This window comes from Neoarius graeffei, chromosome 23 (genome assembly GCF_027579695.1).
Source record: "Neoarius graeffei isolate fNeoGra1 chromosome 23, fNeoGra1.pri, whole genome shotgun sequence".
Taxonomy (NCBI): Eukaryota; Metazoa; Chordata; class Actinopteri; order Siluriformes; family Ariidae; genus Neoarius; species Neoarius graeffei.
Genome location: NC_083591.1, coordinates 57,062,077 through 57,206,255, shown reverse-complemented (window position 1 = coordinate 57,206,255; position 144,179 = coordinate 57,062,077). Strand labels below are relative to the sequence as shown.

The following is a 144,179-nucleotide window of genomic DNA, read 5'->3' as shown; positions in this document are numbered from 1 at the left end:
CACTAGACTTTTCGTGCCGTCCAAATGATGAAACAATAAATGACACACATCAGGAAGAAAAACATTAGAAAAAGAAGAAAATGAACAGAAAATGTAAAGAAAAAAATGAAGTGATGAATAAATTAATCAACATAATCTTGGCACTTAATTTAACTATTTTTGGTGTCAAATAAACTGACATGTTCCTGACACCTTAATCCCATTTTCAGAGCCTCTGAAATGCTTTAACGATTATGATACCGAGCTAAAGTGCAGCTTGTTCGGGTATGAAGCCAAAAGTTGTTCTGAAAACAAACTCAACGCTTCATTGATCATGAAGAATGAAAACAGGTTAGTTCAGATGATGGGTTAAAATTACTTTTTTTAATACAGTTGATTAGTGGTGCAGTATTTGCTTGATATTTGTCCTTTCTTATGTTGCAGGTCATTCACATGCCATTTTGATGAAATCCCACCCGGCTCATGTGAATGCACAACTGAAGTGAAAGGGTTTGTGGTTAACGAGTTATTCATATTGAACGTGATGAAAGGAGACAAGATTTGGTACACACAAAATACCAAAACCCACGACTTCAGTAAGTGAATTACAGTTTGTAAGGTTTGAAGGTTGCAGGACCATTCATTTTTAATTCAAAAACTACTCAAATCAGGAACTGATTCCAGACAAAAGTACAGTGTCTTGCAAAAGTATTCATCTCCTTTGGTGTTTGTCCTGTTTTGTCACATTACAAGCTGGAATTAAAATGGATTTTTGGAGGGTTAGCACCATTTGATTTACACGACATACCTACCACTTTAAAGGTGCAAATTGTTATTTTATTGTGACACAAACAATAATTAAGATGAAAAAAAAACATAAATCTGGAGTGTGCACAGGTATTCACCCCCTTTCATATGAAACCGCTAAATAAGAGCTGGTCCAACCAGTTCACTTCATTAACTGATTTACGTTCCACCTGTGTACAGTCAAAGTGTCACATGATGTCTGTATAAATCAACCTGTTCTGGAAGGACCCTGACTTTGCTACACTACTAAGCAAGCAACATGAAAACCAAGGAGCCTCCAAACAGGTCAGAGACAAAGTTGTGGAGAAGTATAGATCAGGGTTGGGTTATAAAAAATATCCCAAACTTTGAATATCCCACAGAGCTCCATTAAATCCATTATAGCAAAATGGAAAGAATATGGCACCAATACAAACCTGATAAGAGAAGGCCCCGTCCACCAAAACTCACAGACCAGGCAAGGAGGGCATTAATCAGAGATGTAACAGAGACACCAAAGATAACACTGAAGCAGCTGCAAAGAGCCACAGCGGAGATGGGAGTATCTGTTCATAGGACCACTTTAAGCCATACACTCCACAAAGTGGGCGGGGCTTTATGGAAGAGTGGCCAGAAAAAAAGTAATTGCTTAAAAAGTCACATTTGGAGTTTGCCCAACAGCATGTGGCAGACTCCCCAAACACATAGATGATTCTCTGGGCAAATGAGACAAAAATTGATCTTTTTGGCCATCATGGGAAATGCCATGTATGGAGCAAACCCAACACCCTGAGAACACCATTTTTATACTGAAGCATGGTGGTGGCAGCATCATGCTGTGGGAATATTTTTCATCTGCAGGGACAGGAAAGCTGGTCAGAACTGAAGAAAAGATGAATGGCACTAAATACAGGGCAATTCTGGAAGAAAACCTGTTTGAGTCGGCCAGAGGTTTGAGACTGGGACGAAGGTTCACGGTCCAGCAGGACAATGACCCTAAACATACTGCTAAAGCTACACTGGAGTGGTTTAAAGGGAAACATTTAAATGTCTTGGAATGGCCTAGTCAAAGCCCAGACCGCAATCCAATTGAGAACCTGTGCCATAACTTGAAGATTGCTGTACACCAGTGCAACCCATCTAACTTGAAGGTGTTGGAGCAGTTTTGCCTTGAGGAATGGGCCAAAATCCCAGTGGCTAGATGTGCTAAACTAATAGAGACTTACTCCAGGAGACTTGCAATTGGAATTGCAGCAAAAGGTGGCTCTATAAAGTATTGATCTTGGGGGGTGAATACCTATGCACACTCCAGATTTCTGTTTTTTCATCTTAATTATTATTTGTGTCACAAAAAACAAACAAAAAAATTGCACCTTTAAAGTGGTAGATATGTTGTGTAAATCAAATGGTGCTAACCCTCCAAAAATCCATTTTAATTCCAGATTGTAATGCAACAAAACAGGACAAACACCAAGGGGGATGAATACTTTTGCAAGACTCTGTAACTTCAGGAGGAATTTACTCAGGAACATTTGAGTATTTTAATTATCATACAAAGTGATAATGTTCCTGTGGCAGTGGGGCGTGGTCAAGCATCGGTCTGTGACTGGAGGGCAGAGTCAGGGAAGTTAAGTGGCAGAATCACTACACCTGATGTTAACCTGTGTTTGTGTGTCTTCCCCAGTGACCGCACCCTATATAAGGAGAGAGAGAGCAGAGGAAGAGAGCTCTCTCCCCAACCAGATGACTTATGTGTGGGTGTATGCGTGTGGCTGGGAGAGTGTGTTTGTGACTGAAAAGTGCAAATAAAAAGAGTTTTTGGAACTCAGTTCTGGCCTACCGTACTTCTGTGCTCCACCCACCCGCTCTGAATACCACAGTGGTGCCGAAACCCGGGACGGAGCACAGAGGAGAACAGCCCTATGGAGTCCTCCCCCTTCGCAGACCTGATCCACGCCCTCCCCACGGCCCAACAGAGCCAGCACCAGGCACTGCTAAAGAGCGAGTCACGCAGCTTTTGATTCCGAAGAGCCACCGGGAATTGGTATTCCAGGCGGCTCACTTTAATCCCATAGCTGGACACTTAGGGCAGGATAAGACACTAGCCGGAATAATGGCCCGGTTCGATTGGCCAGGGATTCACGGCGATGTTCGTAGGTGGTGTACGGCGTGCCGCGAATGCCAGTTAGTAAATCCAGCGGCCATTCCAAAAGCGCCTTTGCGCCCTCTGCCATTAATCGAGACCCTGTTCGAAAGAATTGGGATGGATCTCGTCGGGCCATTGGATCAGACAACATGAGGGTACCACTTTATTTTAGTCCTGGTGGACTATGCAACGTGATACCCGGAAGCAGTGCCTCTGCGCAATATCTCAGCACGCAGTATTGCGGAAGCGCTCTTCCACGTCATTTCCCGAGTTGGAATCCCCAAAGAGATTCTGACTGATCAAGGCACCTCGTTTATGTCACGCACACTGAGCGAACTGTATGGGTTATTGGGAATGAAGCCGATCCGCACCAGCGTTTATCACCCACAAACGGACGGTTTAGTCGAACGGTTTAATCGCACCCTCAAAAACATAATTAAAAAATTTGTAAGTGAGGACGCACGTAATTGGGATAAATGGCTCGAACCCCTGCTTTTCGCAGTGCGAGAGGTCCCACAAGCCTCCACGGGGTTCTCCCTATTCAAATTATTATATGGGCGTAAGCCGCGTGGCATCCTAGATGTGCTGTGGGAAAATTGGGAGGAGGGACCTTCAACCAGCAAAAATACAATTCAATACGTTCTCGACCTGCGCGCAAAACTCCACACCCTCACGCACCTAACCCAGGAGAATTTGCGGCAGGCCCAAGAACGGCAAATCCGCCTGTACGACAGGGGCACGCGCCTTAGGGAGTTCGCACCGAGAGATAAAGTGCTCGTGCTGTTGCCCACGTTGAGCTCCAAATTGGTCGCCAAGTGGCAAGGACCCTTTGAGGTCACAAGGCGAGTCGGGGACGTCGACTACGAGGTGAGGCGAACGGACAGGGGTGGGGCATTACAGATTTACCACCTCAATCTGTTAAAACTCTGGAACGAGGAGGTCCCCGTGGCGTTGGTGTCGCTGGTTCCAGAGAAGGCGGAGCTGGGGCCGGAGGTTCAAAAAGGAACACTGACTACCACTCCGGTCCCCTGTGGAGACCACCTCTCCTTGACCCAACTCACGGAGGTTGCCCAGTTGCAAGTCGAATTTTCGGCTGTGTTCTCACCCCTGCCCGGCCACACCCGCCTCATAGAACACCACATTGAGATGCCCCTGGAGGTGGTAGTGCGCAGCCGCCCTTAAAGGCTGCCCAAACACAAGAAAAAGGTGGTTCGGGAAGAACTCGAGGCCATGCTCGACATAGGCATCGTCGAGGAGTCCCACAGTGACTGGAGCAGCCCGGTGGTCTTGGTTCCCAAGGCCGACGGGCCAGTCCGGTTCTGTGTGGATTATAGAAAAGTCAATGTGGTGTCTAAATTCAATGTGTACCCAATGCCTCGTATTGACGAGTTGCTTGATCGACTAGGCACGGCTTGTTTTTATTCGACACTGGATTTGACAAAGGGATATTGGCAGATCCCCTTGATTCTGTTATCCTGAGAAAAAACAGCCTTTTCCACACCGTTTGGCTTACACCAGTTTGTCACACTTCCTTTTGGGCTGTTTGGGGCGCCCGCTACATTCCAGCGGCTGATGGATAGGGTCCTCCGCCCCCACGCCACCTATGCGGCTGCATACCTCGATGATATTATTGTCTATAGTAATGACTGGCCACGGCACCTGCAACATCTGAGGGCCGTCCTTAGGTCACTGAGGCGAGTGGGTCTCACAGCCAACCCGAAGAAGTGTGCGATTGGGCGGGTGGAAGTACAGTATCTGGGCTTCCACTTGGGCAATGGGCAGGTCCTTCCCCAAATTAACAAGACAGCAGCGATTGTGGCCTGCCCGAGGCCCAAGACCAAATAGGAGGTGAGACAGTTCCTGGGGCTGGCTGGCTACTATCGTGGGTTTATACCTAATTATTTGGATGTCACCAGCCCGCTGACTGATCTCACTAAAAAGGGGGCACCAGATCTGGTCCAGTGGACGGAACAATGCCAGCAGGCTTTTTCTGACGTAAAGGCTGCACTGTGTGGGGGGCCACTGTTACACTCCCCTGACTTTTCTCTCCCCTTTATATTGCAGATGGACGCATCGGACAGAGGGCTGGGGGCTGTTTTGTCCCAGGAGGTGGAGGGGGAGGATCGCCCAGTGCTGTACATAAGCCAGAAGCTGTCAGTGCATGAGGGGCGCTACAGCACCATAGAGAAGGAGTGCCTGGCCATCAAGTGGGCGGTCCTCGCCCTCCGCTACTACCTGCTGGGATGCCCTTTCACCCTCTGTTCGGATCACGCGCCCCTCCAGTGGCTCCACCGCATGAAGGATGCCAACATGCGGATCACCCGTTGGTATCTGGCACTCCAACCCTTTAACTTCAAGGTGGTCCACAGGCCGGGGGCGCAGATGGTCGTGGCAGACTTCCTCTCCCATCAAGGGGGGGGGGCAAATCGGCTGCGGGCTGGACGGCTGCCCAGCCTGAGTTGGGTGGTGGGGGTATGTGGCAGTGGGGGCGTGGTCAAGCGTCGGTCTGTGACAGGAGGGCGGAGTCAGGGAAGGTAGGTGGCAGAATCACTACACCTGATGGCTAGTTCACCTGTGTTTGTGTGTCTTCCCCAGTGACCGTGCCCTATATAAGGAGAAAGAGAGCAGAGGAAGAGAGCTCTCTCCCCAACCAGATGACTTATGCGTGGGTGTATGCGTGTGGCTGGGAGAGTGTGTTTGCGACTGAAAAGTGCAAATAAAAAGAGTTTTTGGAACTGAGTTCTGGCCTGCCATACTTCTGTGCTCCACCCACCCGCTCTGATTACCACAGTTCCATTAAAGCCAAAGGGGACAAAATTACTTTTCCCAGCATAGTCTTGTGCAATATGCAGCAGACTGTATAACTGATTTAATCTCAGACTGAAATCATTTCCAATGAACAAATTACACTTCTTCCTGCATTCTTCACCATCTGACTAATCGATATCCACACTGTGGTGACATCCACACTGTGGTGACTAATGAATTAATTTCTTCGGTGATGAAACTTGCAATGCTGCATGAAACTGCTGTGACATCATCAGCACAATGAAGTGCTGAAATGCCTGGCAACAGCAATTGAGACCAAGAGAACTGCTACCAACGACCTGCCCCCCAGAGCTTCAAGCATAGTACCAAAGACACTACTCATCTGAGAAGGAGAAGAGGGGCAGAGAGGGCCTCCTCCACTAACCAGGGCTGGTTAGCTGGAGGGAGCCCGAGACTGGAAAAAGTAGGCTGATGTAGGCCAGCAGCTTACAGTCCCACCAGAGATTACCACCACCACCCTAAGACCAGACCTGGTACTCTGGTCCAACACCCTGCCCATTGTCTACTTTGTAGAGCTGACAGTACCCTGGGAGGATGCAGTTGATGAGGAAAATGAGAGGAAGAGGCTGCAGTGTTCAGAGATGGCAGCTAAGGCAAAACAATAAGGCTGGAAAACAAGAGTTTGGTCAGTGGAGGTTGGCTGTAGGGTCTTTATTGCAACATCTACTGTCAAGTTGCTGAAAGAGGTAGGAATTCAAGCACAAGTCCTGCGCCAGACAATAAAAGAAACATTCTTTAAGTTCGTTTCTTAAGACACGTATTTTTTAGTATGTAACCTCGTTTGTTGACAGTTTCGGCGAACACTTCCGCCTTCTTCAAAACAGTCACCAGATGTCGAGTGGTGACGTGCCTTATCAGCTGATGTTACTCTATGGAGGCGTGAACGTCCCGCCCAATTTGACAGGTAGTCCACGCCTCCTGCTGTCAGGTCGCTGCCCCAGGACTGCGCTCCAGGTGTGTGACAGCGCGTACGCTCCCTCATCCCGGTTCATCGTCCTCTGCGCCCGCTTTCGTATCTCCACTGCCTCCAAAATCCAACGCTGGTATCTATTCTCTTCAGCGCGAATGACTCTGGCCTCTTCCCAATTCATTATATGATTTTGTCGTTTGCAGTGGTCTGAAATGGCTGATTTTAAGTTTTCTTGGTTTGCTTTTTCTTTTTCAGATCTTGTGAGTCTTTTTGTTGTTTCTTTTTCACATTCTAATTGGTGTTCTTTCCTGCAAGTGTGGAAGCATCTGCCCGTTTCACCAATATAGACTTTATTGCATGAACGGCAAGGGATTTCATATATGACATTGCATTTATTGTCCAGTTGTATTTTGTCTTTGGGGTGAACTAGCAGCTGTCGGAGGTTCTTGTATGGTTTGACCGGGGTGTTGATGTGGTATTTCCTCATGGATCGTTGGATGCGTTCTGTAACTCCTTTTATGTATGGTAATGTGACAAAGCCCCAGTTTGTTTTTTGTGTTTTTTCTTGTTTGTTTGTTTTTTTCCTTTTTTTGTGTCTGTAATTTTCCTTTTCGAATTGCCCATGGTGGATATTGGCAGTTTTTTAATGCCTGTTGGATGTGTTGTTCCTCCTCCTGTCTGTCTTTCTCCTCCGTGATGTTCTGTGTTCGGTCGTATAGTGTTCTGATTACTGACATTTTATGTGCTATGGGATGTTCAGATGTCCAGAGAAGATATTGGTCAGTATGTGTAGGTTTTCTGTATGTTGTAATTCTGATATTACCTTCTTCTGTGTGGTGTATTTTTAGGTCCAGAAATGCTATTGTCTTGTCCGTTTCCTCTTCGTGTGTGAATTTGATGTTGCCTGTCTTGTCTATGGAGTTTAAATGATCCGTGAGTTGTTGTGTGTGGCCTGTTTTGGTTATTTCAAGAATGTCATCAACGTATCTTTTCCAGAAGATAGGTTTGCAGTCATCCGGTGCCGTTTCTATGGCTCGGGTTTCCAGATCCTCCATAAAAAAGTTGCATAGAGTGGCAGATAGCGGGTCCCCCATTGCAAATCCCTCTTTTTGTCTGTAGATTGTACCTCTGAATTGGAAATATGTGGACGTGGAAATGAAATGTAATAGTTTTGTTATGTCCTGTGCTGTAAGTTTTGTACGTTTTTTCAGGGTTCTGTCTGCTTTTAACCGGTTTTCTACTATGTTGAGAGTGTTTGTGACCGGTGTTTTTGTAAAGAGGGATATGACGTCATGTGATACAAAGATTTCATCCTTTTTTATCTTGATTTCCTTTAGTTCTTTTGCCAGTTGTTTTGAGTTTTTGCAGTGGTATTCTGTGAGTCCGAAGAGTGGTTTAATTATGTCTGCCAGTGTCTTGGAAAGGTTGTGGTGCTCCGGGTTTATGAATTTTCGGTGTGCCGTATATCCGGGGGGTGATGTCTGCTGTGGGGATGAGGTGGTTGTATGTTTATTTATCAATTTTGTTGTCGTCCATTAACGGTTTGAGTAATAGTTTGTCTTTTTTTCTTTTCCTCTGTCGGGTCTTTTTTGAGTATTTCATGTGTGTTTGGGTCCATGAGCATTTCATTCATTTGTTTTTCATATTGATTAGTGTCCATAATAACCGTGGTCCTCCCTTTATCAGCCGGTAGTATTGTTATTTTCTTGTTCTTTGTGAGTGTTCTGATGGCTTCCATTTCCTGTTTAGTTGTGTTTCTGGGTGGCGGTTTAGCTGAGGTGAGGATGCCTGCTATTTCATTCCTTAATGCGGCTTTCTGTCCTTGGTCCTGTAACATGTTGCATGCTAGTTCCGTAGCCAGTATGAATTCTTCATTCGGGATTTTATTTGGTGTGATGGCATAGTTTAGTCCCCGTGAGAGTATAGTGCGTTCTGCTGTTGTTAGTGTGTGTTTAGACAGGTTGCATATCTATTTTTCATTTATTTGCTTGTCCTTGCATTTATTTTGTTTCTTTTTGATAAGTCTATTTAGTTTTTTAATATGGCGTGTTTTTATTTTTGAGAATTCTTGTTCTTGTATTGCATTTAGATGTTCTTCCATACTTTTTTCCATGTCACTGCTGAGTTTGAACCGGCGTTTGAAATCTTGTGTTCTTTGTGTTATTTCTGTATTTAAATTGTTGATTTTGTTTGTCGTGCATCTAATTCTTTCTCTTACCAGAGTCATTCGCGCTCTTTCGATGGTCATTTCCGCGTTTCTTGTTGGAATTGGATTTTTTATGTAGAGGCTTGCTGGAATGATGCCTTCGTCCCGGCAGCGGAGATTGAAGTGGAGATGGTTTCTTTGTCGCGCCAGTTTTTTCTTTAGTTTTTCCAGGTAGCGTACCTCTTTGGCACAATCTTCTCCATAACTTATTTTTAATATGTAGTGAAAATTCATTATGTCTGATTATTATAACTATTCTTTAAGATCGTTTCTTAACTTAAAATCAGCCATTTCAGACCACTACAAACAACAAAATCATATAATGAATTGGGAAGAGGCCAGAGTCATTCGCGCTGAAGAGAATAGATACCAGCGTTGGATTTTAGAGGCAGTGGAGATACGAAAGCGGGTGCAGAGGACGATGAACCGGGATGAGGGAGCGTACGCACTGTCACACACCTGGAGCACCGTCCTGGGGCAGCGACCTGACAGCAGGAGGCGTGGACTACCTGTCAAACTGGGCGGGACGTTCATGCCTCCATAGAGTAACATCAGCTGATAAGGCACGTCACCACACGACATCTGGTGACTGTTTTGAAGAAGGCGGAAGTGTTCGCCGAAACTGTCAACAAACGAGGTAACACACTAAAAAATACGTGTCTTAAGAAACGAACTTAAAGAATAGTTATAATAATCAGACATAATGAATTTTCACTACATAATAAAAGAAACATCAGGGACTGCAGAATGCTGCAGCCAGCGGTTGTGGATCAGAAGGAAGGACCCCATCTGGGCCAAAAGATGTTAGGGGGACACACCTAGGTCTGATCAGCCTGTGGTGGGCCTGCCTTAGCAGAGGGTGTTATTGTGATTAAAAGGCCGAAATATCCGATGACACTGGTGCACAACTGATGAGGTATCCCTAACATCTTTTGGTGGTTTCTAGCAACTGTGAGTGGTTGGCATTTTAAAGTCAGTATAGTGTGGAGGGCTTCATACAAGGGACCATCAACATCATGTCCTCAGTCTTAAAATTAACATGACACTCACAAGAGCAATGGAGGATATTGAAGGGATGCTGATTCTCACATATATGTGGCTGTTTTTGTCACAGCAAGGAAACAAATTTCCCCTTGGTCTCTGCCGCTCATTCAGTTGTTGTGAAATTTAAAAAAAAAAAAAATAGAACAACCCAAACAGTGATAAACCATTATTCTTCATTGTTCCTTCAAATCTTTAGTAGTGCACAAGGAGTTTAACACTCTGAGGTCCTGGGCCTGTCAGACACTCTGTGGCAGTCTGATAAACCTTGACATTTTTAAGTCTTGTCTCGTCTTCTTCCGGTTATCCGGGGCCGGGTCACGGAGGCAGCAGTCTGAGCATGGAAGCCCAAACTTCCCTTTCCCCAGACACCTCGGCCAGCTCCTCGGGAAGAACACCGAGGCATTCCCAGGCCAGCTGAGAGACATAGTCCCTCCAGCATGTCCTGGGTCTTCCCCGGGGCCTCCTCCTGGGGGGACATGCTTGGAACACCTCCCCAGGGAGGTGTCCAGGAGGCATCCGAAAGAGATGCCCAAGCCACCTCAGCTGATTCCTCTCGATGTGGAGGAGCAGCGGCTCGACTCCGAGCTCCTCCCGAGTGACTGTACTTCTCACCCTATCTCTAAGGGAGCACCCAGCCACCCTGCAAAGGAAAATCATTTCGGCCGCTTGTATCCGTGATCTTGTTCTTTCGGTCATTACCCAAAGCTCATGACCATAGGTGAGAGTCGGAACGTAGATCGACCGGTAAATCGAGAGCTTCGCCTTTTGGCTCAGCTCCTTCACCACGACGGACCGGTAAAGCGACCGCATCACTGCGGAGGCCGCACCGATCTGCCTGTCGATCTCATGCTCTATCCTTCCCTCACTCGTGAACAAGATCCCGAGATACTTAAACTCCTCCACTTGAGGTAGGACTTCTCCACCAACCTGGAGAGGGCAAGCCATCCTTTTCCGGTTGAGAACCATGGCCTCGGACTTGGAGGTGCTGATTCTCATCCCAGCCGCTTCACACTCGACTGCAAACTGCTCCAGTGCATGCTGAAGGTCCTGGCTTGCAGAAGCCAACAGGACATCATCATCTGCAAAAAGCAGAGATGAAAGCCTGTGGTTCCCAAACAGGATTCCTTCCGGCCCCTGGCTGCGCCTAGAAATTCTGTCCATAAAAATTATGAACAGAACCGGTGACAAAGGGCAGCCCTGCCGGAGTCCAACATGCACTGGGAACAGGTCTGACTTACTGCCGGCAATGCGAACCAGACTCCTGCTCCGTTCGTACAGGGACCGGACAGCCCTTAGCAAAGGGCCCTGAACCCCATACTCCCGAAGGACCCCCCACAGAATACCATGAGGGACATGGTCAAATGCTTTCTCCAGATCCACAAAGCACATGTGGACTGGTTGGGCAAACTCCCATGAACCCTCGAGCACCCTATGAAGGGTATAGAGCTGGTCCAGTGTTCCGTGACCAGGACGAAAACTGCATTGTTCCTCCTGGATCCAAGGTTCGACTATCGGCCGAATTCTCCTCTCCAGTACCCTGGAGTAAACCTTCCCTGGGAGGCTGAGAAGTGTGATTCCCCTATAATTGGAGCACACTCTCTGGTCCCCTTTCTTAAAAAGAGGGACCACCACCCCAGTCTGCCACTCCAGAGGCACTGTCCCCGACCACCATGTGATGTTGCAGAGGCATGTCAGCCAAGACAGCCCCACAACATCCAGAGACTTGAGATTCTTGGGGCAGATCTCATCCACCCCCGGTACCCTGCCACCGAGGAGCTTGCTAACCACCTCAGTGACTTTTTGGCTTGGGTAATGGACGAGTCTGCCCCGAGTCATCAGCCTCCACTTCCTCAATGGAAGACGTGACTGGGATTGAGGAGATCCTCGAAGTATTGCTTCCACCGCCCGATAATGTCCCCAGTCGAGGTCAACAGCTCCCCACCCACACTGTAAACAGTGTTGGCAGAGTACTGCTTCCCCCTCCTGAGGCGCCGGACGGTTTGCCAGAATTTCTTCGAGGCTGACCGATAGTCCTCCTCCATGGCCTCACTGAACTCCTCCCAGTTCCGAGTTTTTGCTTCCGCAACTGCCCGAGCTGCGGCACGCCTGGTCTGCCGATACCTGTCAGCTGCCTCAGGAATCCCGGAGACCAACATGGCCCGATAGGACTCCTTCTTCAGCTTGACGGCATCCCTTACTTCCGGTGTCCACCACCGGGTTCAGGGATTGCCGCCACGACAGGCACCGGAGACCTTGCGGCCACAGCTCCGAACAGCCGCGTCTACAATGGAGTTAGAGAACATGGTCCACTCAGACTCAATGTCCCCCGCCTCCCTTGGAAGCTGGGAGAAGCTCTGTCCTCATACACATCCTGTACCAATCTCACACACTTCACCACTCCTGATTTCCTCATGCAGTACTACAGCTGCTCTCTAGGCACCCTGTCACATGCCTTCTCTAAATCCACAAACACACAATGCAGCTCCTTCTGGTCTTCTCTAAGCTTTTCTGTCAGTATTCTCAAAGCAAATATTGCATCTTTAGGACACTTTCCTGGCATGAAGCCATATTGCTACTCACAGATCTCTACCTCTCCTCTTAGCTGAGCTTCCACGACTCTTTCCCATAACTTCATGCTGTGGCTGGTCAACTTTGTCTTTATGGTTAATGCAGCACTGAACAGCAGCCTTGCTCTTGAATCTTGGTACCACTTTTCATACGAGTCAAACTGATACCATGCTGTAGAAAAGGGCTATGTACTATATATCCACATATCCAAATATTTCAGTTATTCCATGAAATTGAGTCATACATGAGCTGATAGCCGACGAGGCGCATAGCACAGAGTTGTCTATAATCCATCTATGACGAGATTGAGTGGAATAACTGTTTTATTTCATCCACATTCACTGGATTTTGAGAAACAGAGCATTTTTATGTTTTGCAAATTCAAATCAATAAAAACTTTATACAAAATGCTGAACAAAATATTTCCGCTTAGAATGTAAACAAACCGGCGAAATGACAGGAGCAATTTGAAAAATGTGATGATAATTCTTGAAAAATTTAAAAAGGATATGTTCTTATCATCAAATACTTTCATTCCATATTTTGTTGTGCTTTTTTTTGTATTTTTGGGTCTTCTTATTCTTCAGGGTTTTTTGGCGGTTGGCAAACCAACGTAAAGGTGCATTCCTGCCACCAACTGGGCTGGAGTGTGGAATAGGCGATATTGGGGAACAAAAAAAACCCCAGCCCTATATTTTAGCCATTTCTGTTTCTTTTATCTCATCTCATCTCCTCTAGCCTCTTTATCCTGTTCTACAGGGTCACAGGCAAGCTGGAGCCTATCCCAGCTGACTATGGGCAAAAGGCGGGGTACACCCTGGACAAGTCGCCAGGTCATCACAGGGCTGACACATAGACACAGACAACCATTCACACTCACATTCACACCTACGGTCAATTTAGAGTCACCAGTTAACCTAACCTGCATGTTTTTGGACTGTGGGGGAAACCGGAGCACCCGGAGGAAACCCACGCGGACACGGGGAGAACATGCAAACTCCGCACAGAAAGGCCCTCGCCAGCCACAGGGTTCGAACCCGGACCTTCTTGCTGTGAGGTGACAGCGCTAACCACTACACCACCATGCCGCCCCTGTTTCTTTTATATACTTGATCATTTTTGTGGTTTTATTTTTGAGTAGTTTTTATTTCTTCCTCGGTTGGTTCAGTAACACGCTTCACCATTTTGTTTTTCTCTACTCACGGTATATGAGCTGATATCCTAGTAGTAGAGTAGCCAATCAGAGCGTGCGATTGCTCATATCCAGTGAATGTGGATAGAATAAATGATTTTATTTCTTCCCTGCAGTTAAGCCTAGAAGACCAATCATCAAGTCAGTCATCCAGAAGCCAAATGGAGACTTTTCAGTTACCTTGGACACCACCTACAAGAATAAAGCTTTTTGTGACAGCCTGGCTGTGGAGCTCACATACAGCATTGATGGAAGCAGCAATAAGGTGAGTCGCTTAATACTCATCAAGCAACACATTTTGTCTGAAACTATGAAAATAATATTCACTTTTCATACAGGAGACAAGGCTTTTGGGAGAAGGTCAGACTACACATGAGATTGTAGGCAGTAACCTTCAACCTAACTCTGTATATAGTTTGAGAGCGAGAATGAAATCAACCTACCCCCCTAATAAGACATTCAGCGACTACAGTGACCCATATGTGTTCAAAACACGTAAGTTTTAAGAATAAGCATGTGTGGAACGATTTACTGAAATTTATCGGCATGTTTAACAGGAGTTCGTGTCTTTGTGTCCACAGCACAATCGTTAGTAAACATGCTCAGGATAATAATCCCCATCTTGTGTGTCATTCTGTTAATTTGTGTATCTTCAGTCTATTTCTGGTTCAACAGGTAAGACCTGAGATTTTCATCCTGGCTTGTGTTTTATGTATTTAAATTTTTAGAAGGGCTTGGTTATAATCAGCATCTAGAATCTTGTCAGGTCAGATTTTACAGCGATGAGTCATGGTGGAATTATCACTACAATCTTGCATTTCATGAATGCATACAGGCTTGGTAGCTGTGACAATCATATTTATCAGAGTGCATTCGAGAACTCGGATTAACGATAACCTTCATTTTTCACTACACAAAAATGCTGATTGTTCTGGTATGAGAAAAACAGGAATGTGCACTTTTGCAATCAGCCGTCCTTCCAGAAAAAATATCAATGTGTTGTTCGCGAAGGAGTTGACTCCTTGACCACATTTGCAGTACCACATTTCTTCCAGAGAGGGCTCCAAATCCTCTTTCACAAATTTCATCATCAACAATTTTATCATGAATGCTTTTTTAAACTATTACTTATTCACATAAAAAGAAAGGAAACTAGATAGAGACTGTGACTAAAGGTCACAGTAATTTGCGCCAGCCCTTACAAATCGGGACATCTGGTCACTGTACCCTGTAGATCTGGAATGGTAAGAGATAGAGAATGATGCTTAGTGAGGAAAAGTTGCACCCTGCCACCCTGAACAAAATAAAAAAAAAAAGATTGGAAAAAAATCATGAAAATTGACATTGTTATAAGTGATTGAAAAAAAAGATCACGTTTTTCAGAGATCATTCTGGTTCGATGATCCGGATCAGCACCAAAAGCCATAGTAACGTAATTCAGCCCAGAGGTATTCTTCATGTGAAATTTGGTGATTGGTTGAAAACTGAGGGAGAAATAGCATCCAAAAAATGTTAGGATTAATAATAATAATAATAATAATAATAAAGTAGAACGATCCAGAGTGAGAGTAACAATTTGCACCAGCGCAAGTTTAAAACAACCTTCATCAACAAGCCTTTACGTCGGAAACCCATAACTGATTTTTTTAACCTCTTTATTACAGAATCTTTAAACCATGGTGGGACAAGATTCCTACTCCAAGATTTTCTACAGATTTTGTAAAACAGGTAGGCAACGCTGTTTCCTTCAGTTACTCCAATATGGAGCATTTCCAACAATCACTTTCCACTGAACATCAGATTTGTTTGTCTATTGTAGCATCCAAATAAAAAGCATACCTGTGGATGTTTCATATTTCTAAAATTGTAAACTAGGCAATAGTAACTTTTTTTTTCCCCTACAAATAGGCATATCAGGTGAAAATTAAAATTCAGTCCAAATTGCTTGAAACTGCTCTCATTGAATTCAGAATTGAATGCAGAACAGACCTTTTCCAGAATTAAAATATGTTTATTCATTCTTGAGATATTACAAATCAAAGATTGAAAAAACAGCTTAATTTTTAGAAAACTGCCGTAATATTCTGTATGAGGATCTCATTAACCAATGAGATCAAATGTTTTTTGTTCATAACTTTTATTTTTCAAGATATTTACATAGGAACATAGATGGTTATATAATGAATACAAAGTTTAAAAATGAGTAAAAAAAAACTATTATGCAAATTAGTATTTAATTAGTATTAATGATGCTAATTAGCTAAAAATGTTAAATTGGTACACTCAATAAAAAAGTCATAAAAGATTATTTCTAATCGCCTCTTTGTGCTCTGTAGGCCTTTGTATTTCTCAAAAGTAAGGCCTACTAGTGTTTATATGAAAGCATATACAGTTAGGTCCATAAATATTTGGACAGAGGCAACATTTTTCTAATTTTGGTTCTGTACATTACCACAATGAATTTTGAACAAAACAATTCAGATGCAGTTGAAGTTCAGACTTTCAGCTTTAATTCAGTGGGTTGAACAAAATGATTGCATAAAAATGTGAGGAACTAAAACATTTCTTTTTAAACACAATCCCTTCATTTCAGGGGCTCAAAAGTAATTGGACAAATTAAATAATTGTAAATAAAATGTTCATTTCGAATACTTGGTTGAAAACCCTTTGTTGGCAATGACTGCCTGAAGTCTTGAACTCATGGACATCACCAGACGCTATGTGTCCTCCTTTTTAATGCTCTGCCAGGCCTTTACTGCAGCGGTTTTCAGTTGCCGTTTGTTTGTGGGCCTTTCTGTCTAAAGTTTAGTCTTTAACAAGTGAAATGCATGCTCAGTTGGGTTGAGATCAAGTGACTGACTTGGCCATTCAAGAATATTCCACTTCTTTGCTTTAATAAACTCCTGGGTTGCTTTGGCTTTATGTTTTGGGTCATTGTCCATCTGTATTATGAAACGCCGACCAATCAGTTTGGCTGGATTTGAGCACACAGTATGTCTCTGAATACCTCAGAATTCATCCGGCTGCTTCTGTTCTGTGTCACATCATCAATAAGCACTAGTGACCTAGTGCCACTGGCAGCCATGCATGCCCAAGCCATCACACTGCCTCCGCCATGTTTTACAGATGATGTGGTATGCTTTGGATCATGAGCTGTACCACGCCTTCGCCATACTTTTTTCTTGCCATCATTCTGGTAGAGGTTGATCTTGGTTTCATCTGTCCAAAGAATGTTCTTCCAGAACTGTGCTGGCTTTTTTAGATGTTTTTTAGCAAAGTCCAATCTAGCCTTTTTATTCTTGAGGCTTATGAGTGGCTTGCACCGTGCAGTGAACCCTCTGTATTTACTTTCATGCAGTCTTCTCTTTATGGTAAATTTGGATATTGATACGCCGACCTCCTGGAGAGTGCTGTTCACTTGGTTGGCTGTTGTGAAGGGGTTTCTCTTCATCATGGAAATTATTCTGCGATCATCCACTACTGTTGTCTTCTGTGGGTGTCCAGGTCTTTTTGCATTGATGAGTTCACCAGTGCTTTCTTTCTCAGGATGTACCAAACTGTAGATTTTGCCACTCCTAATATTGTAGCAATTTCTCGGATGGGTTTTTTCTGTTTTCGCAGCTTAAGGATGGCTTGTTTCACCTGCATGGAGAGCTCCTTTGACCCCATGTTTTCTTCACAGCAAAATCTTCCAAATGCAAGCACCACACCTCAAATCAACTCCAGGCCTTTTATCTGCTTAATTGAGAATGACATAACGAAGGAATTTCCCACACCTGCCCATGAAATAGCCTTTGAGTCAATTGTCCAATTACTTTTGGTCCCTTTAAAAACAGGGTGGCACATGTTAAGGAGCTGAAACTCCTAAACCCTTCATCCAATTTTAATGTGGATACCCTCAAATGAAAGCTGAAAGTCTGGACTTTATGTCCATTATATAACTATAACTTGAATATGTTTCAGTAAACAGGTAAAAAAAAACATTTTTGTGTCAGTGTCCAAATATATATGGACCTAACTGTAAATGATTATTTTGATTAATATTCACAGCTTTCAAGGCAAACCTCGAAAAAACTGTCTGATCCACATCCAATAAACAATTCACATTAACTGAACTGAAATTGACACTCGCGTTTCTGACTTACGTTTTTTTTAAATCTCATTCCGATCACTAAGATCTCAATATTTTTCATCAAAACAACTCCAGTTATATTCTAAAATAAAATAATTCTTTATTTACAGGAATCAGTTTGATTTGAAAAAAATAAGAAGGTAAAGCTATGAAAACTCACTTCAAAATCTCCTGTGAATCAGAACATCAAAACTAGCACAGGGAAGATGTTGCTGAATCCTTCATCAGAAACAGTGAGAGAACATTCCTATAAAAGTGATCTGATTGATATTGACGAGCAATCCAGTGGGAAACTGATCAGGAGAGAGAGAGAGAGAGAGAGAGAGAGAGAGAGTCTGACCACTTTCCCGTGACTCAAAAAGAAAAGCACCAGCAGTTTCCCGACGTCACATGAGCAGAGTTTTTACTCTGTTGTACCGACTTCAACCTGCCGTTACTCCCAAAGTACTGAACAGATCTTTACCAGATTATAAACTTTTTAATGATAGAAAATATTCAATAGTTAAACAATGACCAATATAGAAACTTAGATGAACATCTGTGTGGACAGTTTTCACAGCACAGCCAGCGAGAGTCTGATACGCCTGTTACAAAAGTTTTATTTAATTCCTCCATGCTTTATTCTTTTCTCTACCAGGTCCCAAAGTTGCTGTCATTCCAAACTGACGTCTTGTCTGTCAGTCTCGATCCAACAGCAAACCAAGTCACCAAGAAGACATGGTGATGCTTTCATCATTTATACGTTTAAAATTTGCAAAATCTAAAGTGCATCGGTTTGTTACGTTTCTAAATATAAATCTGAATGTTCTCCTGATTTCAGTGTGGAATCTTCTCAAGGCCGGGGTGAAGCTAGGCACTGTAGTGACAGTCTAGAGAAAGGTGTTGATTCAGGATCGCCATCGCTGATTTACTCCTCATCCAGCTACAAGAGCATGGACGAGAACAGCTTTGAAAATAAATTAACATCCGTCAGCCACGAGTATGAAAATCAGCAATTGAATGAATCCAGTTTCTTAATCAGCAATAGATTGCAAATTCAATCAAAGTCCTTTTTTGAAAACCCAGTTCCAACAATGCATCTGGGGAAGAACTTCCTGGAGCCATATAAGAACCTGGGCCAAAAGATACAGATGGATTTTGAGTACAGTGTGTTGAATGGTTGTACAGACTCTGGAAACTCCAAACTGAGTCAGATCATGCCCCACAACAAGGACATGCCTGTGGTTCTTGCGTACGAGTCCATCAACCATCATGATGCTTTTAGCTCTTGTAGCAATCCAAGCTTAGAGGAGCCATTAAGCACCATGAAACCACAAACTCTTACATCTTCCGTCCATGATAACATCCTTATTCCGATGGAGGACGAGTATCAGTTGCTTTGAAGCATAGCCTGAAACGCTGGAGAATGAAAGAGCTACAAAGTTTGAATTAGATTAGAACATCTCTCAGGGAAGTATCATGGTAAAATTATCATCTTGTTTTGCATCTCTTTCTAAGCATTCAAATGTACTCTGGGTTTGATGAGCGAAAGAGAGAGAGCACTCAGGGTAGAACTTCCTCGAAGTATATTTATAGTCACCTGTCAAAGTCTTTGGTATTTGAATGAAGATTTGCAGTAGTGATACACTACGCATTTGTATTGCATCCACTATGAAGCCCAACATCATGAAGATTGACAGCTACGATAAAGTAGTTTTTTCATCCCTCATTGTATCATTACTCCAAGCTGATGGATAGTTTTTTGAATTTAGCTTTTCTATGCTGTTTAGAAACAATCTGCCATCTTTAGTATGTATTTATGTTAAAGTTGTTCCAACCCCCAAATTAAGCCTTTAACACATGTTGGTCAGATCTCAAATCCATGTGTCCGCTCACTACAGAAAGCTGCACTGACCAACAGGAAATCTCTGACTCCATAAAGCACGCTGAAAATTCTATGTGAAATGTCTCTCATATCGTTGAAATGGTTCTTACTTAATAGACTTACTTTAGAGGGCTTAAACACTCAAATGCACATTAATACGTACATTTGTGAAATATTTTGAATTGTTTTTGAACTGTGAAATTCATTCTGACACCATTATCGACAGTTGGTCATTTAGTGCAAGGATAGTGAAATGTTACTAAGGTTAAAGATAAATGTTCTGTACCCCGCTGTAAATGTGTATTATATAAAGTCTTGTGGGTTTGAACAGTCTTTTGTATTATTTTCATTATTATTCTTTAGCAATAAAACATTTTACAAGAAAGGAATGAAACACTACCACAAAGTTGATTATTTTCCTATAAAACAGCACATCAGTGTTTTATTTCTCTTAGACCACAGCAATGTGTCACTGCTAGTAATTATGTATTTGTTAAAGAGCATGACATCAATCTATCTACAGTTGTGGTCAGAAGTTTACATACAATGACATGAATGTCATCTTGAATATGAATGTCATGGCAATATTTAGGCTTTCAGTAATTTCTTTGAACTGTTCTTTTTCTGTGGCAGAATGATTGTACAGCATACAGCTTTAATTAAAAAAACACTAGAATTTGGTGCACAAGTTTTAATTTTCTTTGGATTTTCTGAAATCAACACAGGGTCAAAGTTGTACATACAGGGTCAAACATTTACATACGCTCACTTAGATTATTAATTCAGAGGTGCTGAAACCTCCAAAAATGTCTCTTATCTTGCCAAGGCCGAGGTCTCTTAACTTCCTGTTAGTGATCATGATTGACTACAGCTGGTAGCTCTGTGCCTTCATAAAAAGGGTTTGTTTACAGCACTCACTGGATTGAACAACACACAGTAAAATGGGAAAGTCCAAAGACCTCAGTGCAGATCTGAGAAAGAGGATCACAGATGTATACAACTCCGGAATGTCTCTTGAAGCCATTTCTAAACAACTGCAAATTCCAAGATCAGTTCAAACAATTGTATTCAAGTTATTCTGAGGTGTAGTCACTTTGCTTCAAGAAAACCCAAACCGCCACCCTCAGCTGAAAGGAAATTAGTTTGGATGGTCAGGAACAACCTGGGAACCACCATGGCACAGCTCTGCCATGAACTGGAAGCTGATGGATCACTGTCTACAGTTCAGATCACCATGGACTAAGAGGCTGCTATCTAAGAAATAACCCCCTGCTCCAAAATTGACACCTTCAAGCTTAACTAAAGTTTGAAGCTGACCACACATGCGACTCCGCCGAACTGAACTGAGGAACTAATAAGGAACCACCCAGAGGTAGCCGTGGTGACGCGCCTTCTGTTGACCCCTAAGCCACCCAAAAGATGAGTACTACAACAATTAAATGCACCAAGGTTTCAGCCCTTGCTAACTCTGATCCTGCTCTGAATCAAGCTTCTCGTATCACAAGGTTGAATGACGGAAATCCCTCAAATCCAACTGGACGGGCCTTTCCCAATGGAGGAGGAGTGGGATCATCAAATCCCTGTTTGTTAAGATGTAAAAACCCTATCCGCATCAGTATGTTTAATGTCTGGACTGTAGCTAAGCCTGGAAGACTTCAAGAACTTGTTTCATTTGCCTCAAAATACAAAATAGACGTCATCTGCATACAAGAACACAGGTTCTATCACCCCGACTCGGAACTAGAATACAGGACAATAGAAAACTACCAGCTGATTTCATCATCGGCATACAAGAACCAGTAGGGCTCAACTATTGGGGGTGTAGGAATACTCCTTTCCCCCAGAGCCATATCCAACATGTTACACACCGAAAAGATTTCCGATCGGGCGATGGCAGCCGAGTTTAAGAGCAATCCAAAGCTGACAATCATCTGCTGCTATAGCCCTACCAACATGAGTGACACCGCTACTGTAAGCCAATTCTATACTGACTTGAAGACCGTGTCAGAAAACATTCCCCCGCATGATTTTCTCATCATCGCAGATGACTTTAATGCCCAAATTGGCGAAGAGGATGCTCCTTTCACCTACAACTCCATGACGAACAGGAACGGACTTGAGCTCCTAAACTTTGCTGATGAATTTCAACTATCCATCTCTAACACCAGATTTATGAAGTCTGTTATGGATACACCAGCATCCCACTGGCGCTCACTCACAACTAGACTACATCCTGGTAAGAAAGAAGTGGAAGAACAGCATCAGGAATGCTCAGGCATATTCCTCATTTGCAAGTGTTGGCTCTGACCACAGGATTGTAACCTGTTCCATCTGCTTAAGCCTGAGAGCCTCCAAGAAGTCTGTCAAGCACCCCATGAAGCAAATAGACTGGCGACTTGTTACAACCAGCCCCCATCTATTCTCAGTGTATGCTATAGAAGTGCACAACCGCTTCGAGGTACTAGTGAAATTCGATGATGACATTGATACTCAGTACCTAAATATCATGACTGCAGCCAAAGAGGTTGCCCTTAAGTCCCTCCCAAAGAAGAAGAAAGCCAAGGCTAACCATCTAAGCACCCACCTGCAAGTTATCAAGGCGCGGGAACCTGTTCTCCAGAGATCCAAGGCACAAGAGGATAAACAGACGCAAGCCACTAAAGTGGCTGTAGCAGATGCTCAAATAGAACTTGATGATGTATATATCCATGCTGAAACAACAGAGTTCATCCAAGGTAAAATTTCCCAGCTGGAAAAAGAAAATGCTTCGAACAAGCATGTCGCTGCCTGGAAAACCATCAATGAGATAACGGGCAGAAAGCATAGACCCACTATCACCATTAAGGGTGGATCTCCAGAGAAAAGAAAAGACAACTGGCTGTCCCACTTCTGCAGTCTTCTTGGGCATCCTGCAAACTTCCCAGACAATCAAAATCTCCCCAAAATACAGATTGCAGATAATTTGGACATTTCAACTGAGCCTTTCACAATGGATGAGCTGCTCGATGTGGTTAAGATGACTAAAACGAACAAGTCCCCGGCCTTGATAATATCCCAGCAATATTATGGAAAGACCCTGTATTCCAGAGCTTACTCTTGGATATCTGTAACAACACCTTCTCTGACCTGGTGCCGCCCTTAAAATGGCTTGAATCCAGCATTATTCCAGTTCCAAAGAAGAGAGATCTCACAAACCCATTCATCTATAGAGGCATATCGCTAATGCCAATAGCAGCTAAAAGGTACAACAAACTCATTCTGAACCGACTTATACCACTGTTGGACCCACTTCTCCGCATGAATCAGAATGGTTTTAGAACAGGAAGATCTACAATCACCCAGATACTAACTCTTAGAAGAATAATAGAGGAGATGAACAGGTACAACATGGATGTCGTTGTCTGCTTTGTAGATTTCAAGAAAGCCTTCAACTCCATCTGTAGAGAGACCATGTTTGAGATACTTCCCCTCTTTGGAATACCCGATCATATCATGATGGCGATCTGGGCACTTTACACCAGCACCAAAGCCTCAGTCATCACACCTGATGGCGAGACCGACTTCTTTGATATCCATGATGGAGTACTGCAAGGTGACACACTGGCTCCGTTCCTTTTCATCATTGTGCTTGTCCTCCGGATATCCATAGACATGCACCCTGAGAGAGGCCTTCAGCTCTAAGCAGCCGCAGGCATCCTGCCGAATACCTCACTGATCTCAACTATGCTGACGATATAGCAATTGTCTCAGAACATGTTAGAGATGCAGAGTCCCTTCTTCAAGCGCTTGAATCATCAGCCTCCCTAGTAGGTCTCTACTGTAATGAAGCTAAGACGGAATATATCTCTACTATCGCAGATACCACAAGCATCTCCTGTCTCTCTGGCAAGGAAATAAAGCGCATTGATGATTTTAAGTACCTCGGCTCCTACATAATGGATTCATAAGGATTTTAAGATTCGTAAGGCACTTGCCTGGAAGGCGTGCAACTCCCTAGACAAGATATGGTGCTCGAATTTGGAAAATAACCTGAAAAGCCGCCTCTTTAAATCTGCCATGGAGCCCATTCTCCTCTATGGAGCCGAGACCTGGACCCTCACAGTACAACAACAGCAGAGACTGGATGGTAACTATACCAACTTGCTATGCTGAGTTCAGAATATCCACTGGTCAACGCATGCTACACTACAGGAGATTTACAGAGACCTGTCCCCAATTTCTACTCGGGTTAGGCAAAGGAGGCTGAAGTTCGCTGGGCACTGCTACCGCACCAAGGATGAAGCGATCTCCCGACTGATACTGTGGAGCCCAAGCCGGCTCCCTGTGAGGTCACGAAAGCTAACTTTCCCTGCCACCATCGCAAGGGACTCGGGAATACCTTTGCAGGATCTTCCATCCGCAATGGCCGACCGAGAGGTGTGACAAACTGTTGTATGCAACATCTCAGCCGAGGCCGAAGGAGGAGGATGATGATGAATAAGGAACTATCCATGCTCAAACACGTCACCTACTCATTTTCAGCCTTCTAGAAATTCCTGACGTAAAAATTAAACACCGCTTTGCATTACGAAAAAGCTTTCTGGAGGAGCTGTATGGTCAGGTGGGACAAAGATTGAGTTGTTTGGCCACAATGACCACCATGTACAGAGGGACACTGTACCAGTTGTTGGTGGTGGTAGGATCATCATGCTCTGGGGCTGTTTTGCTGCCAGTGGAACTGGTTCATTGCACAAAGTGGATGGAATAATGAAGAAGGAGGACTACCTCAGAATTCTTCAGCATAAACATCAGAAACTTAAACATGACTTGGGAGTTACAACAGGACAATGAACTCAAAAACACGCATCAGAGCTGGTTGTGGAGGATAAAGCAGGCTAACATTAAGCTTAAAACAAGTCCTGACTTCAACCCTATTGAAAATATATGGACCGTGCTTATAAGTTGAGTCCATGCCAAGAAAAAAAAAATCTAATTTAATTGAACTCTACCAATTCTACCATGAAGAGTCGTGAAATATCCAACCAGAATTCTGCCAGAAGCTTGTTCATGGTAAACAAAAATGTTTGGTCAAGGTGAATCCTGAAGAGACATTTTACTCAAATATTAGGTGTACTGTATGTACATTTTTGACCCTGTATGTATAATTTTGGCCCTGTGCTGATTTCAGAAAACCTAAAGAAAATTAAAACTTGTGTACCAAATTCTAGTCTTTTTTTAATTAAAGCTGTATGCTGTACAATCATTCTGCCACAGAAAAAGAACAGTTTAAAGAAATCACTGAAAGCCCAAATATTGCCATGACATTCAGATCCAAGATGACATTCATGTCACTGTATGTAAACTTCTGGCCACAACTGTATATATAGATCTAACAAACGTCTCCAGCTGCTGTAACATAAGTGAGAGCAGAAATGTCCACATCATTAACTATAAACAGATAATATCTCCAATCAGGGCCGTGACCAGGATTTTTCAAATACCGAGGTCAAACATTGCGATACATCTTATTTGCCAAAAAAAAAAAAATGTCCTAATATGGTGACTTTTCATACATTTTGGAAACGAGTCAAAATCACAAGCCCAACAAGATGAACATGTAGGTGAACATGTTTATTTTAACAATTTCAAAACTGCACGATCACAAAAGTATTTTGTGTGTGTGTGTGTGTGTGTGTGTGTGTGTGTGTGTGTGTGTGTGTGTGTGAGAGAGTGAGTGTGTGAGAGTGAGTGAGTGAGAGTTTGAGTGAGTGTGAGTGAGTTAGTGTGAGTGAGAATGAGTGAGTGAGTGAGTGAGTGAGTGAGTGAGTGAGTGAGTGAGAGTGACAACGCAATCAAGCCGAGCCTGAATGGACTTCAATTGCTTTTTAAAAAATATATGCCCTTTTCAATAGCAAAATACTAGACGGTTATTGGACAAAACCGACTAAAACGCTCCATTCGGAGACTGAGCCTCACTGGAGATGGGAGTCAATAAGAGGGGCGGGACAAGACTTCCCGAGAGGAGGCTCATCTCCAGCTGCTGATCGGAGGAGGAGCTGTGAACGCGGCTGGGCTGTTCATGATTGACAGAAAGCAGTCAGAGGCGGTACATCATGTTGTAAATAAAATGTGAACATAATAAGTTTGCTACCCGTTTTCATTTCCGTTCGAAAATACAACCAATGATCAAAACAATAGTGTCTTGTGTTCACATTAGGCAAGGCAAGTTTATTTATATTGAGGTATTTCACCTGACGTCACAGGGTCACGTGACGCCCCGGTGTCCGCCATTTTGAACGTCAAGCTAGCTAATGTCAACAACAGTAGCTGGTATGTTACTGTAGCAATGTTTACGTTCAGTCATTTGGATGACTGTTAAAAACCTTTCAGTCTCAAGTTTTTCCTTTACTGGATTTACTAGTTTACTGAGCTAGCGCGCGTGCCGGCCGGCCAGCAGGCTAGCGCGCGCGCTAGCTCCCAGCTTGCTCGAGCGCGCTAGCTCAGTAAACTAGTAAATCCAGTAAAGGAAAAACTTAGACTGAAAGGTTTTAACAGTCATCCAAATGACTGAACGTAAACATTGCTACAGTAACATACTAGCTATGATGTTGTTGACATTAGCTAGTGCTAACAGCTAGTTGCTAATACACTGCTACAACTACGCCGACCCTAATAATACATCAAATCAAGTTTATTTGTATAGCGCTTTTAACAATAAACATTGTCGCAAAGCAGCTTTACAGAATTTGAACGACTTAAAACATGAGCTAATTTTATCCCCAATCTATCCCCAATGAGCAAGCCTGTGGCGACGGTGGCAAGGAAAAACTCCCTCAGATGACATGAGGAAGAAACCTCGAGAGGAACCAGACTCAAAAGGGAACCCATCCTCATTTGGGCAACAACAGACAGCATGACTATAATATTAACAGTTTTAACAGGTATAACCCTCAACTGTCCTCATGGGGCCATCCTTCACAGGAGCGGTGCGATAAAACTCCGACCAGACACAGGGCACCAGGATGGATCAAGCAGGTCCGAGGGGCAGAAGAGGCCAGCATCTCAATCCCAGGACCAACATGTAACTCAGAGGGACAGATTGGGGGGGGAAGAGAGAGAGAAAGAAAACACAGGTTGTTAGGTATGCCCTAAAAATGACAAGTATTAAATCTGTGTGGTAGGCTCGCAGAGACGAGAGTCTCTGAACGGTTTTACAGTTCTTCATCATTGCCTGGTAACAGCAAATTTATAACGGGCCATGTCTCAACAGACTAAGAAGTTATTTCAATGACATTTAATAACATTTTGTTTATCCTGAGGACCGAAAGTAAATGAAAATGTGAACAAACCTTAGCTGTAATAAGATGGTGACCACCGGCTCCAGGGACGACCCGCTGATGTAGGCATGTTACCCAGCCTGACACAAAATATCTGTAGGTATCCAAACTCTTATACGCTTTCAGATCAATACCCGTGTATGGCGATGGGTTTTTAACGACATAGGTATACAGATCATGTGGGCCGAAGTCAGGTAAAGACGAGGACTTCGTGTACTTCCGTACGTCAGTGAACAATCCTGGTGGAAGCAGGTAAACGTCGTTCTCTAAGCCTGCTAACCTCAATTTTTGCAAATACCTCTCCCTCTGCTCGCCCTGTAAATGCCCTACGTCGCTGGATAGTGAAGGTGTTTCTGCATCTCGCTCCTTTTTCTTTTATGTTTTTCATTTGTCGCCTTCCTCGCATTCAAACTGATTCGAGCCGTGCCATCCAAAATGGCAGCATCACATGACTTGGTCACGTGAGTGAAATACCTCAATAGCAGATTTCATACACAGTGGCAGTTCAATGTGCTTTACAGAAGTAAAAGCAAAACAGTAAGCAATAGAAAATAAAATTACATAAAATAAATGGGGAAGAAAAATAAGAATTAAACAATAGTAGAAATAAAATAATAAAATGAAATAAAAGTTCAATTAAAAAAAAAGCCTATAGTCTGGCAAGTTAGCAAAATAGCTCAAGTCTCGTCAGTACCCAATAACTTCATAAACAACAGGTCACGACTGTCCAGCTTTTCTGATCTGAAACGCACCAAATCAAATCGAGAGAGAGAATAAAAGAGTTTGTGCCGCCTGGAAAACGAAAATCCTATCTAGCTAAGTGGCTTCGACTGTTGTTGCTTGAAATGCTAATTAAAATTGCACTGTTAATGATCATAAGCATTCCGGCACAGAACTGTCAGTGACCAGCAAAATTAACTCACCTTCTTCCCTCTTTCTTTTTCTCTCACTTACTGACTTTCCAAAGCTGAGTTTGGTTTGTTTTAGCGTCGTAGACTTCATCTTATGTCAATTTTCAGATTCCACGACAAACTGACTGGCTGCGGAGTCGGACCTTGATGAGAACACTTCTCAACTCTTGTGTATCCCGTGGTGCTTAGCTGACTATCGCGAGGCTGCCTAATATGAAATGTTTCCAATGTCGGATATTTCAGCTCCGTTTAAAAATGATTATGTGGACTTTATTTTTAGACAAACAAATGAGAACAGGGGGATGCAAGCTGAATTTAGAATTTTCCACCGATCAAAGTCAGAACGATTTTCATCATGTATTAATTTCACATTTCTGAGTGAAAAAAAAAATATACCGTGGGAAAAAAATGCCGAGGACATGACCTCGGTGTCCTCAATGGTAGTTACGGCCCTGCTAATGGGGTATTCTTGGTTGATGATGAATTGTTTGCAGTATTTGCTCCTCCCCAGACACAATGGACATAAGGACATTCTTTACAAAGAAGCGGAAAGTCAGTCAAAATTTCCCCACAGGACAGGTTTTTTTGTCCCAATGGAAATGTTAGTGCAGTTAGCTGGCTAGTCAATGTTAGATGTATCAGCTAGCTTAACGTTAGCCATCATTTAATTAAAACCCAGTAGGCCTGCCTTACTGTAATGCCAAGAATGAGGTCAAGTCTGCTCTGATGATATTTATTGATTCCTTGTTTTGTCTGGTCTTTGGCAGTTTTCTGGAAAGTAAGATGGGAAATCAGTGTCTGGGGAAGGAATAGTAGAGAGGAAAGCGATGGAGGGAGATGGATGTTATTCCAGGTGGATTGTAAAGGAAAGGGGGATAAAAGTTATGAAGTGGTAGAAATTGTGGTGGCACCAATATAAGAAGGAGTTCTATCTATAAATCTATTTGTTATAATAATCTGTAAATGCTACTGTAATACCACCATTGCATGTAGGTTGACAAAACTGCACTTGTTCATTGTGTGAAGTTATCTTTTATGTGTCATTGCTTGACCCAGTGTGATTGCGTGTTATGAAGACTGCATGATGCCATGCCATTTTTGTTATGAGTATCACTAAATCGGAAAAAAGTAAAATGCACCCACTAAAGTCACTGTTGGTGGTGAACAAAATTGTACCTGTTCATTGTGTGAAGTTATTTTTTGTGTGTCACCGTTGCTTGACACAGTGTGATTTTGTGTTATGAAGTTTGCATGATGCCATGTCATGCCTGGTCATTGTGTGAAATTATGAATATTCTTATTTTTAAACATACAGCTGAGTGTCACTATTGCTTGGCCCAGTGGCATGTTGTGTTACATCTAAAACTAAATAGAAAACACAAAATAAAAAGTAAAATGCACCCATAAAGTCATTGTTGGTGATAAATTGTGTCACATTCATCTCATTATCTTAGGCGTAGCAGTGGGTTTAAAAACAGGCTGATGAATATATGGACTAGTTGAATGAGGACTTATTGTTGAGTCTCTAAAATAGTCATTGAATTAAGTGACTTTTGTAGGTAAAATTAGGTGTTTAACAACCTGTTAAAAATACACCAGAATGCAGGAAATGGCATCTAATTAATTAAAAATTTTCTGGCGGAAGACCCCCCGCCAGTGTGTCCCCCCCCCACATTAAAAATGCTTCTGACACTCCTATATATATATATATATATATATATATATATATATATATATATATATATATATATATATATTATTTTTTTTTTTTTGTGCCCGCAGTCAAGAGCTGCACGCCGGAAATCCGGCAGGGGGCCGGAATGCTTTAATCCCTGCGAGCTGTCTATAATCCAGCGTTTCCCAACCTTTCTTGAGCCACGGCACATATTTTACATTTGAAAAATCCCACGGCACACCACCAAACAAAAATATCACAAAAAAAAAAAAGTATATATATATACACATACATACATATATATATATATATATATATATATATATATATATATATATATATATATATATATATATATATATATATATACATACATACACACACACACACACACTAGTGCATCTCAAAAAATTAGAATATTGTGAAAAAGTTCAATATTTTCCATCAGTTATTTAAGAAAGTGAAAATGTTATATATTATAGACTCATTACACATAAACTAAAATGTTTCAAGCATTTTTCTATTTTAATTTTAATCAGTATGGCATACAGTACAAAAACAAAAAACATCTCAAAATATTAGAATATTTCATTTCGAGTTTGAGTAAAACAGTATGAACACAGTGTATCTTTCGGTCTAGTTCAGTACACACAACCACAATCATGGGGAAGACTGCTGACTTGACTGTTGTCCAGAAGATGATCACTGATGCCCTCCACAAGGAGGGTAAGCCACAAAAGGTCATTGCTGAAAAGGGTGGCTGGAAAAGGTGCACAAGCAACAGGGATGGCTGCAGTCTTGAGAGGATTGTCAAGAAAAGTTGATTCAAGAACTTGGGAGAGCTTCACAAGGAGTGGACTGAGGCTGGTGTCAGTGTATCAAGACCCATCACAAACAGACATCTTCAAGAAAGGGGATACAACTTTCGCATTCCTAATATCAAGCTACTCCTGAACCTGAGACAATGTCAGAAGTGTCTTATCTGGGCTAAGGAGAGAAAGAAATGGACTGTTGCTCAGTGGTCCAAAGTCCTCTTTTCAGATGAAAGTACATTTTGCATTTAATTTGGAAATCACGGTTCTAGAGTATGGAGGAAGAGTGGAGAGGCACAGAATCCAAGGTGTTTGAAGCCCAGTGTGAAGTTTCCACAGTCTGTGATGATTTGGGGTGCCATGTCATCTGCTGGTGTTGGTCCACTGTATTTTATCAAGTCCAAAGTCAACACAGCCATCTACCAGGAGATTTTAGAGCACTTCATGCTTCCATCTGCTGACGAGCTTTTTGGAGATGCTGATTTCCTTTTCCAGCAGGACTTAGCACCTACCCACAGTGCCAAAACTACTACCAAATTGTTTGCTGACCATGATATTACTGTGTTTGATTGGCCAGCCAACTTGCCTGACCTGAACCCCATAGAGAATCTATGGGGTATTGTCAAGAGGAAGATGAGAAACACCCGACTCAAAAATACAGATACGCTGAAGGCCACTATCAAAGCAACCTGGGCTTCAATAACACCTCAGCAGTGCCACAGGCTGATCACCTCCATGCCACACCGCATTGATGCAGTAATTCATGGTAAAGGAGCCCCAACCAAGTATTGAGTGTATAAATGAATATACTTTTCAGAAGTTGGACATTTCTGTATTGTAAATCCTTTTTTTGATTGATCTTAGGGAATATTCTAATAATTTGAGATACTGGATTTCTGATTTTCATGAGCTATAAGCCATAATCATCAAAATTAAAACAAAAAAGGCTTTAAATATTTCACTTTACATGTAATGAATATAGAATATATGAAAGTTTACATTTTTGAATTAAATTTTGAAAAAAAGGAACTTTTTCATGGTATTCTAATTTTTTTAGATGCACTAGTATGTGTGTGTGTGTGTGTGTGTGTGTGTGTGTGTATAATATATATATATATATATATATATATATATATATATATATATATATATATATATAAATAAAAGCCAAAGCCGGGTGTGTGTGTGTGTGGGGGGGGGGGGGGGGGGGGGGGGGGCTGGGAGGGATACCCCCCAGGAAAATTTTGAAAAATAAGGCCTTACAAGCCACTTTTCCTGCAATCTGAGCTGTAGTAGATAAAAAAAAAATCTGTTGTCTTTTTTTACATATTTACATGAAAATATGTTTCAAATTAATAGGAGTATTGTTTGAATTCAAAATAAAAATCACCTACATTCAAGGGTATGGTTATAATTCATGATCAGCAAAAATGACAAACTAAATTTACATTAAACTTAAGTTCTATTAATTATCAAAATGCTCATATATTAAATAAAACTTCTTAGGGTGACTGACCTTTTCTCCCCATGTCCTCATTAGTTGCATATGATTTCTTCAAGAAGTCTTTTGAAATATTTAAGTTTTCAAAAAAACTGTCAGCATTAATTCAGATTTACTGACCATCATGTTCAATGTATTAAATCAAACAAATGCTAAGTTTATGGGATAATGTCTATGTACACTTTATACAATTATTTATAGTTCACAGTCACTTCTCATTTTCATTTGATCATTTCGACTTCTTCAGCTTTTTGGCCAAAGACAAAAGCTTGTCAGTCCTCTCTTTTGTAAGAACTGTTATGATTGGCTATCATGCTCTCGCCATCGATGTTTTGGCCAATTACATTGTAGATAACACGTATTCTACCGCGAGACTTAGCGAGACTAAAGATGGCGAAAATGTAAACATGTAACATCGTCGTAGGAATGAATTACGCTTGAGTATCACGAAGGAACATACCCCAACCCCCTCAATAAATTAAAAAAAAAATCTCAACGGATTCGGCATAATATAAAAAGGTCGATTTTTACTCAGAAAAAGCGGAAATCCGCCGAAAAGCGGGAAACTCTCATCCCTGCTATCGCTATCACACCCGAAGCATTACTAATTCTATTGTTTGAATGGCAACAGGTAGATACACAGGTTAATTAGCTACCTGCTGCCATCTATTGGAAGAGTATTTAATTGTTCTGCCGGTCACTATACGTCGCTGGCATAGACGAACGAAGACAAATTATTTGCAGTAAATAAATAATTTTCGGAACAATTAAGTGAAATTGGATAATGTCCCACGGTACACCTGATGATCTCTCATGGCACACTAATGTGCTGCGGCACAGTGGCTGGGAAACACTGCTATAATCCATGTACAACGAGATTGAGTGGAATAACTCTTTTATTCTCTCCACATTCGCTGGATTTTGAGAAACAGAGCATTTTTATTTTTATTTACTGCAAATTCGATAAATAAAAACTTTACACAAAATGTCCAAAAAAATAATTTCTGCTTAGAATGTAAACAAACTGGCAAAATGACAGGAGCAATTTGTGAAAAATGAGATAATAATAATTCTTGAAAATTTTATTTAAAAGATGTGTTCTTACCATCAAATACTTTTATTCCATATTTTGTTGCTTTTCTTTTGTATTTTTTGTGGTTTTGTTTTTGAGTAGAGTTGTTATTTCATCTTCGGTTGGTTCAGCAACACGCTCCGCCATTTTGTTTTTCTCTACTCACGGTATTTGAGCTGATATCCTAGTAGTAGAGTAGCCAATCAGAGCGCGTGATTGCTCATGTCAGTAAACTTTCATACGGATTAAAAATGAAAAGGTTTGAAAACTGTGAATTGTATTCTAATATTTATATTAATATTTAACACACTAATGTCGCTTTTCCACTACAAACGCGGCTGTGCCGAGTCGAGCTGAGCGGGGCTGTTGGAGTTGCATTTCGACTACAACCGCGCTGAACCGTGCTGGCTGGAAGTGGGTGGACACATTGGGTGGAGTTAGCGAAAGTGGGTGGACGTCACGTGATGTCGTTAAGCAGCGCAAACAGTGACATCAGTGACAGTGGCGGAACAAGTCAGAGCCGGGCCGGGGGCGGGGCAAATGACCGGGCCCTTTATTAAAGCTTATCATAACATCATTTTAGGCTACAAAATGTCCGCAACTGCGGTGTTTACCAATTTCAACACTACCGGGTGCAACTATGTTATTTAGTACATCAAGTCCTTCAAACAAACATGTAACTCAGAAACAAAAAACATTAGGATACTGTACATGGCTCATAATAAAACATCAATAGCCTATACTGCGCACATTATTTGAAGGGCATACGAATGAGCGCTCAGAGGTTGCAACGGTGACAGGAAGAGTCAGAAATAAAAGGAGGGCGGTGCAAACCTCACTGAATGCACTGTGTTTACCAATTTCAACACTACGGGGTGCAACTATGTTATTTTGTACATCAAGTCCTTCAGACGAACATGTAACTCAGAAACAAAAAAACATTAGGCGACATACTGTACATGGCTCATAATAAAACATCAATAGCCTACTGCGCGCATTATTTGAAGGGCATACGACGAGCCTTGCGCTTCGCGAACTCGTCCACGATGCTCTGTATGTCACTGATTCAGTGAGCTTTTAAGCGGTAGTCTCACGACCCGAATAGTAAACAATAAACATGGAGGACATGGAGTCGTTAGTGTTGCTGGTCTTGGTGCTGTGGCTTGTTGTCACCGACAACGCGGACAGATACTGGCAAGAGCGTATAGATGAGGCGAGGCGCATAAGGCTTCAGAAATTCTCGTAATTCATAATTCTTCTTCTTCCGGGTTTGCGGTGTTTACAGATCCCAGCGCGCTCGCGGGGCGTGTGTGGGCATGTGAGAACACGCCTCCTCACCAATCAGTGCACAGGGGAGTGTCTGCTCACGCCCCCAACCTCACTCGGCACGGTTTGGCTCGCTTCAGCCCCACTCCAAAACGGTGCGAGTTTTAGGGGCTAAGCAGGGCTGAAACGAGCTGAGTCATGCTGGTTTTTGGTAGTCGAAACGCGAGCCGTGTCGGGCTGAAGTGAGCTGAAGCGAGCTGAAGTGAGCTGAAAAAGGGTAGTGGAAAAGGGCCATAAAAATACACATGCGTTTTTATTCCTAATTCAGTGCAAATAAAGTGTAGTTAAAATAAAACCTATGCAAAATAGGAAGAGCTGCTTGAATAAAAGGTCAATTTTAACGTCACTGTTTTAAAGTCGATGCTTCCTCATGTGGTTTTTTTTTTTAGTTTAGTTTTTAGAACAGGGACCTCAGAATCAACAACAAGTTCCTATTATAGTGTGTGTGTGTGTGTGTGTGTGTGTGTGTGTGTGTGTGTGTGTGTGTACTATATACATATATAAACTAACTTATGGGAATTAAGTTGAAACCCAAAATCTGAGGATCTTACCTTAAACCCGAATGTGTATGAATGTTAAAGTTGGCTGAAGAGCTGCTTTGTCACTTTTGTGCTCATGATACAGAACTAAACTCTAAAGTTTTCAACCCCAATTACAGCTGATTGAGGTCTTGTCAAACTGGACCACATGTCAAACAAACAAGTCCTACTTCTTAAAAAGTATACTACACGTGTAAAAATCTACTTTAACCCAATAACTGCTTTGATAAGTTTCTTTCTTTCTCTCTTTTTTTTACCTTCAATCAAATATCCCGAGCTTCCAGTTTCTTCTCCAAATCCGTAAAGACGCAGTAAAGCTGCTCCAAAAAGGCACAACACCAGAAAAGCTGTGTTGTCCAGAACCAGCACCCAAGATCCTGAAGTACAGTGTAATGCAATGTTTTCACTTGGATAATAAGAGTTTGTAACACTTTCAGCGATGTTACAATCAGCCACATTGACAAAAACAAACGACCTTCCACTGACTATGCTGTTTACGCAGGATAGGAATTTTGCGTAAGAAGCATAAACACGTTCAGAAGAGCAGACTCGCATACTAAACAACTAAACAGCGTGTTACATTAGTAAGCTCGATGTACTATTTATTATTATAACTTAGAATCAGAAATCAGAATCAGAAACACTTTAATTGCCAGGTATGTGGACACACACGAGGAATTTGACTCCGGTTCACTTAGCTTTCATAGTACAAAACAGATAAAAAAAGCGTAGGCACAAAATCAAACAAACAAGCAAACAACAACAACAAAAATAGGTGCATAGTGCAAAGTAATCCAGGTAAGTCAAGTATGGAATAGTTAAATAAATATAAAGTATACAGTGTGCACAGAATGACGGTATAAGTGTTCAGATATTTTACAAGTGATATTACTGATATATGAATCTGGATTTTAGCTGTTCATCACAGAAAGGATTTCCCTTTTGGTGCAATATGGTGCATAGTGCAAAGATGAATAGTAAATTTAAATAAGTATAAATATAATACAAGTAACAGTGAGCACAGAATGACAGTATGAGTGTGCAGATATTTTGCAAGTGATATTACTGATATATGAATCTGTATTTTAGCTGTTCATCACAGACAGCCTGAGGGAAGAAACTGTTTTTGTGTCTGGTTGTTTTTGCATACAGAGATCTATATCGCCTCCCTGAGGGGAGAAGATTAAACAGATTGTGACCAGGGTGTGATGGGTCCGCAGAGATGTTACCTGCCCGTTTCCTGACTCTGGACAAGTATAAGTCTTGAATGGAGGGCAGGTTGACACCAATAATTTTCTCTGCAGACATTATTGTCCGTTGCAGTCTGTTCTTCTCCTGTTTGGTGACCGATCCAAACCAAACAGTGATGGAAGAGCAGAGAACAGACTGAACGATGGCAGAGTAGAATTGTGTCAGCAGCTCCTTAGGCAGGTTGAGCTTCCTGAGCTGGCGCAGAAAGTACAACCTCTGCTGAGCCTTTTTAATGATAGTGACTGTGTTTGTCTCCCACTTCAAGTCCTAAGAGATTGTGGAACCCAGAAACCTGAAGCTCTCAACGGCAGTCACAGTGTTGTTGTTGATGGTGATGGGCAGCAGAGTGGGGGGACTCCTCCTAAAGTCCACTGTCATCTCCACAGTTTTGAGCATGTTCAGCTCCAGATTGTTCTGACCACACCACCAGACCAGCCATTCAACCTCCCGTCTGTATGCAGACTCGTCACCGTCCCGGATGAGGCCGATGACCGTTGTATCGTCTGCAAATTTCACGAGTTTAACAGACGGGTCTCTTGAGGTGCAGTCGTTGGTATAAAGGGAGAAGAGCAGTGGGGAGAGCACACACCCTTGTGGGGCACCAGTGCTGACAGTCCGAGTGCTGGATATGAAGCTCCCCATCCTCACCTGCTGCTTCCTGTCAGTCAGGAAGTTTGTAATCCACTGACAGGTGGAGGAGGGCACAGTGAGCTGGGTGAGCTTGGTGTGGAGGATGTCTGGAACAATGGTGTTGAATGCCGAACTGAAGTCCACGAACAGAATCCTGGCGTACGTCCCTGCAGAGTCAAGGTGTTGCAGGATGTAGTGCAGTCTCATATTGATTGCATCATCCGCTGACCTGTTTGCCCGGTAGGCAAACTGCAGGGGTCCAGCAGGGGGTCTGTAATGTCCTTCAGGTGTGACAACACCAGTCTCTTGAAGGACTTCATGACTACAGATGTGAGAGCTACAGGCCTGTAGTCATTCAGTCCTGTGATGGTGGTTTTCTTGGGAACCGGGATTATTGTGGAGCGTTTGAAGCATGAGGGGACCTCACACAGCTCCAGGGATCTGGGTGAAGATGGGAGCCAGCTGATTAGCACAGACCTTCAGACAGGAGGGTGATACACCATCTGGGCCAGGTGCCTTCCTGATCTTCTGTCTGCGAAAAAGCTGACAAACATCCTCTTCACAGATCTTGAGTGCTGGTGTGGGGTCAGAGGTGAGAGGAGGCAGAATAGCAGGGGGTGTGAATGGGTCTTTAATGTCTGAGGGGGGGAGAGGTGTGAATTTGTCGAATCTGGAGTAGAACACATTCAACTCGTCAGCCAATGGAGCACTTGCATGTGACGTCACAGCCGATCCAGATTGTGACAGACGCCATCTTGTAGGTCAAACGCCATATTCCGCCTTCTACTTCTACTTCTGGTTCTACTTCTGCTTTTACTTCTACCTTTTCTTCTGGAAAACCCTACTATATACAATTCTACTACAACGGCTGCGGCTACAAGCTCTCCCTACCTGTGCACGTTTTTTATGTTTTCTGTGTGTATTTTTGCGTGTTGTTCGTCTGTACCGGACTTCAATATCCACTACAACCGTATGGACTTACTGGACATTGGTTTCCAGCAGAAAATGACGGTTTGTAGCGATTTCCATCGCATGCACAACATTCCGGACGAGAAAAAAAATAATAATAACATTCCGGGCGAGACCAACGGGGTCTCCGTGGATTGTTATCGGAAGCAAAGCGAAGGAGGCGGCGCCAGGAGCAGAAGCAAAAGCGAGGCTACAGGCAGAGCCGGCCTGTTGACTAAGCTCAGAAAACAGCCACTCAAATCTCCACTGCCAAGCCTCTACCTCTCCAACGCCAGATCCATGTAAACAAGACGGACGATTTGGAATTACCTTATTCTATTCTATAATCGGCTGGTCAGTGCTATACTCAATACTTAAGTAACTTACCCATCCAATGAGGATTGTTATTTTCTTGTTTACAAGATGCCACATCTGAGTCGCTGACAAATCCTGAATTTCTGTAAAGATAACTGTGCAGAGATTTATAAGCACGCAGTGCTTCACCACTGAACAGCGAGGGAAAGTTAATGAGGTAATCATACACGTCCGGGTATTCCGCTGGCAGTTCAAAATCCGGTCGTGAAAACTCCGTCCGGAAAGCCATAAGGGTCACAAATCTGTAGATCGTTTATTTTAGACATATATCTAGTTATCTGTTCATTAGAAAAATGAGCCGTGTAGTCCGTCGGTTGAAACTGATCCATTCTGTACACGAGTGCAGCAGTATTCAGCGGTGTTGTTGCCTGACAAGATAGGGGTTGTGTACTTTCCGGTCACGTGACTGCAAGATCTCTATTGATGTTTCATTGCAGTGTTGGGGGATGGTCTCCTGTAGTTAGTGATATTCTTCAGGCCTGTCCACACTGATGCTGGATCATTGGCTGAAAGGCTGTTTTTAATCCTTTCAGCGTAGCTCCTCTTAGCTGATTTCACCTCTTTCGTCAGTGTGTTTCTGGCCTGTTTGTACCGGACTCCTCCTTGGCCTGGCGAAGCTGTCTGAGTTTTGCAGTGAACCAGGGTTTGTTGTTATTGTATGTGCGGAAGGTCTTGGTGGGCACACACATATCCTCACAAAAACTGATGTAAGATGTCACAGTATCAGTCAGTTCATGAAGGTCTGAAGCTGCAGCCTCAAAAACACTCCAATCAGTGCAATCAAAGCAGGCTTGTAGTTCCGCTTTGGCCTCATCAGACCATCTCCTCACTGTCTTAACTGCAGGCTTAGCAGATTTCAGCTTCTGCCTGTAGGACAGGATAAGATGAACCATACAGTGATCAGATAGTCCCAAGGCTGCACGGCGGACAGAGTGGTATGAATCCTTTAAAACAGTGTAACAGTGGTCCAGAGTGTTTGTGTCCCTGGTGGGACACTTAATGTGCTGTTTATATTTTGGCAGTTCGTGACTGAGGTTTGCTCTGTTAAAGTCCCCCAAAACAATGAGCAAAGAGTCCGGGTGTTTTTTCTCCACATTGTTTATCTGGTCAGCCAGGTGTTGTAACGCCTCATTAGCACACGCCTGAGGGGGGATGTAAACTCCAACCAGAATAAACGAGGAAAACTCTCGCGGAGCATAAAACGGTTTGCAGTTTATGAATAATGACTCCAGATGAGGACTGCATGATTTATTTAGAACTGTGACATCAGTACACCAACCTTCGTTAATATAAAAACAGACTCCGCCTCCCCTCGTTTTCCCCGTGAGCTCCGTTTCGCGGTCCACTCGGTGAAGGTGAAATCCAGGCAGATGGAGAGAAGAGTCCGGGATGTACTCACCGAGCCAGGTGAAGCACAAGGCAGCATATCTGTTAAAATCTGTGTTAATTGTGTTGAGGAGCAGCAGTTCGTCCATCTGATTGGCCAGAGAGCGGACATTAGCCAGGTGAATAGACGGGAGCGCAGTGCGAAAACCCCGCTGCCTCAGTCTGACGAGCGCGCCGGCTCGCTTCCCCCGGTGTGTCCGGCGTCCCCGGCGTAATCCATAGAGAGCTGCTGCTCCCCCAACAAGTAACTCTGAAAAAATTTCCGGACTGATGAAAGCCGATGAAAGAACTTGACTGGTGGTTAATCCAACATTTATGAGTTCTTCTCTAGAGTATGTGACAAGCGAAGAAACACAACAAATACACAAAAATATAGAAAGTACGAGAGAGCAAAGTACCGAGGCAGCCGTCCGCAGCGCCATCTTGGATATTTATTTATTATTAAGTCTTACTTTTGATCTCAGTATTAATGAAACTACACACTTTTAATTTACAGTTTGTATGTGTTTATAGGGTCACTCCTCCATGGCCTCACCGAACTCCTCCCAGTTCTGAGTTTTTGCCTCTGTAACTGTCCGAGCTGCGGCACGCCTGGCCTGCCGATACCCGTCAGCTGCCTCAGGAGTCCCGGAGGCCAACCTGGCCCAATAGGACTCCTTCCTCAGCTTGATGGCATCCCTTACTTCCGGTGTCCACCACCGGGTTCAGGGATTGCCGCCACGACAGGCACCGGAGACCTTGCGGCCACAGCTCCGAACAGCCGCGTCAACAATGGAGGCAGAGAACATGGTCCACTCAGACTCAATGTCCCCCGCCTCCTCGGAAGCTGGGAGAAGCTCTCCCGGAGGTGGGAGTTAAAGACCTCCCCGACAGAGTGCTCGGCCAGACGTTCCCAGCAGACCCTCACCATACGTTTGAGCCTGCCAGGTCTGTCCGGCTTCCTCCTCTGCCAGTGGATCCAACACACCACCAGGTGGTGATCAGTTGACAGCTCAGCCCCTCTCTTCACCCAAGTGTCCAAGACATAGGGCCGGAGATCAGATGAAACGACAACAAAGTCAATCATCGACCTCCGACCTAAGGTGTCCTGGTGCCACGTGCACTTATGGATACCCCTATGCTCGAACATGGTGTTCGTTATGGACAAACCGTGACTAGCACAGAAGTTCAATAACAAAGCACCACTCGGGTTCAGATCTGGGAGGCCGTTCCTCCCAATCACGCCCCTCCAGGTGTCACTGTCGTCACCCACGTGAGCGTTGAAGTCCCCCAATAGAACAATGGAGTCCCCAGTCTGAGCACCTCTCAGTACCTCTTCCAGGGACTCCAAGAAGGCCGGATGCTCTATACTGCTATTTGGTCCGTAGGCACAAACAACAGCAAGAGCCCTCTCCCTGACCCGAAAGCGCAGAGAGGTGACCCTCTCGTTCACTGGGGTAAACTCCAACACATGGCAGCTGAGCTTGGGAGCTATAAGCAAGCCCACACCAGCCTGCCGCCACTCACCGTGGGTGACTCCAGAGAAGTGGAGAGTCCAGACCCTCTCGAGGAGCTGGGTTCCAGAGCCTAAGCTGTGCGTGGAGGTGAGCCCGACTATCTCTAGCCGGTACCTCTCAACCTCCCGCACAAGCTCAGGCTCTTTCCCCCCCAACGAAGTGACATTCCATGTCCCAACAGCTAGCTGCTGTGTTCGGGGATCAGGTCGTCAAGGCCCCTGCCTTCGACTGCCGCCCAATCCACACTGCACCAGCCCCCTACGGCTACCTCTGTGGGTGGTGAACCCACAGGAGGTCGGGCCCACGTCACCACTTCGGGCTGAGCCCGGCCAGGTCCCATGGGCAAAGGCCCGGCCACCAAGTGCTCGCATACGAGCCCCAACCCCGGGCCTGGCTCCAGGGTGGGGCCCCGGGTGTGTCATACCGGGCGACGTCACTGTCCTTGATTTTTTAATTTCCATAATGGGGTTTGGTGAACTGCTGTTGGTCTGGCCTGTCACCTAGGACCTGTCTGCCTTGGGAAACCCTAACGGGCGTAATGCCCCCGACAACATAGCTCCTAGGATCATTCAAGCACACAAACCCCTCCACCACAATAAGGTGGCAGTTCTAGGAGGGGAGTTTAGGCGTATACATTTTATTTATTGTATACATCTAAACTCCACCCAAAAACTGGTCTAACTGCAACAAACAGTATCTAACACTTGGGCTGAACATGACCCAACTGTACATTCTGATCATTATCATTCCCAAGATACAATCTTATTATGGTTGAATCTTCTGGATTTCTTCACTGGCATGTCTCTACAGATCTACTTCGTTTACTTGTTATTCTCATTTCTGCAAATGAAAGACTCTGGCTCAGGGTAAAACTGAAACCTGCTGTACATTACTACATACCAGGATTGGGTAAAAAAAATGCATTCTTAGAATTGGATGTTTACAAGAGCATTATTTTAGGAATTATTCAATCATAGGGGCGGCATGGTGGTGTTGTGGTTAGCACTGTCGCCTCACAGCAATAAGGTTCTGGGTTCAAGCCCAGCGGCTGACGGGGGCCTTTCTGTGTGGAGTTTGCATGTTCTCCCCGTGTCTGCGTGGGTTTCCTCTGGGTGCTCCAGCTTCCCCCACAGTCCAAAGACATGCAGGTTAGGATAATTGGTGGCTCTAAATTGACCATAGGTGGGAATGTGAGCATGAATGGTTGTTTGTCTCTATGCATACTATTCTCCTCTCCTAATGAAACGCCAGCCCTGCGATGACCTGGTGACTTGTCCAGGGTGTACCCCGCCTCTCACCCATAGTCAGCTGGGATAGGCTCCAGCTTGCCTGCGACCCTGCACAGTATAAGTGGTTATGGATAATGGATGGATGGATGGATGGATATTTGATCATAGTTCATCATGAATGTCCAGTGGTATGATCATGTTACCAATGCTGCAATTCTTGATAGAGCCTCCATAACAAGCATCAAGGCTATGCTACAGCAAAACAGGCTGAGGTGGGATGAACACGTTAAAATGGACACCAAACAACTTCTCTTCACAGGAACAAGAAGCATTAGTGGTCCTAAAACAAGATATATAAATCATAAGTCCTTCCTGTGCCAGAACCTGGTCTTTCCAGGCAGTCCTGTACCAGTACTAACCAGGTCCTTAAGGCGTATTGGGCAGCACTGATCTCCGCTTCTATAGCCCTCGGCCTCTCGCAAATTATACAGCTAGGGTTACAGTGGGAGGCTAGTCCTCTGGTAACCATGAGGGCTTCACTCCCCACTCACATCTGTATTGTAGTGTACCTTGCCAGATGGCAGTAGGTACTATTTTTATGATGGTCTTTGGTATTACCCGACCGCGAGTAGAACTCATGATCTCTCGATTGAGAGGTGGACATGCTAACCACTAGGCCAACTCACAATCAAGAAGAGATACAAGGGTGCCCTAAAAAGACCCTTTAAAGAGTGTGGGATTGTTGATTGGGCTACAGCACCAACTGATAGACTGCTCTGAAGGAGTTTGGTCTCCAACGGAATTAAGACCTTTGAAACCAATAGACGTAAAGCAAAGGATGAGAGATGCAAGAGATGAAAAGCTGCTCATGCCCTAAAACTGGCACAACCTCCTTGGGAGATGTCTAAGTAGCCTTTCAGAGACTGCCATGCTCATGTTGAGCGGCCGTGATGAATTTGATGCCTTTTTAGTGACTTTTTCTGCACAAAGATCCAACTGATAAATTTACTGACTTTCTGAGCAGATGTTAGTGGCGATATGCCTCTCCAGCTCACGTCAGTTAACTGCTCATTATATGAGTTGAGTTGAGTTGAGTTGAGAGTAAGTTCACTTGGCTCATGATCAGTGTGTGATGCCAGTAACCAGTCAGTCATCACCATTGTTCAAGGTTCAAGCTTCAAGTTTATCTTCATTGTCCCACTCTGGGAAATTTGTTATGCAGCAAGTGTTCACAGAATGACAGAATACAATACCAATACCAACAATATCAACATCAATATCAACAGTAAAGTACAAAGCTAAGGAAGGGGAATGGAAATTCATACCAAGTGCAAATATGCTCATGGGTCATTCTAGAATTCGGGGTACATTTCCCATCTCTGAGATAAACCTTTTTTTTATTTTTCAAAAAAGAAAACTTGATTGAATTAGTTTTGAACAATAATGCAAATTATGACCAACTTTCACCGATAGCAAAGTTTGATGTACATTTTAGACCCAATTTATCCATAGAACAGTAACTAAATGACTCCCACCCCTCCCCCCACATTATTGGCTGTCTTTGACTCATGATTCATCCATTCAACTCCAGTAAACAGGAAGTGATTCAGTCTAACTATCTGGTTTTTGGGGCTTATTCTATTAACTGCTATAAAATCAATTGCGTAGAACAGAAAGTCTATTTTCTCTATTATGTGAAATTTCAGTGGTAAAAAGTATTTTTATCTGTCCCAATGTTTTTGTCAACTCTATTTACTCTGTTATAAAACCGCATAAAACAAACAAAGACTTTTAATAATACGCATGACACTTGCACCTAGTGATGTCACTTCCTCTGGCGGGAAATTTCAGAAAGGCAGTGAAGTATGTTTGTTTCTTCTCTCATTAATTTGAACAAAATGTTGAGGATTTTACACCAACAGGAGGTTAATTATTCATCAACTCTGTTATTGTGATATTGGAGTGAATCTCTCGCTCATTTTTTTAAAAACAATAATACGATTAAAATCCATAAAATTCTGTTTTTATACATGCCATGTGGTAGCTAGTTTGAGATTAGCATGTGGAGTCAAGACACCAAATGGTGGAAAATGTTGACTCTATTATCATCAATTCTCTTAATGGACTACCCAGATGAGCTGACGATGACTAACAGAGTCAACATCTGAAATGTACCCGCAATTATAGAATAGGCCTAGTGCAAGGAATGCAACCAGAATGCTACTTGCCATTAAGCACATCAATAGCACTTGGGATGAGTCTTTTAGTCCTCCAAATAGATGCCCTGAAACAATGGCCTGAGGGCAGTAGCTCCACCTTCTGGAGTGGATAATCATGATGATCCAATATAGTATTAACCCTCGAATGGACCTGTTTGTTATAAATGACCAAAAGTTTGGCCATTCACTAATCCCCAGATAAGATAAGAAATCTTTATGGTCATCAAAAGTCAAAATCAAACTCCCTCCTGCGCCAGGACTTGGTCTTCCCAAGCAGTCTCTCGTCCCAGTACTAACCAGGCCCTTAAGGCGCATTGGGTGGTGCCGATCTCCGTTTCCATAGCCCTCGGCCTCTTGCCTATTATATAGCTAGTCCTGGGTATGACTTTATACTGCAACCGATGGTGAGTCTCAGGTCCAGGAAGACTCAAGTATTGGGGAAAGTGGAGTTACCCCTTAATCGCCATTGCTCCCAGGTCTGCTCCGACCCAGAGTGGTAGCACTTGCCTGGGTCCCAGCTGTGGGTTAAATAGTACATCACCAATAAGGCGCTGGCAGCAGGGTGCATTTCGGTGCAATGTGGCAGATGAACCCAACAGGGTCAATGGCACACCTTCTGATGGCATGCGGAAGAGCCACTCAAATGGCCAATAGATGGCATCACTTGACAAGTCAGTTGTCACTGCGGCGCAACTTCCATACCCGTCAGGTCTGTGGCAGTTTTGTGCACCACTTGGCATCAGGTCTGGAGGGCACGATATAATTTGTCTTACCTTACTGTGCAAGGCGTTTCATTATCCATCCATCCATTAACTGTAGCCACTTATCCTGTTCTACAGGGTCGCTGGCAAACTGGAGCCTATCCCAGCTGACTATGGGCGAGAGGCGGGGTACACCCTGGACAAGTCGCCAGGTCATCGCAGGGTTGGCGTTTCATTAGGAGAGGAGAATAGTATGCAAAAACTCACAAGGCCAGATGTTCTGTGGCGGCTCAGCCAGGCCGTTCATGCTGCCACTGTGGGTAACTCTGTCGCTCTGGTGCAGGCCTCACAGCCCATCTGCGTTTCTGCGCATCCTAATGAAGCACTCATCATCGCTAGCGTTGGACAGCCGACGATTATACAGCTAGGGTTATAGTATGAGGCTAGACTTCTGGTAACTGTAAGAGCTTGACTCCCCACTCGAATCTGTATTGCAGCATGGCTCATCAGATGGAAGTAGGTACCATTTTTATAATGGGCTTTGCTTTGACCCAACGGTGAGTAGAACTCCCAATCTCCCGATCGAGAGGTGGACATGCTAACCACTAAGCCAACTCACGGTCTTTATAGTCATTATACTTTTATTCCCAATGACTAATCACTGGTCATCATTGTTTGTCCACTTGCACACTTTTATTCTTATTAGCTCACTGGCCGTAGGGCGATGAGCTATTGCCATCACAAGACATCTGTTGTCCAGCCATCCGTCCACAATTCACAAAAATCGCTACTCCTCACTGAGTTCTCAATGGATTTTGATTCTGATTGTTTTGTTTGGAAGATCAAATTGTTTTAATTGTTCTCATGAATAGCAACTTAGCTGATTATAAATGAGTCTGGTTTCTCATGGTACAGCCATGTGAGTTACTGCGTCGCTGATGCTCTGGTTTTCATTCTATCTGAAACTTTTTCCTTCATAATTCCGTATTATCACTGCTTTATTTGGTCTGCATTCTTAATACAAATTAATGATCGTATTTTTCATTAAACCCACAGTAAATAGTCAGTTTGTGTTGTGCTGATCAAATAATTCTTTCTATAAGAAATAACACATCATCTATTATTTTCTTTTAGGGAAAAAAAACCCTTGTTATTCCATTAAAAATTGTTTGCGTGATCAGGGTGATTCACTGAATCACTGATGCAAACCAGTCCATGAAGCTGTTTGTTTACTTGCAGTGAATCTTTGAGCATGCATTAGCAAATTTCCCCTGAAAAGAGTTGACGTCACTGTTTTGTGCAAGTCTGTTTTCATATCCAGCACTGTATACTAAGTCATTTCCTTTCCATGTAATGCTTAAACAAGTTTGTACTTGTGCAGTTATTCTAGGGGCGGCACGGTGGTGTAGTGGTTAGTGCTGTCGCCTCACAGCAAGAAGGTTCTGGGTTCAAGCCCCGTGGCCGGCGAGGGCCTTTCTGTGCGGAGTTTGCATGTTCTCCCCGTGTCCGCGTGGGTTTCCTCCGGGTGCTCCGGTTTCCCCCACAGTCCAAAGACATGCAGGTTAGGTTAACTGGTGACTCTAAATTGAGCGTAGGTGCGAATGTAAGTGTGAATGGTTGTCTGTGTCTATGTGTCAGCCCTGTGATGACCTGGCGACTTGTCCATGGTGTACCCCGCCTTTCGCCCGTAGTCAGCTGGGATAGGCTCCAGCTTGCCTGCGACCCTGTAGAACAAGATAAAGCGGCTAGAGATAATGAGATGAATGAGATGAGACATCCAGTTCAGGTTGGTGAATTATCTGACGAGATAAAGCTGAGAAAACAAGACAACACGTTGGCTGAGGGTACAGAAATGTAGAAGTCACCTTTTATTTCACTTTCATTTTGGATTTATTTAAATTTTATAATTATGTACAGCGTTCGCTGGTCGAGTTTCACATTCATCGGTATTCTTTTTCTAGTATTGCTTATTATAGCCTACATACACTCACTGGCCACTTTAATAGGAACTTGTTGTTGATTCTAAGACTCCTGTTCTTGGCTGCAGGAGTGGAACCCAGTGTGTTGTTCTGCTGTTGCATGCTGAGATGCTTTTCTGCTTTCCACGGTTGTAAAGAGTTGCTATGAGTTACTATATCCTTCCTGGCAAAAAAGCAGCTCGAACCAGCCCACCCCATAGAACTGTTGCTCACTCACTCAATGTTTTTTTTTTTTTTGCAGCATTCTGTGTAAACTCAAGAGACTGCTGTGTGTGAAAACCCCAGGAGATCAACAGTTTCTGAAATACTCAAACCAGTCCATCTGCATAAAACAGCAGGTGGATGTAGGGGTGTTCCTAATAAAGTGGCCGGTGAGTGTAGATAGCAAGTGTCTCATCTCATTATCTCTAGCCGCTTTATCTTGTTCTACAGGGCTGCAGGCAAGCTGGAGCCTATCCCAGCTGACTACGGGTGAAAGGCGGGGTACACCCTGGACAAGTCGCCAGGTCATCACAGGGCTGACACATAGACACAGACAACCATTCACACTCACATTCACACCTACGCTCAATTTAGAGTCACCAGTTAACCTAACCTGCATGTCTTTGGACTGTGTGGGAAACCAGAGCACCCGGAGGAAACCCACGCAGACACGGGGAGAACATGCAAACTCCGCACAGAAGGGCCCTCGCCGGCCACGGGGCTCGAACCCGGACCTTCTTGCTGTGAGGCGACAGCGCTAACCAATACACCACCGTGCCGCCAGTTTTAGTTTCGATTACGATAAATATTTCATGCTGTACTGTCAGACTTTACAGCAGTAAAATATTTTGCTTTGCTTTAAACCAACATTGCACTTGGGCAGCGATGATGCTGAGGGACAAGTATTACACAAATATGTTTTTATAATCACTTAAACCCAGAGCCCACATTCTCATGTGTAAATAAATACTATAAAATTCTGATTAATTTTCAGTGAATTACAGCACAATTGATGTTGCAGGTTTGTTTGAAATGCGAATTAGACATACTGTAGTCGTTGCTCTCAGGGTTTTGTATGTGTACCATGACAAGCCCTTTTAAAAATGTTTGATTATTGGCATGAGTGCAGCTGGTTCGTGATCATTAAACCCGGTGGTTTTAGATTTCTTTGGAACTGCTATAATGGTGGTGTTTTTATTTAAACATTATCAAGCTGTGATTATGAATTATTAAGGAGGTTGTTTGTCACAGTACAGTTGCAAAATGACTAAGAGACTTTTTGTAGGTTTATTGTCATTTTAGGTTTACAATGGCTTGCTTAAGTTTTCAACCCCTCAGTCAACTTTTTCACATTTTGTACTTTCCAGCTCCTTTGCGGTTCCCCTTGACTTCTTGGTTGCTTCTTTGACTAATCCCCTCTTTCACTTATTTTCAAATGTAATTTATTTTCAGATGAATCACTTATTTCTCATGTGATTTATTTTCAAATGATTCAATTATTTAAATGTGATTTATTTTAAAATGATTCACTTATTTAAATGTGATTTATTTTCAAATGATTCACTTTTCATGTGATTTATTTTCAAATGTGATTAATTTTCAAATGATTTACTTATTTTCAAATGTGATTTATTTTGAAATGATTCACTTATTTTCAAATGTGATCTGTTTTCAAATGTTTCATTGATTTTCATGTGGTGTTTTCGAATGATTCACTGATTTTCATGTGATTTATTTTCAAATGATTCACTGACTCATGTGATGTACTTTCAAATGATTCACTTAAATTTACGTGATTGATTCTCAAATGGTTCATTTACTTTCGTATGAATTATTTCTGAATGATTCGCTTATGTTCAAATGAGTCAATTATTTTCATATGTGATTTATTTCCAAATGATTCACTTATTTTCAGATGATTCATATTTCACATGATTTATTCTCAAATGATTCACTTAAACCTGATTCATTTTCAAATGATTTGCTTATTTTCAAACGGTTTTTCATAATTTTTTCACATGATTGATGTATTTTACATGGCTTTATTTTCAAATTATTCACTTGTTTTAATCACTCATTCATTTTCACTTCATTAATGATTCACTTGTTTTCAAATGATTAATTTATTTTCATGCTTTTTTTTTCATGTTTTACCCAACACTGGATCTTCCCACGGCTGTATCCTGAGCCCCCTCCTGTTCTCTCTGTATCCACGACTCTGATGCCATCCACAGCTCAGACATTGTTATTCAGCTCCCTGATGGACACAGCTGTGATGAGACAGATTGGTGGTGCCTCAGTAACATGGGTGAGCCATTTTACATTTCAAGATCATAGGCTTGATCTCAGCACACTGACACGCTGCTAAAACACACACAACACTATCTCTCTCTTATATCTCCACAAACTCAGGACATTCAAATCACCCCCCACATCCTCTTCAAACACTTTTATTGACACACAGTAGAATAGTGACAGTTGTTCTTCCTTCTCTAATCAGTAGAGTACTTCCAGAATCAGAGAGCAAATTCAGACAATCTTCACTGTTAAGCAGGAATAATTGTGCTTCAGAAATGGGAAATAGTCACATGCACGTTCTACCTTAGGCAATATGACTCATCTCACTATCACCTGTTCCCTCTCTGCTCTCTGTATACAAGCACGACATTTAAGCGCATACTGTATTACATGCACTAATAGATGTCCATTTGTGTGCATCTCACTGGTGTGTGTCTTGCCTTGTCCTCTTGTATATATGTGTATATCCATCCATCCATCCATCCATCCATCCATCCATTATCTGTAGCTGCTTATCCTGTCCTACAGGGTCGCAGGCAAGCTGGAGCCTATCCCAGCTGACTATGGGCAAGAGGCAGGGTAAAAACTGAAGATGGCATGCCTTTGTTGTTGTTGTTTGACAGCAGTGCATAACACACATACAGTACATGTTTAACACCATGGCAAGTCACATAGTTTCAAATAACATCTCCTTTCACTTTCAGATAACATTATTAACAATGGTATCGTTTTGTATGGTTTTTTTTTCCATTTGTTTTCCTGGTGGTCATGGATGAAGTATAAGCCGGAAACAGTGCTACTGCATTTCCACAGAACTGCTTCAACCTGTTCCAGTAAAAGCTGAAAGTAATGCTCCACAACACAGCATTCCAGACAGGGGACGGTGAGAGACACATCGTTGTTCTTACTACTGCTCCTAAATCTTTCAAATCTCAAATATAAACCCGGTTCAGTTGTGACTTAAGTCAAAGAATTGAAGATTCTGTCACACATGTTTGACCTGATGCCATGTATAACCTGCAAAGGTGAGTTTAAAAAGAAGCTTATGGAGATGAGAACAAACTCTGTTCTCTTTGTCCTCGGGATGTTATGTACGACGTTATTAAAACCTCAACAGCTTTTTTTTTTTTTTGTGCTTAATTTATACCAGGATGGACAATGGCTGCCTTCATTATAATCCTGCAAGTAATCCAATTTCTCTCTGGCTTTGGCTTCACTGAATCTGTTGGTAAGTTTGCTGCTAATTCATTACTATCCAATAATCAAGTTTTTAATATATCTTTGAGAAATGGTTTTCAGACTAAAATTCTGTCCAACAACAAAAATCATGGTTCAAAAAAAAAAAATTTAGATCTTACATACCTTATTACATCTTCAGTACTTTCTTGAGATCAGCTTGCCCGTTCTTTTAGGCTATAAACCATATTTTTTTAATTGTCTTTTTTCTCCATCCTTCTCCCATTTTGTCATGCTCTTTGTTCTATTTGTTTGTCAAAACGTACATAAGTAAAATTGTTTCCGTTGTCCTGCATATTAAAGGTGCCATATGTAATAATGTTCAAAACATATCTTAGGAAAAAAAAACCCTGAAATGATTTGTAAGATATCACCATGTAGTGTATTTCGTGAGGTTTTTTTTCTCTTTTTCCACTAAAAGACACTTAGTTGGGATTTGAGCGATACATCAGATTTGGGGGAGAGTTGAAGACTTGTCAAGCTTTTCATAGAAAGAACAAGTCTCTTCACAAACAGCATAATAACGCACCACCTCTTCAAATGCCTTTTGTCAGGTTATGAAAATATCACAGGTGCCAATATTTATAGTTTGTGTTAGTGTGTCATTTGTTCATTTATTTCACCTGTTGCTCCAGATACAGCTGAAAGCTATGTTTTTGTGCTATCTCAGCTAAACCAAATCAAAACACACAAAATTCACCACAGCAGAAAAAAAGCAAAGGAAAAGAAAGACTCGTACTTGCTCATCCTAGTAGAGGATTTTTTTAACAAAAGCTCTACTGACACCTCCATCTTTTCTTTTTTTAATCTCTTCATCTCTTCCGTCATCATGCACTAGACTTTTCGTGCCGCCCAAATGATGAAACAATGAATGACACACATCAGGAAGAACAAACATTAGAAAAAGAAGACAATGAACAGAAAATGTAAAGAAAAAAATGAAGTGATGAATAAATTAATCAACATAATCTTGGCACTTAATTTAACTATTTTTGGTGTCTAATAAACTGACATGTTCCTGACACCTTAATCCCATTTTCAGAGCCTCCGAAATGCTTTAACGATTATGAAACCAAGCTAAAGTGCAGCTTCTTCCGGTATGAAGCCAAAAGTTGTTCTGAAAACAAACTCCACGCTTCATTGATCATGAAGAATGATAACAGGTTAGTTCAGATGATGGGTTAAAATTACTTTTTTTTTAATACAGTTGATTAGTGGTGCAGTATTTGCTTGATATTTGTCCTATGTTGCAGGTCATTCACATGCCATTTTGATGAAATCCAACCCGGCTCATGTGAATGCACAATTGAAGTGAAAGGGTTTGTGGTTGACGAGTTATTCATATTGGACGTGATGAAAGGAGACAAGATTTGGTACACACAAAATACCACAACCCAAGACTTCAGTAAGTGAATTACAGTTTGTAAGGTTTGAAGGTTGCAGGACCATTCATTTTTAATTCAAAAAGTACTCAAATCAGGAACTGATTCCAGACAAAAGTACAGTGTCTTGCAAAAGTATTCATCCCCTTTGGTGTTTGTCCTGTTTTGTCGCATTACAAGCTGGAATTAAAATGGATTTTTGGAGGGTTAGCACCATTTGATTTACGGGTACACGACATACCTACCACTTTAAAGGTGCAAATTGTTGTTTTATTGTGACACAAACAATAATTAAGATTAAAAAAAAACATAAATCTGGAGTGTGCACAGGTATTCACCCCCTTTCATATGAAACCGCTAAATAAGAGCTGGTCCAACCAGTTCACTTCATTAATTGATTTACGTTCCACCTGTGTACAGTCAAAGTGTCACATGATGTCTGTATAAATCAACCTGTTCTGGAAGGACCCTGACTTTGCTACACTACTAAGCAAGCAACATGAAAACCAAGGAGCCTCCAAACAGGTCAGAGACAAAGTTGTGGAGAAGTATAGATCAGGGTTGGGTTATAAAAAATATCCCAAACTTTGAATATCCCACAGAGCTCCATTAAATCCATTATAGCAAAATGGAAAGAATATGGCACCAATACAAACCTGACAAGAGAAGGCCCCGTCCACCAAAACTCACAGACCAGGCAAGGAGGGCATTAATCAGAGATGTAACAGAGACACCAAAGATAACACTGAAGCAGCTGCAAAGAGCCACAGCGAAGATGGGAGTATCTGTTCATAGGACCACTTTAAGCCATACACTCCACAAAGTGGGCGGGGCTTTATGGAAGAGTGGCCAGGAAAAAAGTCATTGCTTAAAAAGTCACATTTGGAGTTTGCCCAACAGCATGTGGCAGACTCCCCAAACACATAGATGATTCTCTGGGCAAATGAGACAAAAATTGATCTTTTTGGCCATCATGGGAAATGCCATGTATGGAGCAAACCCAACACCCCGAGAACACCATTTTTATATTGAAGCATGGTGGTGGCAGCATCATGCTGTGGGAATATTTTTCATCTGCAGGGACAGGAAAGCTGGTCAGGACTGAAGAAAAGATGAATGGCACTAAATACAGGGCAATTCTGGAGGAAAACCTGTTTGATTCGGCCAGAGGTTTGAGACTGGGACGAAGGTTCACGGTCCAGCAGGACAATGACCCTAAACATGGCCACACTCCAGCTACACTGGAGTGGTTTAAAGGGAAACATTTAAATGTCTTGGAATGGCCTAGTCAAAGCCCAGACCGCAATCCAATTGAGAACCTGTGCCATAACTTGAAGATTGCTGTACACCAATGCAACCCATCTAACTTGAAGGTGTTGGAGCAGTTTTGCCTTGAGGAATGGGCCAAAATCCCAGTGGCTAGATGTGCTAAACTAATAGAGACTTACTCCAGGAGACTTGCAATTGGAATTGCAGCAAAAGGTGGCTCTATAAAGTATTGATCTTGGGGGGTGAATACCTATGCACACTCCAGATTTCTGTTTTTTCATCTTAATTATTGTTTGTGTCACAAAAAACAAACAAAAAAATTGCACCTTTAAAGTGGTAGATATGTTGTGTAAATCAAATGGTGCTAACCCTCCAAAAATCCATTTTAATTCCAGATTGTAATGCAACAAAACAGGACAAACACCAAGGGGGATGAATACTTTTGCAAGACTCTGTAACTTCAGGAGGAATTTACTCAGGAACATTTGAGTATTTTAATTATCATACAAAGTGATAATGTTCCTGTGGCAGTGGGGCGTGGTCAAGCATCGGTCTGTGACAGGAGGGCAGAGTCAGGGAAGTTAAGTGGCAGAATCACTACACCTGATGTTAACCTGTGTTTGTGTGTCTTCCCCAGTGACCGCACCCTATATAAGGAGAGAGAGAGCAGAGGAAGAGAGCTCTCTCCCCAACCAGATGACTTATGTGTGGGTGTATGCGTGTGGCTGGGAGAGTGTGTTTGCAACTGAAAAGTGCAAATGAAAAGAGTTTTTGGAACTCAGTTCTGGCCTACCGTACTTCTGTGCTCCACCCACCCGCTCTGATTACCACAGTGGTGCCGAAACCCGGGACGGAGCACAGAGGAGAACAGCCCCATGGAGTCCTCCCCCTTCGCAGACCTGATCCACGCCCTCACCACGGCCCAACAGAGCCAGCACCAGGCACTGCTAAAGAGCGAGTCACACAGCTTTTGATTCCAAAGAGCCACCGGGAATTGGTATTCCAGGCAGCTCACTTTAATCCCATGGCTGGACACTTAGGGCAGGATAAGACACTAGCCGGAATAATGGCCCGGTTCTATTGGCCAGGGATTCGCGGCGATGTTCGTAGGTGGTGTACGGCGTGCCGCGAATGCCAGTTAGTAAATCCAGCGGCCATTCCAAAAGTGCCTTTGCGCCCTCTGCCATTAATCGAGACCCTGTTCGAAAGAATTGGGATGGATCTCGTCGGGCCATTGGATCAGACAACATGAGGGTACCACTTTATTTTAGTCCTGGTGGACTATGCAACGTGATACCCGGAAGCAGTGCCTCTGCGCAATATCTCAGCACGCAGTATTGCGGAAGCGCTCTTCCACGTCATCTCCCGAGTTGGAATCCCCAAAGAGATTCTGACTGATCAAGGCACCTCGTTTATGTCACGCACACTGAGCGAACTGTATGGGTTATTGGGAATGAAGCTGATCCGCACCAGCGTTTATCACCCACAAACGGACAATTTAGTCGAACGGTTTAATCGCACCCTCAAAAACATAATTAAAAAATTTGTAAGCGAGGACGCACGTAATTGGGATAAATGGCTCGAACCCCTGCTTTTCGCAGTGCGAGAGGTCCCACAAGCCTCCACGGGGTTCTCCCTATTCGAATTATTATATGGGCGTAAGCCGCGTGGCATCCTAGATGTGCTGTGGGAAAATTGGGAGGAGGGACCTTCAACCAGCAAAAATACAATTCAATATGTTCTTGACCTGCGCGCAAAACTCCACACCCTCACGCACCTAACCCAGGAGAATTTGCGGCAGGCCCAAGAATAGCAAATCCGCCTGTACGACAGGGGCACGCACCTTAGGGAGTTTGCACCGGGAGATAAAGTGCTCGTGCTGTTGCCCACGTTGAGCTCCAAATTGATCGCCAAGTGGCAAGGACCTTTTGAGGTCACACGGAGAGTCGGGGACGTCGACTATGAGGTGAGGCGAACGGACAGGGGTGGGGCGTTACAGATTTACCACCTCAATCTGTTAAAACTCTGGAATGAGGAGGTCCCCGTGGCGTTGGTGTCGCTGGTTCCAGAGAAGGCGGAGCTGGGGCCGGAGGTTCAAAAAGGAACATTGACTACCACTCCAGTCCCCTGTGGAGACCACCTCTCCTTGACCCAACTCACGGAGGTTGCCCAGTTGCAAGCCGAATTTTCGGCTGTGTTCTCACCCCTGCCCGGCCACACCTGCCTCATAGAACACCACATTGAGACGCCCCCGGGGGTGGTAGTGCGCAGCCGCCCTTACAGGCTGCCCAAACACAAGAAAAAGGTGGTTTGGGAAGAACTCGAGGCCATGCTCGACATGGGCATCGTCGAGGAGTCCCACAGTGACTGGAGCAGCCCGGTGGTCTTGGTTCCCAAGGCCGACGGGTCAGTCCGGTTCTGTGTGGATTATAAAAAGCTGTGGCACAGCAGTTATGCTCATATTTACATAGGAATAACATCCATGAAATGTATCAGTCAGGATTTAGACCTCATCATAGCACAGAGACAGCACTGGTTAAAGTAGTAAACGACCTACTGTTGGCGTCTGATCAGGGCTGTGTCTCGCTACTTGTGTTGCTTGACCTTAGTGCAGCATTTGATACCATTGATCATTCCATTCTTCTGGATAGACTAGAAAATGTTGTGGGAGTTAAGGGAATGGCCCTCTCCTGGCTCAGGTCTTATCTAACTGATCGTTATCAGTATGTTGATATAAATGGTGATATTTCTAGACGTACCGAGGTAAAGTTTGGTGTTCCACAAGGTTCTGTCTTGGGTCCACTGCTTTTTTCTCTATATATGTTACCTCTGGGCGATATTATTCGTAAACATTGTATTAGTTTCCACTGTTATGCTGATGACACACAGTTGTATGTCTCTGCAAAACCTGATGAGAGACACCAGCTTAATAGAATTGAGGAATGTGTGAAGGACATTAGACACTGGATGCTTATAAATTTCCTTCTGCTTAACTCTGACAAGACTGAAGTACTTGTGCTAGGACCACATACAGCTAGAAGTAAGTTTTCTGATTACACAGTAACTCTGGATGGCCTTTCTGTTTCTTCACGTGCAGCAGTAAAAGACCTCGGAGTGATTATTGACCCCAGTCTTTCATTCGAAACTCACATTGATAACATCACCCGGATAGCTTTCTTTCATCTCAGAAATATTGCAAAGATAAGAAATTTAATGTCATTGCATGATGCAGAAAAACTAGTCCATGCTTTCGTTACCTCCAGGTTGGATTATTGTAATGCCTTACTGTCTGGATGTTCCAATAAGTGCATAAACAAGCTCCAGTTAGTTCAAAATGCCGCAGCAAGAGTCCTTACTAGAACAAGAAAATATGACCACATCACGCCTGTCTTATCCACACTGCATTGGCTCCCAATCAAATTTCGTATTGATTATAAAATACTACTATTGACCTTTAAAGCACTAAATGGTCTCGCACCACAGTACCTGAGTGAACTTCTGCTCCTCTATGACCCGCCACGCCTACTTAGATCAAAAGGTGCAGGCTATCTGCTGGTACCTCGTATAGTGAAGGCTACATCAGGGGGCAGAGCCTTTTCTTACAAAGCCCCACTGTTATGGAACAGCCTTCCAAGTAATGTTCGGGAATCAGACACAGTCTCAGCATTTAAGTCTAGGCTGAAAACATATCTGTTTAGTCAAGCCTTTTATTAATGATGTTTATGAGGTAAAGGAGTAGATCTGGAGGGACCTCAGACATAGAGTGTTTTGGTAAACTGGGATGTATGGATGCTGTCAGTCCCCACTCGCTTGCTCACTCGAGTTTGTTGACGGTGCAGTGGCTGGCTGCTTTATGTCCCGGGGCTCCCTCATGCCTGTGTTACCTTCTGGCTCTCTCCTTTTAGTTATGCTGTCATAGTTAGTTGCCGGAGTCCCTGCTTGTACTCGGTGCAATATGTATACTGTTCCTACTTATTCAGGTGACATCGGGCATACCTAACCACCTGTGTTTTCTTTCTCTCCCCCCCCACTCCAAATCTGTCCCTCTGAGTTACATGGAGTCAACAGGAAATCTTTTGGTGGAGACGGTGTGGACCTCGACTGGCTATCGTAGCCTGCAGGGAATCGGCCGTCAGACATTCTGTCGCATGTCCCAGACCCGGTGAAATGTAACTGAATTGTCTTGGCCAGCCCTAAGGGTCCCATCTGCATCTCATCATTGGTGAGGAGTGTGCTCCCATCACCCAATCAAGCATCCAGCCAGAGCAGGTCATGATATATTTTTTTTTACCATATTAACATGCCATTGTGTGTCATGCCTGATGTAAAGACTCTCGTCTCTGCGAGCCTACCACACAGATTTAATACTTGTCATTTTTAGGGCATACCTAACAACATGTTTTCTTTCTCTCTCTCTCCCCCCCCCCCCCCCCCCCTCTGTCCCTCTGAGTTACATGTTGATCCTGGGATTGAGATGCTGGCCTCTTCTGCCCCTCGGACCTGCTTGATCCATCCTGGTGCCCTGTGTCTGGTCGGAGTTTTATCGCCCCACTCCTGTGAAGGACGGCCCCATGAGGACAGTTGAGGGTTATACCTGTTAAAACTGTTAATATTATAGTCAGGCTGTCTGTTGTTGCCCAAATGAGGATGGGTTCCCTTTTGAGTCTGGTTCCTCTCGAGGTTTCTTCCTCATGTCGTCTGAGGGAGTTTTTCCTTGCCACCGTCGCCACAGGCTTGCTCATTGGGGATAGATTAGGGATAAAATTAGCTCATGTTTTAAGTCGTTCAAATTCTGTAAAGCTGCTTTGCGACAATGTTTATTGTTAAAAGCGCTGTACAAATAAACTTGATTTGATTTGATTTGATTATAGAAAAGTCAATGCGGTGTCTAAATTTGACGTGTACCCAATGCCTCGTATTGACGAGTTGCTTGATCGACTAGGCACGGCTCGTTTTTATTCGACGCTGGATTTGACAAAGGGATATTGGCAGATCCCCTTGACTGTTATCCTGAGAAAAAACAGCCTTTTCCACACCGTTTGGCTTACACCAGTTTGTCACACTTCCTTTTGGGCTGTTTGGGGCGCCCGCTACATTCCAGCGGCTGATGGATAGGGTCCTCCGCCCCCACGCCACCTATGCGGCTGCATACCTCGATGATATTATTGTCTATAGTAATGACTGGCCACGGCACCTGCAACATCTGAGGGCCGTCCTTAGGTCACTGAGGTGAGCGGGTCTCACAGCCAACCCAAAGAAGTGTGCGATTGGGCGGGTGGAAGTACAGTATCTGGGCTTCCACTTGGGCAATGGGCAGGTCCGTCCCCAAATTAACAAGACAGCAGCGATTGTGGCCTGCCCGAGGCCCAAGACCAAATAGGGGGTGAGACAGTTCCTGGGGCTGGCTGGCTACTATCGTGGGTTTATACCTAATTATTCGGACATCACCAGCCCGCTGACTGATCTCACTAAAAAGGGGGCACCAGATCCGGTCTAGTGGACGGAGCAATGCCAGCAGGCTTTTTCTGACGTAAAGGCTGCACTGTGTGGGGGGGCCACTGTTACACTTCCCTGACTTTTCTCTCCCCTTTATATTGCAGATAGATGCATTGGACAGAGGGCTGGGGGCTGTTTTGTCCCAGGAGGTGGAGGGGGAGGATCGCCCAGTGCTGTACATGAGCCAGAAGCTGTCAGTGCATGAGGGGTGCTACAGCACCATAGAGAAGGAGTGCCTGGCCATCAAGTGGGCGGTCCTCGCCCTCCGCTACTACCTGCTGGGATGCCCTTTCACCCTCTGTTCGGATCACGCGCCCCTCCAGTGGCTCCACCGCATGAAGGATGCCAACGCGCAGATCACCCGTTGGTATCTGGCACTCCAACCCTTTAACTTCAAGGTGGGCCACAGGCTGGGGGCGCAGATGGTCGTGGCAGACTTCCTCTCCCGTCGGGGGGGGGGGGGGGGGAATCGGCTGCAGGCTGGACGGCTGCCCGGCCTGAGTTGGGCGGTGGGGGTATGTGGCAGTGGGGGCGTGGTCAAGCGTCGGTCTGTGACAGGAGGGCGGAGTCAGGGAAGGTAGGTGGCAGAATCACTACACCTGATGGTTAGTTAACCTGTGTTTGTGTGTCTTCCCCAGTGACCGTGCCCTATATAAGGAGAGAGAGAGCAGAGGAAGAGAGCTCTCTCCCCAACCAGATGACTTATGCGTGGGTGTATGCGTGTGGCTGGGAGAGTGTGTTTGCGACTGAAAAGTGTAAATAAAAAGAGTTTTTGGAACTGAGTTCTGGCCTGCCATACTTCTGTGCTCCACCCACCCGCTCTGATTACCACAGTTCCATTAAAGCCAAAGGGGACAAAATTACTTTTCCCAGCATAGTCTTGTGCAATATGCAGCTGACTGTATAACTGATTTAATCTCAGACTGAAATCATTTCCAATGAACAAATTACACTTCTTCCTGCGTTCTTCACCATCTGACTAATCGATATCCACACTGTGGTGACATCCACACTGTGGTGACTAATGAATTAATTTCTTCGGTGATGAAACTTGCAATGCTGCATGAAACTGCTGTGACATCAGCACAATGAAGTGCTGAAATGCCTGGCAACAGCAATTGAGACCAAGAGAACTGCTACCAACGACCTGCCCCCCAGAGCTTCAAGCATAGTACCAAAGACACTACTCATCTGAGAAGGAGAAGAGGGGCAGAGAGGGCCTCCTCCACTAACCAGGGCTGGTTAGCTGGAGGGAGCCCGAGACTGGAAAAAGTAGGCTGATGTAGGCCAGCAGCTTACAGTCCCACCAGAGATTACCACCACCACCCTAAGACCAGATCTGGTACTCTGGTCCAACACCCTGCCCATTGTCTACTTTGTAGAGCTGACAGTACCCTGGGAGGATGCAGTTGATGAGGAAAATGAGAGGAAGAGGCTGCAGTGTTCAGAGATGGCAGCTAAGGCAAAACAACAAGGCTGGAAAACAAGAGTTTGGTCAGTGGAGGTTGGCTGTAGGGTCTTTATTGCAACATCTACTGTCAAGTTGCTGAAAGAGGTAGGAATTCAAGCACAAGTCCTGCGCCAGACAATAAAAGAAACATCAGGGACTGCAGAATGCTGCAGCCAGTGGTTGTGGATCAGAAGGAAGGACCCCATCTGGGCCCCAAGATGTTAGGGGGACACACCTAGGTCTGATCAGCCTGTGGTGGGCCTGCCTTAGCAGAGGGTGTTATTGTGATTAAAAGGCCGAAATATCCGATGACACTGGTGCACAACTGATGAGGTATCCCTAACATCTTTTGGTGGTTTCTAGCAACTGTGAGTGGTTGGCATTTTAAAGTCAGTATAGTGTGGAGGGCTTCATACAAGGGACCATCAACATCATGTCCTCAGTCTTAAAATTAACATGACACTCACAAGAGCAATGGAGGATATTGAAGGGATGCTGATTCTCACATATATGTGGCTGTTTTTGTCACAGCAAGGAAACAAATTTCCCCTTGGTCTCTGCCGCTCATTCAGTTGTGAAATTTAAAAAAAAAAAGAACAACCCAAACAGTGATAAACCTTCATTATTCTTCATTGTTCCTTCAAATCTTTAGTAGTGCACAAGGAGTTTAACACTCTGAGGTCCTGGGCCTGTCAAACACTCTGTGGCAGTCTGATAAACCTTGACATTTTTAAGTCTTGTCTCGTCTTCTTCCGGTTATCCGGGGCCGGGTCGCGGAGGCAGCAGTCTGAGCATGGAAGCCCAAACTTCCCTTTCCCCAGACACCTCGGCCAGCTCCTCGGGAAGAACACCGAGGCGTTCCCAGGCCAGCTGAGAGACATAGTCCCTCCAGCATGTCCTGGGTCTTTCCCAGGGCCTCCTCCTGGGAGGACATGCTTGGAACACCTCCCCAGTGAGGTGTCCAGGAGGCATCCGAAAGAGATGCCCAAGCCACCTCAGCTGATTCCTCTCGATGTGGAGGAGCAGCGGCTCTACTCCGAGCTCCTCCCGAGTGACTGTACTTCTCACCCTATCTTTAAGGGAGCGCCCAGCCACCCTGCAAAGGAAAATCATTTCGGCCGCTTGTATCCGTGATCTTGTTCTTTCGGTCATTACCCAAAGCTCATGACCATAGGTGAGAGTCGGAACGTAGATTGACCGGTAAATTGAGAGCTTCGCCTTTTGGCTCAGCTCCTTCACCACGACGGACCGGTAAAGCGACCGCATCACTGTGGAGGCCGCACCGATCTGCCTGTCGATCTCACGCTCTATCCTTCCCTCACTCGTGAACAAGATCCCGAGATACTTAAACTCCTCCACTTGAGGTAGGACTTCTCCACCAACCTGGAGAGGGCAAGCCACCCTTTTCCGGTTGAGAACCATGGACTTGGAGGTGCTGATTCTCATCCCAGCCGCTTCACACTCGACTGCAAACTGCTCCAGTGCATGCTGAAGGTCCTGGCTTGCAGAAGCCAACAGGACATCATCATCTGCAAAAAGCAGAGATGAAAGCCTGTGGTTCCCAAACAGGATTCCTTCCAGCCCCTGGCTGCGCCTAGAAATTCTGTCCATAAAAATTATGAACAGAACCAGTGACAAAGGGCAGCCCTGCCGGAGTCCAACATGCACTGGGAACAGGTCTGACTTACTGCCAGCAATGCGAACCAGACTCCTGCTCCGTTCATACAGGGACCGGACAGCCCTTAGCAAAGGGCCCCGAACCCCATACTCCCGAAGGACCCCCCACAGAATACCATGAGGGACATGGTCAAATGCCTTCTCCAGATCCACAAAGCACATGTGGACTGGTTGGGCAAACTCCCATGAACCCTCGAACACCCTATGAAGGGTATAGAGCTGGTCCAGTGTTCTGTGACCAGGACGAAAACCGCATTGTTCCTCCTGGATCCAAGGTTCGACTATCGGCCGAATTCTCCTCTCCAGTACCCTGGAGTAAACCTTCCCTGGGAGGCTGAGAAGTGTGATTCCCCTATAATTGGAGCACACTCTCCGGTCCCCTTTCTTAAAAAGAGGGACCACCACCCCAGTCTGCCACTCCAGAGGCACTGTCCCCGACCACCATGCGATGTTGCAGAGGCATGTCAGCCAAGACAGCCCCACAACATCCAGAGACTTGAGATTCTTGGGGCAGATCTCATCCAGCCCCGGTACCCTGCCACCGAGGAGCTTGCTAACCACCTCAGTGACTTCGGCTTGGGTAATGGACGAGTCTGCCCTGAGTCATCAGCCTCCACTTCCTCAATGGAAGATGTGACTGTGGGATTGAGGAGATCCTCGAAGTATTCCTTCCACCGCCCGATAATGTCCCCAGTCGAGGTCAACAGCTCCCCACCCATACTGTAAACAGTGTTGGCAGAGTACTGCTTCCCCCTCCTGAGGTGCCGGACAGTTTGCCAGAATTTCTTCGAGGCTGACCGATAGTCCTCCTCCATGGCCTCACTGAACTCCTCCCAGTTCCGAGTTTTTGCCTCCGCAACTGCCCGAGCTGTGGCACGCCTGGTCTGCCGATACCTGTCAGCTGTCTCAGGAATCCCAGAGACCAACATGGCCTGATAGGACTCCTTCTTCAGCTTGATGACATCCCTTACTTCCGGTGTCCACCACCGGGTTCAGGGATTGCCGCCACGACAGGCACCGGAGACCTTGCAGCCACAGCTCCGAACAGCCGCGTCTACAATGGAGTTAGAGAACATGGTCCACTCAGACTCAATGTCCCCCGCCTCCCTTGGAAGCTGGGAGAAGCTCTGTCCTCATACACATCCTGTACCAATCTCACACACTTCACCACTCCTGATTTCCTCATGCAGTACTACAGCTGCTCTCTAGGCACCCTGTCACATGCCTTCTCTAAATCCACAAACACACAATGCAGCTCCTTCTGGTCTTCTCTAAGCTTTTCTGTCAGTATTCTCAAAGCAAATATTGCATCTTTAGGACACTTTCCTGGCATGAAGCCATATTGCTACTCACAGATCTCTACCTCTCCTCTTAGCTGAGCTTCCACGACTCTTTCCCATAACTTCATGCTGTGGCTGGTCAACTTTTGTCTTTATGGTTAATGCAGCACTGAACAGCAGCCTTGCTCTTGAATGTTGGTACCACTTTTGATACGAGTCAAACTGATACCATGCTGTAGAAAAGGGCTATGTACTATATATCCACACATCCAAATATTTCAGTTATTCCATGAAATTGAGTCATACATGAGCTGATAGCCGACGAGCCGCATAGCACCAAGTTGTCTATAATCCATCTATGACGAGATTGAGTGGAATAACTGTTTTATTTCATCCACATTCACTGGATTTTGAGAAACAGAGCATTTTTATGTTTTGCAAATTCAAATCAATAAAAACTTTATACAAAATGCTCAACAAAATATTTCTGCTTAGAATGTAAACAAACCGACGAAATGACAGGAGCAATTTGAAAAATGTGATGATAATTCTTGAAAAATTTAAAAAGGATATGTTCTTATCATCAAATACTTTCATTCCATATTTTGTTGTGCTTTTTTTTTTGTATTTTTGGGTCTTCTTCTTTAGGGTTTTTTGGCGGTTGGCAAACCAACGTAAAGGTGCATTCCTGCCACCAACTGGGCTGGAGTGTGGAACAGGAGATATTGGGGAACAAAAAAAACCCCAGCCCTATATTTTAGCCATTTCTGTTTCTTTTATCTCATCTCATCTCCTCTAGCCTCTTTATCCTGTTCTACAGGGTCGCAGGCAAGCTGGAGCCTATCCCAGCTGACTATGGGCAAAAGGCGGGGTACACCCTGGACAAGTCGCCAGGTCATCACAGGGCCGACACATAGACACAGACAACCATTCACACTCACATTCACACCTACGGTCAATTTAGAGTCACCAGTTAACCTAACCTGCATGTCTTTGGACTGTGGGGGAAACCGGAGCACCCGGAGGAAACTCACGCGGACACGGGGAGAACATGCAAACTCCGCACAGAAAGGCCCTCGCCAGCCACAGGGTTCGAACCCGGACCTTCTTGCTGTGAGGTGACAGCGCTAACCACTACACCACCATGCCGCCCCTGTTTCTTTTATATACTTGATAATTTTTGTGGTTTTATTTTGGAGTAGTTTTTATTTCTTCCTCGGTTGGTTCAGTAACACGCTTCACCATTTTGTTTTTCTCTACTCACGGTATACGAGCTGATATCCTAGTAGTAGAGTAGCCAATCAGAGCGTGTGATTGCTCATATCCAGTGAATGTGGATAGAATAAATGATTTTATTTCTTCCCTGCAGTTAAGCCTAGAAAACCAATCATCAAGTCAGTCATCCAGAAGCCAAATGGAGACTTTTCAGTTACCTTGGACACCATCTACAAGAATAAAGCTTTTTGTGACAGGCTGGCTGTGGAGCTCACATACAGCATTGATGGAAGCAGCAATGTGAGTCGCTTAATACTCATCAAGCAACACATTTCATCTGAAACTATGAAAATAATATTCACTTTTCATACAGGAGACAAGGCTTTTGGGAGAAGGTCAGACTACATATGAGATTGTAGGCAGTAACCTTCAACCTAACTCTGTATATATTTTGAGAGCGAGAATGAAATCAACCTACCCCCCTAATAAGACATTCAGCGACTACAGTGACCCATATGTGTTCAAAACATGTAAGTTTTAAGAATAAGCATGTGTGGAACGATTTACTGAAATTTATCGGCATGTTTAACAGGAGTTCATGTCTTTGTGTCCACAGCACAATCGTTAGTAAACATGATCAGGATAATAATCCCCATCTTGTGTGTCATTCTGTTAATTTGTGTATCTTCAGTCTATTTCTGGTTCAACAGGTAAGACCTGAGATTTTCATCCTGGCTTGTGTTTTATGTATTTAAATTTTTAGAAGGGCTTGGTTATAATCAGCATCTAGAATCTTGTCAGGTCAGATTTTACAGCGATGAGTCATGGTGGAATTATCACTACAATCTTGCATTTCATGAATGCATACAGGCTTGGTAGCTGTGACAATCATATTTATCAGAGTGCATTCGAGAACTCGGATTAACGATAACCTTCATTTTTCACTACACAAAAATGCTGATTGTTCTGGTATGAGAAAAACAGGAATGTGCACTTTTGCAATCAGCCGTCCTTCCAGAAAAAATATCAATGTGTTGTTTGCGAAGGAGTTTGACTCCTTGACCACATTTACAGTACCACATTTCTTCCAGAGAGGGCTCCAAATCCTCTTTCACAAATTTCATCATCAACAATTTTATCATGAATGTTTTTTTTTTTAACTATTACTTATTCACATAAAAAGAAAGGAAACTAGATAGAGACTGTGACTAAAGGTCACAGTAATTTGCGCCAGCCCTTACAAATCGGGACATCTGGTCACTGTACCCTGTAGATCTGGAACAGTAAGAGATAGAGAATGATGCTTAGTGAGGAAAAGTTGCACCCTGCCGCCCTGAACAAAATAAAAAAAAAAGATTGGAAAAAAATCATGAAAATTTGTAAGTGATTGAAAAAAAAGATCACGTTTTTCACAGATCATTCTGGTTCGATGATCCGGATCAGCACCAAAAGCCAGAGCAACGTAATTCAGCCCAGAGGTATTCTTCATGTGAAATTTGGTGATTGGTTGAAAACTGAGGGAGAAATAGCATCCAAAAAATGTTAGGATTAATAATAACAATAATAATAAAGTAGAACGATCCAGAGTGAGAGTAACAATTTGCACCAGCGCAAGTTTAAAAAAACCTTCATCAACAAGCCTTTACGTCGGAAACCCATAACTGATTTTTTTTAACCTCTTTATTACAGAATCTTTAAACCATGGTGGGACAAGATTCCTACTCCGAGATTTTCTACAGATTTTGTAAAACAGGTAGGCAACGCTGTTTCCATCAGTTACTCCAATATGGAGCATTTCCAACAATCACTTTCCACTGAACATCAGATTTGTTTCTGTCTATTGTAGCATCCAAATAAAAAGCATACCTGTGGATGTTTCATATTTCTAAAATTGTAAACTAGGCAATAGTAAAAATTTCTTTTTTTTCCCCTACAAATAGGCATATCAGGTGAAAATTAAAATTCAGTCCAAATTGCTTGAAACTGCTCTCATTGAATTCAGAATTGAATGCAGAACAACAGACCTTTTCCAGAATTAAAATACGTTTATTCATTCTTGAGATATTACAAATCAAAGATTGAAAAAACAGCTTAATTTTTAGAAAACTGCCGTAATATTCTGTATGAGGATCTCATTAACCAATGAGATCAAATGTTTTTTGTTCATAACTTTTTTTTTTCAAGATATTTACATAGGAACATAGATGGTTATATAATGAATACAAAGTTTAAAAATTAGTAAAAAAAAAAAACCTATTATGCAAATTAGTATTAATGATGCTAATTAGCTAAAAATGTTAAATCGGTACACTCAATAAAAAAGTCATAAAAGATTATTTCTAATCGCCTCTTTGTGCTCTGTAGGCCTTTGTATTTCTCAAAAGTAAGGCCTACTAGTGTTTATATGAAAGCATATACAGTTAGGTCCATAAATATTTGGACAGAGGCAACATTTTTCTAATTTTGGTTCTGTACATTACCACAATGAATTTTGAACAAAACAATTCAGATGCAGTTGAAGTTCAGACTTTCAGCTTTAATTCAGTGGGTTGAACAAAATGATTGCATAAAAATGTGAGGAACTAAAACATTTCTTTTTAAACACAATCCCTTCATTTCAGGGGCTCAAAAGTAATTGGACAAATTAAATAATTGTAAATAAAATGTTCATTTCGAATACTTGGTTGAAAACCCTTTGTTGGCAATGACTGCCTGAAGTCTTGAACTCATGGACATCACCAGACGCTGTGTTTCCTCCTTTTTAATGCTCTGCCAGGCCTTTACTGCACTGGTTTTCAGTTTCTGTTTGTTTGTGGGCTTTTCTGTCTGAAGTTTAGTCTTTAACAAGTGTAATGCATGCTCAATTGGGTTGAGATCAGGTGACTGACTTGGCCATTCAAGAATATTCCACTTCTTTGCTTTAATAAACTCCTGGGTTGCTTTGGCTTTATGTTTTGGGTCATTGTCCATCTGTATTATGAAACGCCGACCAATCAGTTTGGCTGGATTTGAGCACACAGTATGTCTCTGAATACCTCAAAATTCATCCGGCTGCTTCTGTCCTGTGTCACATCATCAATAAGCACTAGTGACCCAGTGCCACTGGCAGCCATGCATGCCCAAGCCATCACACTGCCTCCGCCATGTTTTACAGATGATGTGGTATGCTTTGGATCATGAGCTGTACCACGCCTTCGCCATATTTTTTTCTTGCCATCATTCTGGTAGAGGTTGATCTTGGTTTCATCTGTCCAAAGAATGTTCTTCCAGAACTGTGCTGGCTTTTTTAGATGTTTTTTAGCAAAGTCCAATCTAGCCTTTTTATTCTTGAGGCTTATGAGTGGCTTGCACCGTGCAGTGAACCCTCTGTATTTACTTTCATGCAGTCTTCTCTTTATGGTAGATTTGGATATTGATACGCCTACCTCCTGGAGAGTGTTGTTCACTTGGTTGGCTGTTGTGAAGGGGTTTCTCTTCACCATGGAAATTATTCTGCGATCATCCACTACTGTTGTCTTCTGTGGGTGTCCAGGTCTTTTTGGATTGATGAGTTCACCAGTGCTTTCTTTCTTTCTCAGGATGTACCAAACTGTAGATTTTGCCACTCCTAATATTGTAGCAATTTCTCGGATGGTTTTTTTTGTTTTCGCAGCTTAAGGATGGCTTGTTTCACCTGCATGGAGAGCTCCTTTGACCGCATGTTTTCTTCACAGCAAAATCTTCCAAATGCAAGCACCACACCTCAAATCAACTCCAGGCCTTTTATCTGCTTAATTGAGAATGACATAACGAAGGAATTTCCCACACCTGCCCATGAAATAGCCTTTGAGTCAATTGTCCAATTACTTTTGGTCCCTTTAAAAACAGGGTGGCACATGTTAAGGAGCTGAAACTCCTAAACCCTTCATCCAATTTTAATGTGGATACCCTCAAATGAAAGCTGAAAGTCTGGACTTTATGTCCATTATATAACTATAACTTGAATATGTTTCAGTAAACAAGTAAAAAAAAAACAAAATTTGTGTCAGTGTCCAAATATACATGGACCTAACTGTAAATGATTATTTTGATTAATATTCACAGCTTTCAAGGCAGACCTCGAAAAAACTGTCTGATCCACATCCAATAAACAATTCACATTAACTGAACTGAAATTGACACTCGCGTTTCTGACTTACGTTTTTTTAAAATCTTATTCCGATCACTAAGATCTCAATATTTTTCATCAAAACAACTCCAGTTATATTCTAAAATAAAATAGTTCTTTATTTACAGGAATCAGTTTGATTTGAAAAAAATAAGAAGGTAAAGCTATGAAAACTCACTTCAAAATCTCCTGTGAATCAGAACATCAAAACTAGCACAGGGAAGATGTTGCTGAATCCTTCATCAGAAACGGTGAGAGAACATTCCTATAAAAGTGATCTGATTGATATTGACGAGCAATCCAGTGGGAAACTGATCAGGAGAGAGAGAGAGCCTGACCACTTTCCCGTGACTCAAAAAGAAAAGCACCAGCAGTTTCCCGACGTCACATGAGCAGAGTTTTTACTCTGTTGTACCGACTTCAACCTGCCGTTACTCCCAAAGTACTGAACAGATCTTTACCAGATTATAAACTTTTTAATGATAGAAAATATTCAAGAGTTAAACAATGACCAATATAGAAACTTAGATGAACGTCTGTGTGGACAGTTTTCACAGCACAGCCAGCGAGAGTCTGATACGCCTGTTACAAAAGTTTTATTTAATTCCTCCATGCTTTATTCTTTTCTCTATCAGGTCCCAAAGTTGCTGTCATTCCAAACTGACGTCTCGTCTGTCAGTGTCGATCCAACAGCAAACCAAGTCACCAAGAAGACATGGTGATGCTTTCATCATTTATACGTTTAAAATTTGCAAAATCTAAAGTGCATCGGTTTGTTACGTTTCTAAATATAAATCTGAATGTTCTCCTGATTTCAGTGTGGAATCTTCTCAAGGCCGGGGTGAAGATAGGCACTGTAGTGACAGTCTAGAGAAAGGTGTTGATTCAGGATCGCCATCGCTGATTTACTCCTCATCCGGCTACAAGAGCATGGACGAGAACAGCTTTGAAAATAAATTAACATCCGTCAGCCACGAGTATGAAAATCAGCAATCGAATGAATCCAGTTTCTTAATCAGCAATAGATTGCAAATTCAATCAAAGTCCTTTTTTGAAAACCCAGTTCCAACAATGCATCTGGGGAAGAACTTCCTGGAGCCATATAAGAACCTGGGCCAAAAGATACAGATGGATTTTGAGTACAGTGTGTTGAACGGTTGTACAGACTCTGGAAACTCCAAACTGAGTCAGATCATGCCCCACAACAAGGACATGCCTGTGGTTCTTGCGTACGAGTCCATCAACCATCATGATGCTTTTAGCTCTTGTAGCAATCCAAGCTTAGAGGAGCCATTAAGCACCATGAAACCACAAACTCTTACATCTTCCGTCCATGATAACATCCTTATTCCGATGGAGGACGAGTATCAGTTGCTTTGAAGCATAGCCTGAAACGCTGGAGAATGAAAGAGCTACGAAGTTCGAATTAGATTAGAACATCTCTCAGGGAAGTATCATGGTAAAATTATCATCTTGTTTTGCATCTCTTTCTAAGCATTCAAATGTACTCTGGGTTTGATGAGCGAAAGAGAGAGAGCACTCAGGGTAGAACTTCCTCGAAGTATATTTATAGTCACCTGTCAAAGTCTTTGGTATTTGAATGAAGATTTGCAGTAGTGATACACTACACATTTGTATTGCATCCACTATGAAGCCCAACATCATGAAGATTGACAGCTACGATAAAGTAGTTTTTTCATCCCTCATTGTATCATTACTCCAAGCTGATGGATAGTTTTTTGAATTTAGCTTTTCTATGCTGTTTAGAAACAATCTGCCATCTTTAGTATGTATTTATGTTAAAGTTGTTCCAACCCCCAAATTAAGCCTTTAACACATGTTGGTCAGATCTCAAATCCATGTGTCCGCTCACTACAGAAAGCTGCACTGACCAACAGGAAATCTCTGACTCCGTAAAGCACGCTGAAAATTCTATGTGAAATGTCTCTCATATTGTTGAAATGGTTCTTACTTAATAGACTTACTTTAGAGGGCTTAAACACTCAAATGCACATTAATACGTACATTTGTGAAATATTTTGAATTGTTTTTGAACTGTGAAATTCATTCTGACACCATTATCTACAGTTGGTCATTTAGTGCAAGGATAGTGAAATGTTACTAAGGTTAAAGATAAATGCTCTGTACCCCGCTGTAAATGTGTATTATATAAAGTCTTGTGGGTTTGAACAGTCTTTTGTATTATTTTCATTATTCTTTAGCAATAAAACATTTTACAAGAAAGGAATGAAACACTACCACAAAGTTGATTATTTTCCTATAAAACAGCACATCATAGTGTTTTATTTCTCTTAGACCACAGCAATGTGTCACTGCTAGTAATTATGTATTTGTTAAAGAGCATGACATCAATCTATCTACAGTTGTGGTCAGAAGTTTACATACAATGACATGAATGTCATCTTGAATATGAATGTCATTGCAATATTTAGGCTTTCAGTAATTTCTTTGAACTGTTCTTTTTCTGTGGCAGAATGATTGTACAGCATACAGCTTTAATTAAAAAAAAAAAACACTAGAATTTGGTGCACAAGTTTTAATTTTCTTTGGGTTTTCTGAAATCAACACAGGGTCAAAGTTGTACATACAGGGTCAAACATTTACATACACTCACTTAGATTATTAATTCAGAGGTGCTGAAACTTCCAAAATGTCTATCTTGCCAAGGCCGAGGTCTCTTAACTTCCTGTTAGTGATCATGATTGACTACAGCTGGTAGCTCTGTGCCTTCATAAAAAGGGTTTGTTTACAGCACTCACTGGATTGAACAACACACAGTAAAATGGGAAAGTCCAAAGACCTCAGTGCAGATCTGAGAAAGAGGATTGCAGATATACACAACTCCGGAATGTCTCTTGGAGCCATTTCTAAACAACTGCAAATTCCAAGATCAGTTCAAACAATTGTATCCAAGGTATTCTGAGGTGTAGTCACTTTGCTTCAAGAAAACCCAAACTGTCACCCTCAGCTGAAAGGAAATTAGTTTGGATGGTCAGGAACAACCTGGGAACCACCATGGCACAGCTCTGCCATGAACTGGAAGCTGATGGATCACTGTCTACAGTTCAGATCACCATGGACTAAGAGGCTGCTATCCAAGAAATAACCCCCTGCTCCAAAATTGACACCTTCAAGCTTAACTAAAGTTTGAAGCTGACCACACATGCGACTCCACCAAACTGAACTGAGGAACTAATAAGGAACTATCCATGCTCAAACACGTCACCTACTCATTTTCAACCTTCTAGAAATTCCTGATGTAAAAATTAAACACCGCTTTGCATTACGAAAAAGCCTTCTGGAGGAGCTGTATGGTCAGGTGGGACAAAGATTGAGTTGTTTGGCCACAATGACCACCATGTACAGAGGGACACTGTACCAGCTGGTGGTGGTGGTAGGATCATCATGCTCTGGGGCTGTTTTGCTGCCAGTGAAACTGGTTCATTGCGCAAAGTGGATGGAATAATGGAGGAGGACTACCTCAGAACTCTTCAGCATAAACCATCAGAAACTTGAGCATGACTTGGGACTTACAACAGGACACTGAACCTAAACACGCATCAGAGCTGGTTGTGGAGGATAAAGCAGGCTAACATTAAGCTTAAAACAAGTCCTGACTTCAACCCTATTGAAAATATATGGACCGTGCTTATAAGTCAAGTCCATGCCAAGAACACCCCCCCCCCCCCCCCCCAATTTAATTGAACTCTACCAATTCTACCATGAAGAGTCGTGAAATATCCAACCAGAATTCTGCCAGAAGCTTGTTCATGGTAAACAAAAATGTTTGGTCAAGGTGAATCTTGCGAAGAGACATTTTACCCAAATATTAGGTGTGCTGTATGTATATTTTTGACCCTGTATGTATAACTTTGACCCTATGTTGATTTCAGAAAACCCAAAGACAATTAAAGCTGTATGCTGTACAATCATTCTGCCACAGAAAAAGAACAGTTCAAAGAAATCACTGAAAGCCCAAATATTGCCATGACATTCACATCCAAGATGACATTCATGTCACTGTATGTAAACTTCTGACCACAACGGTATATATAGATCTAACTAACGTCTCCAGCTACTGTAACATAAGTGAGAGCAGAAATGTCCACATCATTAACTATAAACAGATAATATCTCCAATGTGTCTTTTGGTATAAGAGGAATAAACCACATCAGGATGTCCTATTCTAGGAAAATAATCAGCTTCAGGATGGTATCAGTAGCTCTGCTTGACCACACAACCCTACCCTGTAGTTGATTAATTTATTATGAAAGCACAACATAAGTGTTTTCTTCCTTCTTATTCCTTAATATAGGAATACAACAACACAATCATTCTGAAAAAGTCCTTTTTATTATACAACAGTCAGTGATGCAGTGAACATGATTGAAAATAAGCACTTTATAAAAATATATCTACATCGTAACATACTAGGTATGAACTTAGTGTTTTGTAAAACATGGAGTGAAGATGCTGAACGCTGTAGGTGTTATGAACGTGGTGTATGGAGGAGAAGAGGCAGGGCATATACTATACTAGACTGCGAGATTGAAAAAGGCTGAGATAGTGTTTTTAATTTTTACTTTTAACCATTTAAAACAAGTGATGAGAATAATACACACTTCAGGTAATATCCTATGACCAAATCAGTTCATCATTTTGCAGAAATCCTAAGACGGCTTTCAGAAAAGGTAATCCCATAATTCTGTTCATCATAAAAATAAAAAGCAGAGCGATATGATGGACAGAGCAGTTGCTTTGACTGAGATGTGATGTCGAGTATTGTGACTCGAGTCAACTCTTGACTATATGAAAGTCTACTGAACTATAGATGAACAATACCTGCTTGATAAAAGACCAAGAATGTTCTAAGAATTAGGTCATGTGATGATCGTCATGTGCTTCCTCTTCCATCCACAAGATGGCGCCAAATCCCATCTCGCCAAATCCCTGTCCTGCAAAAGCAGCGAATCTTTGAGGTTATGATCCAAAACTGTTTTAAAACACCTACTTATGGACTTCCTCTTTGACAGTTTCTCCTTTCCAGCATCCCCAAAAATACCACATTTTATAATTATTATTTAATCATGTAAAGTTTGTTTGATGGCCTTTGCCAAGATGGAGGACAAAACAATTCCATAAGTGGGCACCTTAAAACAGAAGTTGTTTACAAATGAAATGGAAAGCAATGAAATGTAACATTAAAAAAGAAAAAAAAAGAAAAATTCACTACCATACTGCTGCTATTCTAGCTTGTATTTAGCTTGTCCAGTTAGCCAGCTAGTCATCAAGTGAACGACTGTCCAGTTCAATATACTGTGATATTATTGAGTACAAACAATATTGATATGGTAAGAAATTCCTAATGGGAATTAACCTAACTGTTTACAACAGCTATAATTAAAATTACGTAATGGAACACCTTAGACCGAAAACGTCACAATCCCTGCATTGAATTTGGAAGAAAGTGGCCTAAGTAGGCAGCGTTTCAAAGAGCTCTTGAAAATGAAACACATTCTACCAGAGGCTACTTACAATTAATCTGAGGCACATTTCAGAAAGAGGAAATCTATAAGCGCAAGGTTAAAAGAGTACTGGAACAAAACATAAGCCTCAACATATGATCAAGGGCACTTGGATAAGGTGGATGTGTTCGGATCGCCTGAAACAGTGCACATCAGAAGGAGTTTATTAAAGACAGACGGTGGCCATGTTGGTGTGCTGAGATGATTAAGGATGCATGATCAAGGAAGATGATCGACTACTCCTGCGACTCCTTTCCCATCATTCTGTACACCTCAGTGGGTCCATCAGCATGGGTGATGGTGGTGGTGAGCTGGATGTCCTCTCCACTGGTCCCGCCCTGATCTCCTGGATCAAAATAAATAAAATAAACAGAGTCTGAGGCATCAAAAATTGGTAGCTTATTGGTCCAAGACCACTGAATCAAGGTTTGATTCAATCTGGGGTCATAGGCAGATGTTCAGCATGGCATTGGCTCAGATCAACATTATTTCATTGGATTTTCCAGCCCGAGAAAGAAATTGAGGAAAAAACAAACTCTGTTCTCATCATGGAATTAATTCAACCCCATGCTTAGAATAGGAAACAGAATAGGAAAGCAGACCCTTATAGTTTTATTCATAAACAGTTTTATTCATAAACAGCCTCTGAGATCTGGGAAAATGGCGGCGTGCACAGACGCAGCGGCTAGGAGCTACTACAGCTGGCACAGTTTTTGCACTTTATTGGTGGTACTGTGTATTACTCTACACGTTTTCGGGGCAGTGGCACTCCAATACAGCCGCTCTGAACTCCTTCAATTAAACACTGGAGCACACCAACTGTTAGCTGTGTATTATCCTCCTGAGATCATCAGACCATCTCCCGGGGACCCCGCAGCAGCAGGCCAGAGAAGGAGGCGCTGTGAGTGGCAGCAGAAGAGGGGTAAGCGGGCTGGCGTATGGGCCAGGCTAAAGGCTAATCCATTCAAACCACTGCCTCCTACCGTCCTTACCGATTTGTAAGGGCTAATTCCCGGTCGATCCGTGGCAAGATGGATGAGATACGGCTACATATGGCAGCAAAGAGGCCTATTTATAACTGCTGCTGCATGATTTTCACTGAAACCTGGCTGGACAGCACCACTCTGCTATCGAGCTAGCGGGACGTACCGCCTACAGAGCCGACAGGACTACGGACTCTGGCAAAAAGACCGGTGAGGGACTATGCATCTATATTAACAACACTTGGTGCACCAACGTAACCGTAGTGAGTAAACTGTGCAGTCCAGAGATAGAACTCATTATCTCTAGCCGCTTTATCCTGTTCTACAGGGGTCGCAAGCAAGCTGGAGCCTATCCCAGCTGACTACGGGCGAAAGGCGGGGTACACCCTGGACAAGTCGCCAGGTCATCACAGGCCTGACACACAGAGACAGACAACCATTCACACTCACATTCACATCTACGGTCAATTTAGAGTCACCAGTTAACCTAACCTGCATGTCTTTGGACTGTGGGGGAAACCAGAGCACCCAGAGGAAACCCACGCGGAGAACATGCAAACTCCACACAGAAAGGCCCTCGCCGGCCACGGGACTCGAACCCGGACCTTCTTGTTGCGAGGCGACAGCGCTAACCACTACACCACCATGCTGCCCGAGGTAGAACTCATGTTGCTAAAGTGCACACCATTTTACTTACCGAGGGAGTTCACTGCTGTTCACATCTGTGCTATTTACATTCCACCAGACGCTAATGCTAAGCTAGCACTAGCAGAGGTTTACAACAGCATAAACAACAGTTTAGTAGCTCATCCGGACAGTGTTTTTATAGTAGCTGGGGACTTTAATCATGCTGACTTGAAAACAGTTCTTCACAAGTTCCATCGTAATGTGAAATGTGCTACTAGGGGAAATAAAATGCTGGACCAAGTGTATACTAATACAGCAGATGCATACAGGGCTCAGGTCTATCCCCACCTGGGTCTGTCGGACCACCTTTCTCTGCTGTTACATCCACGGTATACACCTAAGATCAAAAGTGCTGGGTCTATAACCAAAGCTATGAGAACATGGCCGGAGGGCGCCATCCCTATGCTGCAGGACTGTTTCCATCACACGGATTGGGATGTATTCAAAGGGCAGGGCACGGACACTCGTGAATCCATGGATGAATACGTCTCCACTGTCCTATGTTACATCAACTTCTGTGTGGATAACGTTACATCTTGGAAACATTTTCGTGTGTATCTGAACAGGAAACCTTGGATGACACGCAGTGTAGAACAGCTGATCCGAGCTAGGGACTTGGCACTTAGCTCTGGGGACTCTGGGGCATACAGCAGAGCCAGGGCTACACTGAGGAAAGGTATCAATACTGCCAAACAACAACATAGGAGGCGTATAGAAGCCTGTTTCAACAACTCTATAAACCCCAGGCAGGTATGGGAGGGCATCAGGGCCATCACGGACTACAAGAGCAAAGCAACAGTAACATCTTCCTCAGCTGATGCCACCTTAGCTGAGGATTTAAACTATTTTCATGCCCGCTTTGACAGGGAAAACAGACCTGGTGCTGCCACCCCTCCCTTCCTCTGACCCTGCTCCAGTCTTGAGCTCTCACGAGGTGAGACGTGTCCTCCGCAACATCAACACCAGAAAATCAGCCGGACCGGACGGTGTGCTGGGCTGCGTGCTCTAAGATTGTGCTGCGGAGCTAACAGATGTCTTCAGCTCCATTTACAATACATCGCTGTCCACATCATGGGTCCCCGCCTGCTTTAAGGCAGCCACAATAGTTCCCATCCCCAAGAAGTCAAATGTCACATGTCTGAATGACTACAGACCTGTGGCACTCACCTCCATTCCCACCAAATGCCTTGAGAGACTGGTCATCAAACACATTAAAGGCACAATACCACCAACACTTGACCCATACCAATTTGCGTACAAACAGAACAGGTCGACTGAGGATGCTATTGCCATCGTGCTCCATTCACTATTGGAGCATTTCGAGCAGAACAACACCTATGTGAGGCTCCTCTTTGTCGATTTCAGCTCGGCCTTTAATACAATCCAGTCCTTCAAGCTCCAAGCCAAACTACACCATCTTGGATTGAATATCTCACTGTGCAATTGGATTGTGGACTTTCTGACAAACCGAACACAGTGTGAGAGAGTAGACAAGCACACTTCCTCCACCCTTTCAATCAATACTGGGCCCCCCCAAGGGTGTGTGCTTAAGGCCTCTGCATGCTCTTGCGACAAGGCTTTCGCAGATAGCTTTTCGCAGACAGTTGTAATTTATTGTTGAGCAGGGAGTAATAGGCATGCGCGATGTTATTCACCGGCACAACGCAAGGGGGCGCGAAGTCGCTAGGAGTAGTTGGTGGGTGTGGTTAGTGGAGTGTTTATCCTCCGGTTACTTATAATGACTATAACTTTTTTTTTTATAATGACTAGAACTGGAGTCGTATAGATGTACGTACTTCCTCAATCAACCGCTCTTCATGCTGCTCCATCTTCGCTCGTGTTTTTAAAAATGCCGGTCGTGAAAACAAAACAAACCGGGAAAGTAGGGAAGCGGAAGTGCGTGTACAGCGGATGTAGAGTGGACCAATCAGAGCCCTCTTGTCTGCGAGGCTTCTGCGGTGGTCACAATTTTTGGGAGGTGCGCGCAGAGCGTCTGCGAAGGTGGGGGGGCTACGCAGACGCTATCTGCGACACCGTCTGCGAGGACTGCATTGTCAGCATAAATTGGCCTTTAGCCCTCTGCTCTACACCCTGTTCACACATGACTGCTCTGCTTCTTCTCTTTCCAATCTCAGTGTTAAATTCGCTGACGACACCACAGTGCTCGGACTTAACAACAATAATGAGACGGGTTACAGGGCTGAAGTGCAACATCTAGCATCATGGTGTGTGGGTAATAATCTCATACTGAACATCAAGAAGACCAAGGAGATGACCCCTGCAAGAAGAGACAAAACAACCACCGTCCACTCTTTATCGGCAATGAGGCGGTGGAGAGGGTGATGTACTTCAAATTCTTGGGAGTGACCATCACTGAGGACCTGTCCTGGGAAATCAACACCACCTCAGCGGTAGGAAAGGCCCAGCAACGGCTCTACTACCTGAGGCAACTGAAGAATGCTGGGATCCAACTTTTACAACTGTGCCATCAGCAGTGTTCTGACGTATGGTTTCCTTGTGTGGTTCTCCAGCTGCACTAAGGCCGAACAGCAGGCACTCCAGCGGGTGGTAAAAACAGCGGGGAAAATCATGGGGACCACTCTACCAGAGACCAGTACCATCTACACCTCCCACTGTCTGAAGAGAGTGCATAACATCCTCTGTGACCAACACCACCCGGCCCATCACTTGTTCCACCTGCTACCCTCAGGCAGAAGGTACAGGGCCTTACCAGCCAGAACAACCAGAATGGCCCAAAGCCTGTACCCTCAGGTAGTGAGGCTGCTGAACAGTGCCCCACTCCCCTCTCTCCCCTCCTCCCATGGAAAGTAAACCATACCTCACCCTACAATAACTGTGAACTGGACTCTGCATTACTGCAACATTACATTAACTCCACATCTGACCATGCTCTCTGTTTTTGGTGCCCCTGTTCTTGATCCGTTTTCTGATATACCTCTTGCTGCTACAACTATGACTGTTTACATTTCATGCCTGCACTGGACTCTATTTATAATGGGTATTATGGGACTTTGCACTATTATGCACTTTTTACATTATGCACTTTTACACCTACTATGTATGGCTGGGTTGCTCCAACGGAATTTCGTTGTTATTTATGACAATGACAATAAAAAAGTGATTGATTGATTTGTTCCATGATTTAGTGCGTGGAGACTCAGCTTGTTACAGCACTGCTGATTCTGCGAAATAAATTACAAGGGTTTAGAAAGTTAAAGGGGTGGCATGGTGGTGTAGTGGTTAGCGCTGTCGCCTCACAGCAAGAAGGTCCACGTTCGAGCCCCGTGGCCGGCGAGGGCCTTTTTGGGTGGAGTTTGCATGTTCTCCCCGTGAATGCGTGGGTCTCCTCCGGGTGCTCCGGTTTCCCCCCACAGTCCAAAGACATGTAGGTTAGGTTAACTGGTGACTCTAAATTGAGCGTAGGTGTGAATGTGAGTGTGAATGGTTGTCCGTGTTTATGTATCAGCCCTGTGATGACCTGGCGACTTGTTCAGGGTGTACCCCGCCTTTCGCCCGTAGTCAGCTGGGATAGGCTCCAACTTGCCTGCGACCCTGTAGAACAGGATAAAGCGGCTAGAGATAATGAGATAAGAAAGTTAAAGGGGAACTGAAGGCAAATTTTTTTAGCATCAAAATTCTATTCATCTCATCTCATCTCATCTTCTTCCGCTTATCCAGAGCTGGGTCACGGAGGCAGCAGTCTGAGCATGGAAGCCCAAACTTCCCTCTCCCCAGACACCTCGGCCAGCTCCTTGGGAAGAACACCGAGGCGTTCCCAGGCCAGCCAAGAGACATAGTCCCTCCAGCGTGTCCTGGGTCTTCCCCGGGGCCTCCTCCCGGGGGGACATGCCTGGAACACCTCCCCAGGGAGGCATCCAGGAGGCATCTGAAAGAGATGCCTGAGCCACCTCAGCTGATTACTCTCGATGTGGAGGAGCAGCAGGTCTACTCCAAGCTCCTCCCGAGTGATTGTGCTTCTCACCCTAAGGGAGCGCCCAGCCACCCTGCGAAGGAAACTCATTTCAGCCGCTTCTATTCTGTTCTCACTGAAGCAGTGACGTGGGTCCAACCTCCTGTGGGTTCACCACCCACAGAGGTAGTAGTAGGGGGCCGGTGCAGTGTGGATTGGGTGGCAGTCGAAGGCAGGGGCCTCGACAACCTCATCCCCGAACACAGCAGATAGCTGTTGGGACATGGAATGTCTATTCATCTCATTTTATTAAATATAGGAATGCATTTTTGACAGCTATTTTGTCACTGCTATAGCAAGTTATGGAGTGTTTGAAATATGCTATGTAATATATCAGTCCATATGTCAAAGCAATGGCTGTAAACAAGATTCGTTGAGACCTGTGCAAGACATCGTAGGATGGAAGTAAAACATACAGTGGAAATCAAAGTGACCAACATCTGCCAACGTTCCCTGTGTCCAAAATCGCTCACTCATTCACTACTCACTATAAGGAATTATTATATAAAAGGACTGTATAGTGAGCTCATTGGTAAAATGAAAAAACGCTTTCGGACACTAGTCCGTCGCACTGGTATTTACGTCATTACTGTCACACAATTAAAACGAGCCAGATCAGTCGGCTGGTGGGTTTCAAAATAATAAATACATGCATGTGTGTAGGAATGAGAGCGGGTGGGTGGAGCACAGAAGTACGGCAGGCCAGAACTGAGTTCCAAAAACACTTTTCTGCACTTTTCAGTGTCTAATTTTCACTCTCCCAGCCCCACACACACACACACACACACACACACACACACACACAAGTTGTCTGGTTGGGGAGAGTGCTACCTTCCTCTGCTCTCTCTCTCCCCTTTTATAGGGCATGGTCACTGGGGAAGACACACAAACACAGGTTAACTAACATCAGGTCTAGTGATTCTGCCACTTACCTTCCCTGACTCCGCCCTCTGTTCACAGACCGATGCTTGACCACCAGTCCCGTCGCGAGATCTCAGTCTTAAGGGGGGCTTATGAAATCCACCAGGGGGGCACCACTATTATTAGGTTATTTTTGAACACCGTTCGGGCAGCCCTAATCCCGCACAGTAATCATCACATTAAACATAACCAACAGCAAACATGACTGGACCAGCAACAGCCTGCAACATCAGTCCCCTCTCACACACACACACACACACACACACGCGCGTGCACGCACACAACAAGTACACATAACGGATTAGATCACAAGCAGCATCTCAAACTAAACAAAAAAAAAAAAACGCCACAGCAGGTGAATTTCAAAGCAACCAAGAGGGGTAGCTACCAATTGCCATTACACACACACACGCACGCACCAACAACAACAACTGAGTGTGCACATGACGTATTAGACAACAAGCAGCATCTCAAACTAAACAAAAAAACACCATGGCGGGTGCATTTCAAAGCAACCAACAGAGGGGTAGCTACCAATTGCCATTACACACACACACACACACACACACACACACACATGGGTCCATGGTCTTCTTTGCCAACGGCATCATGTGTTGGTTTATCCGAAGTTGCCGGTGTTGGGGTTTTGAACCAATTACGTATATCCATATTTAAGAAAGGGCGGAAGCTAGCTGCTGTCTGCTGGCATAAACTCGCGCTTCATTTTCCACCCAAAAATGTGGGTAACTGATTGTTGCTTGGCAACACTGACTGACGTAATTACGTAGCCAAACTTTCCAACAAACTTGCACGATTTTAATATGTTTAATGTCTTAGTGATTATGCAACATTGGAAGTTTTAACCCAAAGCGAGTACAATAAAATGAAATTAGGATTTTATTTATCTATTTATTTATTTGAGATCTGTGATTGTGATCTGGCTTGGGTGGGTGGGCCAGGCGGGCCCACGCATATTGGTGGGCGGGCACTGCCCCCAATGGCCCGCCCACAGCGACGGGTGTGTTGACCACGCCCCTGCTGCCACATACCCCCACCGCCCGATTCAGGCCAGGGAGTCGTCCGGCCTGCAGCCGACTCCCCCCCCCGACGGGAAAGGAAATCCGCCACGACCATTTGCGCCCCCGGCCTGTGGATCACCTTGAATTTAAATGGCTGGAATGCCAGATACCAACGGATGATCTGCGCATTGGCATCCTTCATGTGGTGGAGCCACTGGAGGGGCGCGTGGTCCGAACAGAGAGTGAAAGGGCGTCCCAGTAGGTAGTAGCGGAGGGTGAGGACCGCCCACTTGATCGCAAGGCACTTCTTCTCTATAGTGCTGTAGCGGCCCTCACGCACCGACAGCTTCCTGCTGATGTACAGCACTGGGCGATCCTCCCCCTCCACCTCCTGGGACAGAACAGCCCCCAGCCCCCTGTCCGACGCACCCGTCTGCAAAACAAAGGGGAGAGTGAAGTCAGGGGAGTGTAACAGTAGCCCCCCCACACAGTGCAGCCTTTACCTCAGAGAAAGCCCGCTGGCATTGCTCCATCCACTGGACCGGATCTGGTGCCCCCTTTTTAGTGAGATCAGTCAGCGGGCTGGTGACGTCCGAATAATTAGGTATAAACCTACGTTAGTAGCCAGCCAGCCCCAAGAACTGTCTCACCCCCTTTTTGGTCTTGGGCCTTGGGAAGGCCACAATCGCTGCCATCTTATTAATTTGGGGACCCACCTGCCAATTGCCCAAGTGGAAGCCCAGATACCGTACTTCCACCCACCCAATCGCACACTTCTTCGGGTGAGACCCGCTCGCCTCAGCAACCTAAGGACGGCCCTCAGGTGTTGTAGATGCCGTGGCCAGTCATTACTATAGATTATAACATCGTCCAAGTATGCGGCCGCATAGGTGGCGTGGGGGCAGAGGACCCTATCCATAAGCCGCTGGAACATAGTGGGCGCCCCAAACAGCCCAAAAGGAAGTGTGACAAACTGGTGTAAGCCAAACGGTGTGGAAAAGGCTGTTTTTTCTCAGGATAATGGAGTCAAGGGGATCTGCCAATATCCCTTTGTCAAATCCAGTGTCGAATAAAAACAAGCCATGCCTAGTCGATCAAGCAACTCGTCAATACGAGGCATTGGGTACGCATCGAATTTAGACACCGCGTTGACTTTTCTATAATCCACACAGAACCGGACCGACCCGTCGGCCTTGTGAACCAAGACCACCGGGCTGCTCCAGTTACTGTGGGACTCCTCAACGATGCCCATGTCGAGCATGGCCTCGAGTTCTTCCCGAACCACCTTTTTCTTGTGTTTGGGCAGCCTATAAGGGCGGCTGCGCACTACCACCCCCGGGGGCGTCTCAATGTGGTGTTCTATGAGGCGGGTGCAGCCGGGCAGGGGTGAGAAAACATCTGAAATTTCGGCTTGCAACTGGGCAACCTCCGTGAGTTGGCTCGAGGAGAGGTGATCTCCACAGGGGACCGGAGTGATAAGCAATGCCAATGTTCCCCTTTGAACCTCCGGCCCCAGCTCCGCCTTCTCTGGAACCAATGACACCAACGCCACGGGGACCTCCTTGTTCCAGAGTTTTAACAGATTGAGGTGGTAAATCTGTAACGCCCAGCCCCTGTCCGTTCACCTCACCTCACAGTCGACATCCCCGACTCACCGTGTGACCTCAAAGGGTCCTTGCCACTTGGCGATCAATTTGGAGCTCGACGTGGGCAACAGCACGAGCACTTTATCTCCTGGTGCGAACTCCCTAAGGTGCGTGCCCCTGTCGTACAGGCGGATTTGCCATTCTTGGGCCTGCCGCAAATTCTCCTGGGTTAGGTGTGTGTGGAGTTTGCATGCAGGTCGATAACGTATTGAATTACATTCTTGCTTGTTGAAGGTCCCTCCTCTCAATTTTCATGCAGCACATCTAGGATGCCACGCGGCTTACGCCCATATAATAATTCGAATGGGGAGAACCCCGTGGAGGCTTGTGGAACCTCTCGCACTGCGAAAAGCAGGGGCTCGAGCCATTTATCCCAGTTATGTGCGTCCTCGCTTAAAAATTGTTTAATTATGTTTTTGAGGGTGCGATTAAACCGTTCAACTAAGCCGTCCATTTGTGGGTGATAAACGCTGGTGTGGAACGGTTTAATTCCCAATAACCCATACAGTTCGCACAGTGTGCGTGACATAAACGTAATGTCTTGATCAGTCAGAATCTCTTTGGGGATTCCAACTCGGGAGATGACGTGGAAGAGTGCTTCCGCAATACTACATGCTGAGATATTGCGAAGCGGCACTGCTTCTAGGTGTCGCGTTGCATAGTCCACCAGAACTAAAATAAAGCGATACCCTCGTGTTGACCGATCTAATGGCCTGACAAGATCCATCCCAATTCTTTCAAATGGGATCTCGATTAATGGCAGAGGGCGCAAAGGCGCTTTTGGAATGGCCACTGGATTTACTAACTGGCATTCGCGGCACGCTGTACACCACCTACGGACATCACCGCGAATCCCTGGCCAATAGAACCGGGCCATTATTCAGGCTAGTGTTTTATCCTGCCCCAAGTGTCCAGCCATGGGATTAAAGTGAGCTGCCTGGAATATTAATTCCCAGCGGCTCTTTGGGATCAAAAGTTGTGTATTGGCTCCTTAGTCTGAGTGTCCTGCGTCACTCGGTATAATCTATCTTTCATAATGGAAAAGTAGGGGAAGGACAGGGTGGTGTTTGGCTGGAGCGTTTGACCATCGATTACTCTCACTTGGTCAAACGCATGCCGCAGAGTCTCATCTTGCAACTGCTCTAACAGGAAATCCGCGAGGGAATCCCCAAGAGAGGGAGGAGGAGCCTGCTGCTCCTCACTCTGATGCGGTGATGATGTAGACGGCTCTGTGACAGCTGCTCCCACCAATGCCACACCGGGACCTCCCCCTGCTGAACTATGGCAGGACCCACTCTTCACTAAATGAGTCATTAATTCCCGAAATCCCGGCCAATCAGTCCCCAAAATTATCGAGTGGGTAAGGCGAGGATTAACCGCCGCCCTTACACTAAATTTCTCCCCTCGAATTAAAATGTGGACCGACACTAAAGGGTAGTTGTGAACATCCCCGTGCACACACAACACCTTCACCAATTGTACTCTCCCCAATGCCTCGTCTTGCACCAGGCTTTGGTGGATTGAGGTCTGATTACAGCCAGAGTCCACCAAAGCCTGATACGTATCCCCTTGGATACTCACCGGTATGCGATACGCTCCAGCCCGATCGAGCGCGGTTCCTGGCGCGTCGGGGATCAGGACCACTGCGCCCACCTCCATTGCTGAGCACTGATGCTGGAGGTGCCCCGGCTCCCCGCAGCACCAGCAAAACGGCCCGGGCTCTCTCTCTGCACTGGCATTCTGGAGCTCACTCACCTGAGGGGGGGGAGAAACAAACATGGAAGTAGGAAACGGGAGGGCACCGCGGGTGCGGCGGGCTGGCTGGGGTGGAGCCGGCCCCCGCCTCCGCGGCGGGGGAACGGGGCGAGGGACAGAAGGGGAGGGGGAGAAAAAGAGAGAGAGGAGAGGGGAAAAGAGGAGACAGGCTGTCCTGCTGTGGGAACAGCCACCAAATGGTCCTCCACCAGCTCGATGGCCCGATCCAGCAACGCCGGGCGGTGGCACTGGACCCACTCCACGGTTCCTTCAGGGAGTCGGGTGATGAACTGCTCCAGTAACACCAGATCGACGAGTCCCTCGGCGTCGCGGTTGCCAGCCCTCAGCCACCACCAGCAGGCGTCCCAGAGTTGCTGGCCAAACGCGAACGACCAGCTGACCTCCTCTAGGCGCAGAGTGCAGAAGTGCTGTCTTTGTTGTTCGGGGGTGCGCCCCACATGCTGGAGGACGGCCCAGCACAGGTCTGTGTAGACCAGCCGGCTGTCAGCGGGGAGCTGTAGCGCGGCCAGCTGTGCCTCGCCCGTTAGCAGGGGAAGGAGGCGCGCTGCACGCTGTTCCACCGGCCACCCCCAGGCCTTTGCTGCCTGCTCAAAGAGCGCGAGGAAGGCCTCAGGGTCGTCGTGCGGGCCCATCTTCGTTAGGGTGAGGTGGGGAGGGCCCACGGTGGTGGAGGTGGTGGACCCCACCGACGCGAGGAGGTGCCGGAATGCCTGACGATCTTCCTGCTGCACCAACACCAGGGCCTCGAACCTTTGCTCCTGCTCCTTCAGGAGGGCGACCAGCGCCTGGTGCTGGCTCTGTTGAGCTGTGGCGAGGGCATGGATCAGGTCCCTGAAGGGGGAGGACTCCATGGGGCTGTTCTCCTCTGTGCTCCGGTCCCGGGTTTCAGCACCACTGTAGGAATGAGAGCGGGTGGGTGGAGCACAGAAGTACGGTAGGCCAGAACTGAGTTCCAAAAACTCTTCATTTCTGCACTTTTCAGTGTCTAATTTTCACTCTCCCAGCCACACATGCATACACACATACAAGTCATCTGGTTGGGGAGAGAGCTAACTTCCTCTGCTCTCTCTCTCTCCTTTTATAGGGCGTGGTCACTGGGGAAGACACACAAACACAGGTTAACTAACATCAGGTCTAGTGATTCTGCCACTTACCTTCCCTGACACAGCCCTCCATTCACAGACCAACGCTTGACCACACCCCCACTGCCACGTGTTTTTGTGATAAATCCATATTATACTGAGCGTATTTCCCACATTAATCAATACAAAGTACCTGCATCTTTCAGTTCTTTTAAATCAAGGCTGAATACTTCCTTCTTTGCCGCTGCCTTTTATTAAATCAAATTTGAGACTTTTAATTTGATTTCTTTCAGCGCGACTGCAAAAAAAAAAAAAAAAAAGACGAGCGTGCCCTCTTTCGAATGCTGATGTAATCAAGCCAGAAGTTTTATTTGTTTTGATAGCAATCAGGAAAGTTTTAAAAAAGTAGGCAGTAATCATCATTTAAACTCGCTTTTGTGCAGTATTTCGTTTGGAAAACAGTTTTCAAAATGGCGGCACTGACACCTGGCTGATGCTTCACGTTTTGAAGTCTCGCACAAGTCTCGTGAAGATCACGCGGATAAGCGACGCCCGCCGTGGACCAAACGAACTAAATTCAACACGGCTAAAAACCGAATAGGCCGATAAGTATAATATTTAATTGCAATTAGTTGCCAATACAAGTCACAATATAAGGTTACTAAAACCGCAATCATAATTGAATAATATGTTAATTAAGAAATAAAGCAAGTTTAAAAATGACTTCAGTTCCCCTTTAAGCTTGCCTTTGGCTCATGACTATTTCAGCATGCGGATCAATAAAGTACATCCACCCATCCATCCTCCCACCCACCCATCAAGGATAAAAGGTCAAATATGACTCCTGAAGCAGCATCAGTTCAGAACCAGAGTGAAGCCATGGCCTAAAGTTTAGAAAAGCAGCTTTGGGACCAAAAGGTCATAGGTTCGATTCCCTGCACCAGCAGGAATGGCTGAAGTGCCCTTGAGCAAGGCACCTAACCCCCAACTGCTCCCCAGGCTGCTCTGGGTGTGTTGTATGTCACTCTGGATGAGAGCACCTACTAAATGCCTGCAATGCAATAAAAACTATTCCTCTTCTCCAAGATTGTGCCTGCTGGCATCATAATCCATCAAGAGTTCTGATGGAGAAAATCGTCCCTTTCCTTTTCTCCAGAGACATTCCAGAAAATTCTACAGTAATGAGTTAAAGCATCAAACCAAACCAAATAGAGCTGGTCATGAAATTATGCAAGAGTTTTTAATAATAATAAAAAAGCACAAAAAACTGTACAAGACAAAGGAATGATCTACTGTTCCCATAATGCACTGTGAATGACATCAGTGAATCACTTTCCCTCCAATTTAAGGTAAGCCTGTTTCTACAAACATTTTCATCATGTATTTATTTGCCCCCACATTTATCAGACAACGCCAGACAACATCACATCCTTCCACATACATCATTCACATATTTCCATGGTTACAAAAATGTCTCCGATTAAATAATAATAATAATAATAAATTAAAATAAAACTTTTTGCACTGAAACTAAATCACGCTGCATCACAAACACTCTGAATGATATCACAGTGACTCGGTGGCTCTTTTTAGACAGTGAATTATTAATCATATTAATGGATCGTCTTGTCCAGGAAGGAGACACACAGTGTTGTTAGAGACCACGTTTACACAATGACTCAGCGGACCTTCATTCAATAAAGCTTTGATTCAGATCGTAAAAGAGACAGAAATCACACAGAGGGGGGGAAAGACAGGAGTGTAAATGTTAGAAAAGTTGGTTGGCTGCATTAGAGAGCCGAGTGCGGACTGAACTTGGGGGGGAAAGTTCGTCTGACGTCAGGAGATGGATGGCTCTCATTACGCCAGTCCTGGAAGGAAGCCTGCTCTCCGTTCCACCCACTCCAGCCAAGGAGGCCCCGTTTCCCCTGAGCTCTCTTTCTCACACACACACACACACACACACACACACACACACACTTTACGGACACTGAGATAAGCACATTAAAGTTAAGCTACAAAAAGTTGCATGAATACCCAATCCTTTCTTTTTATCTGATAAACATGTTTTACACACACACACACACACACACACACACCTTCACTGAGACTGACGGAAACAGAAAGAGGCCACGCCTCCTTCAGTGAGACTGACAGGAATAGAAAGAGAGGCCACACCTTCACTGAGACTGACGGGAATAGAGAGGCCACACCTCCTTCACTGAGACTGACAGGAATAGAAACAGAGGCCACGCCTCCTTCACTGAGACTGACAGGAACAGAGAGGCCACGCCTCCTTCATTGAGACTGACAGGAATAGAAACAGAGGCCACACCTCCTTCACTGACACTGACAGGAATAGAAACAGAGGCCAAGCCTCCTTCACTGAGTGACAGGAACAGAGAGGCCACGCCTCCTTCATTGAGACTGACAGGAATAGAGAGGCCACGCCTCCTTCACTGAGACTGACAGGAACAGAAAGAGGCCACGCCTCCTTCACTGAGACTGACAGGAATAGAGTGGCCACGCCTCCTTCACTGAGACTGACAGGAATAGAAACAGAGGCCACGCCTCCTTCGCTGAGACTGACGGGAACAGAAAGAGGCCACGCCTCCTTCACTGAGACTGACAGGAATAGAAACAGAGGCCACGCCTCCTTCGCTGAGACTGACGGGAACAGAAAGAGGCCACGCCTCCTTCACTGAGACTGACAGGAATAGAGAGGCCACGCCTCCTTCACAGACTGACAGAAATAGAAACAGAGGCCCACGCCTCCTTCGCTGAGACTGACAGGAACAGAAAGAGGCCACGCCTCCTTCACTGAGACTGACCGGAACAGAAAGAGGCCACGCCTCCTTCACTGAGACTGACAGGAACAGAAAGAGGCCACGCCTCCTTCACTGAGACTGACGGGAACAGAAAGAGGCCACGCCTCCTTCACTGAGACTGACGGGAACAGAAAGAGGCCATGCCTCCTTCACTGAGACTGACAGGAATAGAAACAGAGGCCACGCCTCCTTCACTGAGACTGACCGGAATAGAGAGGCCACGCCTCCTTCACTGAGACTGACCGGAATAGAGAGGCCACGCCTCCTTCACAGACTGACAGAAATAGAAACAGAGGCCCACGCCTCTTTTGCTGAGACTGACAGGAACAGAAAGAGGCCACGCCTCCTTCACTGAGACTGACCGGAACAGAAAGAGGCCATGCCTCCTTCAGTGAGACTGACAGGAATAGAAAGAGAGGCCACACCTTCACTGAGACTGACGGGAATAGAGAGGCCACACCTCCTTCACTGAGACTGACAGGAATAGAAACAGAGGCCACGCCTCCTTCACTGAGACTGACAGGAACAGAGAGGCCACGCCTCCTTCATTGAGACTGACAGGAATAGAAACAGAGGCCACACCTCCTTCACTGACACTGACAGGAATAGAAACAGAGGCCAAGCCTCCTTCACTGAGTGACAGGAACAGAGAGGCCACGCCTCCTTCATTGAGACTGACAGGAATAGAGAGGCCACGCCTCCTTCACTGAGACTGACAGGAACAGAAAGAGGCCACGCCTCCTTCACTGAGACTGACAGGAATAGAGTGGCCACGCCTCCTTCACTGAGACTGACAGGAATAGAAACAGAGGCCATGCCTCCTTCGCTGAGACTGACGGGAACAGAAAGAGGCCACGCCTCCTTCACTGAGACTGACAGGAATAGAAACAGAGGCCACGCCTCCTTCGCTGAGACTGACGGGAACAGAAAGAGGCCACGCCTCCTTCACTGAGACTGACAGGAATAGAGAGGCCACGCCTCCTTCACAGACTGACAGAAATAGAAACAGAGGCCCACGCCTCCTTCGCTGAGACTGACAGGAACAGAAAGAGGCCACGCCTCCTTCACTGAGACTGACCGGAACAGAAAGAGGCCACGCCTCCTTCACTGAGACTGACAGGAACAGAAAGAGGCCACGCCTCCTTCACTGAGACTGACGGGAACAGAAAGAGGCCACGCCTCCTTCACTGAGACTGACGGGAACAGAAAGAGGCCACGCCTCCTTCACTGAGACTGACAGGAATAGAAACAGAGGCCACGCCTCCTTCACTGAGACTGACCGGAATAGAGAGGCCACGCCTCCTTCACTGAGACTGACCGGAATAGAGAGGCCACGCCTCCTTCACAGACTGACAGAAATAGAAACAGAGGCCCACGCCTCTTTTGCTGAGACTGACAGGAACAGAAAGAGGCCACGCCTCCTTCACTGAGACTGACCGGAACAGAAAGAGGCCATGCCTCCTTCACTGAGACTGACAGGAACAGAAAGAGGCCACGCCTCCTTCACTGAGACTGACGGGAACAGAAAGAGGCCACGCCTCCTTCACTGAGACTGACGGGAACAGAAACAGAGGCCACGCCTCCTTCACTGAGACTGACAGGAACAGAAAGAGGCCACGCCTCCTTCACTGAGACTGACGGGAACAGAAAGAGGCCACGCCTCCTTCACTGAGACTGACGGGAACAGAAACAGAGGCCACGCCTCCTTCACTGAGACTGACAGGAACAGAGGCCATGCCTCCTTCACTGAGACTGACAGGAACAGAGGCCACGCCTCCTTCACTGAGACTGACCAGAATAGAGAGGCCACGCCTCCTTTGCTGAGACTGACGGGAATAGAAACAGAGGCCACGCCTCCTTCACTGAGACTGACAGGAACAGAAAGAGGCCACGCCTCCTTCAGTGAGACTGACAGGAAGAGAGAGGCCATGCCTCCTTAACTGAGAATGACGGGAATAGAAACAGAGGCCACACCTCCATCACAGAGACTGACGGGAACAGAAAGAGGCCACGCCTCCATCACAGACTGACGGGAACAGACACAGAGGACACGCCTCCTTCACTGAGACTGACCAGTTCTGCATACAGGTTCATAACTTCCTAAAGTTGTTCTACCTGGAACCCTCTCTGATCAGGAAACACACAGTTATAGAGTTCTAAACAGAACCTTTAGGGGGCAAAGCCAAAGAACGCTCCTAGGTTCTAGATCACAGTTTTTCTAAGGATTGTGGTTCTATTTGCTTTTACATACAGTTAGGTCCATAAATATTTGGAGAGAGACATTTTTCTAATTTTGGTTCTGTACATTACCACAATGAATTTTGAACAAAACAATTCAGATGCAGTTGAAGTTCAGACTTTCAGCTTTAATTCAGTGGGTTGAACAAAATGATTGCATAAAAATGTGAGGAACTAAAGCATTTTTTTAAAACACAATCCCTTCATTTCAGGGGCTCAAAAATAATTGGACAAATTAAATAATTGTAAATAAAATGTTCATTTCGAATACTTGGTTGAAAACCCTTTGTTGGCAATGACTGCCTGAAGTCTTATGGACATCACCAGACACTGTGTTTCCTCCTTTTTAATGCTCTGCCAGGCCTTTACTGCAGCGGTTTTCAGTTGCTGTTTGTTTGTGGGCCTTTCTGTCTGAAGTTTAGTCTTTAACAAGTGAAATGCATGCTCAACTGGGTTGAGATCAGGTGACTGACTTGGCCATTCAAGAATATTCCACTTCTTTACTTTAATAAACTCCTGGGTTGCTTTGGCTTTATGTTTTGGGTCATTGTCCATCTGTATTATGAAACGCCGACCAATCAGTTTGGCTGGATTTGAGCACACAGTATGTCTCTGAATACCTCAGAATTCATCCGGCTGCTTCTGTCCTGTGTCACATCATCAATAAACACTAGTGACCCAGTGCCACTGGCAGCCATGCATGCCCAAGCCATCACACTGCCTCCGCCATGTTTTACAGATGATGTGGTATGCTTTGGATCATGAGCTGTACCACGCCTTCGCCATACTTTTTTCTTTCCATCATTCTGGTAGAGGTTGATCTTGGTTTCATCTGTCCAAAGAATGTTCTTCCAGAACTGTGCTGGCTTTTTTAGATGTTTTTTTAGCAAAGTCCAATCTAGCCTTTTTATTCTTGAGGCTTATGAGTGGCTCGCACCGTGCAGTGAACCCTCTGTATTTACTTTCATGCAGTCTTCTCTTTATGGTAGATTTGGATATTGATACGCCTATGTCCTGGAGAGTGTTGTTCACTTGGTTGGCTGTTGTGAAGGGGTTTCTCTTCACCATGGAAATTATTCTGCGATCATCCACCACTGTTGTCTTCTGTGGGCGTCCAGGTCTTTTTGCATTGATGAGTTCACCAGTGCTTTCTTTCTTTCTCAGGATGTACCAAACTGTAGATTTTGCCACTCCTAATATTGTAGCAATTTCTCGGATGGGTTTTTTCTGTTTTCGCAGCTTAAGGATGGCTTGTTTCACCTGCATGGAGAGCTCCTTTGACCGCATGTTTTCTTCACAGCAAAATCTTCCAAATGCAAGCACCACACCTCAAATCAACTCCAGGCCTTTTATCTGCTTAATTGAGACTGACATAATGAAGGAATTGCCCACACCTGCCCATGAAATAGCCTTTGAGTCAATTGTCCAATTACTTTTGGTCCCTTTAAAAACAGGGTGGCACATGTTAAGGAGCTGAAACTCCTAAACCCTTCATCCAATTTTAATGTGGATACCATCAAATGAAAGCTGAAAGTCTGGACTTTATGTCCATGTCCATTATATAACTATAACTTGAATATGTTTCAGTAAACAGGTAAAAAAAAACTAAATTTGTGTCAGTGTCCAAATATATATGGACCTAACTGTATAATATTTGGAATAAATGTTAGATAAAGTGAGCAAACAGGCAGTGATGATTAGTGTGTGTGTGCGTACATGTGTGTTTTTTTAGGTTCTTACCGCTGGACTGCTCGTCTCCATAGCGTTTGTGTGACGGTGCATACAGGAACATGAGGGCGAACACGTACAGGTTCCACATGCCGTAAATCCCGGTGAAGAACGCACTGTTCACCTGAACGGTATAATCTCCCCAGTGCCAGTGTCCCTCACTCACCTACACACACACACACCACACACACAGTCGTGATTAGTTTAGATTCTCTTGTCCCTGAATCTGCATCAGTGTAAGAGGAGGACATCGGGGACCTTTATTCCGACCCTCTCTGCACACCTGACTGAAGATGAAGAAGATGACCGTCATGGCAGCACACGTTAGCGTGACCAGCATCAGGAACTTGAAGCGGAAGATGAGACCCTGAGTGGAGCAGAACAGAAACTCAGATCAGATAAATAAAAACAATTTATAAAACTGTTTCACTAAACTCAGGAAATTTCATAGAATTATACAAATTCAAACATGAGCAATTATTCTATCCACATCCACTGGATATGAGCAATCGTGCACTCTGATTGGTGACTATTACTAGGATATCAGCTCATATACCATGAGTAGAGAAAAACTAAATGGCGGAGTGCATCAAGTCAGATACATCACATTATCAAGTATTTAAAAGGAACAGAAATAGCCAAATAAAAGAATATAGTTTCCCCCCCCCCCCCCCCAAACATCGCCTGTTCCACACTCCAGCCCAGTCGGTGGCAGTAATGCACCTTTAAGTTGGTTTGCCAACCGCCAAAAAAACCCTGAAGAAGAAGAAAGACAAACTGGCGGAGCGTGTTGCTGAACCAATCGAGGACGAAATAAAAACTTGACTTGAAAACAAACCCCGAAAATTACAAAAAAAAAAAAGCAATAAAAGTATTTGATGGTAAGAACATATTTTTTATTTTTCAAGAATTATTATTATCGCATTTTTCACAAATTGCTCCTGTCATTTCACCAGTTTGTTTACATTCCCAGCGGACATGATTTTGTCGGACGTTTTGTGTCAAGTTTTTATTTATCGAATTTGCTAAAAATGCTCTATTTCTCAAAATCCAGTGAATGTGGATAGAATAAAAACAGTTATTCCACTCAATCTCGTCATACATAGATTATAGACAACTCGGTGCTACGCGCCTCATCAGCTATCAGCTCATGCACGACTTGATTGTGTGGAATAACTTAGTTGTCTGTGGTTGGTAGAAGAGAGCAACTGGACTTGCTTGAAAAGTCTTGAAGACGTTTCGCCTCTCGTCCGAAAGGCATCATCAGTTCTGTCTGTCTAATAGGGAGTATCAAGTATTTATCCTCTCATGGATCATAATAGAATCCAAATCAGAATGCTGATGGCTGCATTGAAGGTGGCTGATAGATGTCATAGACACCCACCTCTGTTCAGTGATGGTCGTTCCAGGCTGACAAAATTGAACGATCCTCTCTGGCTAAGATGTCTGCCAGTTTTCTGGAAGTCCTCTCATACTCCCGCACTAGTCGAAGGGAACTCATCCCAAAGTGTGTAGAAACACATCTGTGAAGATACTCAGTCGTCCAGTATGGGAGTATGAGAGGACTTCCAGAAAACTGGCAGACATCTTAGCCAGAGAGGATCGTTCAATTTTGTCAGCCTGGAACGACCATCACTGAACAGAGGTGGGTGTCTATGACATCTATCAGCCACCTTCAATGCAGCCATCAGCATTCTGATTTGGATTCTATTATGATCCATGAGAGGATAAATACTTGATACTCCCTATTAGACAGACAGAACTGATGATGCCTTTCGGACGAGAGGCGAAACGTCTTCAAGACTTTTCAAGCAAGTCCAGTTGCTCTCTTCTACCAACCACAGATTACTATGTACCTGGACGACTGAGTATCTTCACAGATAAAATAACTTAGTTGATATATACTTTATTTTTTAATGCATATTTATTATTTGTATTCATTATTATAGTTTTGTTTGCTTTTTTAAAATTGAGATTTATTTTTATTGAGGTTTAAAAAAAAAGCCCACAAATGACAACATTGGAAGCCAAAATATCTTTATATGAAATGTATAATTTTTTTAAGCTTTGTTTTTATGTCGGTTTCTATGGTAACGGCATTCACAGCTCGCCAGAACAAATGTCAGAGCGAATCTCAAATTTGTTTTTCCTGTTAGGTCTCAGTGATTTGATGAAACATCATACAATAATACTTGAAGACATTTCTACAGTATATGATGAGTATCATTTCTAACAATTCCATTAAAAGGTAATGAAAGATTTTTTTTAAAAATACAATTTTAAAAAATTCTATGAAAAATGCCAACATTAAATCAGCAGGTTTCAATCAAAGTTTGCACTTTTTTAAGTTAGAAAAACATCATGATACTGGTCATATCACAGAAAAGTGTATTGTGAGAATTTATCACAATGTCAGTATTATATGGTCATATCTCCCGCTCTTACTCGTTATATCCTGTAAGTATGTGCACTTCTACACAACATGAGCAATAGGAAGCCATTTTGGATTCGTCCTGTGCTTTAGCTACACTGAAGTTTTGCCAATTAGATTTTTTTGCGGATTATTTCACAAATGTTTGAAACTGTGAATGCTGCTAGACTCCTGTTTCATCATGTTTTGCTCCAGCTGTTTATTTTAGCAGGTGTTCCTGAATGACGGAGCACCGCGCTGATCTGAAGAGAAGGTCTCAGCATGTAAAGTGAATGACGCACCTCGTAATGCAGACGGCGAGCTTTGGTCATCGCAGGCAGGGACGATCTTTTCCCGCTGATGTTTCTGAACACCTGGAACACCATGAAGCACAGGAAAAGGAAGTAAAGGCAGGCGCATATACCAGCCACGATGATGAACGCCATCTGGAATGAGCTTCATCAAGGAAAACTTTTTTTTTTTGCTAAAATCATAAAATGTGAACAAACAAAACTGATAAATTCATCAATGAGCCTGTGGGTGCAATCAGTTAATTATTGAAATTAAGTGATCAATCTCATTAAATCAGTCTCATTAAATTTGAAGGTTAATAATTAAAATGAATCAATCCCATTGAATCGTTTTACTTTGACTCATTTGAATGGAATCATACCAGAGAATCACTCATTTGAAGTGAATCATTTAGTGAATCATTCAATGAATCATTTAGTGAATCATACCAATTAATCATTTAGTGAATCGTTCAATGAATCATTTAGTGAATCATACCATTAATCCTGGATAAATTACCAAACAGCTAGATTATGGTATATTTCCAAATTATTACGATCACTTACCATATTACATAACTTATATGCACCTTTTTGAATTCTTTGAGAAGATTGGGGACTTCAGATATTGTTCACCAACAAGATGAATACACACAGCTTTGATAATAAATGGATTTATTATAACAAAGACAAAAATGGATAATCAATATATACAAATATGAGGTGTGTATACATGTGTGTGTTTATGTGTGGTGTGTATGGCCTAGCTTGTTGCTAGCTAAAACAAAGGAATGTTATCTAAATAGAACAAAGGATTAGCTCTGTGGCTAATGTGTGCTTGTGTGTGTGTGGGAGGGGGAGGACTTGACCATGTGTTTAGCCTCGCGTAGCTAACTACACGTGGTGGAGGCCTAGATTAGCCTTGTGTTGCTAGTGTGTGTTTGTGAAAGGCCCTATGGCCTAGCTAAAGTGTGTTTGTTAGGCCTGGTGAGGCCTACTGAGCAAGTGTTGCTAAAGACAAAGGGAAGCTGTCTAAAGTGTATCAGGCTTGGTCAGGCCTGTTGAGCACGTGTTTTCTCAGTAACAAAAAGATTCCACACTCATAACATTACCAAACTCACTGAAACCTTGATAAGGTCAAAATGTATGATAAGGAAATTAAAGTGTTAGTCAGAGAGAAAAGCATGCACAACCTATTAAAACAATTGAGAGAACATAGAACAGAACAATTCAACACGCTGCGTGTCTAACAGTGTAATGAATAAACCTGGGTTTAAATTCACACTTTCAAATAAAAGCAAATTCCTAAGACTATCTTAATTATGCCCAAATGCCAAAATCTTACTTAATCCTGCCTTTAGCAAGATATGAAGAACTATTCGCCGGTGTAGTTTCGGGCCTCGCCGTGGGAGCACGTGAGCCGCTCGTGATGGAGGCGTAGAAAACTTTCGGGTCCAGCGGAGCACTTGGGTGGGTCCCGTGGAAAGCAGAGGATTCTTGGTCCGAACCTCAGCGTTCGTGAGGAAAAGTCTCTGATCAGAATAAGATGCACAGCGCTTTTGAGTTAAAAAGGATTCAATCGCTTCTTAACTTTTAACTGCCTGGGCTGCAGTCGTGACGTCACTTCTAATACAAGTAAACCGGTTGTAACTCAGGTCGAGTTTAAAGATCGCGCGACTCTGGAGTTTACCTTGGCCAGTGGTTAAGCACAGAACGCGCTGGATGGTGAATCTCGCAAGAAAGAAGTGTCTTCGGGTTGGAGAGCATCTCTTTTGTGCGTCTAGACTCGTTGAAATCCGGACGCGAGAGACAAAATGGCGGAGCTTCCGCCTGGATTTATGCGTGCATGGCGGACTGACGTAGGTCACGCGGAAGTTGCCTGGGAATTGTAGTTCTGACAAGATGGCGGCATGATACCTACAAGCCTAAAAATGGTTTTATTTTTCATGGAAATGCACCAAAACCAATTTGTCGAACTAAAATGTACCCCCGCTTTCACAGTAACGTCCTCAATAACCACATAAATTCCTTTTGTACAGTCAGCTCCAAAATTATTGGCACCTTTGGCAAAGATGGGTTTCAAAAAAATTTAAAATGTCTGTGGTTAATCAATCAGAGAAATCTAAATAAATATATTCTAATCATTTTCTTTTATAATACTTATCATGCCACAACTATTGGCACCTTCACATTTAATACTTTGTGCAAGCCAACAGGACTGATCCAGAACCACTCCAGGTCTTCCAGGGTGCCAATAAATCTGGAGCTGAGTGTAGATAATTTAAAAAAATAATTAATATGATAGCTTATTCATGGTGATGGAAAACATGATGCAAACGCATCATAGACGCGTATAATGAAAGGATACGGCTAGTTCGGTGCCAACATCCGAAGCCCAGATGCTGTAGAAGGGGTTGGTCAGTTGCACTCCTCTGGAAAACAAGAAATTATCATCTCTCATCATATTATTATACACCGTCCATGCTGAGTAATGTTCACGCTGTATTGTGCTGCTACAGGAAAATAATCAGGAACAGTACTGAGTGATAAAGCAGAGTTAATGTTACAACCCTGAAGTTGAATATTTCCCAATAACATCATCACATCCTGAAGCGTTTTATTCCTCTAATACCACAGCAATTCGCCCACGATTACAATTCTTAGGTTAAAGAACAATATATACTTTTTATCCATCTATAGTTACACTTCATGTTGTGGAACATCTTCAAAACAAACTACTTCCTGTTCTCAGTTACATTAGAGCAGCTATAAGTAGTCATTCCCTCACCAGCCTCTCTTTTCTTTCTTTAAGTTAATGAAACACAAAAATGCAGCTTGTTATGTTACTGAGAAAACAAACGTAAACTAGTCTGTCGTGAAGTTATCATAAACCTTAAAGCTAGGCGGCCTTTCGATTTCATAAAATCGGTGAAATTTAGTTGCGTCTGAAATGTGGTGATTGTGATATCTGTTTATTTCTGTAATATCTCACAAAATATCAGGCCATTCTGTGGCTGGGAAGTTATTTAATTTGAGGGGATTAAAGCAAATAATGTGCATGAAATCGCTCGCTTGGCGCAGTCAAGCAGACAGAGGAAGTCCGTGTGCGCATGCGCAGGTTTACCTTCTTCTTCTTTTGGGTTTTACGGCAGCTGGCATCCACAGTGTTGCATTACTGCCATCTACAGGTTTCCCTTTGAGCATGCACTGACAGTTCCATCATTCTGTCGCTAAACGAACAGCTGATCACACCGAGGTGCTCGCTGAGCGCCCATATTTATTAGTTTGGTCCTGCGTTTCCTTTCCTTCGTATATAACATAACGTCTTTTCTTCTCACTTTCTTTCCGTTACTGTAGTCACTCTTTCACGTTTCATTCACACACTCACGTCCTCCATTTTTCTCTCCTGTTTCAAATTTGTATCCCACAATGCCTTGCGTGAACGGGGAAAGCCCACCACGTGATGCATGATGTAGTATCTTGAATTGGGTCATGGTGAAGCAGGAAAAAATAGCGGAGAATTTAGGGACACGTGGATCTAAAGTCATTAATTGTTCTGTTTAAAGAAACTAATAAAATTGGAAGTCTGTGATTCGAATTCAGTAGCTTTCAGTCACTAAACAAAAATAATTGGGTGTCAGGAAAATTCTTTTTATGACCTACACTTGAAAAATCTGAAAGGCACTCTAGCTTTAAAGTTCCAGCTTTACCTCTAACTAGGCATGTAAAGATTCATCCAATTCACAATGCTGGGTTCATGATTCGATTTTTCCACAGTTTTTTTTGTGAAAAAAAATTAATGAAGAAAATGTTATTACCAAATAAAATGCAACATTTATTTTCCCAATATAGCAACTTCAATATTTCTTTTGTTACATTTAAAAAAAAAAAAACACACATCTCATTTTGTTAATAACCAACAAGAATTATTTACCCATAACTGTCGAGTTTGGAGTAAAATATAAATTACCTATTAACTAAAACATTTATTTTATTAAAAATGAAAACGTTAATAACAAATATTCCTTTTCTTATTAAACTAATGAACATTTGTTCTGCCTCTATTTGCTTCTTTTCTTTATCTTTCAGCAGCCTGTAAAAAGAGAGCTCTGATTTCTTGTTAAATCTATTTGTACACATTCACACAGCAGCTCCTTTCACATTTTTTGTTTTCATGACAGAGCTGCGTTCCTTCCACCTACAGTGAAGTCATGTGTATTCCTGCTATTGCACATTATTAGACACCCTCTGCTGGCTAAACAATGCAATTACACCTTGGGGGAAGGGAAAGAAAGAAAAAACCCTAAGATTACGCAGCCTGATAATAATCACGATTCATCTTTCATTTCATCAATTCAAACTGTCATAAATTTGTATTGCGATTTATCGTTGCATGATGCATCATTACATGCCTACCTCTGTTACAAAGCGCAGGCACTGGAGACTCCCACCAAATTTAATAAACTTCTCCTCAACATAATCAATGATTACACACATTCTTAAATCAGTTTATGTGGACCGTCCGGCGTACAAGTCCCTGTGAATGAGCTGTTACTATAGAAATGCATTAAGAGAAACCTGTAATGTGTAGCTACACTACTGTCATAGAAAATTAATCAACACCTTCTGACCAATCACAATCCAGAACTCAACAGTGCTGTGCTATAAGAGGAATTGTTTTAGCAAACATACATCAACAATCTCCAGAAGGATAATTTCTGAGTATGGAGTGTGGATTTTATGCAGCATATATTTTTTACCTCTCACACATATCGAAGATGAAGAGACAGAAGGAGCCGAAGACAATGGGCCCCACCTGTTTCCAGTACATGGAGAAGCGATTCCTCTCCGTCTGGTCCTGCAGCACAAATCACAAAAACATGGACCTGAGTACAAATCGTAATGTAGAGTGTGTAGATAGTCTCCTTTTCATAAAGTGCTGATGACACGTTTTTGACATCTTTGGCGATGTTTTATAACATAAAAAGTAATTCCCGATGATCCATATATTAATTCACGAAGGCGGCTATTTTACAAGTTATGATAAACGCGGCTATTTGGGCAAATTTGACGGGGCTGCAGCACCCAGGAGACGAAAGAGGAGGAGGAGCTATATGATGTCAGCGAAAGAACCTTCCTCCTCACTTACCAGTTTGTTGTTGATGCGACAGGTGTTCAGTTTATCATTATTAGTATTATTATTATACATTATATTATGCCTTCGCGTTGTGTTGCCGGCTTTTGCTCCAAAACCCACAAGGATGGGGTAAGTTTATTCAAGTTTCCCAGAGATCCCGAGCTGCATGCGAAGTGGGTGAAGCAAGTCAGACGCACTCGTGACAAGTGGGAGCCGTCACCAACATCCGTCCTGTGCTCTGAACACTTCGATTTGGATTGTTTTGACACCCTTCCCAGCTTAAAAGAATCTCTTGGGTGTTCAGTTCAGCACAAACGTGTGTTACTACCATCAGCAGTGCCTACAGTATTCCGGAGGGGGTCTACTAGTAGTTATGCCGGATCCAGCAGTCGCCTGGGACAAGGCGACTCCTCCAAAGACAGTCCTCCTGTCAGAACATGTGTTGAGAAACGACATAAGATAAAGGTACGTAGAGCTATAGAGTGCTCCGACATGATGCTAAAAATAGTAACCATGCGGTCTGCGTGGCCATCTTGGAAGTCACTCGCTCCAGAGCGCTCATAGAGTACACATTCATGATAATCATAAATGTAATCATAAAGTCGGCGTGATATCAGTCATGTATTTGCTTGTGAAAGCTTGCGGCTTTCATGTAACTGCCGCCTAGCAACGAGAGGCAAAGGGTAAAGAGGGTAGGCTATCATAGATTCTATTCGGAAGAGATCAACACATGATTGCTTAAAAATTAGGTATTTTAACAATTTGCATCTGTTTTGTGATTATCGTGACACTTGTGTGTTCTATAGAACTGTATGTCTTATCAGCACATCAAGGATCTTCCACCGGAGGCTTTAGCAAGTACTCGTAGCAACACTACACTTTACCCTTTGCCATGCGTTGTTAGGGAACGGTAGCAAGTACCCCGATGACCGACTTCAAGAATATGTAGAAAAAAATTTAGAAATTATACTTTCCAAAAGTCATTCGAGCTTAGTGTATTGCACTTCCATTTATATTGTAGGTTCTTGCTGATGTTTTTGCGGAGTATGACGCAGCTGCTGAATCAGAAGCTGCAGAGTTTGTATGTACTAGTTGTGAACATTCACATTATTATCAATCTAATTTATTTAAAATCAGATAAAATCATGCCATCATGATCACTGCTTAAAGTACCAGTATTTGGTTGTTCTTTTCTTCAGAACTGTGATGCCAGTTGCCAAGTAGACCGGCGTTTTCATGCGCCATTTCCATTGAGTAGAACAGCCAGTGAACCGCAGCGTGTTCTTCCGCTGACATCACAACATGGCCGCGAGCCACAGACCCAGTTTTCTTGCGCTGTGCAATTAAAAGTTGGATATTCGCGTAACAAGAGCTTCTTTTCATGTAATTATAACAGAAATCTAACATGTTTGCCATGTTGTATAGTTTATTTAAGAAATTGCATAGAGTCATGTTCGTGTCATCAGCCCTTTAAAGGTCAGTAACAGTTCACCAGAGCTGGCCATCCAGTATCTACACACACACAAACACACACACAAAAAAAAAAAAAAAAAAGACACCAGTAACATTCACGTAGCTCTCCCTCACCATGAGATGTTCTCCACAGAAAATGATCCAGAAGGAGAGCAGCATGGCGTAGAAGATTCCCTGACGGATGTCTCCAAAGAGCAGCATCCATGTCCAGTCGAATCCGATGGAGAACCACTCGACTGGGATGTTGATGAAGGTCATGGAGATGCCCAGAGCGAAGATCACCCTTTACACAGATGAACATCAGCTCAGGGTTCCAATACATCATCATCAACAAAACTATCATCTCATCTCATTATCTCTAGCCGCTTTATCCTGTTCTACAGGGTCGCAGGCAAGCTGGAGCCTATCCCAGCTGACTACAGGTGAAAGGCGGGGTTCACCCTGGACAAGTCGCCAGGTCATCACAGGGCTGACACATAGACACAGACAACCATTCACACTCACATTCACACCTATGCTCAATTTAGAGTCACCAGTTAACCTAACTTGCATGTCTTTGGACTGTGGGGGAAACCGGAGCACCCGGAGGAAACCCACGCGGACACGGGGAGAACATGCAAACTCCACACAGAAAGGCCCTCGCCGGCCACGGGGTTCGAACCCGGACCTTCTTGCTGTGAGGCGACAGCGCTAACCATTACACCACCATGCCGCCCCAAAACTATCATGTTATTTCTTTATTTTAATGATCATTAAATGAAATAATTAATATATAATAATGAAATTTTAAAAATGTCATTTTATATTTATTTATTTGTTTACATATTTGGATTTCTTTTTTATTTTAATTAAAAGTTTGTGTTTTGGTTTCTATAATTTCCTTATGTCTTTTATATGGTTCTATTATTATTTCTTAATCATTTGATTTATGAATACATTAATTAAGCAATCGATTAATTAACCAAACTACTGAACTGATTATTATTACAACCAACAACAAAATATCTTCAATAAAATCATTATTATTACTGAAAAGTTGTTGCAATATATTAATTTTAATTACTATTAAATCAATCATTTGATATAAAAGAATTAAAGAATAAACTATGCAAGAAGTTATATCAATTAAATTATATTCTTTTAACTTCACTTTGTTAATAACAAAGGGGTTTTTTTTGGGGGGGGGGTTGTTTTTTAAATGGTTCTGTTGATACTGTACTGTTTTCCTCTCTGAGGTTATAATCACAGGTAAACTACAGCTAGTGAAGCACAGGCCTGAAAACTAACAAACACACACACAAACACACACACGCGTGAAGGACGAGGGAAGGGAGACAACATTGACTCTAAAAGCATAAAGCACATTCCAGCAGCTCTGTGGCCTGAACAATCCCAGCATGCTCTGCTACGGCAACACAGAGGGACCAGACAGAATCGGCATGCTGAGAATGTTCTAACCTCGTAAATACACATGGGTGAGCATCAAAGTAAGAGAGAGAGAGAGAGAGAGAGAGAGAGAGAGAGAGAGAGTGTGTGTGTGTGTGTGTGTGTGTGTGTGTGTGTGTGAGAGAATGCACACGTACATACACATGGCTTTTCACAATCCTGCAAGTAAGAAGAACAGAAAAAGCTCTAAACTCGCTAAAAATTCCAAAGTAGTTTAAAAAATATATTTAATAAATAAATAAATAAATAAATAAATAATAGGGCGGCACGGTGGTGTAGTGGTTAGCGCTGTCGCCTCACAGCAAGAAGGTCCTGGGTTCGAGCCCCGTGGCCGGCGAGGGCCTTTCTGTGTGGAGTTTGCATGTTCTCCCCGTGTCCGCGTGGGTTTCCTCCGGGTGCTCCGGTTTCCCCCACAGTCCAAAGACATGCAGGTTAGGTTAACTGGTGACTCTAAATTGAGCGTAGGTGTGAATGTGAGTGTGAATGGTTGTCTGTGTCTATGTGTCAGCCCTGTGATGACCTGGCGACTTGTCCAGGGTGTACCCCGCCTTTCGCCCGTAGTCAGCTGGGATAGGCTCCAGCTTGCCTGCGACCCTGTAGAAGGATAAAGCGGCTAGAGATAATGAGATGAGATGAGATAATAATAATAATAATAGTATATAAACTTAAATGATTTCCATTAAAAAAAAAATCATTTTTGTATTTATGAAACATCAAAATGTTCAAAAGAAACCCCCCCCCCCACACACACACACACACGAGAGGTTTGGTTTCTAAAAATGAGTAAAATCAGCCCACAATTTAGTCTGTAAATGTGTTTGTTTTAATGTAATACCGTAATTTCAGGATTTTCAGGTACGTATGCATATTAAAATTATTTATATTATATAATTCTACACTTATTTTAGAATCTTATCGGCATCTGAAATCTCCTCAGTCTGGAATCTGCACAAAAATAGTGAAAATTATTTATTTAAAAAATATAATATTTAAAAAAAAACGTTAAAATCACAAGTGTTAAAAGGATTTAAATTTATAGTTTAAACAATCAATATTAACTTAATTATGAAAAATAATGTTTAAAAATAGTACAGGTTTAAAAATGTAATAAAACTGAATCAGTTTACAATATTATAAATATTATAAAAATAATATTAAAATAAAGCAGATGTATGCTATATTTGCTTTAAAAAATTCTGATACTTTAATATTTAATACTTTTTGTATCATATATGCAATTTGATTACTTAGATCTGAATTCGTTTATAATATTGTACTAAAAATGAACTAAAAGTTAAAAAAAACATGAAGCATCGACTTTAAAACAGTGACTTTAAAATTGACCTTTTATTCAAGCAGCTCTTCCTATTTTGCATAGGTTTTATTTTAACTACACTTTATTTGCACTGAATTAGGAATAAAAATGCATCTGTATTTTTAGTGTGTTAAATATTAACATAAATATTAGAATACAATTCACAGTTTTCAAACCTTTTCATTTTTAATCCGTGAGAAAGTTTACTGACATGAGCAATCACGCGCTCTGATTGGCTACTCTACTACTAGGATATCAGCTCAAATACCGTGAGTAGAGAAAGACAAAATGGCGGTGCGTGTTGCTGAACCAACCGAGGATGAAATAACAACTCTACTCAAAAACAAAACCACAAAAAATACAAAAGAAAAGCAACAAAATATGGAATAAAAGTATTTGATGGTAAGAACACATCTTTTTAAAAATTTTTCAAGAATTATTATTATTATTATTATTATTATTATTATCATCTCATTTTTCACAAATTGCTCCTGTCATTTTGCCGATTTGTTTACATTCTAAGCAGAAATTTTTTTTGGACGTTTTGTGTAAAGTTTTTATTTATCAAATTTGCAATAAATAAAAATAAAAATGCTCTGTTTCTCAAAATCCAGTGAATGTGGATAGAATAAAACAGTTATTCCACTCAATCTCGTCGTACATAGATTATAGACAACTCGGTGCTACGCGCCTCGTCAGCTATCAGCTCATGTACGACTCGATTTCAGGGAATAACTTAAATATTTCATATCTGATTATCAGCGCATGGCTCGTTCATACAAAGAAGAGTCTAGTTAAATAATAAATGCGTAAAAGATGAGGACAGATTAAAGGTTGCTTTTAAGGTCAACGTTTTGGAGAGTATTTCTTTTTAAACATTTCTTAATTGAGAATATAATCTTAATATGAATAAATTAGCTTCAGTGCAAAGAGGAAAAATTGTGAAAAATGTGCTGATGGATGGATATTTAATTTAACACTGACCAAACTCACTCCACTGGACAGAAGGAAGTGAACATTAACGTCTCTGAATAATCCAGAAAAGACTTTATTTATTAAAATTGTCAATAGATCCTTTAAGTCTACGTCCCGTTTTGAAGATTTGAGGTTACACAGAGTCTCACTTCTCTCCAGTCAACATCGCCCTCGTGTTTCTGCACTTCCTCATTCCAGAGGTTCATAAATCAATAAAACCAAAGGTGTATAAAAGCCACATACATGCGTGACCTAAATTTAAAAGCGTAAAGATAAAACTGCCACTTTGAGTTGCCTTGCACTTTTCCCCCCCAGGCTTTATTTTGGCATCTTTCCCACAATAAGGAATCCAGCAGGGAGCCATCAGTGTCACTCATCCTCAAGTTTCTCCTCGCTTTCCACCTCGACACCCTGAGGAACAGCACGCGAGCTTGCCTGCTCCGCTTTTTACTACATGAAAAAATTATTTGCCTGCAACTTCCAGAGAGCTTCAGGTCTCCCAGGACGGCCAGGGGCAAGTCAGAACAGCGCAGAGACAGACTGGAGATGAAAGTGTTGGAGCGAAGTGAGGAGGACGAGTGCGGAGAAAGAAGTGCACAAATAAAAGCAAGGATTAAAACACTGTGTCGTCAACACAATTCCAGTTGTCGTGTTACAGAGAAATCCCAACCAACAAGCTCCTCCTGAAGTCTTTCTGCTCTCGAAAACATTAAAGAACTGAATAAAATCTTCAAATCTTCACCCAAACACTTTACTGTTCTACTGTCCGATCTTCTGATTGAACGCTGTTGTATAGTATCTGAAATTTAATCATAAAATTTTGCTCATGAAAGCTGAAATAAATATAAAAAATTAAATGAATACAATTTAAATTAAGCTATAAAATAATACATATATATCTTTGTCTTTCTAGCCATCTAAACAGAGATGAAAAAAAGAAAATAGAAAGCAAGAAAGATCAATCCTTATTCCTTGGTGTGTGGATCATGGGACCAAAACCCAATGAAACCAGAGTACCAGATGGAGTACCAGGCGCCCAAGGTGCTGAAGAATCCAGCTTGAGATATTTGGGTACTATTTAGAGATTGTGGAGATTGGGACATGTCAAAAGATTGACGTAGAGGCATCTTCTTGGCTGCAGGAGTAGAACCCAATGTGTTCCTCTTTCTGCTGTTGCATGCTGAGATGCTTTTCTGCTCACCATGGTTGTAAAGATTGATTATATGGAATTATTATATCCTTCCTGGCAAAAATTAAAAAAAAAAAGCTTGAACCACCTCAAATCTGTCCATTTTCTGATCTGTGGCCCTCCCTTATCAACAAGGCGTTTGTTTCCACCCATAGAACTGTCCCTCACTCACTCACTGACCTCAATGATGTTTTTCGCACCATTCTGTATAAACTCGAGAGACTGTTGTGTGTGAAAACCCCAGGAGATCAGCAGTTTCTGAAATACTCAAACCATTTCAGAATACATCTGGCTCAAACAAACACCCATGCCACAGTGAAAGAAAGTCACACTTCACTGTGAGATCACGATTTTTCCCATTCTGATGTTTGAACATCGTGAACATTAAATGAAGCTCTTGATTTGGATTTGATTTGGATTGTTAAGGGATTGGCTAATTAGAGAACCGCAGAAAATAAAACGGCTGCAGGTGGATGTAGGGGTGTAACTAATAAAGTGGCCAGTGAATGTATATATTGAGGCACTGCCTAAAAGTGTAAAGCGTCTGTAAGTGGCAACCAGAGCGGTCACTCATTAATTATTTCACGTTCTGGGCGGAGCTGTCAGCCCAGGCAGCTGTATTTGCGATGCTCCAGTTGCTCACTGCTGTGTCTATGTCTCCCCTGTGCCTCCATCAAGTTTAGTGTTGTATGTTATAAAGCCTTGCTTTCTCGTCTCGTCTTCTTCTGCTTATCCAGGGCTGGGTCGCGGAGGCAGCAGTCTGAGCATGGAAACCCAAACTTCCCTTTTCCCAGACACCTCGGCCAGCTCCTCGGGAAGAACACCGAGGCATTCCCAGGCCAGCCGAGAGACATAGTCCCTCCAGCGTGTCCTGGGTCTTCCCCGGGGCCTCCTCCCGGGGGGACATGCCTGGAACACCTCCCCAGGGAGGCGTCCAGGAGGCATCCGAAAGAGATGCCCGAGCCACCTCAGCTGATTCCTCTCGATGTGGAGGAGCAGCGGCTCTACTCCGAGCTCCTCCCAAGTGACTGTGCTTCTCACCCTCTCTAAGGGAGCGCCCAGCCACCCTGCGAAGGAAACTCATTTCGGCCGCTTGTATCCACGATCTTGTTCTTTCGGTCATTACCCAAAGCTCATGACCATAGGTGAGAGTCGGAACGTAGATCGACCGGTAAATCGAGAGCTTCGCCTTTTGGCTCAGCTCCTTCTTCACCACGACAGACCAGTAAAGCGACCGCATCACTATGGAGGCCGCACCGATCCGCCTGTCGATCTCAAGCTCTGTCCTTCCCTCACTCGTGCACAAGATCCCGAGATACTTAAACTCCTCCACTTGAGGCAGGACTTCTCCACCAACCTGGAGAGGGCAAGCCACCCTTTTCCGGTCGAGAACCATGGCCTCGGACTGGGAGGTGCTGATTCTCATCCCAGCCGCTTCACACTCGATTGCAAACCACCCCAGTGCATGCTGAAGGTCCTGGTTTGAAGAAGCCAACAGGACAACATCATCTGCGAAAAGCAGAGATGAAATCCTGTGGTTCCCAAACAGGATTCCTTCTGGCCCCTGGCTGCGCCTAGAAATTCTGTCCATAAATATTATGAACAGAACCAGTGAGAAAGGGCAGCCCTGCCGGAGTCCAACATGCACCGGGAACAGGTCTGACTTACTGCCGGCAATGCGAACCAGACTCCTGCTCCGTTCGTACAGGGACCGGACAGCCCTTAGCAAAGAGCCCCGAACCTCATACTCCCGAAGCACCCCCACAGAATACCACGAGGGACACGGTCGAATGCCTTCTCCAAATCCACAAAGCACATGTGGACTGGCTGGGCAAACTCCCATGAACCCTCGAGCACCCTATGAAAGGTATAGAGCTGGTCCAGTGTTACGCGACCAGGACGAAAACTGCATTGCTCCTCCTGGATCCGAGGTTCGACTATTGGCCGAATTCTCCTCTCCAGTACCCTGGAGTAAACCTTCCCTGGGAGGCTGAGAAGTGTGATTCCCCTATAATTGGAGCACACTCTCTGGTCCCCTTTCTTAAAAAGAGGGACCACCACCCCAGTCTGCCACTCCAGAGGCACTGTCCCCGACTGCCACACGATATTGCAGAGGAGTGTCAGCCAAGACAGCCCCACAACATCCAGAGACTTGAGATACTCGGGGCGGATCTCATCCACCCCCGGTGCCCTGCCACCGAGGAGCTTGCTAACCACCTCAGTGACTTCGGCTTGGGTAATGGATGAGTCCACCTCTGGGTCATCAGCCTCCGGTTTCTCAATGGAAGACGTGACAATGGGATTGAGGAGATCCTCGAAGTATTCCTTCCACCGCCCGACAATGTCCCCAGTCGAGGTCAACAGCTCCCCACCCGCACTGTAAACAGTGTTGGCAGAGTACTGCTTCCCCTCCTGAGGCGCCGGACGGTTTGCCAGAATTTCTTCGAGGCTGACCGATAGTCCTCCTCCATGGCCTCACCGAACTCTTCCCAGTTCCGAGTTTTTGCTTCCGCAACTGGCCGAGCTGTGGCATGCCTGGCCTGCCGATATCCATCAGCTGCCTCAGGAGTCCCGGAGGCCAACATGGCTTGATAGGACTCCTTCAGCTTGACGGCATCCCTTACTACCGGTGTCCACCACCGGGTTCGGGGATTGCTGCCACGACAGGCACCAGAGACCTTGCGGCCACAGCTCCAAACAGCCGCGTCGACAGTGGAGGCAGAGAACATGGTCCACTCAGACTCAATGTCCCCCGCCTCCCTCGGAAGCTGGGAGAAGCTCTCCCGGAGGTGGGAGTTAAAGACCTCCCCGACAGAGTGCTCGGCCAGACATTCCCAGCAGACCCTCACCATACGTTTGGGCCTGCCAGGTCTGTCTGGCTTCCTCCTCCACCAGCGGATCCAACTCACCACCAGGTGATCAGTTGACAGCTCAGCCCCTCTCTTCACCCGAGCGTCCAAGATGTAGGGCCGGAGATCAGATGAAACGACAACAAAGTCGATCATCGACCTCCGACCTAAGGTGTCCTGGTGCCACGTGCACTTATGGACACCCCTATGCTTGAACATGGTGTTCGTTATGGACAAACCATGACTAGCACAGAAGTCCAATAACAAAACACCACTTGGGTTCAGATCGGGGAGGCCGTTCCTCCCAATCACGCCCCTCCAGGTGTCACTGTCGTGGCCCACGTGAGCGTTGAAGTCCCCCAGTAGAACAATGGAGTCCCCAGTCTGAGCATCTCTCAGTACCTCTCCCAGGGACTCCAAGAAGGCCGGATATTCTATACTGCTATTTGGCCCGTAGGCACAAACAACAGCAAGAGCCCTCTCCCCGATCCTAAGGCACAGAGAGGTGACCCTCTTGTTCACTGGGGTAAACTCCAACACATGGCGGCTGAGCTGGGGAGCTATAAGCAAGCCCACACCAGCCCGCCACCGTTCACCATGGGCGACTCCAGAGAATTGGAGAGTCCAGCCCTTCGCGAGGAGCTGGGTTCCGGAGCCCAAGCTGTGCGTGGAGGTGAGCCCGACTATCTCTAGCCAGTACCTCTCAACCTCCCGCACAAGCTCAGGCTCTTTCCCCCCAAGCAAAGTGACATTCCATATCCCAACAGCTAGCCGCTGTGTTCAGGGATCAGGTCGTCGAGGCCCCTGCCTTCGACTGCCACCCAATCCACACTGCACCAGCCCCTTACAGCTACCTCTGTGGGTGGTGAACCCACAGGAGGTCGGGCCCACGTCACCGCTTTGGGCTGAGCCTGGCCGGGCCCTGTGGGCAAAGGCCCGGCCACCAAGCGCTCGCATACGAGCCCCAACCCCGGGCCTGGCTCCAGGGTGGGGCCCCGGCTGCGCCATACCGGGCGACGTCACGGTCCTTGATTTTATTTTATCCATAAGGGTTTTGGTGAACTGCTCTTAGTCTGGCCTGTCACCTAGGACCTGTCTGCCTTGGGAGACCCTAACAGGGGCGCAATGCCCCCGACAACATAGCTCCTAGGATCATTCAAGCACACAAACCCCTCCATCACAATAAGGTGGCAGATTCTAGGAGGGGGCTTTGCTTTCTGTCATCCTGAAATGTCATTCATGCACAATGTAAAGTGTGTTTTTTGGTTGAACTGTGGTTTAGTACGAGACTGAGCATAGAGGCTAACAGGGCATGTTTGGCGAACGTGTAGAGGTTTGGTTGGTCCTTGATTGAGTGAGTGGAGCGAGGTGTTTTGTGTTCAGAGCATAGTCTGTAAACGTTACTCTGAAAAACTGGATATTTGTTTACAACCATGTTATGCTAGTTATTGTTTTGTTTTCTTTAGTTGTCACAGTGTTTGATGTCTGGTGTTCGATGCGATACTTGTACTCAAGAGGAATAAAACTCATCTGCTCCCGTGAGAGTCTCTCTGCTGTTGTTCTTAATGCCAAGGGCTGCTACAGTGTTCGTAAATAATCTCATGTTTTTTTAAAACACAATTAAAAATAAGTGCTGGATAAAAACCCCATCTTATGGAAATAAAGATACAACTTTTGTTGCCCGGTGGTCAAGTGTTGAGACGCGTTGCCTTGCACTTACGATTGGGTTCCCTGTGGTGGGACTCAGACGTCGTTTGTATTTACGGTCAGTGTACAGTCACAAAAGCCATCAAAAATCAGGTCAATGTTGTACCATATTCTTTTCAAGCTAGAGTGCCTTTCAGATTTTTCAAGTGTAGGTCATAAAAAGAATTTTCCCCAACACCCAATTATTATTTTTGTTTAGTGACTGAAAGCTACTGAATTCGAATCACAGACTTCCAATTTTATTAGTTTTTTTTAATAGAACAATTTAATGAATTTAGGGCCATGTGATTTTAAATTCCGTGCTATTTTTTCCTGCTTCACCATGACCCAATTCAAGATACTATGTCATGCATCACGTGGTGGGCTTTCCCCGTTCGCGCAAGGCATTGTGGGATACAAATTTGAAACAGGAGAGAAAAATGGAGGAGGTGAGTGTGCGAATGAAACGTGAAAGAGCGACTACAGTAACGGAAAGAAAGCAAGAAGAAAAGACGTTATGTTATATACGAAGGAAAGGAAACGCAGGACCAAACTAATAAATATGGTCGCTCAGCGAGCATCTCGGTGTGATCAGCTGTTCGTTTAGCGACAGAATGACGGAACTGTCAGTGCACACTCAAAGGTAAACCTGTAGATGGCAGTAATGCAACACTGTGGATGCCAGCTGCTGTAAAACCCAAAAGAAGAAGAAGGTAAACCTGCGCATGCACACACAGACTTCCTCCGTCTGCTTGACTGCGCCAAGTGAGCGATTTCATGCACATTATTTGCTTTAATCCCCTCAAATTAAATAACTTCCCAGCCACAGAATGGCCTGATATTTTGTGAGATATTACAGAAATAAACAGATATCACAATCACATTTCAGACGGAACTAAATTTCACCGATTTTATGAAATCGAAAGGCCGTCTAGCTTTAAGTATGGAGCTTCAGTCCGCTGTAATGGAGTATTGAGGATGATGTACTGAATTAGTGGTATATGAACACATGGTAGCGAAGATGCGTCTTACTTCTCCAGCAGGACTGGTGGTCTCGTCATCATGGTAATCCTTCTCCAGTACCAGATCATAATGATGAGGATGCTGGGCGTGAGGAAGGTCTTCATGGCAAACCAGACCTCGGTGAAGCCACCATTCTGATGGATTCCCTAAAAGGAAAAATGAAAATAGCATACGATCAATCAATCAATCAGTCTCAGATGCTCAGGGTCTCTGCCATAGCCAGATCCGTGGAAATAATACAGACAGGCCCGCCGACAGGGGGGGACAAACGGGTATGTTGTCCCGGGCCCAGGAATGGGGGGGCCCAGAACTGGGCTCTCATGAAGCTGCGATTATTTTATTTCATTTCAAAATGTGTTGATTTGGGGGAGAAATGTGCTATATTTGCATTCAATAAATGATTTCTAGATCTTTTGCCTTTATTGTCTTTGAAAAAGGCGTCAAGAACCCCCTACCACCCCTAATGCAAAAATGGTTTGGTCTGACTCTTTGATTAAGGGGAAAAAAACGACATCGTTCGATCATAGCGCTTCGACAATCAGCGTGCGTGACATTTGCCAACATGCACAAGTCAGGAGCACAGAAAAGAAAAGAGAAAAAGAGAGGAAGAAACCAAGAGACTCAGGGGCTCACTGCATAAATATTTTAAAAAAGATTCGGATGATGCAGCAGGTACTAGCAAAGGCAGTGGGGCAGCTGAGCCAGGTAAGACCAGTGTTGGGCATGTTACTTTCAAAAAGTAATTAGTTATAGTTACTAGTTACTTTTCCCAAAAAGTAACTGAGTTAGTAACGGAGTTACTTTGTCATAAAAGTAACTAATTACCAGGGAAAGTAATTATTCCGTTACATTTTGTTCCCCCTCAAAAAAAAAAATCAAATTCAATTAGTGTAATCATAATAAAAGTGAATGTTAAATGTGTTTAATGACTGAAATGGACAATTAACAGAACCAATTAGTAATGTTATCTACACTATATTAATATTTTTGTGGGACAATGTGAGATAAGACATCTATCAAATGTAATATATTTTTGCAGTTATTAAAATTATGCTACTAATTACTGGCCACTGACGAGGACAAACGCTTTGTTCCTCGACATAATGTGCATTGCACGTAAACACTATTGCCTTTTATTTCAAGTAATGAAAAGTAATGGCTGTATTTCCAATGTGAAAGCGCAGTGCTGGGCTGACCGCTCGCCATCGCTGTGTCTTCCGATTGAAAGAGCGCGCAGTAGTGCAGTAGGTGTGGCCTACCTACGCATGTTGTCCAAATCTACTCTGATTGGCTTACTGTGCCGTTGTCTCGTGTCTCCCCGCCCCACACGAAAGCAGAGTAAAGAAAGGCTGAACGAGCAGCGTGCCAGATGAGAACAGCTTTAATAAAGTAACGCATAGTATTTTATTGTAAGTAACGGGAACGGCGTTATAACGGTGTAAAAAGTAATTAGTTAGATTACTCGTTACTAAAAAAAGTAACGCCGTTAATTTCTAACGCCGTTATTCCCATCACTGGGTAAGACACAGCCAACTTTTTCCAGCCCCGTAAAGTAACCCCAACCAATGTTACAAACGAGGGGAGAGCAAGTCACACTGAACACCATATCAAACGCACAGGGCATTGAATCATTTCATAACCACAACGGCTTAATAACATTGTGTTTCATATATCTGATTGAAGCTAAGAATATTCACATTAGCCCACAATCATATCCCGCCGTTTCTCGAGCGGTGTGTTGTTCTCTGCTTTTCACACTGGACAGTACACACGCACGCACAACAAAAGTCCGGCGCATTGCATTTCGCACCTGAATAGTTGCAGACTAAGGAAATGTTAAAATGTTAAAACTGTAAAAATGTTGAAATGCTAAAATGAAATGGTTGTTGACCGGTTGAATGGTTTTTGAATACCTGTCATTTAAGGGTTGGAGTGAGTAGAGACTGGGATAAGAGAGGTGTGTGTGTGTGTGTGTGTGTGTGTGTGTTGGCCCGGGGGGGTGGGGGGGGTGGGGGGGGGGGGGGGGGGGGTTGGGGGGGGGCCCATTCAGAGCATTTTGTCCCGGGCCCAGCCAAAGCTGTCAGCGGCCCTGAATACAGAACAATACAGAAAAGATCAATGTTGTGGTGGAGTGAAGGAAGAAACAACATAGACACGTAGCATAAACACAACGTAATGCATCGTATCCTCACCACCAGGCGGATGTCTCTGATCTCGCCGATTCCCACATTCACCTTCTTGCGTTCGTAAACCGGCAGCCTGATGTTGACCAGGTAGTATTTGTGCGACACGGTGCCGATCTCCATGAAGGGCAAGACGTCACATTCGTAGTAGCGACCCTCGTTGTCGATAATCTGGAGAAGAGAAAAAAAATTGCAGGATAATTTTGTTGTCAAACACTTTTGATGAATAAAATGCGAGATTTCTGAGATGAGCTTTAGACTGGAAAATCATTTAATGGCTCAGAATTAAGATCACATTTTAATTTTATAAGGAACATGTAAATGTATTAATTTCTTAAATAACTAAGTGACTTTTTATATCGGCAATAAATAAATAAATAAATAAATAAATAAGTGTGTGAAAGCACCCTTATGGCTTCATCCGAATGGTCACGCTACCATTTTTTTTTTTTGTAAAGTTGCTTAGCAACAGCAACTGTTACTAAAAATCACGAACAGTAGTAGAAAGGTTTGTAGAATATTTCACACGGTTCTGATGTGTGTGTGTGTGTGTGCTCTTTAGGCTCGAGTGTGTCCTCTGGGTGTTTACCTTGGCCGTTGTGAAGTTACAGCTGAGTTTGCGCTGCTCCACAGAGTGCGCCATCTCCGTCCACTCACTCAACATGTCGTCTCTGTAAGCCAGACTGACGTCTATCGTGACCGTGGCTCCGTCCTCTACTCACACAAAACACAACTTTCAGTAATATTCACATTTTAATTCATTCATACATTTATCTGCTGTTTGTTCCCCGCCTCAAAGTTCTTGTAGTATTTAACAGCAACCATTACATCCCTAAAGGAGACCAGGAAGGTCCACTATGAAATGGAAATCAGACGTTGCCTAAATGGAGTGAAATTTTTTTTTAAAAAAGGTAGCCATTCTATTTATCCATCTATAAAGCAAATCAAACTACACAGATAATGTGACTAAAGTCACAGTAATTTACGCTAGCTAACCTTTGTCAATTAAAGGTAAAGGAAAAGTTGCGTCCTGCCGCTCTGAACAAAATTCTCATCTCATTATCTGTAGCCGCTTTATCCTGTTCTACAGGGTCGCAGGCAAGCTGGAGCCAATCCCAGCTGACTACGGGCAAAAGGCGGGGTACACCCTGGACAAGTCGCCAGGTCATCACAGGGCTGACACATAGACACAGACAACCATTCACACTCACATTCACACCTACGGTCAATTTAGAGTCACCAGTTAACCTAACCTGCATGTCTTTGGACTGTGGGGGAAACCGGAGCACCCGGAGGAAACCCACGCGGACACGGGGAGAACATGCAAACTCCACACAGAAAGGCCCTCGCCGGCCACGGGGCTCGAACCTGGACCTTCTTGCTGTGAGGCGACAGCGCTAACCACTACACCACCGTGCCACCCTGAACAAAATTAAAAAAAAAAAAAAAAACCTGATTGAAAAAAATTCATCAAAATTGAAAGAATTATAAGTGATTGAAAAAAGCCCGTTTTTCATGGATCATTCTGGTTTGGTGATCCGGATCAGCACCAAAAGTCACAGCAACGTAATTCAGCCCAGAGGTATTCTTCATGTGAAATCTGATAATGATTCATTGAAAAGAGAGAAATAGCATCCTAAAAAATGTTAGGAGGAGGAGGAGAAGGTAGAAAGATCCTGAGTGAGAGTAACAATTTGCACTACCATTGCTAGCACAAATTAATTAGGAGAAAGAAAACGCAGCTTTATTTTTTTTAGCTATATTATGTTAAATGTACCTGTTTAAAGACAGAAGAAAGCATCAAAAAGCATCTAAAACACTTAAAAGGTGATGCTAGCTGCAACATTTAGCATAGGTATGGAGCCGAGAAGCTAACACTAGCTTGCTAGTCACTTACTTAGCTCGCAAGTGGACGCTACAGTTCTAGACATGTGGTATGTTTAGCTTAGGCACATGATCTTAGAGTTAATAAACATTATGCATTATATTAGCAAAGAATGTTATGTAGCAGTGTCTGGATATTAGCAAAACAAACTTTAGGTCAAACTTGAGTACACTCCTGTGTAATATCAGTTAAATGATTCAAAATTGTATCACCGTACAATTTAGCATCCACCTAGCGAGCTAAGAAAGTGACTAGCAAGCTAGTTTTAGCTTCTACGCTCCATATGCTAAACATTGTAGCTAGCATCACCTTCTGTCCTTGGTGTTTAAACAGGGACATTTAACAACTTCTAAATAAAAAATAAAATAAAACTGCATTTCCCTAATTTGATTGGAAAGCCATGGCCTAATGGTTATAGAAGCAGCTTTGGGACCAAAAGGTTGCTGGTGAGCAATTCCAGTGTTATGGACGTGACACTTGAACTCAAAATGCCAACAACACTACGTTCAGACTGCAACCTGAAACGACCCATATCCGATTTGTTGTGAAATCCGATTTTTTTGTTAGGCCGTTCACATTACCAATTATATGAGACTTGTATGCGATCTCCAATATGAACGGAAAACGACCCAAAAGTGTCCCGCATGCGCAAATTGACACGTAATAAGCACATCTACGTAATATGTAAACAAAAAAAAGCGCACTCTTCAAGTTTAATGATTTCTTTTGTTTGTTTGTTTAATTATCTGGTTAGTGTTAAAGTGTGAGGTCTCGTGTGTGTTTTTGTTTCTGAACTGAAATGAAAACGTGTAGCCTGGTAACGAGGGTTGACTCCTAAATGTCTCTAATTTCTATATAAGTGCACTACATGTTACTAGGAAGTAATGGATTTTTAAACTCTATATAGTGCACTCGAGCTTCAGTAGGCAGTCATTTGGGATACGGCCGCTGTATTACCAAACTCTTAATTCAGGCTTAATAATTTGCACATATTTATTTCGTCATATTAATAAACTTTTTCTACATTTTTATAAATATTTATTTAGATTGTTTATAGCCAGATGAATTCTGCAACTTCTCTCAGCGCTGGCTCAAGGTGCAGAAACACCAGTGCAGTTTGCTATGGAGATGAGGCGAGACCTGGCAATGTGGTTTTTGTGGCGGTGGCGGAACTCACACAATAATCTGATTAATGTGGGCAGCAGATTAATGAGACCGAAGGTGTCAAATTACTGGAAATTTCCAGAACAATCTTATAATCTTGTAATACAGGATGGTTTAAGTTATAAATCAGTTATAGAAACTGTTTTATTTAATCAGGCTAACAGATAAACATCCAGGTCCCTACCAAATCCACCATTAGCTTGATCAATTCTATAAAAGTCTATTTAAATTCTGAAAACTGTACAAATGTTGTTGTTTTCCACCAAAGAGGCGGGATTAGCCAACGCAGAATAGTGACGTTTGTCTCTTGTTGATGACGTGTAGGTCGCATGAATGCGACCTGTCCGGTCAGACTGCAGTCGCATGTGAAAATATCGGATATGCATCGGATTTAGGACCACATATCCAAGCGGCCTGGGTCGCATGTGAAAAAATCGGATCTGTGTCGTTCAGATTGTCAATAACAAATCGGATACAGGTCGCATATGGGCAAAAGAATTCGGATATGGGTCGTTTCAGGGTGCAGTCTGAACGTAGTCCAAATGACCGAGTGCATGTTTTATTGTCTCCCAGTATTTAAACAGGTGTTGCATATTTTAAGGCTGTACCATACTGGAGAAGTGATAGAACAAGAACAATTCCCATAGTACATCTAGGGCATGCCAGAAAATGCCAATAAAAGATGCGTTATGGATGTGACAGAAAAAGTATCACTTTTCTTGGGTGACTGTACATTTTTATCAAACTCTGTGAAATTGTAAACCTAATGTCGAAATGGAGATATCCATTTGATAGAGGGGTCCAAGGTGAATATTAAAAAAATCTTTGTTTAAAATATTTTGTATTTCATGCAGAGTTTCGGAAGGAAAAGTCAGCGTTATGGATGTTGTTAGATTTAAAGCCATGATTTAAGTTAGTTTTATAGCTATATGTTAGACTTTATGATTTTAATATTTTAGAGCTTTTAAAATCCTTTATTATTTTAGATTAACCTGACCTTCCTCTTTGCTAGACATAAACATGGTGTCTTGTTTAAAATTGTTGTGAAAATATCTCGCACGCTTTGATGTGCGTAAATGCTGAAATTGCTGAATCGCTGATATTAATATTATTTTGCTTATGATTGAAGGTTTCATTCACACACACACACACACACACACACACACACACACATATATTGTAAGGTTTTATTCCTTTGTAAGGATAAATAATTGTAAATATTTATTCTTGACCAAGAAGGCAGTAATTCTTAATACTTAATACTTATTCTTAATATTGTTCTGTTCTGTTCTATTTTATTATTTCGGTTAGAATGCATTGAATTCTGTGTAACTTGTAAGTTACTGTGTGACCTTCTGTCTAAGCTAGACACATTGCTCGAGACGTGTTTTGGAACATTCTATCAGAACATGAGGTAAATGTTGATATCTGTTAGAACATCTGAAATGTATACAGGATATATTTTCACTTACACACATATTAATGGAATTAAGGAATTGGAATTAAGATGTGATTTGCTGACCTAGCCATATTCACACACACGCATTCACAGACACATCCACACACACCCACAGATCCAACAGACACACACACACACACACATAGACAGATATCAAACAGTGATGTCATTTTATCCACACAGATAACACCCACATATAATAATCCTCTGTATTCTTGTCTAATTGGGGGGGGGGACTTGCGAATAAAGATGTGAACTACTTTGGGGTTCCTGTCTTTCTTTCGCGACTCACCCCCCCCAGACGTCTGGGTGACACGGGGGGGGACTGATCTCGAGATGGTGAGGGGTGAGAGGTAGAAGAAAAAAATCTTACAATTGTGACGAAATTCCGTTATGGATGTGACGCGTCTGAAATAGACATGGCATATGTTTAGAAAATCAGCAATTTAACCACCATAACCCTTTGAAAAACTCTCTAAATATCAGCTAAAACCATCAAAGTTCTTAAATAATATTTAGGATGGCTATTGTTTTGCTGTTTTGTGGATTTTAGCATACATTTCTGTGGCTTGTGGCAATAATATAGAATTGTACATGATCAAAGTTGATTTTAGCTTGGGTTTTACATTATAAGAAAGAAAGACTGACAGTGACATATTAGGTTGGTTACAAATTGGTTCAACTTATTCACATCTGTAAAATACAGGCCTAGGTGATATCTCTGGGAGTGGTTTTGATGTATTACATGTTGCTTTATTTTTGCATGGTGAGGTTGACATTTACATGGAATTGCCCTGGTTCGATTCCCTGGACCTGTAGGAATGGCTGAAGTGCCCTTAAGCATATGTTGTACGTCTCTCTGGATAAGAGTATCTGCTAAATGTAATTGTGTGACTTCTAATTTGAACAAGAGTATTTGCTGTGATGTAAAATTAAAACCTAACAGTTTAGATTTACTATGTTAATAATACAGACCACACAGTAGGAACTTACTTCAACAAAAGTTGAATCTCCCGTACGGAGATTCAAACTTGTTTTTTTTTTTTTCAACACTTTGTACATCCACCTTTATTTCTAATGACAGATTCAACCCTCCTCAGCATGGAGGAGGCCAGTGGTGCTTTGGATCATCATCAGGCTGGAATATTCCTCTTCTGCCAAGCTTCTGAAGACTGAGAGTTGTCATATTTTGGTACATCCACAGGTATTCATGGTGTCCTCGATAAAGGTCATCTATCTCCCCAACACCGTTTGCACTCACGCAGCCCCATTTTATCGCACTCCCACCACCATGCTTCACTGTCAGGACTGTGTATTCACTGTGGTGGTCCTGGTCAGGTTCACACCAAACATCCTGGACCCCATATTTATCTGACTAAAGAATGGGCACCCAATATTTATCAGGCTTCTTTTCATGTTCTTTAGCAAAGTTTAATCTTGCAGTTTTGTGCCAAAGAGCAAACAAGGTTTGTTTTCTTGGATGCCGTCCAGAGAGGTTGACGTTATGCGATGTCTGAGCTGGCACAGGAACTCTAATTTCTATTTATAACCCCTGTGCCAAGTCTGAAGCACAAGTAGCGCACTGTCCATGGTGTCGGTTCAGGAGGACGGCCACTGCGGCTCCAGTTAGTGGTACTGCGGCTCCTTCTACGCCTTCTGGCTGAGAAAGTTCTGGGGTTTACGGGCCATTTTATAACCATGTTCTTCCAATTACACTGTCAGAAACAGGGGTACAGTAGAAGCCTATTTCTGTCCCTCAAGGTACAATCTACACTAAAGTACCTCCTAGGGCTCATTATTGGACTTCAAGGTAACTATGTGTATCTTTTTAGGGCCAAAAAGGTACATACCGTATATGTTCCCAATCAGTATATAAATGCTACAAATAAGTACCATAGAGGGTACTGATCCAGTGACAAGCTGTTATACCCCTAAATGTACAATAATTCAGTGGTATTGCACAGAGGTGCACGTCTGCACTTCTGCTGTAAACTGTAATAAGGTGTCATTAGTGTAGATTGTGAAGATCAACGCTAAACACTGGATAAAGTACTAGCTAATATTTGGGCATTGAAATTAAACTCTGATGAAAGATGTGCAGTTGAGACGTTTATAGAGGAGGCCAAAGAGCGAGCGAGCGAGCAGTGAAAGAAGGTATTCGTCCCAGATCCTGTCAGTCTTCGTAACATCATTCCACAAGCAGCAACACGGCCAGATTTTATCTACATACACTTTCACACTTTGTTTTAATTAATGTAAAATTAACACTGTATTCTTTTACAAAAGTACTTTCACACAGGAAGCTGTTTTTGTTCCATTACCAAACCAGTCCAGACATTATTACCAGACATGTAGCTCCTGCTATCTAATTTCAACTAGGATTTTTATACTTTTTTACAAAAAAATTATTTTATTTAATAGCGTGACCAGTGCTAGCCACGAAGACACTATTTATCGAGCAATGTTTATAGATCCAGCTTGCTCAATTCTAAAGTCAACATCTTAATCTAGCTAGCTAGCTGGCTGGTAAATTTACATTTAGCTAAACTAGCTACAACACTTTGCTGTAATGCTGAATCTTAATGAGGAATACTGCACTCTGTGTCACTCTGTTGGAGGAAAAATAATCAAAAACAGGGTGGTGTGATGAAGCTAATTTACTGTCACTGCTTTAAAGTGAAGGAATTTCCGATAACAGAATGCTCCGATAAGTTTTATTTCTCCGAAACAGCAATGTTTTTCATGACTTAAAAATTTGTCACAAAAGGACATCAGACTTTTACGACAGTGTATTAGGGTCACTGAAGGTTTAAAAAATAAAATAAAGGATATAAGATTTTTTTTTTTAAATTCACAAATTTACAAGGGAAAAAAAAACAAAACAAAACCCGATATTCTCCCAGGCAGCAATCACATGCTATCTGGCTGCAGTGCATTCTGGGAAATGTAGTTGAAAATCTCTTAGCGCTTTATTCTTTTATATTGCACAGTCGAGGAGAAATGAGTGCATTTCCTGTAATTCTCGGCTCATCAGTCCGTGGTGTGATAACATTAATCTGACCTCGCAAAGTGAAGTCATGCGATTCTTTGACCAAAAAAAAAAAAAAATCCTCATAAATTTGTGACTTTTTTAAATCTCGGAGTACATCAAAGTTTTTTCTCATTAATGTACAACTTTTATCTTGGAAATTGGACTCTTCCCCCCCCCCACACACACAGTTCTGTATATCTTTTTTAAACCTACAATAGCCCTAATACGCCATTGTACACTTTTTCTCCATTTACAGCTACATTTAATGTCTTCATGACTGAAAAACCGAACTGCGTAAACTCCTGTCCTGAAGACTTTCACCATCTCAAAGAACGTAAACTTAAAGCTTTATTTCTGACGTTACAAAGCATTGACCCTGCAGACTCTGTTCATAAAATTAAAATAAACGTCTCCTTACAAAGCCATCACCATATTAACGATCGCACATTTGTAGGCATCGTAGCCATTCAGAACCTCTGGGGTAAATAATGTGGCGACTGTAGAGACTCGGAGCTCAATTTTATCCACGAGTGTGTCACTAAAAAAAACTACAGAGCTCACAGAGGGATTAGAAAGCTGAACCTGGACTGTAGGGTGAAAGCATTATTAGCAATGTCGTCTCTCACAAACACTTGGCAGCGCGCGCACACCCCTCTGAATGTCAGCTTAGTACACAAACATTCTTTGCCATCGCAGCAGCCATCACCCCAGTGACTAATCTCTTTCAACAGCTGTGTTATTGCTGGATCTGTGCCAGGCAGGGGGGTATTTGGGGCATGATCACAAGGCTTTATTACACCACCAAGGTGGGTCAGGATCAAGAGTTTATTTAAAAAAAAGTTTATTGTGCATTTTCATTAAATATTATTCTACTGAAGATTCTAAACAGACGTAAAATGATAACGTCATACAAGCAGCAGCTAAACACACACACACGACCTGGAAAGCACACATTGCTTTTCTATGATATTCTATACCCATCTTCATAACCTTTATTATGTTTTCTTTGTCCAAGCACCACGTTATTTATACCTCTCTCTCTCTCTCTCTCACACACACACACACTTAAGCAAAACTTGTAAATATTTAGGACTTATTCAGAGTAAGAATATTCCTTCTTCCTTTTTTTCTTATTAGATTAGATTAGATAAAACTTTATTGATCCCTTTTGGCAGGTTCCCTCAGGGAAATTAAGAGTATTATAAATCCAATCATACATTATGATGGTAAAAAAATACTGTATAATAACGATTTATACAATCACCACAAAATCATGATTATTTACAACAAGTATTCTGCTTGTTTAATTTAAGAACAAAACATTTCTCTTCATCATTTCAAAATTTCAGATAAACTCAAATTTTTTTGCACATTGTACACCGAGATTGATCCTAAATAGAGCACACTGTATACGTGCGAAATATAAACCCATAATTAATTAATTAATTAAAAAAAAAAAAAACAGCTGCATGCATTAGGTTCTCATCTCATTATCTCTAGTCGCTTCATTCTGTTCTACAGGGTTGCAGGCAAGCTGGAGCCTATCCAGTGTTTCCGCTATGTACAATTGGCTGCGGCGGGCCGTCGCACCTTGAGTTTTGCCGCCGCACCTTCAGGAATTCCTGAAGGGTGGCCGTGGCCAGGGTAACTTTTTGAAAATTATTTTAAAAATAGGCTAAACCAATATTTTTTGACGTTGAGCGGACTCGAGCCTGGCATGAACCGCTCCGACGCGCCATAATGACACCAATCTATCACCAGCCAATCAGGAGACTTAATCAAACGCATCCCCCGCCCACCAATCTATCACCAGCCAATCAGAAGACTTAATCAAACGCATCTCCCGCCCACTTGTGTCCGCGTCTGAGACGTTGAATTTTCACAGAAGGAGGGAAGAAGTTGACTGAGGTAAGACTGTGTGATAAATTAACGAACGAATAAGACAGGAATTTCAACATATAGGGCTTAAGTTTGTTACCGTTAAATAAGCATTGCTTGTACAGTAGCGTTATGTCGTTACAACGTTGACCCACTTTTAACGTGCCGAGTACCGACTGTAGTCGCTAACATGCTAATTAGCTTGCTGTCAAAAGTGCAAAGACCTTAAATTGCTCTGTGTAAATTAGAAAATGGCGCAACTTCCTCTGTAGCCGTCAACTCAACTTGTCTTGAGTTTTGAGCCAATCACAGCAGGGCAGCACTGTGGCCTGAGGTAAAACATGATAGTTTTAGTTTGTTTAAATTACAAAAATGAGTAACCCAATGACTGTCTCATATACTCTTCATATACTCACACTGTTTAAGTAATGCAATAAAACTCATCTTTAAAAGTGGAATTTACTCAAACTGTTTGCATAGAATGAACTTTGGGGTTAACAGTGTAATAGCGTTGCAGTGTTCTGCAAATTTGCAATTTAATATTTCAGATCTTGAGACATGAAAGTGCTATTTTAAAAAATAAAAGGTCAGAAATGTTTTCTTTGTCGTCTATTTAGTTCATTTTATTTCCTCAATAATTTTCCTTGATTGAGAAATCGGTCTGGGCTCTTATGGGTTAATCAGTAGCCTGCATGCTAGTACATGTTCCATTTACAGTCAAACATTTTGATGAACTCCAGGCTCAATTTTGATTAATCAAAAATCTGCGTAGTAGTACAGTCTGAAGATGCTCTTGCACATTTGGTGTCAATTGAACAAAAATTATGGGAGGATATAGGTTTAATAAGTTTTACAATTTTTGAAGTGAGTGATGGATTGATAAGTTTAGATGTGTTCAATATTTTCTTATCTTCAGACATAATATTGTAGATGTTTCTTTACCTGCTTGATAGTTTTGACTGGGACTCCAATCTTCCTCAGAAGAGTCATTAGTCCTTAAATTAAATTCATTATAGACATGAACTTAAAATCATTGTTTTATTTTATGGCCTCGGTGCCCTGGCTTTTGGCCTTCGTGCCCTCGGCATCAGCAGAGCGTTCGTTTTCCACACTTCGTCGACTGAAATCATACCTCCGATCAACAATGACACAAAAGAGACTGAATGACTTGATGAACTGCCATATTCACCATGACATTCTGGAACAAACTGACATGACAGCCATCGCAAAGGAGTTCGTGCAGGCCAATGACAGACGCAGGCAGGCCTTTGGGAAGTTTTAAGGGTAAGTCATTGGTTACTTCTATTAGCACCGCCGAGTGCACTGCTTCCTCTGTTTTCAGTGTTTCTATACTGCATTGGTACTGATACAAGCAAGTTGTTTAAGTTGAGTTAGCCTACTACCGAGGTGCTTTTGTTGTGTACTGTTGGCTGTTTTAGCATTTTATTCTGCGCAGTTATGTGCCAGCATGTTGTGGGCTAAAGTCATGACCGATGGATTAATCTATGTAAAGCCTTCTGTGCTGTTGGCTGTTTTTATCCTCGTACTGGGGTGGGACATCTGAGCGCAGGTCTTGCCACCACACCTTCAAACATTTTCTAGGGGAAACACTGCTATCCCAGCTGACTACGGGTGAAAGGTAGGGTACATTTGAACTCCAACATAAAAAAATGTCAATTCTTTTATCGTATTGGTTTCAAAAGAGTTAAAAGAGGCTTACTGCTGTTATAACACAAGTAAGAGCAGGAACTAACGTGTTTTGTGGATGGTTCACATCATTAAATGACAAAAACAAAATATGCAAATTTTTTTAAATAAATAATTTGTAATCTTTGGTGAAATGCTGTGGTTTAAGAGAAACAAAACAAATAAGTCAACTTCAGGGTGGTAAACGTAACGCAACTTCATCACCCCGTCGTTGCCACTGCTCATTCTTCACACCTTAGTGTTTTTTTCCTTACATTTCAACCAAAACCACAGATTAACCTCATCTCAGATGTTTTGTCTTTAATATATTTGTTTACTTCCTCATCATCAGCAGAGCCAAATTCACTCCGACACGCAGCCTGATGAGGAACGAGGTCTTTTTCCTGATTGAGCTCGCTCTCAGAGACGCAGAATCACAGAGGAACCAAGCTGGCAAACGATCAAACATCTTCACATCAACACTGCAGTAAACATCAACATCTGGAGAGGAGGAACTTCCAGGAAGGACGATGATACAGCGTCTTAGAGCGAGGAATAAACTGCATATAAACTCGACTACGAGGATCTGTAACCTAATCTAATCTACTCAAATCACACACGTAACATCACATCACCTAAAATCTGATCTCTAAGGATCAGAAATATATAGGACACTTTCAGAACCCTGTTGCAAAAAATGACAACAAGAAGAAAATTTCAAATGGTTCCAATCACATAATGATAACTGGCTTAATGAGGGAAGAGTTTCCTCTCTTCTCTAGTTTTTAATGAATTCGTTTATCTTTTTATCATATTTATTCCTTATCTATTTATTCTTCTCAGTGGCTTTCGTAATCCATAAACAAGTATATATTTGTATATTGCTCACAAAATCCTTACTGTCCTCTGAAGAGACGAGAACAGATTAAATGAAATTACTAAGTAAAATTGGACAAATTAAGTGGGGATTTTTTTTTTTTTTTGCAATCTGGCTTAATGGTTTCCATTTAAGATTTTGTGAGTACTGTTAAATAACACCAGAAACCATCAAAGAAACTTTCGAAAAATAAGAAATTAGGAACATTAGAAAACATTTTTAGTGGGTTCCTAACCAGTAGAAATCTCTAATGGTTCATGTCGGATAGAGCTGCAAATGTGGCCTACCAAAAAGAGAAATTTACTAAATAAATGAAAATCGCTATTAAATCAAAAAGTACAAACATAGATATAACGTAGATAGATATATAAAATCAGACTCGGGTGAACCTTCACCAAGCTAATCCGTTTAGTTTTGTGCTGCAACTAAACATGCTAGTGTGGCTAACTAGCAAGAAAATCATATAGCCTTCAGTCAGCGCCGTCGCAAGAGGAGGGCGGGGCCCTGAGCAAACTTGACAGATGCGAGGCCCTTTTCAGGATAACCTAGTTTACACGTACTGTCGGAATTAAGTAGTAGTAGTAATAGTAGTAGTAGTAGCATTAATAATAATAATAATAATAATAATCCTTTAAGAGGGGAGGTAATATACAACAATTAGCAGACACATACATCGTTGGCCATAAGCCGTTTATTATCCGTCACAACAACAGGTGAACATTACATAAAGACAAGTATGAATTGCTGCTTGTCGAAATCGGGCATAAATGACATTAAAACTTAACTTTTGACATGTGCATAAAACTTTTGAAAAATTGCACGAATAAAGTTAGATTGCCTCACCATATAGTTTAGAAAAAAGCGACCTTTCTCGCTTTCTTTGCTGCAAACTCCGCGATTAAATCCTTATAATCCAACTTGCAGGCAACGTCATTTTCAATTGACAGAAGAGCGAGCCCACATAGTCTGTCCCGCGACATTGAGGTGCGCAAATAGTTTTTAATAAAAGGACCGCATTAAATAACTAGAGATAATCAAAATCTGCAATCTCATTGGTCAGGCGCAAGGCCCATCAGAGCGCGAGGCCATGGGCGACCGCTCATTTCGCCCACCCCTTACGACGGCCCTGCCTTCAGTTTAGCATCATGCTAACCACACTGAGTAACAAGTCACACAGTAATGTCACTTCAGAAAGCTTTGTGGAGTTTTTCAGTGTCTCAGAGAGATTTGTTGATGTGGTTTCTGACAAATATTTTGTTATAAAAATGGACAAAGAGACACTGCAGAGCTAAAACAACTAGCAACGAGATCCCTCTAGAAGCTCAATCTCTCTCTTCCTCAGCCCCCAGGTTTGACTCACTTTGACTAAATACTGAATGATTGTTTTTGTTCCTTCATTATACTAATAGTATACTAATTTAAACAAAGTGTAAATATTTAAACAAGAAGTTTACACAAAAACTGGGTACACATTTTCATGTCTGTTTAGCTACATTAGCCTCATAGCAATACAGCTAACTGCTACCTTAAAACACACACAAAGACAAATTAGAAGAAGTGTGTAACAGAAGCAGTACATAAATCAGTATTTAGTAAATTTAGCCAAGTTAATTAGCTGTATCTCCTTTCTAACGATAGCAATGTTTGGTAACATTGATGTTAGGCTAATAAGGAAAATAAAGCTCTAGCAAGCTCGTTAACTTAAAGCAGATACGGAGAACCTTTATTTTTAAATAAATTTCTGAGTGGATAGTATCTGCATCCTTGACTCTTGTATGCTGCACAAATGGGAATAAAAAAAAAAAAAAAATACATTTTTGAGAGTTAAAATCGACCGCAAAGTTGTGATTGGAGCTGCCCCGCTGAGCCAGCCAGCCCTGAGCGCGTGACGTCACAGCGGGAACCGGTTTTAAGGCCGAGGCCTTTTACAGCTATAGACCAAAGTCACATCAATAAAAATTTATGGTGAAAATAAGAAATAGCGTTACCGACTCGCTCAACTAAGACTGATTTGACTTCATTGATTGTGGGTTGACTCTCATTAAAACAGGATGGGTGTTATAACTTATGCAACATACATGTACATGCATGCATTTTCACTGATAAAACGTAAAAGGCTCATTAAATAATCAGATGAACTGAGACAATCACATTCTGAAGCAAATTAAATAATCTTACACCAGTAACTTAAACACACAATACAGGTTACATGTATTAATCTAAATGCAGGTAAACAACGAGTGCTGTTGTTTTTGTTGTTTGTTTTGTATCCAAATGAGAGTCGGAGCTTACCCGTCTGTGTTCTCGCTTCTTGAAGGCCGATCTTGTGGCCGATTGTTTCAAAACAATCTGACTTTTAGTTGTTCGTTCAGTTGTCCGGTCATTCGCTTCTTCCACGTAAGGGCGAGATGGCAGCGATATCCAGTTTAGAAATAAGACGGCTGGTCCATTCATTCTCTCCATGCCATGTATTCCACCATTAATGCTCGGCTCAGGCAATTACTAAAACCTGGGACGGGACGTCACCAGTTTTAGCAACAACCGCGGGGAGGTCACTGCCCAAGCGATACGTCCCCATCCCGTTCCGTCCCGGGTTTTAGCAACAACCCTCGGCTCACGCTCCAGGAGGACTGGTGCAACTGAACTCACTTTTAAAAAAATAAATAAATGCTTTCCTTTTCTTGTTTTATTTTTCTTTAATTGTTGGTACCACACCCTCTTTCAATACGGGCTTATAGCCAACGCTCCTCAACAGATCAGAGGTCTCGTACGAGTCTTCAGTAAAATGTGCAGAGCAGAGGAGAGACCACTTCAAAGTCGCCCAATGTGTCTGTGAATTTCTCGCAAAACGCGTCCAAATCTTTGCAGTTTGAACATTCTTGGGCCATGAATGCAACATAAATCCACCTTCTGTCATGCTGCTGCACCAGCCAGCAACACATCTATGTGGCATGGCGATAAATTAGCTCAAAATGGAGGATCGGAGTTGCAGTCAGCTCTGTGTTTTAGTATAGCGGAAATGGCGATGAGACCGATAGACTTCCTGCTGTGACGTCACGGACGTCAACATCATTCACTCAGACCGCTACCTATATAAATCACTTTAATAGTAAAAATTACTATATTAGATTTATTGTTAACGCTTAAAACTATTCCTGTGCCATTCTTGAGGTCTCAAGGCATTTATAAACAAAAGTGAGGCCGTGGCTCTGTGTATATGCTTTAAGGATAGGATCGGATAGGATAACACTATCCCTCATTTTTAGCCATTATCAACTTGTGCCATGTCCAATAGTCAAGAAACACAGCAAAATACACAATGACGACATTTCAAAACGCAATTGTGTTTCCTCAACAGACTGCTAAAGTTATAAAGGAGGGAAAAAAAGCGCTACTCCTTTTCCCAGAGTGCTTCAGTTCAACAATAACTCTTCATTAATCTGCCGTATTATCTTGTTAATCCCTGCTTTCACCCTCACAAGGCCTAGAGAGCTCACACAGCTACAGTATCACAATCAGGGAAATGAAACACCGCCAGATCTCAGTGATTTTCAGCAACGCTGAATTCCTGAAACTCAATGAGTTGGAACACAATTTCACCCATAAAAACAAAAACAACCATCCCGTCTGGTCCATTTCAGCATTTGGTACAAGATGAAGATGAAGCTAATTTAAACAGATGGAGGAACCACAGTATTTGGAATTGTTTGTGTGTATAAAGTCCTAGCAGGGAGCCCTAAGCCACCAGCACAACCCAGTCACAGAGGTTCATCTGTCATGGTTAAGCCTCTCTCAGCATGCGAGAAACTCAAACTGCTTCAGGAAAATGGAAACGGAGGGACAATCTTTTAGCAATTCAGTCTTCATGGAAACACCCAGAAAATCCAACACAATCCGAATTCAGTTCACAACATGGCATCAAGCTGACCATAAAGTTTAAAAGTATAAGTTTAATGGGGTAAAATAATAAAATGTACACACTTTCCACACCTTCAAACCAAATACACTCCATCACCCAAGACATTCTTTAGTTACTCAAGTTTTGTCAAGAAGCTACAAGGATAACGTAGCTATAAGAAATCGGTCACACCTAAAATAACGTGTGTAAACTTTTCCACATCAAGTTTCACTTTCAAATGTGGTTTAAGACAATTTAGGACAGACCTAAAAAACAGAGCTCCACAAGGGACATGGAGGAAGAAGGTTTGATTCCCCGCCCCCACCAAAGTTTTTCATTTACGTAGGTCTACGTACTTCTGGATCAGTTTGACAATTCTCTTTCATTTATGTAAACTGTGCCTACTATCAAGCACTTCTTTATTGTATTTATATTTGAGGCCAATCTCAAACTACAACTCTATGAAAGTTATGCGAGATCTCACACAGTTTTAAATGTAGGTCAGTGTACTTCCAGGTCAATTTGGCAACACAGATACAAGGCTAAATGTACGTAAACAGAATTTATGCACCTCCTACATTTCTGAAATAACATGTACACACCTGTAAATAGAGTTTACACAACTTTAAAATTCGCTAGCATTAGTTTTTCAGATTTTTTTCCAACCCAAGTCGTGGTATGTTCAAAATTATTACATCCACATTCACTGGATATGAGCAATCGCACGCTCTGATTGGCTACTCTACTACTAGGATATCAGCTCATATACCATGAGTAGAGAAAAACAAAATGGCAGAGCATGTTGCTGAACCAACAGAGGACGAAATAAAAACTCTACTCGAAAACAAAACCCTAAAAATACAAAAAAAAGCAACATTAAAATATGGAATGAAAGTATTTGATGGTAAGAACTTTTTTTTCAAGAATTATTATTATAGCATTTTTCACAAAGTGCTACTACCATTTCGTCGGTCTGTTAAGCGGAAATTATTTTGTCGGGCGTTTTGGATAAAGTTTTTATTTACCGAACTTGCAAAAAAAAAATGCTCTGTTTCTCAAAATGTAGTGAATGTGGATAGAATAAAACAGTTATTCCACTCAATCTCGTCGTACACGGCTTATAGACAACTCGGTGCTACGCGTCTGGTCGGCTATCAGCTCATGTACAACTCGATTTTGTGGAATAATTGTTAATTGTGCTGCATTATCAGCATTTATGGTACCTCCAGTATCTGTGTGATCAATCACACCATCTCGTGAGCGCATCTGCACGGACGTCACCGTATGTGTTAGTTATTGCGGTTACTGTGTGGCAGAATGTCTCACTTACTGAGGGGCGGTGTTAGCATTAACAAACACACACACAAAAAATACACATCTACAAAATGGTTTTAATGTCTTTATAATTGAGTCCAATCTCAAAATTCTATGGACCTCTCCCACTGGTGTGTGCATTCCACTGTTGTGGTTTCCATGTTGTCAAACTGACCCGGAAGTCATCGGACCTAGATGAAAAACTATTCCAAGATCTCACAAAAGTATATCTTTGTTTTTTCCTCCATGTCCCTTCTGGGGCTCCATACCCAAGTACTGTTCAAATCCTAATAAAGATTGTATTTATTTTAACTTTTTCATCCAACTAAGATGACTTTGGCTCATGAGTCCATGACATCGGATACCAACGAACGTCCGAATATTAACAAATGCATTATCTCTAATACATTTCACTGCAACATTAAAATACTGATCTTAGCTTCAACTACAGTCTGAATGGTCAGGAAATTAAAAAAAAAAAGACGCTTGGTGCTTTTCTGATAAGTTGTATTTTTAACTTTCAGAAGCTCCACTATGATGAAAATGCCAGCAGCAACACTTTTTAAAATCCATCCCATAGGATTATATACAGTATGTCACCTTACTAGCCGTAGCCTTGCTATCATCGAGAAATTTACGCAAGACTTCATCACGAATTTGAACACTGGAGCTTTAAGAAGGCAGCCATATTGGAACCAGATGTTTTTAGTGCGAGTAGGAATGTCATTGCACCAGTACACCATGGTATAATTGTAGCAGTGATGTGGATGATAACAGACTTATGCTAAACGTGGAATTTCATTTTTCGCTGTTAATATTACAATTAAGATTCTGGAGTTTCCGGGCAAATCTGAAAGGTTTTTAAAAAATGGCAGACAGAACTGTCTCGAATGAAAAATAAATACATAAGCTTACACCTTTTAACAACCTGCTGTACTAAAGAGCAAACAATGTGACTGAACAGTTACGAAAAGTTGTGGAGTTATTGTGAAATAAAAGATCACCACATGTACAGCATGTCACTGCTGCTCCTGATATATCTAATAAGACTATTATCTTACAAGTTCTTTTCATTATTAAGACCTGATATTCCCACTAATCCACTGTTGGCTCCGGAATGTTCTATTTAGTTAGATTAAACTCAGTTTACTCACCGATCTGATTGTACATTTTGAAGGCAATGTCGAACTGCAGGATGAGGAGTATGAACTGGAACCAGGGACTCATCTCTCGACTGGGCAGAGGGATGTGAACAGAGAAAACGATGTTGTTGGCTTCAATCTTCTTGGTCATGGCTTCATCAAAGTCTCGAATCTTGTCGCACTGGTTCGGACCCCAGGGCATGAACCACTTCCGGCCCTGAAGGTGTCCCTTCTGGTTGTCCACACACTTGATGGCCACGTAGTCGATGGCGGAGGTGGGACCTGGGGCTGGAAATGGAAAGTGACAGATTAGTAAGTTTACAGAAAAGGTGCTTACTAAAGCTGAAATTGTCCTACGCTGATAAGTCATTAAACTACAGGAAGAAAGTTATTAGATTATACGTATGATGCGGTCACAAAATGGCGATCATAAAGCAAACTCATGCAAAGAACCTTTGAGGATTTTTTTTATTATTATTTCTCTCCAATTTGGTCACCTGCCAATTCCTAGCCACCACCCAGTTCTCACTCATTATAATATTGTTATAACAGCTAGCAACATTTGGAAGGTGAAGGCTAAGGCTACATCCACACGACAACGGCAACGAGATGTTATTTAAAAATATATCGCGTCCAAATGGGCAACGATCAGTAAAATATCAGGTCCATATGGCAATGCAACACTTGCTGAAAACGATGCAATACACATGCCACACCTCTAGGGGCGCTGTAAGACAGTCCCTTCGGAGACACCAGAACAATAGAAGAAGTAAGGACGCATGCGCATAAACTATTATGCGCGAGACTTCATATTAGCCACAAAGTCAGAAAAATCTGTTCGTAAAATTACATTATAATGACCAAATACAATGAAAAGTATTTTTCCAGTCTCACCTGTGAAAGGTAATCCCATGTGATCTCATTTGGACGGTAAACCTGTTGTACAGTTAAACGCAGCACATGAGTGAGGCATCTTTATTCTCCGCTTTGACCTATCCAATATGGCGGCGAGGATGACGTATGATTCTACGCGGAAGGCGGCGTCTTTAATGGTCCGGAATAAATTGAATGCTACACGTTGATGGATTAATTTGTTCTTCTACGCCCTTTTTGAGGAATGTATTGTAGGACTTAAACCAACATCTGAAGAGGTGAGATCGCTCCTTTTTTTCCCTATTTTTGCTGGCGGGATTGACTCTGCCCTAAGGGCCATTCTCTCTCTCTCTCACTTTGCACCATTACACAATAAATATTCACAGTGAAAATATTTTGTAAGCGCGTTTCATGAACCAAGTTATAGGATTTGTTGACAACTCGCATCGAGTTCGTTACACTTCTACCCGGCGTGAAGCACTGACAGTCATGTGGTTGTGACGTCATCGTAAACAAATCCGTTCTACTCATCCAGACGACTTCGCAACGGCAACATTGCCAGATCTTTCCACTCTGGAACCCGTTCTCAAAAGATTGCGTTTTGGGGCACCCAAAACGCCGGTGCCGTGTGGACGCCAGGCCTAAACGATAAACAATTGTATCGGATTCACCTGAATCCGTTGCCGTGTGGACAGGGCCTAACACAAGTCCTCCGAGTCTGAGGCCAAGTTTACATTAGACCGTATCTGTCTCGTTTTCTTCGCGGATGCACTGTCCGTTTACATTAAAACGCCTGGAAACGCCGGGAAACAGGAATCCGTCAGGGTCCACGTATTCAATCCAGATTGTGTCTGGTCCGGTGCTGTGTAAACATTGAGAATACGCAGATACGCGGATACGCTGTGCTGAGCTCTAGCTGGCGTCGTCATTGGACAACGTCACTGTGACATCCACCTTCCTGATTCGCTGGCGTTGGTCATGTGACGCGACTGCTGAAAAACGGCGCGGACTTCCGCCTTGTATCACCTTTCATTAAAGAGTATAAAAGTATGAAAATACTGCAAATACTGATGCAAATACTGCCCATTGTGTAGTTATGATTGTCTTTAGGCTTGCCATCCTTCCACTTGCAAGTGGTAAGTGACGCGCATGCCCGACATGCACTGAGATCACACACACAGCGGCTCAGTCCCAAATCACTGCTCGTGCACTCCACTCGCGCGCTGTGTGAGCTGCGCAGGGCCGGAGTGCGCACCCTCCAGAGGGCACTCGCTGTTCAGGGCGGAGTGATTTGGAGCGCAGGATGCCTGCGGAGCCGAGCGTATCCGTGTATTGGCGTTGCTGTGTGCACGCGAATCGTGTATTGGTGTTGCTGTGTGCACACTAATCGTTTTAAAAACGTTAATCTGATGATCCGCTGATACGGTCTAATGTAAACTCCACCTGACACACATGAAGCCAGACAACCCCAACATCTCTAACTGCTGCTCATGGGCAGAATAACACCGGCAGAGGAAAGAGCTATCTACCTTCTTCCACATACATGAGATACCTGCAATTGTCTAGTGTCACTTTGATTGATAGGGGGGGGGGGAGAGAGAGAGAGAGAGAGAGAGAGAGAGAGAGAGAGTTTGCTTCCCTGCCCTTTCATATATAAACATAAACTTATAAAAACAGACTTAATTTAATTGTGGAACATTTGAACGCAATCCTTGTTAACATTAAAACTAATGTGTTCATGTTCAATTTAACAATGGTGGTGTTACACATCAGATTCACGAAGCTGCTTTTAAAGCCGTAAGTTCCACCAACCCCCATGCGGACCAGTTCTTGCTTTTGGATGTGCAATAGGAAAGTAAGCACCACTGATCTCCCAAACAGGTACGTAGCGATTAGCATGATAATCATGGTGTCGTTTTGTAAGAGTGTGAAAGAGCAGCTGGATCTCTTCTGGATCACCGACGACACCTGAGGTCTATAAAACAGCAGGAAGAGGAAGATAATCGGAACTTGTTTATGCGCCGGGGCCTAAGAAACACAATAGCCAAACTGACTCAGAGGAAACTTTCCAGAATATTCAACAGCTCCCAGAGCGGGACACGAACGTTTCCTTTAATTCTGGTATTGAGCTAAATCCCAAGACAGCAGCACACGATAACTGACTATTAAAACAATATACCGTATTGTGATATTTGACATGCAAAATATTGTTAACGATGACACTTTTGGGTATCATTCAACCACTTCAAAGCTAAGAACAGTGGTGCTTTGAGGTATTTCAGTCTATATTTAAAGGCTAACCAAAAAAAAATCTGTTTCAGAAAAACAGACAATTTATCAAAATATCAGTATCATGTCATCATATCACTCATCTCTCCACAGCAAGTTACCAAGAATTTATTTATTAAAGAACAACACGTCATATGTTATTCATTTGTTGCGATATTTAATGACGTGGGACGTCAATGAAACAAGGATGTTTTGTTACAGCAGCTATAAACAGTTGTTCCCTCACCAGCATCTGTTTTTTCTTCGCTCTTGAAATTCAAAGACCAAAAAACACATCCTGAAAAATTACAGTTTCACTACAGATTTCTACAAAAGCACGGACACTGGGGATTCTGAACATAAAAGTTAAGCAGAGTCTAAAGTCTCCTTACAGAAAACTTCACCACATGAAAGAAATGTTTTTAATCTGTTTATGAGGAGCATCTGCTGTACAAATGAGCTGTTACTATGGAAACGATAATGTATTAGAACAAGTGTGTTAATATAAACCTGTAATTTGCAGCTGCTTGGAATCATCAAAGATCTGCTGATCCTTTAGGATCTATAATAATTTATCAAGTATCATGATATATGATTTGGGTCATATCGCCGACACTGTGGTGTGTTTATAAAAGTCTGATTGTGTTCCATCCTGTAAAGGTGAACTAAACTATCAGCACTCAACTCTCTGAAGTTCATGCATTGACTCTGGGGCGCGAACACTCTCCAAACCTCCACCCTGAAGGATCTGAGATAATGGAAGGCTCTGGACTGAGCAACCTCACGCCGTGTTGAAGTTGCCCAATAACAAGGGCTGCGGCGAGCCTTTCTACCCAATTACCCCTGCTGCCACCGGCCACCGAGCAAACACAAAGGAATGTGGGCTTCATTAAATCAATCGCAGGCAAACAAGCTAATTTCTCAGCCCTGTCTGTCTGGTGCACACTGAGGCCTACTTCCTCCTTATACTTCAACTACAAAGACACCAAACATAAAAAGAAGGCAAGAACAGACATTAATGCATTCCAGAAATACTTGTGCTTCTATCCAGGCTCTTAACTCCGAGAACCAGCCTAGGGATAAAGGAGTGCAGTGGAAAACTATCCGAATGATGAAACAGGAGATCCAGAAGATCTGAGAGAAGGTGAGACGTGAAAATGCCTGGAGGGCAACACGAGAGAGAGAGAGAGAGAGAGAGAGAGAAGGTGGGGGGAGAAGTAGTAGAAGCTTTTGTCCTCCAAAGATCACACACCCTTTGTAGTTTGAGTTGAAATCATTGCATTTAAAGGAGATTTGAGAACATGGAGAGTTATGAGTGAGTCTCATGCATGCTGTAGTTTAATCCGATTTCTCTGAATTCTAATGTATGTGCAAGGAATATAAACATATAAACTGGAAGTCTGGGTTTCATGGACAATCACGCTTTTAGTCTTAATGTAAACAGAAAAGGACAAAAATACAATGGACAACAAAGAGAGAAAAACAGCAGGGTGGGTTTTAACAACAAAAATACACTTTCTAAAAACATCAATTCCATCGAGTTTGTAGTTTCAGATCCACTTCCTCAAAGCTGAGATGAAGGAACAGATCAGATAATGTTGCCATGTTTAAGTGCGCAGAAAGGGGGGAAAACATCAAAGCTTTTCAACAAATCTTCAAAAGACCCGACAATCTGCGGAGTTTCCGAAAAACTCACCGATCAGCCCTCCAACCATGAAGGCAAAAACCTGGAAGAGCAGCAGAACAACTCCCACCATCACCAACTTTTTGGTGCTCATGTTCTCGATGATCGCTCCAGCCATTTCTCTGCACTTCTTCTTGGATCGGGATGAGATGAGAAGAAAAGAAAAATTAAAGCTGAGGAAAGAGAAGTGAGTGCATCCAGGTGGAATCAGATCCGGACTGAGATTGAGAGCTGAGCTGGCCTGGGTTGCCAGATCCAACTAAGATCCCTGTTTTCCTCTTTCCAAGTCTGTTTAAAAAAAAAAAGGAGAAAGGAGGGGCAAGGGGAAAAGGGGGAGGGGTGGAACGGTGGCTAATTTGCATAATCGAAAATGTGATTTTTTTTTTTTAACCACTTTTTATTTATCACATAGTTCCCTGTGTGTTCCATTGTTGTTGTTGTTGTTGATTTGTTCATTATTAAAATGACATTGTATTAAGAATAATACAATAACATAATAATAATAATAATAATAATAATAATAATAATAATAATAATAATAAATGGATAACACAATAAAATGCAAGCACTCATTTCCATTGTGGTCCAAAAGGAGTTCCATGATCAACACTGGAACAAAAGTTAGAGTCTACAATTACAACAAGTAAATGTTGAATACCGAATAAAAACTGAAGATTCCTGAGAGCAATAACTACTGAATAAAAATTCTTTAACCTGAGACGTAAACTGGAGTTTGTACCTTTTGGTGTTTTCAGTATTATTCTGCAGTGTAGAAAATAGTAATGCAGACAAACCTATGAATGAGTGGGGGTGTACAAACTTTTGACTGGTACGGCGTATATACTATAAATCACTTAAGGATTTAATTTAAACTTTAAAAATCGACCTCTTCCCTTTGTTCATTGCACATCTTGTCTTCACTGGCTTGCTCATTGGGGATAGATTAGGGATAAAATTAGCTCATGTTTTAAGTCGTTCAAATTCTGTAAAGCTGCTTTGCGACAATGTTTATTGTTAAAAGCGCTGTACAAATAAACTTGATTTGATTTGATCTGATTCACTGTCTGTGTGCTACTGTCTTGGGTTTGTTTTGTTGTGTTGTACAGCCTTTGTGTTGGTGGTAGTATAATAATAATAATAATAGGGTGGCACGGTGGTGTAGTGGTTAGCGCTGTCGCCTCACAGCAAGAAGGTCCGGGTTCGAGCCCCGTGGCCGGCGAGGGCCTTTCTGTGCGGAGTTTGCATGTTCTCCCCGTGTCCGTGTGGGTTTCCTCCGGGTACTCCGGTTTCCCCCACAGTCCAAAGACATGCAGGTTAGGTTAACTGGTGACTCTAAATTGAGCGTAGGTGTGAATGTGAGTGTGAACGGTTGTCTGTGTCTATGTGTCAGCCCTGTGATGACCTGGCGACTTGTCCAGGGTGTACCCCGATTTCGCCCGTAGTCAGCTGGGATAGGCTCCAGCTTGCCTGCGACCCTGTAGAACAGGATAAAGCGGCTACAGATAATGAGACGAGATGAGATTAGAAGGAAAGTAGCCTGCACATGTGCAAAAGAGTGTCTTGATTTATCCATATGACGTCAGGTGATGTTGCATGCCCCCGACATCAATATGAACGATGAACATGAAGTTAATTAATACAATAAATAGGCCTACATTTAAAAAAAATGTGAACTGTGAAAATAAATTAATCACATGTAAAAAAAAATCGGGATGTAAAAGTAAACAAATCATCTCAAAATAAATGAGTACAATTTAATCATATATCATCTCATCTCATTATCTCTAGCCGCTTTATCCTTCTACAGGGTCGCAGGCAAGCTGGAGCCTATCCCAGCTGACTACGGGCGAAAGGCGGGGTACACCCTGGACAAGTCGCCAGGTCATCACAGGGCTGACACATAGACAACCATTCACACTCACATTCACACCTACGGTCAATTTAGAGTCACCAGTTAACCTAACCTGCATGTCTTTGGACTGTGGGGGAAACCGGAGCACCCGGAGGAAACCCACGCGGACACGGGGAGAACATGCAAACTCCGCACAGAAAGGCCCTCGCCGGCCCCGGGGCTTGAACCCAGGACCTTCTTGCTGTGAGGCAACAGCGCTAACCACTACACCACCGTGCCGCCCATCATATATCATCTCATCTCATCTCATTATCTCTAGCCGCTTTATCCTTCTACAGGGTCGCAGGCAAGCTGGAGCCTATCCCAGCTGACTACGGGCGAAAGGCGGGGTACACCCTGGACAAGTCGCCAGGTCATCACAGGGCTGACACATAGACACAGACAACCATTCACACTCACATTCACACCTACGGTCAATTTAGAGCCACTAATTAGCTAATTAAAGGCGGGGTTCTACCTGGACAGTTCACCTGTCTATCATCATGGGGCGAACACAGAGAGACAGACAGCCATTCACACTCTCACTCACAGGCTAGTTAGAGCAGCCAGGTGAACTTAACCTCATGTCTTTGGACTGTTGGAGGAAACCGGAGCACCCGGAGGAAACCCATGCAGGCACGAGAACACACAAACTCGTGTTTTTTACAGTGCTAACCGCTGCACCACTGTACTGCACTAAAATTCACATGTAAATAAAAATATGCAGTCCATGTGAAGTGTCTGAAAGGCACACGTGTACATGTACATGAGACTGAACGCACAAAAATTGCTGTTCATCAATCCAGGGGGGGTGAATACTTATGCAACTAAGAAATGTTAAATTAATCTTTGTGTCACAGTAAAAAATACTTAGCACTTTTAAAAAATATGAATATGTTTGACGGGTTTTTTTTCAAATGTTCAAGGGGGTGAATACTTTTACACTGCACATTTGCAACAGTAGAGATGAACTTCATTTCCATTTTGATATTGTGATTGTGTGTGTGTGTGTGTTTAAGCATAAAGATGTGTTTTGAGGACCCAAAACCATGACAGTGGGTGCAATAGACATGAGGGTGCCTATACTTTTGTTCATCCTGAATAAGAAGCATCAGTGTTTCGCTAAAATGAGGCTAAATGTGTCAGTCAGAGGCTGCTGGGTTCGTGTGGCTAAATTTGTGCTGCACTATGAATTTTTCAGACAGTGCTTTAACCTGGCAGGAGAACAGAGGAGGAGGAGTGAGTGAAGGAGTGAGTGAAGCAGCTGGACGACGGCCAGAATATGAGACTTCCTCCAGTTTAGCCTCTGCGCTAAAGCACAGGCAGGATGAAGGATGAAACTATGAGACGTCTTGCTTATTGATATTTACTGAACACATTCTACAACAAGTATTGGTTTAAAACTCAACACTTTCATCATGTTATTCTTCCTGACAGTTTTCTTCTTTTTATATAAAGTCGTATATTCTATCCACATTTACTGGATATGAGCAGTTGCGCACTCTGATTGGCTACTCAACTACTAGGATATCAATTCATATACTGTGAGTAGAGAAAAACAAAATGGCAGAACTTGTTACTAAACTAATCGAGGACGAAATAATAACTCTATTCAAAAACAAAACCTCAAAAAGTACAAAAAAAGCAACAAAATATGGAATAAAAGCATATGACGCTAAGAATGTATCTTTTATTGTTTGTTTTTCAAGAATTATTACTATTATTATTGCATTTTTCACAAATTGCTCCTGTCATTTCACCGGTTTGTTTACATTCTAAGCGGAAATAATTTTGTCGGATGTTTTCTATAAACTTTTTATTTATTGAATTTGCAAAAAATAAAAATAAAAATGCTCTGTTTCTCAAACTCCAGTGAATCTGGATAGAATAAAACAGTTATTCCACTCAATCTCTGTGCTACGCGACTCATCAGCTACCAGCTCGTGTATGACTCGATGTCATGGAATAACTGTTAAAAAATTTCAGTAAAGATTATTATCTTCATCTTCAGGCCTTCTCAGAGGCTCCTGGGTTCATGTGACCAAATTTCTTCTATGAATTTCATCTCATCTCATCTCATTATCTGTAGCCGCTTTATCCTGTTCTACAGGGTCGCAGGCAAGCTGGAGCCTATCCCAGCTGACTACGGGCGAAAGGCGGGGTTCACCCTGGACAAGTCGCCAGGTCATCACAGGGCTGACACATAGACACAGACAACCATTCACACTCACATTCACACCTACGCTCAATTTAGAGTCACCAGTTAACCTAACCTGCATGTCTTTGGACTGTGGGGGAAACCGGAGCACCCGGAGGAAACCCACGTGGACACGGGGAGAACATGCAAACTCCACACAGAAAGGCCCTCGCCGGCCACGGGGCTCGAACCCGGACCTTCTTGCTGTGAGGCGACAGCGCTAACCACTACACCACCGTGCCGCCCGCTATGAATTTGATTTTTATTATAATTTATTATAATTTAAAACTTATTTCTTGATGAGGGATTTCTTTTTGTTTTTCTCTGCATGAATGTATTTCAATTAAAGGTTGGATTTTGCTCATTTTTTCAGTGTGGGATGAAGCGATTTCACCAAAAGGTGGCTTTTTCTAACCCTTTTTACTCATTCTTACAAAGACAGCCAGTGAACATAGAGGGCTCTGTAGCTAATCAGCCAATCACCTTAACTGAAGCTCTTGAGCTGGATCTGCATGATTTTCCCCCAATTTTCTCTCTAATATTTAGATGTGGTCAGTTCCCACCCACCAGACATCTCTCCTCTATCACAAGACGCCTACCTACCAGGGAGGGTGAAGGTCATCACATGCTTCCTACAAGGTGTGTGACATCATCCGACCGCATCTTTTCGAACTACTGCTTAAGCAACGTTAGGGGGTGGAGTAACACACTCAAAGGAAAGTGGTATCCACCCACTTTTGTATGTATGAGCTCATAGATGCCCATGATTGTCTAGTGTCTCTGTAATTGACAGGAGAGAGAGGGTACATCACCTCCAGATGATACGGTCAGTGCTTTTCTGTATGATTTTATACATTGTGCCGCTGCCACATGATGATGTACGGTACAAGTGTTCCTGATAGAGTGGACAGTGAGTGTATACAGCAGTTTATGTATAAGTTTACACTGAAATAGTGCTTAATTTATTATTTTTTTTAAATTGTGACAATATGTTTGATTCACACAATTGTCACACACACCATTATACTTTGAAAGAAAGAAAGAAAGAAAGAAAGAAAGAAAGAAAGAAAGAAAGAAAGAAAGAAAGAAAGAAAGAAAGCATACCTTTATTCATCACACACTTATGAAATTCCTCTCTGCATTTAACCCATCTGAAGCAGTGAACACACACATGAGCAATGAGCACACACACATACCCAGAGCAGTGGGCAGCCATGCTAACAGCGCCCGGGGAGCAGTTTGGAGTTAGGTGCCGCACTCAAGGGCACCTCAGCCCAAGGCCGTCCCATATAACCTAACCTGCATGTCTTTGGACTGTGGGGGAAACCGGAGCACCCGGAGGAAACCCACGCAGACACGGGGAGAACATGCAAACTCCACACAGAAAGGCCCCCGCCAGCTTCGAACCCAGAACTTTCTTGCTGTGAGCCTTGCAGGGCTTCTCACTGTAAGTCACTTTGATTAAAACGAATAAAGAATAATCAGATTTCATCTTTTTTTTTACACCTTTCCTTTTTCCAGGACCTTGTAGGAATGTTGGCACTTTGCTGATTTTATATGAAATTCAAAACAGAAAATGATCTGTAATCGTGTTTAAGGTACTTAACTGTTAATACGTGGAAGAAAAGCTTATCCTATCCTCCTAAGTATCTAAAGCTTTGCTGCTTTTGTATAATAAAATCTGATATTTGGTCGTCGTTTGGCTGAAATTCGTCTTTTCTGCTATAAATATAAATAAAGAAAGCCCAACAGCGCCTCTACTTCCTGTGCAAACTGAAGCATGCCAGTGCCCCACCACCCATCATGACTACGTTCTACAGAGAGACCATCGAGAGCATCCTCTCCAGCTGCATCACTGTATGGGGCGGGAGCTGCACTGACCACAACAGGAAAGCCCTGCAGCGTATAGTGAACACAGCTGGGAAGATCATCAATGCACCCCTCCCCTCCCTGCAAGACATATACACCACCCGCCTCACCCGCAAAGCTCTCACAATCGTGAGAGATGAGACTCACCCAGCACACAACCTGTTTAGCCTCCAGCCCTCTGGAAAGA

The 144,179-nt window shown here is 43.1% G+C and overlaps 3 protein-coding genes across 5 annotated transcripts in view; 2 read left to right on the top strand and 1 right to left on the bottom strand.

The window, feature by feature from the left end:
* The window catches only part of LOC132871908 (interleukin-4 receptor subunit alpha-like), a 21,219-nt gene extending 1,230 nt beyond the window's left edge, over positions 1 to 19,989 (top strand). Inside the window, exons 3-10 of the mRNA XM_060906519.1 lie at positions 210 to 330; positions 424 to 575; positions 13,777 to 13,925; positions 13,999 to 14,155; positions 14,242 to 14,335; positions 15,325 to 15,388; positions 18,430 to 18,512; positions 18,613 to 19,989. Of these exons, the coding sequence (XP_060762502.1) occupies positions 210 to 330; positions 424 to 575; positions 13,777 to 13,925; positions 13,999 to 14,155; positions 14,242 to 14,335; positions 15,325 to 15,388; positions 18,430 to 18,512; positions 18,613 to 19,174 (1,382 nt within the window). The 3' untranslated portion in view covers positions 19,175 to 19,989. The remainder of the gene's footprint in view (positions 1 to 209; positions 331 to 423; positions 576 to 13,776; positions 13,926 to 13,998; positions 14,156 to 14,241; positions 14,336 to 15,324; positions 15,389 to 18,429; positions 18,513 to 18,612) is intronic.
* Positions 19,990 to 50,144: 30,155 nt separating this feature from the next.
* LOC132871907 (interleukin-4 receptor subunit alpha-like) lies at positions 50,145 to 70,644 on the top strand. Of its 2 annotated transcripts, XM_060906517.1 has the most exons (11): positions 50,145 to 50,327; positions 50,453 to 50,530; positions 51,581 to 51,701; positions 51,792 to 51,943; positions 64,462 to 64,607; positions 64,681 to 64,837; positions 64,924 to 65,017; positions 65,723 to 65,785; positions 65,997 to 66,060; positions 69,090 to 69,172; positions 69,273 to 70,644. In XM_060906517.1, exons 1-11 carry the CDS (start codon positions 50,294 to 50,296, stop codon positions 69,832 to 69,834), a joined length of 1,554 nt encoding a protein of 517 aa, XP_060762500.1. In that variant the 5' UTR covers positions 50,145 to 50,293; the 3' UTR covers positions 69,835 to 70,644. The 2 variants fall into 2 exon arrangements, with proteins under 2 accessions (XP_060762500.1, XP_060762501.1); XM_060906518.1 differs by lacking the exon at positions 65,723 to 65,785 and having other exon boundaries at positions 50,146 to 50,327.
* A 2,166-nt stretch (positions 70,645 to 72,810) lies between these two features.
* wls (Wnt ligand secretion mediator) lies at positions 72,811 to 138,333 on the bottom strand. Of its 2 annotated transcripts, none has more exons than XM_060906515.1 (12): positions 138,048 to 138,333; positions 133,223 to 133,498; positions 115,466 to 115,590; positions 114,886 to 115,047; positions 112,703 to 112,839; positions 102,325 to 102,493; positions 100,361 to 100,458; positions 97,969 to 98,032; positions 95,613 to 95,756; positions 93,184 to 93,267; positions 92,913 to 93,066; positions 72,811 to 74,347 (listed from the first exon to the last, which is right to left on the bottom strand). In XM_060906515.1, the coding sequence occupies exons 1-12, from the start codon at positions 138,151 to 138,153 to the stop codon at positions 74,238 to 74,240; spliced, it is 1,629 nt and encodes a 542-aa protein (XP_060762498.1). In that variant the 5' UTR covers positions 138,154 to 138,333; the 3' UTR covers positions 72,811 to 74,237. The 2 variants fall into 2 exon arrangements, with proteins under 2 accessions (XP_060762498.1, XP_060762499.1); XM_060906516.1 differs by lacking the exon at positions 72,811 to 74,347 and adding an exon at positions 87,320 to 88,043.
* Positions 138,334 to 144,179: the final 5,846 nt, after the last annotated feature.

Coding starts and splice junctions, on each gene's coding strand:
- LOC132871907 (XM_060906517.1), top strand. CDS start 50,294: ATGTTTGACCTGATGCCATGTATAACCTGCAAAG. Junction 51,944..64,461: donor TACCACAACCCAAGACTTCA/GTAAGTGAATTA, acceptor TCTTCCCTGCAG/TTAAGCCTAGAAAACCAATC. Junction 64,608..64,680: donor GCATTGATGGAAGCAGCAAT/GTGAGTCGCTTA, acceptor CTTTTCATACAG/GAGACAAGGCTTTTGGGAGA.
- wls (XM_060906515.1), bottom strand. CDS start 138,153: ATGGCTGGAGCGATCATCGAGAACATGAGCACCAAAAAGTTGGTGATG. Junction 112,840..114,885: donor TCAGAGACATCCGCCTGGTG/GTGAGGATACGA, acceptor TTTTCCTTTTAG/GGAATCCATCAGAATGGTGG. Junction 74,348..92,912: donor TGGAGACGAGCAGTCCAGCG/GTAAGAACCTAA, acceptor ATTTTGATCCAG/GAGATCAGGGCGGGACCAGT.